At 36.9% G+C, this 144179-nt stretch overlaps 3 protein-coding genes across 3 annotated transcripts; all 3 read right to left on the reverse strand.

Moving 5' to 3' along the window:
• Nucleotides 1-1542: 1542 nt before the first annotated feature.
• On the reverse strand, nt 1543-5341 carry LOC125227754 (laccase-22-like). Its single transcript, XM_048132068.1, has 4 exons — nt 4839-5341; nt 3724-3936; nt 2285-2515; nt 1543-2047 (listed from the first exon to the last, which is right to left on the reverse strand). Exons 1-4 carry the CDS (start codon nt 5071-5073, stop codon nt 1884-1886), a joined length of 843 nt encoding a protein of 280 aa, XP_047988025.1. The 5' UTR covers nt 5074-5341; the 3' UTR covers nt 1543-1883.
• Nucleotides 5342-6451: 1110 nt separating this feature from the next.
• Nucleotides 6452-94566, reverse strand: LOC125227752 (laccase-1). The gene is made up of 8 exons (XM_048132065.1): nt 94316-94566; nt 12161-12608; nt 11019-11303; nt 9494-9969; nt 9143-9327; nt 8123-8318; nt 7829-8041; nt 6452-7745 (listed from the first exon to the last, which is right to left on the reverse strand). The coding sequence occupies exons 1-8, from the start codon at nt 94410-94412 to the stop codon at nt 7363-7365; spliced, it is 2283 nt and encodes a 760-aa protein (XP_047988022.1). The 5' UTR covers nt 94413-94566; the 3' UTR covers nt 6452-7362.
• Nucleotides 94567-101996: 7430 nt separating this feature from the next.
• LOC125227753 (odorant receptor 49b-like) lies at nt 101997-103893 on the reverse strand. Its single transcript, XM_048132066.1, has 2 exons — nt 102913-103893; nt 101997-102206 (listed from the first exon to the last, which is right to left on the reverse strand). The coding sequence occupies exons 1-2, from the start codon at nt 103891-103893 to the stop codon at nt 101997-101999; spliced, it is 1191 nt and encodes a 396-aa protein (XP_047988023.1).
• Between the last annotated feature and the right edge of the window lie 40286 nt (nt 103894-144179).

Below are 144179 nucleotides of genomic sequence, written 5' to 3' on the forward strand. Positions count from 1 at the left end.
GTCTTAAAACTATTTATTTTTATATATTGGAACCGATACATTTTGCACTATATAGTTATCATTTACTATAATAATTATCTCGATTTAACTAAACCCAAGACCCAATAGGTCAAGGTAGCGACCGAATGGGTGCCACAAACTACCAGAGGCCGAGGTAGACCAAAGATGAGATGGCGGAAATACCTGGACTCATTTTGTGGCGGCTGGCGAGAGCATGCACGGAGCCGTGACGAGTGGCGGAAAACAGGGGAGGCCTTTGCCCAGCAGTGGGACACACTATAGGCTATTAAAAAAAAAAAAACTAAACCCATAATGAATGTAGAAAAAATGATAAAAATATTGTCAGAAACGTAGCCGGTAATGATTATTCAAAAAAGTTACTCAGTTTCGACTTAAAAATTTAAACCATTTACCAGCCGCCAGGCTGGTGAAAATTTCTGCTAGGCAACACTGAGCAAAAAGAAACCTGCCCTAACATTAAGGTACTTTACTAGTAATCAATTTTAGGCAAGCCGGTGGGAATGGACCAGCCGCTGCTGCCATTTACTGAAACCCGGTAATTATGAAAACTTTTACTTTGGGATCGACCCCGAAATCACGAAAATAGATGATACTTACTGGTACTTCCAAGAATACAATGTTATTACGCGCTATTGGGGTTGATCCCATAATAAATAGTAGGTAAAAGTTGCTGAGTGTGACCTAAATGTAATTTTTTATTAATTTACATACCTACCTATACATATACCTACTGCAGTTTTGACGTTTCATTTGCCACTTCCACAATTCATACTGTGAATACCGGCAGAGTTACGATGTACGACTATACAGTAAATTATTATCACTATAATAATCGACACTATCCAATAGCCTTTTTTCAGCCTTTCGTCGCCATGCCGGACACATGGGGACGATTTAGTAGGTATGTAAAATTACGAGCGTTGCGTTGAAACCGACAAAATAACTATTATTCAACCGATGTTTATCTATATGACGAGTCCTACTTTTTTTAATGTTGGTAAAACTGTAGGTACAATATCACTATGACATACTAGGACATCATTTAAATAATTAAAATAATAAAAGGATTTTCACCACACCAACTAATAAAGGCTTACTTTGCTATTCGAAAACAGATAGCAAAATTGCATTTTATTCACAAGAGTGAAAAGTAATTTCATATAAATTTTAACTTGATGTCTTAAGCTGGCTTGTAGAATTTATCTATAAATGATGATTTTGAACCATAAAAATCTAATAAATTGATGGATTTGATTTAATTTGATGTTTTATAGTCAGTATTTTGTTCGTGTTGGTGTGGTGAAAAATTTTGTGTTTCACTCGGTGGCAAAGTTTGTTTAACCTTCGTTCTTGAAATTTCGCAACGCTCAAGATTCCACTGATTTTTGAACCACATCGCTGCGCTCGCGGTTCAATATTGGAATCTTTCGCTTGCTCGGGTATCAATATTGGCACGTGCGGTTAAACAACCACTTTGCCCCCTTGTAAAACAAATAACTATTTCTTAGACAAGGTCTGTATGGAAAAAGAAAAGTCGAGGAATGGAAAGGATCCCAATATTTTACGACTCCTCTCTTTCTACACAAACTCTACTAGTTCATGATCATGTCTACCTGGCACTTCATACTATGCCGTAAGCTATAAATATAAAAAAATACACAATAGTTTCCATCGCACCATAGACCATACCAAATGTCAGCCATGCTTTCATGAACTAAACAAAAATATGCAGCATGTCTTTCATATTTATCTAAGTACACGAATTAGTTATGGCAGTCATCCGATTGCATATTGTTGATAAAGATTCCGGAAGAATCTCTTCACATTTAGTGAGATCGAATGCTATGATGAACCGATCACTCTCAGTATAAGTTGAAGATCGGAGGAGCGATATCGATGACGTGGTCTCCACATCTTGGAAAGTGGGGAGGCAGGGGAGGTAGGTCCTCTTGCGTGCCTACGTGGATTATTGTAGCCATGCCGATTACTATATGGTACACGAAGTGGCAGTGGAACAACCAATATCCTGAAAATAATATGAAATGGATAAAGTAATATTTATCTACTTCTAGATTTCTTTCTTGAAACTTTGGTTTTGCTAAATAAGACGGACTTAAATCAACAGTAAAATTTTTTTTTTGTATTTTTTCAGTATCTGAGTGTCGATTTAAATATAAATATATGCATCATCTAGGTTTTATTTTTAACTTCCTCAAAAATAAACAAAGATCCAAGAGAATATCATTTTTTTTAGAATAATTACCTGGGTTATCAGCTTTCAGCCGCAGCACAACATATCCATTGTTAGGCACGGCTATAGTGTCTTTCGACGGCGGGTCATCAAATTGCCGGTTGAGTAAACCTTCTCGATCCAGGTCTAGGGCATGTTTCAGGTTTATTTTCGAAATGCTCTTGTCTGGGGACCGACCCATGCCGATGACGCGGAAACTGTTGCCGTGAATGTGGAACGGATGGGAGAGGTTTTGACTTTGGACTGTAAAAAGATTTACTTTTAAGTACGCATGTATTGTATAGTCAGCCAATTGGAACCTACTAGGCCACTGTGCCACCCATGTGCATGTGACACCCCTTGAGTTGCAGGCCCCGTAGCCGAATCGCATTTCTGCGACGCGAAACGTAAACGAAACGCCGCGAAAGGTAGTCTGGCTCTGTCGCGCCAATACGCAAGAGCGATAGAGATAGATATCTACGAGAATTTAGTTTCGTGAGCGTTTGTGCCATTCGGCTACGCACCCAGGTGTCGGTGACCGCTTTCCATCAGGCTGTTTGCCACCGACGTGGCCTTAAAAATAAAACACTTTACTCAGGACTTATTACTTTTTTTTTTAGTTCATGAGTGTCGGAGAGCCAACAAGCGCGTTGCCGGCATTCGCGGCTGTCAAACTATCAACGGGCGGTCGTCGGCCGCATCATACAGCGGTAATCTATATTTCTACCCTGAGTTAAAGGAAGTTGTCTTTTAGAAATTTCTATACAAAATTTACCAACCTACAGTGAGGTTATAAATCAGATTCTAAGAAATCTCTTACTGCTTGTCATTTTGACATAGAACTTGTAGAGTGGCCTAGGGTTCCAATTAGTTGAGTGTACTTTGCTAACAAAATAGTACATTACAAGTGCGGAAAAGAGGAAGTTCGAAACAAGTGGCGAGAAATTAAGATACGACCGAATGGAGTTATGAATTTCGTTTTCGCACGTGTATCGTACAATGTTTTACAGTAAAGATGGCCTGAGGCTTCGACCGGACAAAAAATGAACCACTTTCCGCACTTTATTTCGTTTCGTTTTCGTTTATCTATTTATTACTTAGGTAATTAATTGAAATTATTATATTATTTGGGACTCTGCTGTCCTAACTAATGGCGCTTGTCACACTGTTGAGCACACAGAACAACTGTTCGATATCCACCTTGGACTTTTAGATACAGAGACAACTAAAGCCACCACGCATTCAATAAGTGGCATGGGAAGTAGTGAGGTAAACAGGAAAAACTTTGAGTAAATTTCGTTTCTCGTCATCGGCCGTCATGGCTATTTCCCACACCACTCCTCGAGTATGTGGTCAGGGATCCCTAACATCATAACAACTACAACAGCAAGATTAAGACGATTCGCCGTGACTGAAATTGGTAGTGGTAGTTTTATTCCAAGAATACTTATTTAAAGTTAATGTGATCCTACCTTCGTCAATCAGTACTATTTCAACTATAGCGTTCAAGGGTATGTCGATCATATGGGTACAGCGGCAGTCTTCCCCACAGTTGGGAGGGCGGTTGTCACCATTGCAGAACACCTCTGGTGGTATTTCGTGGAGCTGTGAGATGGGTGGCGAAGGTGCCGTGCGGTATGATATCTCATCGACTAAGCTTAGCACGTGATCCCCATCGATTGCCACTGGAAATAGTAAGTAGTACCTAATATAAGAAACCTAGTAAGATACCGTAAAGTACAAGTGGCGGCACATAACTTTAGCGCTGACAGGTATTGCGCAGAAGTCAAAAACGGGTGTCTCAGGGGATTACAGGGGGTGAAGGGTATGCCCCATGCGCAGCTATCCCCTCCACATTTCACTCAGCGCTAAACTTATGTGCCGCCACTTGGAAGTAGATTTGGCGGTCTAGCAAGGTAAGGTATACGTTTTCGCGCGCGAGTCATACATCTGGCGTGAATTCAAGGATGAACTCGTACGTGGGAGCGCAAGTTATATACCTACGGATTATACGGCCTGTAGTGTAGAGTGAATTGGTTTAACATTGGCTGCATTGGAAATTTCTGTACTCATAATCTTATTTTTATTTTCAAGGTGAACTAAAAAGGACCGTTCAAACTTTTGTGGTCATAATGAACAACTTTTATTATTTGACTAATGCTGAAATCGCGAAAAAAAATAGGCTTTTCCATAGAAATGAGCGGCACCATGACAGTCTGAATGTTTGAAACAACCAATTTTTTGAGATTTCAACATTGGTACCATAGTAAAAGTTGTTAATTATGACTTCAAAAGTCACTGTGCAAAGTTTGAAACATCCTTTTTATTTCACCGTGTACGTAGGTATCTACCTGTTCCCCATGTTTATTATAGGTAATGGACAAAAATTATAATTGACCGAAAAAAAAAGATTTTCGTTTCAGCCTGGAGTTACTTTCGATTGTCTGGAAGTTTTTCTGTACGGCTCGCATTTCTCAACTTGTCCTCGAGGCAATCAAATGCCTCATGTATTTTCGGAATGTTGACTTGATTTAGGATATTTATAGGATTTGGTGCGGTTTATAGAAAAATAAATAATTATAGTTACCTAAATAATTCTTGTAAGTGTTCTCCACAAATAATTGGTCTGGTTTGTAGGTGAAAAATCGGAAGGGCAAGAAGATCTTTACATCGGGCCGCTCTTGCAAAATGTTCTTTTCCATAGGCGAGGCGGATTTGAGGTTGCTCACACACACTGCATCGTTACGCGGCACGTTGCAGATGGCATCCAGAGGGTTTATTACCTTAAGATTAAAAATAAAATAAGGTATTTCGTTATACATACACAAAAGTAAAAAAAACAACAAATGACATAAGCAAATACAAGTTTGTCAAAAAAATACTAAATTGTATCGTCAATTGAAGCAAAAACAAATGAAAATATATAATTCTACCTGTCCCGTGGTGTCGTAGTCGATTTCACACCATGCAACAAACACCTTACACACTTTGCCGAGTGAGGCTCGTTGTGCACTGAAGATCACTTAAGTAGCTGGGACGTCTAGTACAGTCGAGTTCAAAAACATCTTTATAAGCCATTATGAAAAGACGTTTACACGCCTCGGGCATACATTGAGGTCGTGTTAACATTTAAAAAGTTGGTCTGTAAAGATGGCGGTGAACTCGGCCGTAATTTACTACAGTGTTGGCCGAACTGAATTGCGCACTGAATGCCTGTTTAGGAACTGTAGTTGAGTAGATTTTTTGTTGGTGTATTTTGTTTTCAAAACGGTTTTAAAACCTATTTTCATTAGAAAATGAGTTTGTACGAAATAAATACGTCTTGACGCACAGCATGCATATATAAACTTAAAGTAGTTGATGTTTAGTAAATCGTTAGTAAAATCAGTAGACTACCAAAACTCACTAAATAAGCAATAGCTGTTTGTATCTAAGTATAAATTTTAACGGAGGCAGACAGGTACTAAAGTAAAAGCAGTACTTAATAGATTTATAGCCAAAGTCAGGTTAGCACCGACTTGGCAACTACAAAGTGTAGCAGCCCCATAAATGGCATTAAACATATCAATGTATTTTTAAAATTTGATATGTAGTTAGTGAGTTCTGTTGTCTATTGTAGTTAGTGTCTGGTCTGTATCTTGTGTTGACTGATGATTACGGCCAACACTCTGTTAATAGGTATTAGTAAAAGTAACATTTTAGTAAAATATTACTAGGGTTCAATATTATTTTTCTGAGAGTAAGGAAGAGGCTACAAATCTAGTAAGTACACAACGGACCTAAGTTAAATAATAAGAGGTGAAGGGCTACGAACTACGGTGCGTCTACTTAAATAAACATTCAGTTGCGATATTTACAACATTCAAGTGCGTATTGTCATAAATTTATTACAAAGAGCATATCATCACCAACACATATTTATAGAAATATAATATAATTCGTATTTGTATTTACAATTTCTACAAAGGTACACAATAGATTGCAACATATAGTACATACAAAATTAGGGACGTAATTATGATTTTATGAGCATTATTAAAATATTTCAATTAACTTGCTCTAAGACCATCATTATTCCTTGCCTCGCTCCCACCGTAAAACATATAATGGTAATAAAAATAAACTACATTATTGTTATTCACATTCTCTGAGCTGCCTGACAAGGTTCTGAATATCACTGGGGTTAAATAAAATTACAAATTCTTTTTAAATTTTATTAAAGAGTATAAAAATTTACACTTATAGGTAATTATTAAAAGACATTACAATCTTGCTAAAGCAGTTTAGCAATATTTCCATGAATTAGTCGATGTATCGTCGCCTACTGGTAGGCTTCATTTGTTTAATTTATTGGCACAGAAACAAATATACACGAGTCACACGACATTAATATTACACACGAGTTACTTAAAAGTACTGGTAACCACGAAATGGTAACTTTTGTGAATGCCTATTTAAAATGTAGATATGTTTAAAATATTTATGTACAGTCTTCGTCGCTTATGGAATGGAAGGATGAGACATGGTCGCTATAGTACGACACTCACTGCAGGTACTAATCATCAATATCTACTTCTGTGTATTTACAAGGAGAATTGCAGGTGTCGGTGTTATTTACATGTTCTACAATTTTGACTGCATGCGAATGTTAGTAACTAGGAAATCTTAAATACCTAATAATTAATAGAAATATATGATTTTATATATACACGTAATAAATATCCTTGGTGAAACGTATAATGGCAAGTTGTTAGTTAAGACCGGACATCTCCATCATGAGTGGAATATACCTAAAGGCAACAAAACAAAAAGTAAAAGAGAGCCTCGAATAGCGTAAGGACGTAATTAAATAATCTAGAATTATCACCAACTAGTATGGCATATGAAACTGAAAAACGAAACATTAGATATCACCTTTAAATAAATCACGAACCGTCTTAAACCGTTGAATCATTCGAATACATAAGAAACACAAACGGCAGAATCGAGCACTTCGAATCCGCCGAACACATCACACAATACAAACATAAATTTACACTTAGGCAACATATTAAGATCAACCGCTACTTTATACTTTTGAACGTAAACTGAAACTGGTACTAGGAACCGATCTAGTTGATGGGGGGGAGGTGATCACCGCACGTCGGGAAATTGGGAGGAACAGGGGGCAGATCGGCGTGGGTACCGACTTGTAGGACTACGTTCATGCCGATCACGATGTGGAAGAGGAAGTGGCAATGGAGGAGCCAGAACCCTGGATTGTTGGCTCTGAAACGGAGGATGACGTAGCCATTGTTCGGGACGGCGATCGTGTCTTTGTGGGGTGGCAGGTCTCCTTGTTTAAGATGACGCTGGAGCAGACCTCTCCTGTCCAAGTCGAGAGCGTGTTTCAAGTTGATTTTCTTGACGTTCTGGTCGGGCGATCGGCCGATACCGATTACGTTGTAAGAGTACCCGTGCAAGTGGAACGGATGAGATAAGTTCGCGATTTGAACTGAAAGTGAAAATTTTCGATTAACATTTAAATTTTTATGCACGTATTTTACTTTATGGACAATAGTGAGTTTCACTACGTACCTTCGTCGACTAGTACAATTTCTACGATGGCGTTGAGGGGGATATCAACTTTGTGGGTGCACATGCAGTTTTGACCACAGTCTGCTGGTCTGTTGTCACCGTTACAGAACTGTTCGGGGTTGATGTCGTCGTACTGACTGATAAGAGGTGTGGGTGGTGCCATATATGAGATTTCGTCAATTAAACTGATCACATGGTCTCCTTGCGGGGCAACTGTTGACATTAAGAATGCAAATTAAAGACAATATACGGTCATAATTAAAACTTCAAAACACGAATCTAGCGGTTCTTTACCTAAATATCTGTTGTAAGTGTTGGGTTGGAAGAGCATTTCTGGTCTGTAGACGAAGAAACGGAAAGGCAAGAAAATCTTGACGTCGGGTCTTTCCTGCAGGATGGCCGGGTCGATGTTCTGGGCGTTCTTGAGCTGGCTGACGCAAATAGCGTCGTTCCTTGGAACATTACATCTGGCATCCAACGGGTTCATCACCTGGATGGTTAGTGCGGAGAAAGGAATTTACGTGCAATTACTATAATACGTGCATACTACTTATAACTACGTATACGCTACATCTAATTATTTATAACTAATGGCCAAACTTGCAAACTAGAGGTTCTCACTTAACTACGAGGGACGGGGGACACCTTACGAAGTGCATTAAAATAACTAAGATACTAGTAATCTAGTTACAAGGTACTGATAGCTACTGGTAATATTTACAGGTTGCAGCTCATTTATCACCGTCAGTCTACCAGTTTTTAAGCCAGCTTGATAACATAGTGGTTTTAAACTAAGTCTTGTATAGTAATGAAATATTGATTCAATACTACTATATTGGTTTGAGCAATAATCTGCAACATAGTTGACAGTTCGGCTAAGCTTAATCGAGGCAGGCTACTGGGTGCAGGAATCCAGTCGCAATATCCGCCAATTAATAACCACAACAAGTAGTTTCATGAAACGAGGTCTGCGGGCTACCGCAGCGGACGTTTCGCTAATGTCATTTGCACGGAGGAAATATGGGCTAGTTTTTTCTGCTTCTATGTAAGGTAATGTGGTATTTACAAGTGAATGTCAAGAGCGGAAAATACTAACGACATAGATAAACAATGAAATAAGAAAATAAAGGCGGCAGCTTTTTCGATAGCTTAATGAAACTGCAACTATTTAACAAGTGCTTGTACCACGTGCAGTATACATTCGGTGTTGCTTTTTGGAATAAACTAAATAGTCTTGTGTTCATGCTAATTCCAATACCTATTACATGTTTTTTTCTTTTTATTTAAATTATATTTACATCGATTTGGACTTACCACACCCTGAGGCACGCCGACATCGTATGTGGGTGGCTGGCTGGAGGGCTGGTAGGGTCCTCTAGCGTATCGCAAGATAGCCAACTGTTGAGCCCTCTTCACACCACACTCACCAAGAGCACGCACTTGGATCCAGTACGCACCAGGGATGTTGTTGGCCTCAATCACAAAATCGTAACGTTCACCTGAAATGTATCATAAAATGCATTGCAGGATTTTTATTGCAACGTTACATATCCATCCAGCGTTTCACTTCGTCAAGTTTAGCTCATTGCTCATTAAATTCAATTGCACTATACTCATAGGTTGCATACGTTCGTAAAATATGTGCTGATAAAAATAATTGTTTACCTGAGAACGAGATGATAGTGTTCACTTGTACGGGTTGTACGGGCTCTCCGTCCGTAGCGATGACGGTCATATTATGTCCTTCAAAAGTGACCTGCGCCGGGCACACTGAGGCAAAAGCGTTGATCATCCTAAATCTGTATCTCCTTCCAGGAGTAATGGTAAAGACTTCCAGAGGAGTGTTCGTCATGAAACCGGTGTTGGGGTCACGGAACTGTCCTTTTCCGTTGACCAGCACCGACTCGGGGTCCTGACCGGTGTTGACAGCAAGGCGACCAGGGTATCTCTCAGCGGCATCTTCATGAAGCCAATCACTGATCAACATGACGTGAGTGGTTAAATCGTAGTCGTATAAGTGGCTGTTGGGGTCCTTGGAAGGCGGTTGACGTACTACGATGCTGCCATATAAACCGTCAAGTTTTTGCAGACCGGTATGCGCGTGCCAGAAGTGAGTACCAGCGTTTCCTTGCCATTGATACCTGGAATTCAAAATATCCATTTTAACTTATAGCTTTTCCGCAATATACGAAGTGTGAGCTCCCTGCCGAGGTATTCCCGATTACTGATGTGCCGACGGAAAGTTTCAAAAATTCTGAAATTTTCACATAGGAAAACTTCGGAATTATACAATTCCATACGGATGGAAACTTTCCATTTCATAAATTTATATTACCCTTATTTTTCGTGAAATTTTCGTGAATTTTTCAAGAAATTTAAGATTTTTTTGGAAAGTTTCCGCAACTTGCACATCACTATTCCCGATGGTATGGGGATGGTATGGTATAGATGGTATGGGGTTCTTCAAAAAAGGAGTGTACAAGTTTCTAATGGGTCGGCAACGCGCATGTGACACCCCTTGAGTTGCAGGCGTCCATAGGTTACGGTGACCGCTTTCCATCAGGCGGAACGTATACCTGTTTGCCACCGACGTGGTATAAAAAAACCGGCCAAGAGCGTGTCGGGCCACGCTCAGTGTAGGGTTCCGTAGTTTTCCGTATTTTTCTCAAAAACTACTAAACCTATCAAGTTCAAAATAATTTTCCTAGAAAGTCTTTATAAAGTTCTATTTTTGTGATTTTTTTCATATTTTTTAAACATATGGTTCAAAAGTTAGAGGGGGGGGGGGACGCACTTTTTTTTCCTTTAGGAGCGATTATTTCCGAAAATATTCATATTATCAAAAAACGATCTTAGTAAACCCTTATTCATTTTTGAATACCTATCCAACAATATATCACACGTTGGGCTTTGAATGAAAAAAAATATCAGCCCCAACTTTACATGTAGGGGGGGTACCCTAATAAAACATTTTTTTCCATTTTTTATTTTTGCACTTTGTTGGCGTGATCGATATACATATTGGTACCAAATTTCAGCTTTCTAGTGCTAACGGTTACTGAGATTATCCGCGGACGGACGGACGGACGGACGGACGGACAGACAGACATGGCGAAACTATAAGGGTTCCTAGTTGACTACGGAACCCTAAAAAGGGTTGCATAGGGTATGGGAATTCTGAGAAAGATACCTGAAAGTATTTCCTTGTTGAATAGGACACTGCGTCACGAAAGGCACTCCGTCGTAGTATTGCGATCCTCTTTGCCAGATTCCATGCCAGTGAATGGTCACTTCCATACCCTCCATATGGTTTTCAACGTCAATGACAACTTTGTCGTTTTCGCACACTTGGATGGAAGGTCCAGGCAACATTCTGTTCGCGGAGAGAATACCACGTTCGACTCCATCAGCCAACACGCATTGGCAGTGAGACCAGACAACGTTGGTGGCGTTCGGTGTGCACACTTGGCAAGCCCTGAAATTAAATTTTACTCGTTACATACAGGGCGGTACGCAGTTTCCTTATCAAGTATTTATGTGCCGACTCGACGATTACACCAGAGTTTCTTCAGTATCGGGTATCGTGAAACATCGGTTTGCATAACCTGTGTCGTCACCTATCAATTATAGGCAGCCCCGAAGGTATTTGGATCAGTGGGCGTATACTAAAGTTCGGCATTGAAACGATATAGTTAGCAGTTCAGGTGAAGCAAAGCGTGAAGTGTGTAAAAAGAAAATGTCGGTCGGTGGGTCGCGGACGTAGCCAAGTGCAAATTTGTACCCTTTGTTGTATTAAAAAGGCTAGTTGTTAACTCACAAAAGCTACAAAAAGCAAGTTTAAGGAGCATTGTTATATTCGAGACAGCATTTCAGAAAAAAAATGCTTTGTATTGTATTAAATTATTATTGCTTCGCGGTTTTTGATTCAATTCGTAATTTACTAGATAACAGCTGATTATGTAACTGAATTATTGAGATAGCAAACATAATTCCTAACTTACGATTAAGTAGAAACCATTATGGAGCAGATCTGCTCCTAAGCATACGAAAGGTTAATGATTTATTTAAGACTGTTTTAGTTTAGATGAAGCACTCATAGAAAGTTAGTTTTAGAAGTCGTTATTACGCTGGTCAAAACGATTAACCCATTTCGTGCAATGTCACTGGGTGATATGTCGTAATCACTAAGTAGTTAAGTGGGCGTGCGACTTCATTTCCGTCGAGTGAAGACAATACATCGAGTACAATGGGACAATGTTAAAAAGCCGGGGTTTTTACTAATGGAACCTTTTAAACTTGTAGGTGACTGACAAAATACATTAAATTACTTACGCTCCCAGTACTGTGTACAATTCGAGGGTAAAGTGGTAGTAGCAGATTCTTGGTGGTTCATTTTCTCGGCACGCTCTAGCGCATTCATCGGGAGCCGAGAGCATAGGATTCCTTCTCAGCTCAGCAGTAGCGCTGCTGGTGAAGTCAAGATGCTTCAGGCTAGTCTTTCCATTAGCGTTTCTCGCTATGGGAGGCAGAGGGCTGTTCCTGATGCCACCACTGAGCGGACCGCTGCCGCTGGCTTGGGCAAACGGGTTGGATGAGGGCCCGATTGTGCTGCCTATGCTTCCGAAGGACCCGAAGGGGTCGCTGTTGGATGGATGGGTCTGGACGAGGCCGTGAGTTGCGGAGAAGACGCTACTGCTGGATGTATCGCGGAAGGGTGTCGCTGTGCCTGCTTGCCACCATGAGGCTGATGTGGACTGGTCGTCTGCGATGTTTATGGCTTCTGGAAAGAAGAAAATAGTTCAGGGTTAAACAGATTTATAGAATACAAGTAGTGTTGGAGTAAATACTGGAAAATATTATACATTTACTTGTGGATCAACAAACCTAAGCGCTTTTTAGGCATTAATTTGATAATGACCATCGCAGAAAAGCATCACAAATATTCAACATAGACTCTCCAATCCATACTCGGCAAACAACAATTAAGTTACTCTGAAAATCGAGAGTTGTTAGTTTTACTAAGTGGCGCATGAAACCTATCAACACATTAATCTTTCGACATTCGCTGAGCGGCAGTAGCAGTGAACGTACTCCTCAGATCAGAGTGCAAGATAACTCGCGTGGCAGGTGCGTTAATGCAAATACCGTTGCAACCTGCGCTTGTGTTCGAGCACCGGCCAGCGTTTAATGCTGTCACGAATGTTTTCGTAACTACAATCAGTTCCCTCGAGAACCACGGGTATCAGGAATATAATTGTAACAGGGAAGTGAATGCGACACCTACGAAACTATAGGCTTCGAGAATAACAGTGTAGTTGACTCGCAGGTCAAATTAGATGCTTTTACAAAGTGCAGATACTAGACGGATAGGCATTGACGTAAGATCAATGCGTAACTTCACGTTTTGATGTTGCCGAAGAAACGTCTATAATAGTATTTTATACAATTGTGATATAATACAAAGCTTTTCAGTCGAGTACCATGTTTAGGCCACGAAGCTTGCTGAGTGGCCTAATAGTACGGTACGAGAGTGAAAAGCTTAATTATATCACTATTATATACAATACTTTTTCTATGAGTCATCATCTTCATCATCAATGGACGAAAATTAAAATTAATGTTAATATCGTCGTTCACCGTTCTATCAACATTGAATTACCTGGCAACCAATTGTTTGTAATAACCGTCTCTGATTGGTCGATAACGCGAAAGATAAAAAAAAATGTGTTTCAGATGCAGAAAATTTTGCCAGGTATCGCAAATTAGTATAGAAGTTGTGTGACGTTCTATTTTTGAATTTTTTTCAGTTAACTAAAGTGAAGTGTAATGAAATATTATAGTTGACTAAGTGTCAAGGACTACCCAACACTGAAAAGTCAGCACATAGTTTAGTCTGTGGTGTCCTAATTGACAGATTAAAGTCGACGAGTAGAAAAAATGTTTTATGGTGATCAATTTCTCACTGGTGATAAATAAGCTAGAGTTTCAAGTCAGTATTAGGAGTATAAAGGAAGTGCGACATCAGTGTCCGGAAAATGCGACAAGAAGCCGGATGGGTAGTCGTCCGGGAATAAAGACCGGACACGGCTTGTCTTATTTCACGACGTATGCGGCAGCAGCTCACGGATGCGACCAGCAGTTACTGTCTCCTTTAGATGATTAATATTAAAAAAACGCGACTTCCTGTCAGTCTTTAATGCCCATTAACTCATGTATTACGTAGACTTTCACGCATTCTGCTTGTTTTAATTTATGCCTACTCGTAACGTAAAGATCACCGCCGGCACCGCCGCACATATTATCAGTTACGCAATAATAAGAAGCAGCATCATTAATTAAAACTAAATACTATCCATTCATCAAATTTAATTGACCGGTATAACAATGATATCTATTTAAAGTTCAGTATCTAGTTCAGTCTGACCATGGAGCAAAAAATGGCTTCGAAGTGTTCGCAATTGCGGGACATGACTTGGTTCACGGCCTTTGCAGTCACTTCCTTATTATCCAACTTTTAAGTAACAGACTATAAGCTAATATCATTCCAATTATATCTAAATGTTTTTATAACTATTGTTACTAGAAACAATATATATGTAACTAAGTTAAAATAAAAAAACCGGCCAAGAGCGTGTCGGGCCACGCTCAGTGTAGGGTTCCGTAGTTTTTCGTATTTTTCTCAAAAACTACTGAACCTATCAAGTTCAAAACAATTTTCCTAGAAAGTCTTTATAAAGTTCTACTTTGGTGATTTTTTTCATATTTTTTAAACAATTATGTTTCAAAAGTTAGTTGGGATGAAAAAAAATATCAGCCCCCACTTTACATATAGGGGGGGTACCCTAATAAAACATGTCTTTACGGTTACTGAGATTATCCGCGGACGGACGGACGGACGGACGGACGGACGGACGGACGGACGGACGGACGGACGGACGGACGGACGGACGGACGGACGGACGGACGGACAGACAGACATGGCGAAACTATAAGGGTTCCTAGTTGACTACGGAACCCTAAAAAGGATTAGAAATCATAACAAGTTTTTCGATACCGGCAGGTTTGATTATCGGATGTATGAGTAAAATTTAAATGTCAGAGTTTAATTATTACTAAAACTATTTAATAGCTTGAAATTCGTAATAAAATGTAAAGTGGGCATATATATCAAGAATTGATTTCTATTAAATACGATAGTAATAATACTTGTTAAGTTTCCATTCAAGGGCGAAAGTAAGTGTAGCAATAATAGTCTGTGACGCGGACAAACGTAACTATTATAATATTATTATTATAATAACGAATTTAATATCGTTCGTGTAACGATTGAGCTATTATAAATATGAATATTAATATATGAATTTTATATACTATACCTATGCTTTTAGTAATGAAACTCGTCGGAGTACGATCAAAAATTAAATATATAACAAGATCATACCATCCCATACATTAAAATGCGACCGCCTACGAACGCGCTTACACTCCACCACACATAGATGGCGCCACAAAAAATGCCTTGTTGCCACCGATTATTTGTAGATTGGCATTAAGTGTCAATTCCGAGCCGTAAATCTATGTCAAAAGTGACACTTAACGCCATCTACAAGTATAATCGAAAGCTACAAGTAATTTTTTGTGGCGCCATCTATGTGTGGTGGAGTGTAAGCGCGGTCTTAGGCGGTCGCATTTTAATGTATGGGATGGTATGATCTTGTTATATTTAATTTATGGTACGATTCAGGTTCAATGTTGCGATTTTGATCGTATTTTGACACGACTTTCTCACTTTTGGTGCATGCAAAATCGACGAGTACTTTTAGCCACAGGTCCAGGTAAAGCAAACACAGCGAGCAACAACAGCAATACGATACTGACTGACCTGTCACTGTCAAAGAAGCTTTTGACAATGACCGATTGGAATCATGTTGGTATAATACGTCTACAACTTTGTGTTTATGCAAACAGACTTTCAGATAAACAACTAGTTTTCAATTAGCAAACGTATCTGCGTTTCCTCGCTCTTAGGTAACTTTCAGGTAACTTCACAATTAGGCCAGCGTTACGCGGTTATCGTGTGGTTTTTGTAATAGCGACATTTCCTCGGGTTCCCGGTTACCGTGTCATTCATGAAGGCGCTCGTTTTGACTTGTAATGACTTGGCGAACGCGACATTGTGGATAACACGGAGTATATACGATCATGGAAGTGTTATGCACATGTGTAGGTGCAACAATAAAGAGATTACGATAAACGAGGTTCACATATATTCAGTCACCTTTCCGGAAGGGAAGTCAAAACTTGGATTGTAAGTTGTAACTAGTGGCCAAATTCGAAGTATATACATGATAATCAAAACATTTCAATGTTATTTGAAATATTGACATGTAATTCTTCAGCATATATTTAGATAGATAAATACAGTACAATAAATTTAACGTACTATAATATAAAGTACTATAACGAGGAATAAATAGGTATAAAATAAACTAATGTAATAAGCTAAAAACATTAACATTTCACTATATTATGTGTTATAAATTCATAAATTATAAGTAGGTATATCTAATTAATATTTCAATGTTAAAAGAACGTTTTTGTTTCGCATCTAGAGAAAATATTGGATGTATTATAAAGTTCCAATCTAGGTAAATCGAAAAAAAAAAACATTTTTCCTATTTTTTATTGCAACAAGACGATGATAATACTAAACATTGAAACCGAAGACAGCTTTCTTCTCATGATGTTAACAGTAGAAGGAAGTTACAAAAAGTTTACTGTCTATAGTAAAATGTCCTTATACACTTCCCTTACATGTTACTGTGTTTTGTAAAGAGACTTTACGAGGGGAAAACTAGTAAAATACCTAAGCTTAGTTGGTTAATTGCTAGTTGGTCTTTCTTAGGTAATCTAGAAATGCTGATTTCTAGCTCGAAATCTGGTTTAGGATTATACATATTTATTGTATGGTATTGCGCAGAGTGATTGATATCTTAGATTATTCAGTAAGCTAGTGACTTGTCAAGTTATAATAGGAAGCTGTACTTAGACTTATACAGTGTGTGTCTACGACCCGGGCTTTTATAAAAACTGATGATAATATGCTTCGTTAACAGTCGTTTGCACGTATTAGTAAATCATAATTATGTTAATTAACGCCACAATGAAATTTTCTAAATCCTCAACTTAAATGTAGTAGACGTACTGTGTAATTGTCGTAATTCATATCGTTTATTCACTTGGTACAAGGCATGTCGTGGTACGGGGGTGAAAAACTGTGATAGCTAGCGTAGAATGTATTGTTGTCCTTTTCAATGCGTTTGTGTATGGAGGTTTTAAATTAGCTGAATAGTTTTTTATTAATTATTGACGTTACAATTTCAAAAGTCTTTACGTCGGGTTGTCAAACTACAAAAGTAAATTATGTCAAATGTGTTATTCGTTTTTCTGCAAAATGGTTTACGATGCACGGGAATTATCCGATAAGCTTCTAATTTACGGCGAAACACGCGGAAATGCAGCTCACGCCTTAAGACTTCCCAAACAGAGAACATCCACACAACGCTCGAGTAATAACAGCGGCTCTACAGCGAGTGCGTGATAATAAGCCGATAGTTCCTGGTCAGCCTGAAGGGGCTATGAACGCAATTGTGCCAGTGCAAATTGAAGAAAGGATTCTGAGTCACTTTAGGCAGAATAAACAGAGTTTAGCTGAATTAAATTTAAATGATAGGTTAGTATTTAAGTTTTGTTGAATTTGTAGATAATAAAGTTTTTATCGAGTAGACACACACTGTATAGACCGGGATATAGACCGTGATTACCTTTTTGAAGTTTTACTTACTTATGTATAAAAATGATATTAAAACCCACATTAATGTAGAACACTTTAAAAAGCAATTTATTTGCAGGTAGGCAAGCATGGTCGCGCGATAAATGATAAGACATCAGGCTGTCCCTTTCGCACTATTTGTAAGTGCGATTGGGTTTTGATGTTTTATTGTTTATAATAATAGGAAGCTTTACTTATCCATAGTAATATTATAAATGGGAAACTGTGTGTGTCTGTTTGTTTTTCCGTCTTTCACGGCAAAATGGAGCGACCAGTTGACGTGATTTTTTAAGTGAAGATAGTTGAAGGGATGGAAAGTGACATAGGCTACTTTATGTCTCTTTCTAACGCGAGCGAAGCCGCGGGCAAAAGCTAGTGTAGGTATAAAAATGATATTAAAACCCACATTATGTAGAAAAGTTTAAAAAGGAACTTATTTGCAGGCAGGTACTTACAAATAGTGCGAAAGGGACGGCCTGATGTCTTATCATTTATCGCGCGACCATGCTATCGGTGCAGGTTGCAATTTGCAAAATGAACAAATAAAATTCCAAAGTAAAATACTTATTCTATTCGTGTCTTTATAAATAAAGATCATGAAATGAATTATACTGGAACTAGAAATTCTAATTTAGGTACTACTTTACTCCTATTTATAAAAAATGTGTTTTAAAATCTGTTCAAAAATGAGAAATCAAACTTATTTTAAAATTCAGTAATAAAGGCTATTTTAATAATTTAATTTTTAATTAATAAGATCTGTTTATAAATGTTCATTTTGCATTTGTTTCCTATTTCATGGGTAATTTTTTTTCTCTCTTTTTGTCTGAATTATTTACTAAAGTGACTTTTTCATTTCACTTTAATAATGAAATGATGAGTAGTGGCGCAGAAAACGAAATAGTACATTTCGTTATAAGTGCGAGAAGAATGACATTCTCGCACGTGTGACAAACGACATTTTTTAATACAGTTGCGAAAAACACTACTACAACGAAATAAAACAATCCGAACTATCAATTTTCCCACGGACATTGACGGATTATTTGACAATTCAAAGGCGTATTTTTGAAGCTTTTAAACTTGCGTGCATATTTTCGAGTTTGCTATTCATCTAATATAATTTATTTCATCGGGTGCCATAAGAACATAAACATTTACGATTTGGGACGATTGTTTAATGTACAACTACATTTTAATTTAATCGATCCATTTATGCCCCGACGACCCCGACGTATTGCAAATTACGTAAAATAATTATGACAAATCGCGTAATATATTAAGGTTTTTGAACGTGCATTAAGTTAAAACATGGTAGACGCCTCTACTTTGACAGTAGAAGACGCGTTTCGTTCCAATCATGTTCTATTGACACGATTCATTATGATCGATTTTTTAAAGTATAAACCATTTTATAAATTATGTTTAGTATGACTAAAAGTAAACAATTACATATAAAATATTAACGTTTTAAATATTAATCACTTAATAGTATGTTTATAGTTTTATTCTGTCTTAGTAAACTAGACTAATATGAAAACAGCTCGGTAAGTAGTCGTAAAATGGAACGTATACTTTTTACGCACTAGTTCGTAAAATACAACTTCTCGCACGCTAAACTAAAGCAACTGTATTAAAAATATTTGTATGATTAATATTGTGATTTTCGACCTGATAAAAATTTATCACAATTAAGGTGAACGTATTGATCCCAGTTTACTGCTTTAAGCTGTTCTAGGCATTTTTCATAGTCTGTTTTTCTGAATAAGTATTGTGGTGTAGGATTATCTTTTAGTGCATAATAAATAATAAATTCGACCCCAGTACAATAAATGGCCTATCATATTGACTATTAATTTAATTAGGAACTAACGTTTCATAAGACTTCCTACAAAAAATCATTAAGCCTATTATAGACAACATTACACGTAGGCTTTTTAACGAATTGACCTCATCAGTGGGTCACGAGCGCGGCGATTGTTTTCCAAACTTCAAGGCCATCTATGATACTAGGTAACTATTACCCACCTGTCAATACACAATACAGTTTGAGCAATATATCAATCAAGCTTCGATTTATTATACGATTATAATCAGCTACACCCACAGGCGTCTAAAGGCTTTATGTTAATATTTGAGCAGTAAAGTAAATAAGTGGTGTTCCGTGCCTAAGGGGTTCTTTTTTTATAAGTTATAAACAGAACTTGGAAAAGCAGAGTTAGTTTGCCTTATAATATGACGTTAGATATGTCAAATTGGAACGAAAATGGCTGACCCTCGCCGACCTCTAGGAAAAACTACTTATTTACCTTTTTTGGTTTTTGGGCCTTTACCACAGATTATTAATAAGTTACATAACAGATCCTTCACTTGCCCGAAAAAGCGACAAATACCTACGCTTTATTTAACTAATACTAATAAGTTACTACGTAAAACTCAGATGAATAGTAGGTACGTGCCGCGCGACTACACAGGCGGGCGCGTGGCGCCCCTCGACCACTTGTTCATTCGAATGAACGGCTAGCGTGTAGGTATTTACTCACGCAACCGCGGACGAGTGACGCAGGCCTGCCTTTACACTTGATTTGAATAAGGACCATTTGGACCAGGAAAGTCACATATAACCATGTTTAAACTGCGCGCTGATTTACCTCGTTAAAATGATTTAACGGGAGCACTGACTATAACTTCGCACAATTAGGGACATAAATAATACTATGTCCAATGACGGCAACAGTATGAAAACAGAGCATTTATATTAAGAACGACTAACATTAATAGGCATAGTTTCTACAAAAATAAGCTAAATATTTAGGGAAAATGAAAACAATTTCGCAGTAAATTTTCCTCTTTAGTTTAAATCCGAAAGGAAATAAGTTTGTGTTGTATTGTTCGCAAGTAAGCATATCGTCACTATTTTTAAAAAAACTTGTATCTTCGTCTGTCAATGAAAAGAAAATTGTAGTAAAGTATGGAATAAATAGAATTGCGTTTTAACTTTGAGGAAAGTTCTGATACAAGTTTTCGGACAAAGTAGTGACGATATCTTTTTTGTCCGTTTTTAGTAATGTAATATTTTATAATACATTTTATGTTATTTATACTCAGAATCACTAGCTTTTTCAATGCTAATAAGTAAAATCATTACTACTTTAAAAAAAACTTGTATCTTCTTCTGTCAATGAAAAGAAAATTGTAGTAAGTATGTATGGAATGTATATAGACTTACTGCGTGTTAACTTTGAGAAGAAGCATGAGATACGAATTTTTTTCAAAGTAGTGACGAAATATTGTTCCATACGATAGTTTACGTGAACCTATTACATAAGTAAAACTTCAACTCATCTTGAAGAAATTTAAATATCATACTTCCCTTCCCTCCATAACGCTACGCGTTAAATGAATGATAATCGAATCGAAAAAGACGCAAATGTCGAGAAAGTGCCAGTAATGATAATGATATTAACTTTACCGCGTGTGGATTCCATACGGGCGAATAATGTATCCAGTTATAGTATCTGATTAAACGAATCGTATAGGATAATTATTTTGTTAAAGAGTGTTATTAATTAAGAGTAATTAATTTTTAAGTCTGACCAAGCTTAGGTAGGTACGCTAATTGATGTGGACGTAATACATTGCGTGCTGAATTATTATGTATGAAAAAAAAAATCTCGTCTATTCAAAAAGAAAACATATAGTTAAGCTCCTTGGGTCCGATACTAATCGTTATTAAGATATTCGCCCGCATGGAATACACACGCTGTATACTGAATTTATTTAAAAATCGAAGAAGCGTGACTATAGAGGCTTTACCTCAAGTCTTTGACGCTTATGAATCTTTACTCGTTATCGTAAATGTCAGTGAAAATGGCATTCATTTTATTGAGAAAGTGAACAGCACGAGCAAGCGTTGACTTACGTTTACAAAAATTACATACATTTTCTTTGCAGTTTTATTTTCGAGTAGCCGGAATTTCATAGTAAAGACTCGTAATGTTTGTTCTTGAGAATCAAAGTGCAGAGTGAACTGTACAATCACGGGCTTTCAAGCGGAAAAGAGTGAAAGTGAAAATTATACGGACTCGATAAGTGAATAATTGTTTTTAAAAACAACGAGAAACCAATAAAAATCCGTTCTAGTTTTAAAAGTTTTAAAACGCAAAGGGACGGTTGAAAGGAAACGGGCGACTTCGCTTTTTAGGGTTCCGTAGTCAACTAGGAACCCTTATAGTTTCGCCATGTCTGTCTGTCCGTCCGTCCGTCCGTCCGTTCGTCCGTCCGTCCGTCCGTCCGTCCGTCCGTCCGTCCGTCCGTCCGTCCGTCCGTCCGTCCGTCCGTCCGTCCGTCCGTCCGTCCGTCAGCGGATAATCTCAGTAACCGTTAGCACTAGAAAGCTGAAATTTGGTACCAATATGTATATCAGTCACGCCGACAAAGTGCAAAAATAAAAAATGGAAAAAAATGTTTTATTAGGGTACCCCCTACATGTAAAGTGGGGGCTGAAATTTTTGTCATTCCAACCCTAACGTGTGATATATTGTTGGATAGGTATTTAAAAATGAATAAGGGTTTGCTAAGATCGTTTTTTGATAATATTTATATTTTCGGAAATAATCGCTCCTAAAGGAAAAAAAGTGCGTCCCCCCTCTAACTTTTGAACCATATGTTTAAAAAATATGAAAAAAATCACAAAAGTAGAACTTTATAAAGACTTTCTAGGAAAATTCTTTTGAACTTGATCGGTTCAGTAGTTTTTGAGAAAAATACGGAAAACTACGGAACCCTACACTGAGCGTGGCCCGACACGCTCTTGGCCGGTTTTTATACAATCGTAGTCCTTGTTAAAAAAATTGATAGAATCAGATGCATATTGATCAGAGAAGACCTTACTTTTGACTTTTATCGCCTTTTAAATTATTATATAAGTTATTTATATCCATTATAAATTTGTATAGAAACGGTTTGTGGGACTCCGCAATTTTCCGCAAAAATTTAAAAACAATCGAACGTAGGGGCAGTTCTGTTATGGTGAAAATATATCGAATTGTATAAAAATGTTTCCTATAATTTCAATTTCTATGCTTAGACTTGTTGTATAAAGACTATTATGTAAATAAATTAATTACCTCTCATTCCTATGGAGGAAAATGAAATGAAAAATGAAAATGAAATGAAAATGAAACGCCGCAGAACGGTAGTCTGGCTCTGTCGCGCCAATACGCAAGAGCGATAGAGATATATAGCTAACGAAAGATATATTATCGTGAGCGTTTTGTGAGCATTTGTGCATTCGGCTAAGCACACTGTTCTCATTCCTCAAACAAAATTATCGGCTACAAAATTGATAAATTAACAAATGATGAGTGAAAATCGTGTTAGTTTAAGTCATATAAAGTAGCCGATATTGATCACACGACATTATTCGTTGTTCCGTATCATTTGGTGAACGTTGTAAGCATATCGGTTTCAACATTGATTGAGTAGATACAGAGGTGATTTAATGCATATTCGGTTACAAGTAAGTTAGTTACCGGTTTTAGCACAATTTGGTACCTATTATTTGTGGAATAAATTGAAATATAACTTTTCTAATTTTATGTATATTTTGTATAAATCCCCTTCTACTTTATGTGCTCACATATAAGATAAGATAAGATAAGATAGATAATTTCAATATTTATATACATTTTACTTAAAGAACCATACTAAGTTTTCCCTTTTAATTAGGTGACATAAACAAAATCACGCTTTTATTATCTTTCAACCCCTTAATTGCAAAAGGTGACACTGCAACTTGAGAAGTTTCATACATATGCTCTGCCTCCCCTTTTATTTTATGGAAATAATTTTGTACTTATATCAAAATAACCCATACTAAGCTAAGCAAATACGTTCTTCCGTTATAAAAAAGCTATGAATGCTCGTATTATAAATTGCCTTGGGAAGTTAACATAAAGTGTCAACAATCTAATTGCACCGCGCATTGAGCACTCGCTGGCATTGCGGTCGACACGAAACGAGAGCAATGTGTTACTAAGTTACTCGCGACTTGCATCGGCTTGCATATTATGTAGGCACAGTGCAGGCTTGTGAACTGTGGGACTATTCGTAAATGCAACTAAGCGAATTGATTTTTTACCACAAATGGTCAGAGAATTATGTTTTTTATTTACATTTTTAAAACTATTGCGCGATAAATCCAACAGCGTCCATCCACCTTAGGCCACTTCACCTAGTGTGTAGGTTGTATGTTGTAGAATAGTTGTGTTGTTGTAGAATTTAAACTACACAATAAGGTCTTAGGTGCGATTCGAGTTGCAAAATTGATCGGTTAAATTCTTAAACCCATTATTTATCAACTTAGTAAAATAAGATAGGTTCTAATAGATTTACAGGAGTTATTAGTATCTTACACAAAAAAATTTGTAAATTATCTAATAAAAAAATGAAAATTATAAAATTAACTAACAACAAGGCGTTTATTCAACTATGAAACAAAATGAACTGTAAACACAAAACTGCGTTTCTAAACGTTCAGATCATCATCCTCCTTGCGTTATCCCGGCATTTGCCACGGCTCATGGGAGCCTGGGGTCCGCTCTGACAACTAATTCCAAGATTTGGCGTAGGCACTAGTTTTACGAAAGCGACTGCCATCTGACCTTCCAACCCGAAGGGTAACTAGGCCTTATTGGAATTAGACCGGTTTCCTCACGATGTTTTCTTCACCGAAAAGCGACTGGCAAATATCAAATGACATTTCGCACATATGTTCCGAAAAACTCATTGGTACGAGCCGGGGTTCGAACCCGCGACCTCCGGATCGAAAGTCGTACGTTCTTACCGCTAGGCCACCAGCGCTTCTAAACAGATACTTACCATTTATTTCATACTTTGCTAAAATTTGATACATGCAATGTTATTTACAACTTACACCTAATAAAAAACAAAATGTGCGAACTGTGTGATTGAATGGTGCGACATATTTAAAGCGAAAGTTAAAATGCAACTGTACCAATCATTTAAAGCGGAACAAATTCATTACAAACTTAATTTAACGCTCGTTGATTTTGCAATTGGTTGTAGACAAATTACAAAAGAGACAGCATGCTATTCAACTTATCGGCACATTAATATGACAGTGAAAGATGAAAATATCGATCAGCGAATCAAAGAGAATGAATATCCCTCAGTACAGGGTTACAACTTTAAGAACAGTTTAGAAAATCTGACCCATGTCACAGTATAATAAAGAGTGCCCATGTCCTGATAAGTCTTAAAATTGTTAAAATATACTTAATCACTTAATCAATGTCGACATTGAACCGACGCTCAACCAAAGAGCATATTTTTTTCTTGATGTTTCTTTTTTTTTCGTGTCCCGTGTAGTGACGGGGTAATAATTTCGCCACCCCCTTTCACCCCGTGGGTATTGCAGAATCGACTGCTGGATATGGGTTCCATTGTGGAGTTGGTGATGGGCTGGCAACCTTTCACTGCAATAGAATCACAATTTTCGTTTTCTGGCAATGGTGATGGCATTGAAATTTGAGCAGTTTCATGTGCTCTGCCTAATCCGTTGAGAGATACAGGCGTGAGTTTTTGTATGTACGTTATTTCTCTTATACAGAGTTATATTCTCTTTGGGTGCATTTAACAAAGTCACGTAAGTAATCGATTCCTACCAGCACTCGATGATTGGTAAAATGCATACAAGCGTGTAATGATACAATCGGTTATTATATAATAAACATACAATCTAAGCGTTAATAAGTTTTTTGCCACCTTGTATACTTAAATAGATCAATTATGTTGAGCACTACTTTATGTTTTTGTAAAAATACAATCACTTATATAAACCAGTTGCTTAACAAAGCCACAAATACAATGTAAAGATATAAATTAATTGCCTTAATGTATATGTTACCATAACACAGCCTTTTATTCCACGACTTAATAAGATACATGTATGTTTTTGTCCCCGTGTGGTTACTGGTTCAGAATTTCACCCCCCCTTTGGTTATAAAAAAAATCGTTTATGCCACTTGGGTCCAATTGTGATGTAGGTGAAACATAGATTAGCAATATGTCACTGCATTAACACAATCCGTTTTCTTTCAAATTATTTTTTGGTAAATGCTATATGTTCCTACAACATCATCATTCGCCTGCCTTCATCCCATTCGTTTGGAGTCAGCGCAGCATGTCTTCCGCTTCCATACCTTCCTATCGTCCGTCATCTCATTGCTTTCGCTCCATATCATCTCTCACACAATACACCTTTTATTATTATTAGTTATTAGTTAAACTTATATTGATCGGGATATAGACCGTGATTACCTTTTTTATTTTTGTCGAGCTCCCGATATTTCGACGCAGTTGCATGCATCATGATCACGGAAAACTGACGAAGGCGGGTGGCCGGTCAATATAAGTCTAATGAAAATAACCGTGAATCATTCAAAACTCTTAGTTATTAGTTAAGTTTAAATTAAGCGTTTTTGAATAAAGTTTTTTTATTCTATTCTATTCTTTTCTTCGGTTTTCCTCTCCCTTTAATACTTCCTTTCACACTCACAACAACGTCATTATGTACAACATTGAAAGATTTTTAATTACTTAGATTTACATTGCCATATTGTAGGTACGATACATATCCGAATAGGCAACACGTGTCGATTTAAAACGCTCTCTTCGTTCACGTTTTCATTTATCGCCATTCGTTTGGAATTTCCTATTTTTTGCACTCATATCGTGATGTACCACAGTAGATACGGTGTTCCTATATTAGTACTCTGTGTGTCTATGTCTAAACTTCAAACGGCCACATGTACTGAAAATACACGTGCGAAGAGTTCAGGTGTGTAATGAATATGTTACAGTATTTAATTATGTAGCATCGCAGCACTTTCACTTAGGCTTCTGAGCATTGTTCGCCATTGCGCAAGAGCGCATGATCGCTAGGAAGCGAGGCACTTGGCCTCGTAACACGAGATGTGAGATATTACATGTTTCGCGTAAATTGATTTGTCATTCTCGTGCCATTTCTCTGTGCATGTTGATTAGTCTGTTTCTCTGCGTTCGTAAGTATTGTGAGTGACGATACCTTTTACTTGAAAACGTCACATATGTTCATTAGTTTGTTAGTTTGAGATATTTGGATTTTGTCTTGACAGTAATTTTGACATTTATTGACCATATTATGCTATCTATCTCGGTTGATTTTCCCAGAGCCTTTTCCGTTGCCATAAATTTTAATGGGTATAATATAAATGACTATATCGAAACTAAACATCTTTATTGGCAATGGTGTATACGGAAGCGTTAGGCACTGATCCCACCGCAAGCTAGTAAACTAATGAGCTATCGGCTGTAAAAACGAACAAAAGATAATGACTCCCGTGTACATCGCTGAGGCACGGAGATGTTTATAGTTAGGTACTCGTCTAGCAGCGGTGAGTTATCAATATCGCCGTGTCTCTTTTGTTTGCACGGGAGTGCTTATCTTTTGTTTGTTTTTATAGCCAATAGCTCATAGCTTACTAGCTCGCGGTGGGACCAGTGCCTTAAATTGTAAAGTGGTAACATCGGAAGTAAATGAGTGAATGAGATAAGTTTTATGAGCGAACAACATTCATTGCATGACGTGCTCAATTTGAATGAATAAAAAAAACATGCTCCATGTAACTTTACCATGTACTAGAATATTATTATAATTTTAGATATGGTTTAAATAATGTATGTGTAGGTACCTATAGGAAGTCTATAACAATACATACGGGGTGGTGTTCCATAAGTATGTAAATAAAAGATTTATTTTAATTGGTATGCAAATTAGTGTCTAGTCTAGTTTGTTTAGTGTTGTTATTTATTTCACTGCAATGTCACAGTTTCGTTTACTTTCAACCCCTTATTTGCCAAGAGTGGCACTGAAGCTTTAGTAGTTTCATGTGTTCTGCCTACCCCTTTATGGGATACAGGCGTGATTGTATGTATGTATGTATGTATGTTATTTATTTGAATTTATTTTTATTATCTCAACGGTTATTAGACTTAATAGGCGGTAAGTTATGTTGAGGTAGATAATATACATCCAGTACAAATCGTTTGTATTACTTTAGAAATCGACATTTGATGTGTGTCCGCTAATTTTGCCATATGCGTGTGAACTTAGTATCATTACGAAGAGCAGTTTCTTTATACTCAGCCGTTCACACGGTGTGTTTGGTTACTCGTCTCTTTCTAATTGTCGTAATATTCGATAATTGCTTTTCCCATAGTTTAACATGCCTTTATGACTGCCTAAAACATATGTAGTTGAAGTACGAGTAGAAGTCAAAGTCATTTTTTTTTCAAATAGGCTTACAATAAGCACTTTTATATATTCAACAATATACTTATCATATATTCTACCTCTAAATATCAGAACAATTTAAAGCCTGAACTGACCAGGGTGCAGCAGGGCAAATCTCGACTGGGGTCCATTTTTTCTATGTTTTACAAGGTTTGCATTATTAAATAGAGTGTCCACCGGTTATAATATAATATGGTAGGCGTGTTCAGTGGATACATGTAGAACTCAACATCATAGTGTAATAATGGAAAAAATGGATTAGTTACAATTGTCCCCCAGTCGAAATTTGCCCCGCTGTACCTTACCTGATGATTTTGATAGCACAAGCCGTGCAAATGTTCTAACGTCGTTATTTTAAACGTCTAACTTCGATGAAATTATGACGTTATTACTTTAACAAACATGTCAAATTAACTTTCAATTTAAATTGGCAGAACTCTATTTCCCATTTTTAAAATTGGGGTAAATTTTATTCTAATTAAACCAAATCCACCTTACCGTATTTCAAGTCGCAGAACCATAAAAAAATGCTTTCACATATTCGTGCATTATCATGTTATGCATGTTTATGGGCGCGTATGTACGTAACGGAGGCATAATATATGTTAATTTCTATTCTTCATAAACATCGATCTTTATTGGTATCCGTACCACGAGGCCGCTTGTTCTGCAATTTTGTATTTAGTAATGTAACTTCAAACGCGTTAAAATGTACGTTTCCTGCTTAAATAGGCGGACTTGAACCTCCATTTGTTAATATTGTTCCTCGGGGCTATAGTGTACTTGTAAGTGGCATTCATTGCACAGTATAAATTAAAGCACTGGTTCGGAAACTGTAACGAATGTACGCATGACTCAATTAGGCTATCTAGATCTCTGTATGTTTATGAGTTGATATAATTTATTTAGATGAGCATAATACATAGGTACATAAGTAACTAAGAAGATTCTCGCAAAATTTCCTGGCTGTATCGAAATGCTAATGCGTTGAGTGAGGAAGTCGCCAGCTCTTCGGTGACTCTTCATGATTTTTGTAAAAACCTTGTGCGCGCTGGGACTCCATGGACCTAGAGTGTAAAGAAAGCGTAGTTATATTTTTTCGTAAGGAACACTCCTTTTTAGCCACTTGTTTCAAATCTCTACCTACCTACTGTTACAGTACAAATGGTGCTACATCCGCGCACTAGTGCGAAAACGCATCACGTACTCTGTTTATTTCGCCGCAGAGACTTTATTTCAAAGTGAATTATTGTAAAGTTTCACAAGCGGACACAATTACTCGAAACAAAAGACAAAAGGCTTGGTATACATTTCTTTAATTAAACCCGACCGTATCAAGGAACTGTCAATTTCGTCTAATTACAACCTTGGCTATGTTATTAAGTTGTCTACCGTTTCATGCTTTGTTACGCTTATTATTATATCCAAGTTTGTAACTAAATTACTATATTATATACTATAAACCTACCAAATGTAGACAGCGTCATCCGTTGCGTTTTTTTTTATTATAAATGGGCCTACGCCTACGCCTTGATATTTAAGAGGATTTTTTATTTCTTTTAAAAATGTACTATTACCACACCTCGGACACTGGCGATCAAATATATGAAAGAGGCGCGTTCCTAGCACACAGTCTAAGCTCGTGTAGGTGAACGCGTACCATGCTTGTATGAGTGAGATATGACAGGTCGACTGTTCGCGTTTTTGAAAGGCGGTAACTGTAAGGTAACGGAGAGGGGGTGGGCGGCACTTTCAGCGGGGTGCAGAAGTGGCCATACTGTACGATAGTACTATTTATTATACTGTGCTATTACTCTACTTTTATGTACAGTCAGCTGAAGAGTAAAATAATCCCCCGTTGCGTAGAAATTTGCCTGTTCGCTAATCAATAGTTTTGCTGTCAGTTCTTAAAAATAGGTGTCAAGTTTGCAAGATTACTAATTATTTTGCTATTAACTTCCTGCAATATGTATTTAGGTAAGTACCTATGTGTTTATTTCGTTCTTGAATAATAATTAATACAATAAACCTCAACCACGAAAATAAAATAACTTTAGTTAATAAACAGCTACCTACTGATCAATTATAATTTCGAGTATCATCTCAAGAAGTCAGAATAAGACAGTTTCTTTTTTATAGCAGAGTGATTATCACGATCTGTTGTAACCCAGTAATGGGCGGGTAATTGTCTCATGTGTAACGCCGTGTAATCGTGTGCGCATTGCCCCACTGTGACTATGGACACTGTGACATTGAGTGCGGAGCGCGAGTTATGAGTAATTAGTTTTGAGTGACTACGCGGATAGGTACTATACAGGGATCCTTGCAGAGATAGTTTATTTTTTATAGGAGAGTGATTATCACAGTCTGTTGTAACCCAGTAATGGGCGGGTAATTGTCTCATGTGTAACGCCGTGTAATCGTGTGCGCATTGCCCCACTGTGACTATGGGCACTGTGACATTGAGTGCGGAGCGCGAGTTATGAGTAATTAGTTTTGAGTGACTACGCGGATAGGTACTATACAGGGATCCTTGCGGAGACAGTTTATTTTTTATAGGAGAGTGATTATCACAGTCTGTTGTAACCCAGTAATGGGCAGGTAAGTCTCGCGTGTATCGCCGTGTAATCGTGTGCACATTGCCCCACTGTGACTATATACACTGTGACATTGAGAGTGGAGCGCGAGTTATAAGTATGAGAGTTTTGAGTGACTACGCAGATCCGTGCAGAGATAGTTTATTTTTTATAGCAGAGTGGTTATCACTGTCTGTATTAACCCAGTAATGGGCAGGTGATTGTCTCGTGTGTAACGCCGTGTAATCGTGTGCGCATTGCCCCGCTGTGACTATAGGCACTGTGACATTGAGAGTGGAGCGCGAGTTATGAGTAATGAGAGTTTTGAGTGACTACGCGGATACTATACACTATACAGGGATCCTTGCGGAGACAGTTTATTTTTTATAGGAGAGTGATTATCACAGTCTGTTGTAACCCAGTAATGGGCAGGTAAGTCTCGTGTGTATCGCCGTGTAATCGTGTGCACATTGCCCCACTGTGACTATGGGCACTGTGACATTGAGAATGGAGCGCGAGTTATGAGTAATGAGAGTTTTGAGTGACTACGAGGATCCTATACAGGGATCCTTGTTCAGACTGTTGATTTTTTTATAGCAGAATGGTTATCACCGTCTGTTGTAACCCAGTAATGGGCATGTAGGTAACTGTCGATGTCACATTGAGTGCGGAGCGCGTGAAAGTATTGAGGGACTACGCGGATACTGGGATCTTTGCTTAACTTTAGTGTAGTAGAAAAATGCTATATCATCTGAACTTGCCAAGACTTATGATCGCTATTTAATCCCAGCTTATTTTATACTAGCTTTTGCCCGCGGCTTCGCTCGCGTTAGAAATAGACAAAATGTAGCCTATGTCACTCTCCATCCCTTCAACTATCTCGCTCCGTTTTGCCGTAAAAGACGGACAAACAAACAAACACACACACTTTCCCATTTATAATATTAGTATGGATCACAATTTGTTATTTTGTTATCAAACAATTTAAACAAAGTATTATTTTAAATAAACTATTCTTGCTACATGTTCCTTACAAAAATATACTGAAGCAAAACGTCTGTACATTTCACGACTCTTCTCTTTCTGAACAGACTCTATTTACGCGATTTATATTACCGTAATAAGTGCTCGTGAGATTTAAAGTAAAAAAATCAATAAATTTTGTTAAAATCGCTACCCGCTACATATTGAACCACACCAGCCATACATAAACAAGAGACCGAATCTAAACGCTATTTAAACACACATAAAAGGGGCGTGTTGCAGTTATGATTCGCGATGTAATTAAACTTTTCAAAGTAAATAGCCGGCGGCAACCGTTTTAGCAGTGTTTATGAACTGCTACTAAAATATTGATAAGGTTCGCTTGGCACTTTTTATTTGTAATAGCTGTATGATCACTTATCAATCTTATTAGTGTTCTCAAGTAAAAGGTATTGTGATAACTACAAGGACTAGTCATTTTAAAAGCATAACCTTTTAGAGCGTCCTTTGTTCGAGAAAGTCACATTTTTAGTAATCATTCCTAATAGGCTACTTTCCTTGTAGTCCAATTAGCCCCTTTTTGTTAACTATCCAAACGAATTTGAACTTCATGCTTGTGGAATTCATATGTAAGGGAGTTAGTTAAGTAACGTCACGGTCACGTTTTATATATGTCCATGTATTTCTTATAATCATCTGATGTTGTTCTTATTTCTTACAAGTTGAATCTGCGTCTCGGTAAAGGATTCTAGACGATTATAACACAACGAGTATTTACTAAGGATCACTTACACACCTATAACCGTTACTGACAAACGATCCAAGACATTTATTACCAAAGGGCAAAGTCGTAAAGCTAAGGTCAGCGTGCAACAAAGTCCGCGATTAAGTAACCAAAGTGTCTTAGGGTCGGTTGCACCAAACAATATGTCACCGTTAACTATTTTGGCTCATTGATCCAAAGTAAGTATTGGCCTCGGAAATGATAGCCAGCTGTCCCGATCCTGCGCAGTCTCCTGCCAGTCACTGACTTGAAGCTGACACAGATTCGCCGCCACACTGTCCTCCCAGCGATATGGTCGATCTACAACCCGATCGTCTCCCATTCTAAGTGACCAGCGAAGTCTGTGGGCTTTCGTTTCGCCGATGATATTGGTTTCGGTAACTTCAGTTCTGTCACCGAAAGCGTTCGCTAACTGTTATTCTAAGTTCCTTGGGCCTCTGCTGTGTGTTGATGTCTCTATTAACTTTGGTTGATGCAACTGGCCCTTAGAATGGTTGACTTTTGAAATGTAACACTCTAGCGACTTGAAAACTGGCCGTTTTGTTCACATTAGCGCTTCCTTGATGAACGGAAGGGGCCGGTTAACGCGAAACAGCTTAATTATAGTTACGCCCTTATTGCGCGATGTGGCTGTGATTTACCAACTTTTCTAGGCAATTAAAATATAGAACAATTTAAATATTTTTTGCAATTCTTCTTCGGTACGTTTTGACGAAAATTGACTGGTTTTGAGAGAACCACGTTTTAGGTGGAAAAATCAAACACAAAATCCCAATTCGGACCAAGCAAGTAGCATATTCGGATTATGAAAATATACCATAAGTTTCAGGAAATTGCAATAGTACGCGGAAATTTATCTTTTCGGAATTTATTTTAGAAATAAGACTAGGCCCATATTATAATGAGTTTGCATTATGATTAGCATTCTGAAGTTCATGATATTTTTTATATTTGAAAAATACATATATTTAATTTTCTATTATACATATCGACTCTGTTCCTCATCCTAAAATTTATTATCGCTGACAGTGTGTCACATTGTTATCACAATATGTGTCATATTGTAACTAGTTGTTTCCAAAAACGAAATACACGAATTCATATTAAGGTTGAGGACAGCGTTGATTGGCTTACAAAATTTCATATCTGCACTAGTTATTTTTGTGCCTAAAAAGTTGTCGGCCTTGGACAAGGTACTGGCAAGTAATTATCGTAATTGAGTTTGATTTTTACTGACACCTTGAATTGTTGTAGTAATCGACACAAATTGGCTTTGTCTACGTTCACGCTTTGTGGAGATAGTGCCACCAGTTTAAATGTAAGGTACAGCGGGGCCAATCTCGACTAGGGGGCAATTGTAACTAATCCATTTTTTCCATTATTACGATAATATGATGTTGAGTTCTACATGTATCCATTGAACACGCCTACCATCATATACAACCGGTGGACACTCAATTGAATAATGCAAACATGGTAAAACATGGAAAAAATGGACCAGTTATATTTGCCCCCCAGGTCGGGATTTGTCCCGCTGTACCTTATAATCTAGTGTCATTCCAATGACAATAGCTTAGTTGATGGTAATCCGGCATGGTTGCACGGTTGGTTCGAATCTTGGTAATTATTTGTGTGACGAACAGGCGATGTTTGTGCAAGAGTCATGTTTTTTTTTCTATATGTATAAGCCTGTCTTTATTTACATATAAATATCGTAGCCTATTATTCAAGCTTATTTTTTTTTAATACTACGTCGGTGGCAAACAAGCATACGGTCCACCTGATGGAATGCGGTCACTATGCTATGCTATGCTTATATTATTATTACGTTTTGTCTATTTGTGTAAGGTGTCCCCCCCATATTTGTATTAATAATTTATATTATTTCCACTTTTCTGAGATACGCGAAGTTAGAGTGTGAGCTTGCTCGTGAGGAAGAGGTTCCGTCTTCCGTCGCCTACACACACTAAAAAGTTGTCCATAAAAATGGGGTACTGTTTTCATTTTGACTAAAGCACCACTTTAGCCACCTTTCAATGCGTTTTTATATCATCAACACAGAACAATACAATGACGTGAACTTGGCTCAAATTGAGTCTAATTTTATATTTCGACACGGATTATCTAAAGCACTCTAGACAATAAGTTTTCGTAGTCCATTAGATCATACCGCGAGATCCTATTAAACGATCGGTGGTTGAGATTCAATTGTGATGGTGACCTTGACATCGCCCAGTTCGTGCGCTTTCGCAATTCATGGTCACCCTGAATTTTTATTGTTTTTATATACGAGTTATTACACAGTTACAAATTTTTTCGGTAATTTTAAGGCTTCTTATAAATGTCACGTGAAGATATGTAGGTATCCATTATGCAGGTCTAAATGATGAAATTGATGAATCACGCTAGAACGGAACGGGATGAATCTCATCATTTTAGAACATGCGCGAGGAATTATATCAACATCTTCACTCTGGGATGAATCTGTTCATAAAAAATGCCATGAAGTCTTAAAATGTCACATGATATGAGTTTTTCTATAAAAAAATATATTTAGGAACATCCCGCAGCCCATCTCGTCCCGTGAGGCTTCTTTCTCAGAATTACTGCAAAAAGAAAAAAATCAGTGTGACAATACTTAATTTCATTTTGATTTTGCATAACACCCATCATTACTATTTATAGTCAACTTAAAATGATGTAAGTAGGTGTTGAGTCTTTCTATTGGTTTTCTACTTTTCAGTTTTCAATTAAAGTCTATTACATTAAATTGCGTTGCTTAGGACACCTGTTTTACGACAGTTCTAATCAGTATCATTCGAATAATGAATTAATAGTTAATTTTAATAGCAACCGCGCCCAGAGCAGGCGTCGCGATAAGTCGCCTTCACAACAGTCACAGCCCTCACGGTTGTTGATAAATTACAGACTCGGCTCGATAATAAAATAATGAAGGGCTTAGCGTAACGACGTAAACGATTCCGGCTTAAATCGACTCAGGATTCGATTCCCACGATTATGCCTAAGGTACAACTAAGCCACTACCATGACTTTTGGACGTTTTTGAATATTAGGCTTAGAAATAGCAGACGTTTATGTTTTATAAAAAGTTTTAGCGTGTAGGAACGCGTTTCTTTCTTAAATTTGATCGGTGTAAGGATCGGATCAGTGTCCGAGGTGTGCTATCGGGTAACGTATCTTAAAATGTCAATCAGAAAATAATCATAATCAGGCAATATAATTATTCGGTACGAGTAGGATAACATGGTTTGGTATCTGTTTGGTATGAGCTAAAATACACCTATTAAAACTGTTACCACGGGCTAAATTATTTTCAAACGTTTGACGAATCTCGTGGTATAGGCTCTAATACTCGATAGTGAAACCAATTCGGCCCTTTGGCGACTTGTGATTCATAATCTTGCAAACCTAACCTAATTCTAGAGCAGATTTGCCCTAAAAGGCACGATGTTGCCATCGGTCACAATCTAGCCAATTGAAATCCATTCTCCCAATATTCTCCGAATTTACACATTGATATATTTCCTACTTTCACTTTAGCCTGATTTGTACATCAAGAATTGAAAAGGTAATCAGTTTATAACTAAAATAGACAGACATTCCTGCCACAAGAAAAAACTGCGCTACTGTGGCGTGCAGTGCCTTTAACTATTTACAAGCTTTTATTTTTAACGTGCCTTGTTAGTATGTTAGTTTGGGTCAAAACGTAGAAGTCTACCTATTCATACTACAAAAAAAATCAGACGCGAGCTCTCTCCCAAGTGTTTTACCGATGTTAAAGGAGACCATGTCACGTTTAGCGCAATCTTTAAAGAGCAACAAGGGACACCTGACTTAACAAGACTTACCAAACGAGCACAGTCCATGCGATGCACATGCCCAGTGACGTCAAAACTTACCTTGGTACTTGTGCAAGGCTGACTAATAAAATTGGTAGACCGTAACTGATTTATTTATCGAAAGTTTTATGATTATTATCAAATCGATAATCAAAGAATTCACAGGATATAATGCAAACGAATGAAACGTCTTCTATTTTATATTGAAATTAATGAATTATCATATGAGGGCAGTTCTAATGATCATTTGGCATGATCATTAGAATTGAGAGGCACCCGGAGACTTATAAGGGCCTTCGAATGTGAGGACGGAGCAGGGATCCTGTACTAAAGAAGGATGCCGAAGAAACGGCCTTAGCGAGAATAAGTGATTTTCATCTTTTAACAATCAATCGACTATTGCCACTGTTGTTAATTTAACGTTCCGGACTACGTGCTTGTTTTTGTAGTTGTCAATCCATACTAATATTATAAGATTAGAATAGAATAGAAAAACGTTTATTGCAGAAACCATCATACAGCATCACATACATTTTAAAAAAAAGAGAGAAAAAGAGAGATCTTATGAACTAAATACTTAAAACTATATTGCTTATTACAATACAACAAAAGATGCTGATGCTGCAGATAGAGGCCACAAAAGGACTCCACTCAGCATATGCTCCAGCATATAATGCTACAGCGCTGGTCTTCCGTGAAGCCCAGGAACTAAGAAGATAGCTCAGAAAACTAAAGGCAGTGTCAATATAAGGAACAAAAAAAAGTAATTTGATTAAAATAAGGAAGTGGATAGCAATTATTTGAATAATATATAAACAGGTCTGTGAATGTATTAAATATAATATATAGTGAAATATATAAATATTACGTAGTTGATAAATAGACATAATATTTTAAACAACTAAATACTCATAATTATCGTTGTAACGCCGTTCTGACATATAGAAAATCATTTAAGTAGGTATTAGGTAGGTACGCACAGTGTTACGGCTAAAGGCTACTTGCATTAAATTACCTAAATGTGTTGTACGGAACGCGAAGAACACGGCAGTTGCAAGCTAAAAAGATATTGCTTAAATTTAAGTTTGAAGGAGAATAATGTTTTGCAGTTGCGTATGGGAGGGGGTATGTTGTTCCAGCACTTCGTGGCAGAGTAGCGAAAACTGCCACGAAATGCTGCGGAACTGCCGTGTCTTGAACAGAGGAGCCGAATCGCTTGTCTCATTGGGCGGGAGGAAAACGATAACTTTTCAAATAGGTAATGAGGTTGCTTGGAATTTATTATCCCAAAAAGTAAGGACGCAAAGTGTAAAGACCGTCGTGAATTAATCTTTAGCATCTTGCCACTATTAAGATAAGGAGTAACATGAATACGTGGAGGGATGGGAAAACAAAAGCGGGCGCAAGCATTCTGGATGCGTTGAAGGAGTGCCCTCGAACGAGCGAGCAAGCAACCGTTAATCACAGTATCGACATAGTTCAGTTTGGATAGTATTAAGGTATCGCACAATTTTATTCGAAGGTCGACACTGAGGTATTGACGAACCTGGTATAATACTCTCAGTTGATAAAAGCAGTTCTTAGTTACATCGAGTACATGTTGTTCAAAGCGTAAACGTTCGTCTAAGAGTAGTCCAAGGTTTCGTGCCTGGGTGACACGTTCGAGGCGACTTTCTCCGAGCATTACGTTAGGGTCAAAACTGGTGACTTTGTGTCATGTATGTAAGATGTCAGTCAGTAATAAACCAGTTCTGAAGCAAGCCGGTCGTATCATTCGCTCCTAAATACAACATTGGCGGACGAGTTGCGAAGTCTACCCGCGAGTAAAAAAATATGTCGATTTTAGGCAAGTTATCGGTTTTTGACCACAAAACGGGTGATTGGTTGATTTTCAAGGGAAAGTTAACAAAATTCCTGTCTTTGAATTCTATCGAGGATAACAATAAAAGTGCAGTGCTGTTAACGTACTTTTCGGATGAGTCGTACCGGTTGTTACGTAACCTCGTGTATCCACATGATATTGAGCAAAAAACTTACAAAGAACTGGTGGAAGTACTCGATAAGCATTTTAAACCCAAGCAGTGCTCGTTCGTCGAGAAAGCAAAGTTCTATAGTGCTACAAGGAGTCCCGGTGAAACCCTAGGTGACTGGGCGGCGCGATTAAGGGGTCTCGCATGTTATTGCGAATTCGGTACCGCCCTAGACATGGTTCTACTGGATCGTTTCGTCCTTGGGTTGGGCATGGGCCCTGAAAGGGACAAGCTATTTGAACAAGATTATAAAGGCTTGACGTTTGCGAAACCACTGGAAATTGCTGAGAAGGCTGCATGTGCACGGGAGGCAAAAAAGGTGGACACATCTGGCGCTGATGTGATAGTGAAGCAGGAGCCGGTGTTTCGGGTAGGTGGCGACAGGGCCGACCGCCGAGCGCAAGGCCGCGCGACCGCGGGCTCCACTTCGAGATATCAGCGCGATGGCGATGTTCCTCGTTGCGTTGTTTGTGGAATGAAAAATCATGATAGTGATAAGTGTCGCTATAAAAGCTTGCGGTGCCAAAAGTGTGGTGAAAAAGGGCATTTAAAGAAAGTGTGCAAAGTGCGGGTAAATTGTGTGGAAGCTCAAGGACCAGATTCGGATACCTGTCAAGACTGTAAGGAATGTGAACTCTTTAACCTAAGGTATGAAAATTATGCTCCTATTATTTTGCGCGTAAACATAAATGATAAAGCTGTTAGTATGGAGCTCGATTCCGGTTCTGGACTATCTGTGATTTCAAAAAAAATGTATCTGGCTCAATTTTCTAAGTTACCTCTAATGGAAACATTTATTAGGTTATGTGTGTATAATGGACACAAAATCGCGCCCTTAGGGTATTTTACAGTTGATATTAATTATCAAGGGATTACAAATAAGATTAATATTTATGTTGTTGAAAACGGAGGGCCACCACTATTAGGTCGTGATTTTATGTTCAAATTTGGTTTTGAATTGCGTCAAATACAAACAAATAACCTGTCGGTGCATAATGATGACCTTGATATAAAGAGCTTGATTAATGAGTATGCCGAATTATGGGAAGATGGTTTAGGTACGTTCAATCAATTTAAAATTAAATTGAGTCTTAAGGAAAATACTAAACCCAAGTTTTTTAAGGCTCGAACTGTACCTTTCGCCATAAAAAGTAAGGTAGAAGACGAAATTGAACGGTTAGCTAAGTTAGGTATTTTGGTACCCGTACATTTTTCAAACTATGCTACACCCATAGTTCCCGTTTTAAAACCTAATGGCAAAGTGCGTATAGCAGGAGATTACTCGGTAACCTTGAATAAAGATATGCATGTGGATAGGTACCCAATGCCGCGAATCGAGGAAGTTTTTGCGAAAATAGGAGGAGGCCAGTCTTATACTAAGATTGATCTCAGTGACGCATACAACCAGTTTCCTATCGATGATCGGTCTCAGGAGTTAACTACCATAAATACGTCTCGGGGACTATTTAAGTACACTCGACTCGTCTATGGTTTGGCCAATGCGCCGGCCATTTTCCAAAGAACTATGGAGACGTTGCTAGCCGGTATCGAAGGAGTGTCTTGTTGGATCGACGATGTGTGTGTCACGGGCAGCACTAGGGAACAACACATGGCTAGATTACGTGAGGTGCTAAATAGATTACGGAACGCTGTCCTAAGGTTAAAAAAAGACAAATGTGAATTTTTTCGCCCAAGTGTTACGTACCTAGGTTACGTCATCGACAGGCATGGTATTAGGACGTGTCCAATAAAAACTAAAGCAATTTTAGGTTCGCCTACACCTAAAAATGTAATGGATGTACAAAAGTTCCTGGGAGTTATAAATTATTATCGTAATTTTATACCTAGCGCTGCATCCACACTGAGTCCGTTATTCGAATTGCTTCGTAAAGACGTTCCCTGGGTATGGAATGATAGGCACGAGAATGCGTTTAATACGATAAAGCGAGAATTAGCTTCTGATAGGGTGCTGACTCATTTTGACCCCGAGGCCCGCCTGGTGCTCACAGTCGACGCGGGCCCCGGGGGCCTCGGCGCTTGGCTGGCGCAGGGCGCCGAGGGCCATGAGAGACCGCTCGCATTTGCCTCGAGGTCCTTATCGGCGAGTGAAAAAAACTATAGCCAAATCAATAAAGAGGCCGCGGCTATAGTGTTTGGTGTAAGGCATTTCCACCAATACCTATATGGTCGCGATATACCTTTTATTCTCAGGACCGACCATCAACCCTTGTTAGCCATATTTGGAAAAAAAATGGGATTCCTGTTATGGCGGCTTCGCGGTTACAGCGATATGCAATTTTCTTGTCTGCATATAATTATAAAATCCAATATATAACGAGTGAAAAGAATGCCATCGCGGACTACTTCTCAAGGTCACCTGTTGACTTAGATAACGAACAGGATATCTGCAGGGGCGGGTCATACCTAAATCACATTACAGATAGTACACTGCCGATTCTATTCGAAGATATTAAGAAGGCCACATTGGAAGATAAAGTACTGCAGATGGTATCCAAATACATTCGTTTTGGATGGCCGCGTAAAATAAAGTGTAAAAATATTTTACCATATTATAATTGTAGAAACGATTTGGATGTAGAGGACGGTTGTATCTTACGTGGGCATAGAATTGTTATCCCACAAATATATCGGGAACAATTGACTAGGGAGTTACATAAGGGTCATTTTGGCGTAGTAAAAACAAAAAATTTAGCTCGAAGTATTTTTTTGGTTCCCGGGTATCGATTCTGAAATCGAACGCATGGTTCTCGCATGTAGTACGTGCAGCACGCTACGCGCCGCGCCCGCGCGCGCCGAGATCCGCCCCTGGCCGCGCGCGTCCGGTCCGTGGGAGCGCATACACATCGATTACGGTCAATACGAACAGAAAGTGTTCCTTATTGTAGTAGATAGTTATAGTAAGTGGGTGGAGTGCATATACATGAATGATTTATCCACAAAGACTTTGATCAGCAAACTAGCTGCGTTATTCTACGTTTTCGGGTTTCCGCTGTTAATTGTATCAGATAACGACCCAAAGATTAGTAATGAGGAATTTAAAAAATTCTGCCTGTGTAATGGAATAAAACATTTAACTTCCCCTATCTATCACAGTTGTAGCAACGGCCAGGCGGAGTCGTATGTTAAATTATGTAAGCGGATGTTAAAGTGCATATTCCATAATAATTTTAACTCGACGATCACCGAAATAAATAAGCAATTATCTAGGTACTTATTTGAATACCGTACTACGCCGCACTGCGCGGCCGGTGACTCGCCGGCTAGATTGATGTTTGGTCGAGATTTGCGTACACGTTTGCATTTAATTTTACCAAAACAAAAACTGGATATACCAATTTCGGACGTTGCCACAAAAAAATGTAGATTGTTTGAGCCGGGAGATGATGTCTGGGTTCGTTGTTACATATCCCAAAGACCTACTTGGCTATTAGGTAGGATTGTTAATAAGTTAGGAAATAGAATGTATACAGTATTTGTGAACAGACTCGGCATATGTCAACGCCATGTCGATCAATTAAGACGTTATTATGCACCGATCAGTACTGATTACGATTGTTCCGATTCGTCATCGCCAAATATTATTGACTCGGAAACACCTTCGCTAAGCGTGGCCGAGCCAAACTCTGCCGAAGTAGAAACGGTAATGCCCAACTCTTCAAACTCAACCGAACGGCATAATATAAGTGAAGATGGTGCCATTGCTGATTCTATTATGTCGGGAGGGGACGAACAGCAGATGATCGCAGTTTCGGCGCCTGCGCCGCCGCCGTCAGGCCTCGAGCAAAATGTAAGCGCGGAGGGGATGACGGAAGCGCGACACTCACACGCCGACACCGTTGCTACCGCTAATTCGGAAAATACGGACTGCGTGCCGTCAGCTGATGACGCGGCAATGTGTGAGTCTGGCGCTCGGCGTATTAACTTGCGCCCTAGAGATAAGGTTGTAAATTATAAGTTTTAGGTTATAAGTTTTCTGTGATTGATACTGTTTACCCAGTGATTGTTTATTTGTTATCAGGTTTCCAGAATAAGCGTGAGAGGAGTGTCATGTATGTAAGATGTCAGTCAGTAATAAACCAGTTCTGAAGCAAGCCGGTCGTATCATTCGCTCCTAAATACAACACTTTGTCTACTTGGCCTTTAGTCCCAAGCACCAGAAACTTTGTCTTGTTGGGGTTAAGAACTAAGTCACACTGCCCTGACCAAACATCAATACGATCGAGATCCTGATTCAACAACTCCAAGGCAGTCTTGGTCTCCCGGGGATGGAACGTTTTGTAAATTTGTAGATCATCTGCATACATGTGATAGTGACAGTTCTTTATGCAGCTCGTAATGTCTGCCGCGTACAGGATAAACAGAACTGGACCCAGAATTGAACCCTGCGGGACTCCACAATTTAAAGATGAGTTCAAAGAGTAATCCGTTAGTCCAGAGCGATTACGCAGTCCAACTTTTTGGGAACGCCCAGAGAGATAGCTATCGAACCATTTTATGGTTCTGCCGTCGAAACCATAATAAGTAAGCTTAGACAACAGTAGCGGTATATTTATAGTATCGAAGGCACGTGAAAAATCCAGGAGGACTAAGATAGATGCCTCACCTTTGTTTTGTCCTGTTAGTATGTCATCGATTACGTCAAGGAGTGCTGTGGCTGTGCTGCGTGCTTTCCGAAACCCAGATTGCTTACTTGGTAAAATATTATTGGTTTCTACAAAATCCGTTAATTGCCTACATACTACTTTCTCCAGGATTTTCGACATAAAACAAAGGATGCTAATAGGCCTGAGGTCCTTTAAGTCAGTAGGTTCAGTTGTCTTGGCTATAGGCCGTACTATAGCCGATTTCCAGTCATCTGGAAAAAATAAATGGGAAAGTGTGTGTGTCTGTTTGTTTGTCCGTCTTTCATGACAAAACGGAGCTACGTATTGACGTGACTTTTTAAGTGGAGATAGTTGAAGGGATGGAGAGTGACATAGGCTACTTTTTGTCTCTTTTTAAGCCCCCACCTCTCTAGAATGGGAGGTGGAAGTTTGTATGAAGCATTCCGCAATTTTCGAATTGAACGCGAGCGAAGCCGCGGGCAAAAACTAGTATTTTATATTTAAATAAAATAAATAAATATTATAGGACATTCTTACACAGATTGACTGAGGCCCACGGTAAGCTCAAGACGGCTTGTGTTGTGGGTACTCAGACAACGATATATATAATATATAAATACTTATATACATAGAAAACATCCATGACTCAGGAACAAATATCTGTGCTCATCACACAAATAAATGCCCTTACCGGGATTCGAACCCGGGACCGCGGCGTAGCAGGCAGGTTCACTACCGACTGCGCCAGACCGGTCGTCAAAATATTTCATTTTATTATTCATTAAAATATTGTTAACTTTGGCATGATTACATTTTTTTTGTATAGGTAATATTGGAAGCACTTGAGTAAGGTTTGATTCGTGAGGGCGTTGCTCGCAATAACAACAGTGCGATCAAAACACATGGTGTATGCAAAACACAAATCAAATCACCTCCTGTAAGCTTATTACGTAAGTAAGTGTCATAAGTGGGACCCCTTTCTTTGCCATAAACTTTTTGGTCAGAATTTCGTTAGTCATAAGTTGTTATTCATATATTTTGTGGTCATAAACATCACTAGTCATAATTTTTGTTACGAATAATGCTTAATGGTACTAACATTAACAACCCATAATATTGGATGCCATAACCTTAAAAGTCATAAAGTTGATGAGTATAAAATTGAAAGGCATAACAATAATTATCCAGAAATATTACTAGGCATATTTTTTGAAGCCCTACTGATTGTTCTGCATACAGTTTTAAGGCATAAACCTATTAGCCAGATTATCATTAGTCATAATTCTGAAACGGTTTCATTAGGGTCACCTATAGATAGGTTAGGTTAGGTTTGTTTTATGGCAATCCTGAAAAGTTACGCGTTTTTGAGAAAAACCAAATTATGACTAACGAAAATGTGGACAATCGATACATTATACCTTATGACTTTATTGGTAGTCCGCATTTACCTCGCGTCCATTAGAACGGAAATAGGACCCCTGCCTCCCTTCTACTCGTTGACGAAGCCGAATTCTACAAAAATCAGCATGCAAAGGAAGAAATGGCGGGAAAATCAGTGAGCTCATTGAGTATTTTAATCCTCATTTCTCAGCTAGGTTCGCTAGTTACCTTGTGTCATCCGTCGAATCGCTGGCGGGCCCTAATACTTTTAAAAGCAACATGAAAAAATAAAACACATAACATGTAAAAGACGAAATGGCGGGAAAATCAGTGAGCCCAACGAGAAAATTTTCATTTCTCGGGTAGGTTCGTTAGTTACCTTGTGTCATTCAGAGCAGAAATAGGAGCCCCGCATAGCGGGGCTCCGTCGAATCGCTGGCCGGGCCTAATATTCTTAAAAGCAACATGAAAAAATTAAACACATAACATGTAAAAGACGAAATGGCGGGAAAATCAGTGAGCCCAACGAGAAAATTTTAATTTCTCGGGTAGGTTCGTTATGATTAAAGTTAATGTGGACAGTAATCATTATTACTTGCGAAAATATACTTTACGACAATTATGACAAACATGTTTATTGCTTTCAACATTATGTCCATAATACAAAATGCAATTTGATTATTATGCCAAACAATGTTTATGACTAACAATAATGATGACTTGCAAAAATCTGACCTCCAATTTCTGACATTCAACTTTATGACTAATGATAATATGACTATTAAAAATTATGACTAACAACGTTATGGATTGTAAAAATCGGACTAAAAAAATTATGGGAACCAATAGAGACCCGTCATAAGTATCTGTTGCACCAAACCGACTGTTCCCGAATTTAGCGCTCGCCAATTTTTTTGTGTAGGAATTTCATTAGACTTCTGCTGCGTGACGTTGATGTGTCTGTTAAATGTGGTTGATGCAACTGGCCCTAAGTCAATCACAATAATATGGATTATCATTACGAGTGTTGAATTTGATGGTACGTTTAGACGGATTGGTCAAAATCGAATCATATTTTGTTTTCACTTTTCCTGATTCAAATGAAGTGCGTGCATCATAAGTATACTGTAAGAAACAGCCAAATGATTTCGCGGCGGTAAGTAGCTAGAGGTATGGACTGGACTCTTGTATTTATAGACTAGTTCGGAAATAGGAGTATCGTGGAATGTATTGGGGCATAATAATTATAGGTACATTATGTGACTTTTCTATTTTCGCACAGACTAGTAACTTCTAGCAGTTTGTAAGGCAGTAGTTTCAGAAAGTGAATTTTTTGAAATGTGCTACCGTTTTTTAAGTAAATAAATTACATTATTTCATTATACCGTTAGATTAGTTCCATACCGTTAAAATTAACAATAAAAGTGATTGTGCAAGCTTTATTTGCTACACTTTCATTATGATTATAGTTTTATGACCTTTTTGTACTTCCATGGCAGTGAAAGCTGTAATGTGTTCTGTTTTGTTTGTTTTGTACCTCAATTTAATAAAAGGTGAGATGAAACGCCGATAAAGTCCAAGCTAAAATGTTGGCGCGTTGCCGCCTCTCCATTATTTTATTTTATCAGATCAACCAAACGTTTCTTACTACTATGTATGGAGGTAGGTATATAACTTTTTACCTACAATTATTTTCCACGCCACTTGCGGTTTTCCGTATTATATCTGGTACTCCTTATGTTTACTAATTTAACGCAAGGGGAAAATCTCTAAAATCAGTATTATTATTTATTTCAAGTATTAGCTAGTGTTTTGAGGATACTTGTAAGCATGCTTTTATTTCTTATGTTGGTGCATGATGTTGATTTTACTGTTCTTGGCGGCCATTTGTATCAAGTGTGGAATTGGAGTAAATAAAAGATCATAATTGCATCAAATACTTACTATTTATTATCACAGTGTTTTCTAAACACTTAACTCACCAATTACAAACATTAAAGTTATGGCAAGGACCATTTAATACTAGACTGATATAGCCCATACAAAAAAGCGTACCCCTGAAAAAAGCTTAGTTTTTGCTTTAAAACTAGATGGCGTTGTTTCGTAACCCGGGAGTGGAAAAAAACATATTTTCACCCATATTTTTACTTGTTTTTATATTATACTATGAATAACTATCAAAAAACTATATTTTAATATCAAAATATTCGCTCAAAACACAATTTTTACAAATTATATTTTTTGGTCGGCCTCGACGTAGTTGTGATCGCTTCGCTGGCTAAGTTTGTTCGCATGTTGTCTAATTATTGCCAAATAAAATGACTAGATGACGTTGGTGGACTAGGAAAATGTCACATCCGTTTCGTTGTTCATTAATATAATATACTTAGTGATAATAAACCTATATGTTGAGCTCAAATATACGTTCAACAAAACGCAATCATTGTGCCAACAGATGTGACATCCATGTCACATCACAAATGTCATTGTATGATTTATTGAATATTCATAATATGGATATTAAATATTTTAGAATCGCAGCAGCAATGCGAGTAGAGATACAGAATTAATAACTGTATAAATTAATAATTGTATGACCAATGACCGCATACATAAATTTACCAGTTTAGGGGACAGAAGGCGAATCCAATTTGTAAACATTAAATGTGCTAAAGAAAAGAATCTTTCCGATTTTCAACGGGACACGGCTGAAGGGGCGAGCTGGTTTCGACTGCGCCCATGCATCTCAATTGTCCAGAAAGTTCATTCGAAGATCATTCTGCTTATAATAATCTGAGTAATCACAGTGAACGGTTTGACAGTACTTCAGCTAACATGTAGAGAGACTTGCTAGCTTCGTCGGTCAGGCTTCGTCTTGGACACAACGCGGATAGTTCAGCGTTTCTTGTATGTCACTCCGAGCACCTTAACCATCGGCAGCGTCGACCATGCACTGGCCGACTAGGTGTGGCACTTTGGATTACGTTTTTATAATAAATTAATGATAGTTTGTATTGTTTTGGTAATATATTTTCTACTCGTATACTACTCGTTTGGTACTCGTATAAACCTAAACTCTGACATAAGTAATAATTAATGAGACTAAATGCGTTTTCACATTATCCGATCCGATATCGGATGTAGGACTGATACCCCATACATTACAGGCGCTATCTTGGATTTTTTCCAATTAAATCCTTCCGACATCCGATATCGGATCGGATAATGTGAAAACGGACTAAGACAATAGATACCTTGTTAGTGTTATATACCTATGCCTATGTATATCCCACCAAAAACATTCTGTAAAAAATAGCTGTCTCGATGGAGCTGCTTGTTTATCTCTAAAAAGTGATGAAATCTACATAAAGTTCCTTACTGCGATTTCTTTATTATTATAGTTAACTAGCCTTTGCCCGCGGCTTCGCTCGCGTTAAATTCGAAAATCTCTCCACAAACTTCCATCCTCCATTCTAAGGAAGTGGGGGGATATAAAAAGAGACAAAAAGTAGTCTATGTCACTTTCCATCCCTTCAACTATCTACACTTAAAAAATCACGTCAATACGTCGCTCCGTTTTGCCGTGAAAGATGGACAAACAAACAGACATACACACTTTCCCATTTATAATATTAGTATGGATGTTGTGTGACTTGGCCGTTGAAGTGTAGCGGTGCTGGCGACAGATTGGTGCAATGGTATCATGGAGCACCTGGTTGTAAACTTCTTTATACCCTTGTGTATAAAGAAGTTTATAAGTTTCATATTCGATGGTCCGAGCTAAGGTTCGTAAAGCCATGAAGCCGAGCTGATAATCATTGACGCTAAACGCCGATCGAAACGCAGTCTGAAGTGGGCAATAGACGTACGATACGAGCAAGTATGCGTACTTATGGCTCGACGACCTTTTTCGATTATGTGTCACCGTAAGTGCGTTTTCACATTATCCGATCCGATATCGGATATCGGACCGATAATCCATACATTACAGGCGCCATCTTGGATTGTTTCTATTGAAATCCTTCCGACATCCGATATCGGATCGGATAATGTGAAAACGGTCAAAGTACGCGTAAAAACCGCCGCGCATAGTAGTCGACCATCCAACGCGTACTTGCTCGTACGCCTATCACCCACTTGACGTCGCGCCAACACTTTATGGAAAAAGCGGGTTTTCGACAACGTTCTACCAATAAGATTTTAGACATTATAAATCTTCAATAATACTCAACTGTTTCGGTCGCACTTGTTCAAATATAGGATAGGATTGGTGTGAGCGAGACGGTCAGGAGATTGATTGTCAACATGATATCTATCATAAACACCGTTCGAAATGGCCTCATTAAAATCTAAATTTTAAATATATTGAAAGTAATATTACTAATCATTGACGTCACGCTCAAAATGAAAGAGATAGAAAATTTGACAGTATGGTACTCTTTTGCATGATTGTCATAATTCAAAATAAGAACGATGGCTTGCGTTGTAAACAGGGACTGAAACATGACACGGGCCCCTAGCGTCATCTATATACTTTTCACTGTATCACTTGTAATGCCGTTGAACTACCGCGTGCGTATTTAAAAAAAAACGACATTTTTATTCAAATGACACTCTTAGTGACATCTAGTGACATAGATTTACGGCTGCCAACGGGGTACGGTATTTAGTATGGACTCTGCTGGTCCTTTATAATCGTCCTTGGTTATGGTTTTCGGCAATTTATATAATTCGAAGTTTATTTCAATATTTCGTGAATTCCTTAGCAAACCAGTCTATATAACAAACTGTCAAAAGCCGTCAAGCAGTGCCGCTCGGCCAATCAGTGTGTCGCGCAATGCGACCGGATTGGTCGACGTGGGAGCTGATTGATTTGTCAGGTTCGGTCCAAACAGAACATTTAATATTTTAAAACTATTATCGGTAATGTAGAAATTAATGCACTTATTAGTTGATTTTATACTATCATTCTCGTATAAGGAAAAAATATCTTCCGAAAGTTTTCGGACAACGTCTTGATGTTATAAAACTGAAAAAATAGTGATTGATAATATTAAGTATCGTTGATCGATTTTTCCTAAATAATTTACGTAAAATTACGGTTTTTTTACATGTATTGTTTTACAGATATTCTTATTAACTGCTCAATGTCAAGTCTCTTTGTCTCGCCACGTGATTGATAAGATTATAAACCTAAAACCGCCTTGGGTGAACAATGAGTGTCGAAACCATTCACACGTTTCTGTATTATGATATGGTATAACAAGCGAACATAATTCTGTGATTCAAGGTCCGGTTGTGGCCTGCACTAATCAATTTTGCTACAGGTGTTGAAACGTTGATGTTTCTGATTTGTTACCCATTTGTAATTTTCTTTATTTCATTTGGAATATTTGCTTAAGCGTGCGTAACTAGTGTAACTACATACGATTTATAGACTTCACATTTATAACGTTCGGGTAACGAGTTTCGTTGATATTGAAAAAAAAACGTGTATGTGTGTACCTCTTGATTTGTGCGTAAGTAATGGCTCATGTAGTCGGCGTAGGAATACGAATTCGTATGCGAGATGTCATATTGCCTAAATCCGCCTTAACAATTTTACTGTCAGTTCGTGTCATTTACAAAGACGCATCCCAGTTCTCTTCCTTAAATATTGAAAATTTGTGAGTGTATTCAGCAAAACGTCCCACTTTGTCGCTTGATTAAAAGACGAGATTTGCTTGTGACAAAGTGGGACGTTTTACTAAACACACTCACATTTGTCAACTTTGGGCAGTGTAGTAGTTCTGTCTACATACATTATTTAGATCTATCTATATGTACTTAATCTGAGTAGACAAAACTAGTACTACTCTGCAAAACTCTACATGTAAATAGTAAATGAATGAGTAGATGATTAATTCATAAAAATATACAATTAAGAAAAGGTGTGATCGAATATCTAAATAAATAGGTTCTCCAAGTTGCATGACAAGCCAACAGGCGACGATTATTTTGTAAAACGGAAACAGTTACAAAAAACATGATGAAATTGCATTCATGTTCCCGTGGTTGCGCGGGCGCGACCTAGCCCGTATCTGTGGATCTCGCACGACACTCGTTTCGCTCGATAACGCGATCGCGATACAGAAGTAGCGCAGTTTGTGTAACTATTGTGTAATTCGAATCCAATACATATAACAATTACATGTTGTTTGAAAAATGTTGCGTGCCTACGTGATAGTTGCAAAGATGCAATGAAATCCATAGATATTTAATCTTACGAGTACTTTTGATTATTAAATATAAGTGATTAGGATTTCAGATTCACAAAAAATGATGAATTATTTGCTAATAAATATTAAGATGACATAATAAAATTTGTTCGCAAAAATTAGACATTTTTTGGGTAAACATGCTTCATCCTAGACTGCATCGGCACTTTCCATCAGGTGAGATTGCGGTCAAATGGTTTACCTGTCCTCTTAAAAAAAAAAAATCAAATGGAACATTTTGACGTATCGAATCGTACTAGGCTAACACTGCCTAAGATTAAAATAGTACATTTCGATACAAGTGCGAAAAAGAGGAAGATGGCGATAAATTAAAACACGACCGAAGGGAGTGTTTTAAATCGACACGAGTTACGAATTTCCTTTTCGCAAGTGTATCGAACGACGTTTTTCAGTACATGTGGCTCTCCGAAGTTACGACTTGGCATATAATGAACCACTTCTCGCACTAGTGCGTAAAAAAAACACCATCTGTATTGAAAAATATATTATAATAACAGTCAAAAATAACTTATCACTTGAACATCTTACCTATAATTTCCTTTGAACCATTTTATAACGGAAAAAGGGCAATACAATGTAAATGCAGAAATCCTCCTCCCAGATTCCATATTTACATAACATATGCATATGCATAAATTATTCATAGGTTCTCGTTCATTTGCGATTCGATGCAGATAATTAAAGATACCTGTTAGGTACTGTTATATTCTTGGTCATATTTTACCACATCGTTGCTGCCTCATATGATGGATTATCTACATAACTAACCCACTTAAATAACCGTATTGAAATTAGAGAATCGTGAACCTGTAATATTCCTGTGTGCTTTATGTAACATGTTTTACACGTGTAGGGTTTTGATGAAGCGACGACTAGCACAAAACCTCTACTATGTTTGATTTCACCCACAAGATCCTCTTGATCTTATAAAGATCGCTAGAAGGCGCTGGATGCAGGTCGCTATATGGAGGTCCAAAGGGGGGAGGCTCTATGTTGATGATGATGATGAGTCCTAGGGCCATATTATGATGATGATTGTAAACGTCACGGACAATGTATATAGTTTTCGGTTCTAGCAAGTAAACGTTAAGGGACACTGTTCACTTTCTCCATTAATTGAATTTAATTTTCGTTTAACTTTAAAGTAAGGCATTCTTAACCATAAACATTCAAGGTAAAGGCTCAGTCATAATGTATAGTATAGTTCACAAGCAGATACGCTATAGAAAAAAGGCCTTTAGGGCTTTTTTATGATATAGGCAGCAAGTGAGTAGACGAGCCGCCTGATAGTTGGGGAGTTTATTGAAAAACCTTAAATTTTTTGACCAAAGCATGAAACTTGGCACAGTTGTTCCTTATATCAAAATAAGCCGATTAAGATCGGGAGCCTTCGGGAGCCTCCCCCCTGGGGCCCGGGAGGGGGGGTCAAAGTACCGCTTCACCCGGCTTGGTTTGAAAAATTCTAACTTACCCCGTTTAGTTAATAGGTCATGTTTGGTATCGTTTTCGAGTAAATCAATAACGTAGAATTCGTTTTCAGTACTAAAATTATCATTTAATGGTAAATAAAATAAAATAAATTAAAAAATTTGAAATTTTCATCCATGATTTACAAATTGAAGTCATCATAAATGACAAACTGTTTGCTTTTTCTATAAATAAAAAATATGACATGATAGCCTATTTAATATAGATCATAAAAAATATAATTTTTATCCACCTTTACTAACGTTAAGTTCCACAAAAAAATTACTTTAAGACGCGCGGCGTCGGTACGCCGCGTGCGTAATTTTAAAATGCCTTTATTTTAGAAACTCTATTAGACCCCGTTTAGCTATTAGGTCATGTTTGATATCGTTTTCGAGTAAATCAATAACGTAGAATTCATTTTTGGTACTAAAATTATAATTTAATGGTAAGTAAAATTAAAAAAAATTAAAAAATTTGAAATTTTCATCCATGATTTACAAATTCAAGTCATCATAAATGACAAACTGTTTGCTTTTTCTATAAATAAAAAATATAATATGAAAGCCTATTTAATATAGATTATAAAAAATATAACTTTTATCCACCTTCACAAACGTTAAGTTCCACAAAAAAAATACTTTAAGACGCGCGGCGTCGGGACGCCGCGAGCGTAAATTTAAAATACCTCTATTTTAAAAACTCTATTAGACCCGGTTTAGCTATTAGGTCATGTTTGATATAGTTTTCGAGTAAATTAATAACAAAGAATTTATTTTTGGTACTAAAATTATAATTTAATGGTAAATAAATTAAAAAAAAAATTCATCTATAATTTGTAAATTCAAGTCAACAAAAATGTCAACCGTTTGCTTTTTCTTTAAATAAAAAATATGATGTAAAAGCCTATGCGTATGTCACCAAACACCCAGACAAGTTTGGTGGAAACTTCCTTCACGAAATGCTTGGTGTCTGATGACCATGGTTCAAATATTTCAAATGCAATTGCCGCAAATATGTAGTTGTTTTTTAAAAATGCATATTTGCGCGTTTAAACTGGGCGTTTTGCAGCAGCAGTCCCTGGTTTCTGGGCCGAGCGTTAGACGTTGGACGGAGCCAAGGTATCCACACAGGTCACGCCCCACGCCAAGGGTCGTCCCAGAAACCAAGGCAAAAGCGAGCAACCATCAGGCCGCTTTCCGTCTGCTGCTGACAAGCCGGCAGGTTCGAGGGTTGTCGGTATGTTCGCTGTGCCGAGAGCCTTGCGGATTAAATCGTTAAGTGCAGTGTGTCACAAAATTCGGCCAGCAATAGACTGGCAGTGGAGTCCGTGGTGTCCTAATGCGTCGGCAGCAAGGGTGTGGTTGGCATGTCTTTAGCCCCAGTCTTAGACAAATGGCAGTATATTATGAAGTAAGGCAGCCTCGGAAGGAGGTATGTTCTCCAAGTGTCGATCTTTTTTAGTAAAGAGGTTCTTCCGGCACTCATTCACTGTTGCGTAAGGACCCTTGATCTGAAACAATATGTGCATTGTCATTTTATTTAAACAGATTCTGCAACTATCAAATTACAACATTTTGGTGGATCACCTTCACTATTACACATTTACCTATCATACAAAATAATTACAAACTTTAGTAGAATCTGATTAGCCTATCTATGATATTGCTCCATCTCGTAATAGTTTGAAGCCTTGGGTGGCCATGTTTCTCCCTTGTTGATCGTTTCAAGCTGCGTTTATCGTACCTATCCCATACTATGTCTAATCTAGAAACGTTTTCTTTTGGCTTTGAAGCTTAGCCAGGCCACTCAAGGTGTCAAACTATTACAAGATGGAGCAATATCAGAGGCAAATCAGATTCTACTAAAGTTTGTAATAATTTTCTATGGTACGTAACGTAAGTGGGTAAAACTGAAGGTTACGTGATCCACCAAAAAGTTGTAATTTGATAGTTGTAGACTCTAAAATGATAATGCACATATTGTTTCAGACCAAGTCGTTGTGCAACGGTGAATGAGTGGTCGAAGTACCTACCTCTTTAGGTACCAGAAAAGATCGACAATTGGAGAACATACCTCCTTCAGAGGCTGCCTTGGATCAGCATATACTGCGCACAGTGTACCAGGGGCCCATTTCTCGGAGCTACAAGTTACAATTTTCAACTGGTTGTCAATGTCTAATATGACAAGTTGGAAAGAGACTTCCGCTTGTAACTTGTAACTTTCAGTTTTGAGAAATGGGACTCAGGGCGTTCTTGTTTGGAGTCAGGCGTTGGTGCCACACCAAAATTTGCCAAGTCCGTCTTCTTGGGGATGGAAGGAAGAAGGAGACGAATGGGTACCACACTGGTCAGACAACACTGAAGTGGCCAGTATATGCTTAGAAGTTACAAGATGTAAATGTAAATCAGGTTGCAAAAACCGATGCAACTGCATAAAGAGGGTAGAGCCTTCTTTATGCAGTTCCATATGTACCCAGCTATGTTTCTGTGAAGGGAATGTATAGTATGAGTATGAGTATGAGTAATCTGTCAATTAGGACACCACAGACTAAACTATAAGTGCTAACTTTTCAGTGTTGGATACTCTATGGCAGTTCCGACTCAATTATAATAAGCTCATTATAATTGACTTTAGTTAACTATAATAATTTCAAAAATAGAACTTCATACAATTTCTATACTAATTTGCGATACCTAGCAAATTTTCCTGCATCTGAAACACATTTTTTTTATCTGTCGCGTTATCGGCCAATCAGAGACGGTTATTACAAACAATTGGTTGCTAGGTAATTCGATGTTGATACAACGGTGAACGACTCTATTGACATTAATTTTAACTTGCATGAATGGTGATACATATTTCCATCCATTGATGATGAAGATGATGACTCGTAGAAAAAGTATTGTATACAATAGTGATATAATTAAGCTTTTCACTCTCGTACCGTACTACACATGGTACTCGACTGAAAAGTTTTGTATTATATCACGATTGTATAAAATACTATTATATAAATTTCTTTCAGGATTCACTACAATGAATAAATAACAGGTACAGTCGGTCTTTAGATCGTGTGGTCCGACCCGAGTGTTGCCGTTGTCGACACCAGAGTCAATAATAATGAATCTTTTTCTATTTATGCATTAACACACCTCTGACACTGGCGGTCAAATATATGAAAGAGGCGCGTTCCCCGCACACAGTCTAAGCTCGTGTAGGTGAACGCGTACTATCCTTTGTGAATAGGCTTTAATATCATATTTTTATATTTATAGAAAAAGCAAACCGTTTGACATTTATCGTGACTTGAATTTGCAACTCACAGAAAATTATTTTTTTTTTAATTACATTTAACATTAAATGGTCATTTTAGTACCAAAACTAAATTCTACGTTATTAATTTACTCGAAAACGATACTAAACATGACCTAATAGCTAAACGGGTTCTAATAGAGTTTTTTAAAATAAAGGTATTTTAAAATTACGCTCGCGGCGTCCCGACGCCGCGCGGCTTAAAGTTTTTTTTATGAAACTTAACGTTAGTAAAGGTGGGTAAAAGTTATATTATTCATAATCTATATTAAATAGGCTTTCATATCATATTTTTCATTTGTAGAAAAAGCAAACAGTTTGACATTTATGATGACTTTAATTTGTAAATCATAGATGAGCCCCAGGGGGGAGGCTCCCGAAGGCTCCCGATCTTAATCGGCTTATTTTGATATAAGGAACAACTGTGCCAAGTTTCATGCTTTGGTCAAGAAAAAAAAGGTTTGGCCTCTTTTTGTCGATAAACGTCCCCACTATGATGGGAAGCAGTCATCGTGCCCATGGACATAAGCAACACCAGGGGAGCCACATATGCGTTGCCGACCTTTCAGAACCCTAAACCGCTAGCTAGCTAACTGCTATTATCAGCTAGTTGCTAAAGAAATTATATTTGATTTGATTTTAACAACAATTTGATTTGATTTGATTTTAATAACAAAATAGTCAGAGGCCCCGTTTCATAATTGGTGTACACAACAGAAGCTGAACTAAATGCATTATTAGTAACCACATGTCAGCGTAGACAGTATAATATCTGTTTTGATCATATCTCAAACAATAGTGAATTAAACATATTGCGCAGTATATTGAGTCGATACTTTGAATTGTTGCCAAAGCCGTGGATTACACGAACAGTCGGACAGATTTCCGAAACCTGACTAGCGCTTATTTTGTGTGAAGCTAGAGTTGGTATCATGTAAAAAGATTCATTTTAAATTGTACATTGTAAAACACATAAGTATTTTTTTGTAAACCGAAGCCGAGTTATTTTTTGTTTTTGTATGTATTTTTTTGTAAAGCAGCCCATATGGTTGAATGATTCGTTTACTAGGGATGAGGTATTAGTTAGTGGATCAGTTGTAGAATGCTGGAGTATCAATCCCGACAGCCGTAAATTCAAGTCTCCTACAACAGTCGACATAAGACAGTCTTAATTTAATTCAAGTAAATTATTCACTTTTAAATTCTTAAAAATTTCGATAAAAAAGTAATTTTATGTAAATTACCGTTTGGTATTTATTTAGGTACGTAATGAGAGAGCCGCGGCGTGCTATTGGTCTGATCATGTGTAGATAAATTAACCGTTTATCTAAACGTCTTAATAAACTATGCAATAAATCAAAATAACTAACCATAAATGATTTAGATTACCATAAAACATGTAAACCTAAGTTAACTTACCCAACTAGTGAACAAATCAAATTATTTTGTTAAATATTTTTGAAGTGAAACTTCTAATGGGACTTATGTACTGACAGTGTTAAACGTTTAACGTATTTAGGTTTCAGTGTTGCCAACTCAAATTTTGAAAAACAACACATTACGAAGTTTCACTTCTTCCGCGCGGAGATACTCCACCCACTATTTTTTTTTATTGTATTTTTTACACTACTACCTATTAAATATCTTATTTAGGTGGATTTGGTCGCTTTTATTTAATGCATGATAAATTTCAATTAGTAAGTTAACATACTGCCTTTACTTTTACTGTTATACCATTCGATTTGTACCGTATAAAGTAGGCTATTCATATGTCGAAACCCACCATGAGTGTTTCTAACACCGTCATCAATCATATCGCGAATAACGTTGTTTTTAAATTTGCCAATAACTTTTCGTAACAACTTGCTACGGATCTAACGAGTCGTACTAATCGGTTGCAACCGGTTGGGAACCGTTTCTTTATAATGGCGAAGTAATTAATATGGCTTATAGTGTTATACAGAGATCTTTGCTCTTGCTAAACTGCCGTGACTTACAAACGGAGACGTCTGGGTCAAACAAATCAAAGACTTATTCTCTTTTGTAGGCACTACATGAAATAAAAATGCACAAACTCTCGTAATAAAAAAATTCGTAATGATTTTTTTTCTTCTATAATAATGCGATAGACATTAGCATTTTGTTTTCTTTGGAGTACAAGCAAATGGTATCTTGGGTACACAAGAAGTCAACAACCATACCTAGTCAATGGATATTTGTAACTCTTGCGAGCTTGTACATTGCTGGCCTTTTAAACCTGTCAGGCCGTTTATTTTCTATTTCCATTCAACGATTTAAATAAAACGTAGGATACATTAAAGAACCTAGTAGATAACTAACCTAACCACAAAATTAAAATTTTGAAAAAACCCCCGACCGCGGCATAGTGGACCGATTTTCATGAAACATGGCTAAGAACACTCCCGACGACAGCTTTCAGACAAAAAAAACTAAATCAAAATCAGTTCATCCGTTCGAGAGCTACGATGCACAGACAGACAGACACACACACAGACAGACAGACAGACAGACAGACAGACAGACAGACAGACAGGCAGACAGACAGACAGGCAGACAGACAGACGGACAGACGGACAGACAGACAGACAGACACGTCAACACTTATAAACACCCCTTCGTTTTTGCGTCGGGGGTTAAAAACCAATCGCGATGCACGCTCCGAAATAGTTAAAGCAATATTAACTTTTTTCTCGCTTTCCTGATTGCCTATCTACGTTTGACGAGTTGCCTCTCTATCTCTTTCTAAACTTCTACACAATACATAAGTATGACAAGGAAGCAATACATCGATGGTCCGCGATAGGCCCTCTGATTAGCGTAGATGGACGTGACCCGCAATCTTATAGTAGTTTATTTACCATTCTATTTGCAAAGTGGTTTCACTTGATAGATATTTTCTATCTATCCATTATTCTCTTATCTGGAGCGAATAACTTTCGCTAAAAGTGACTCTGTGGCGTTTAGATTTCGTAGCTTATTGCATTTACATTTTAAAAACTCAGTCAATTTAAAATTCACAGTTTTTCCAAGGCGTTAGGTGTACGTACCTAATATTATATTTACATACATAGCTCACGCCTGTTTTCCTAAAACAGGAAGGCAAAGCTCATGAAATTGATAAAATTTCAATGCCACTCTTCAGCAATTAAGAAAAAGAAATATTAAGGGGTAAATAGAAAATGAAAATGTGATATTACACAGACAGTGACAGGTACCATTATTCCACAGTGGACTTCTGAGACACCCACTGGAGGACAAGGATGGTGAAATTTTTAACCTTAATGAGATATTCATTTGACCTGATATTTGTATGAGGAAATGATCAATTCGTACCTTACTTTTTGTGCTATAAACTCTATTGTAATTATAGCACATTGTAGCCAAGGAAATAATATTATTTAGTAACCAAACAGTAGTATTATATAATTAGGTATCTGACGCTGAACAAAGCCTTTAATCCCATATAAGGAACTAGATTCTGACTTTTCCGGATAATTGTTATATTCCGTATACGTACTTTGAAATACCTTGTTAAGTTTCACGTAAAAGGTAATTGGCTCATTATTTACTAATTGATCTAATCCAATTGGTTTTCATACTTTTTACGTAAATGCAGGTAATAGAGGAGTATAGGCATAGTTAAAATAAAATATTTTATTCCATGCACGAAAAAAGCATCAGATAATTATAAAAAAAAACATGGACAGAAGTTATTTTTAAACCCAATTTCTATTTTATAAGTCAGAGAAAAAAAAGATATAAAGTAATTCCATGTAAGCAAATCTTTCAAATTCATTTTGACAGTTCTTAAAAAGAATCTGATGTGACTAGAAGGCAAGTAGCCTATTCTAGATTCTAACTTCTACCTAAATTTGGCATTTTTAATTAACTTATGCAATCAAAAAAATTGCAAAAACAGCAATTAATAACCCTTTTAGTTCGCTAAAACGCTTTTTAGGGTTCCGTAGTCAACTAGGAACCCTTATAGTTTCGCCATGTCTGTCTGTCCGTCCGTCCGTCCGTCCGTCCGTCCGTCCGTCCGTCCGTTCGCGGATAATCTCAGTAACCGTAAGCACTAGAAAGCTGAAATTTGGTACTAATATGTATATCAATCACGCCAACAAAGTGCAAAAATAAAAAATGGAAAAAAATGTTTTATTAGGGTACCCCCCCTACATGTAAAGTGGGGGCTGATATTTTTTTCATTCCAACCCCAACGTGTGATATATTGTTAGATAGGTATCTAAAAATAAATAAGGGTTTACTAAGATCGTTTTTTGATAATATTAATATTTTCGGAAATAATCGCTCCTAAAGGAAAAAAAAGTGCGTCCCCCCCCCTCTAACTTTTGAACCATATGTTTAAAAAATATGAAAAAAATCACAAAAGTAGAACTTTATAAAGACTTTCTAGGAAAATTGTTTTTAACTTGATAGGTTCAGTAGTTTTTGAAAAAAATACGAAAAACTACGGAACCCTACACTGAGCGTGGCCCGACACGCTCTTGGCCGGTTTTTTCGACTATATCGTCGGTTTAACGCAATAATTCATCCGGATTTTAAAACGCTTCACTGCGTTCAGGTTTCATTATCATAATGCACTGGCAAATTAAGTGGGCTGGCGGAACATTCTTCACGATTTTTAGGGTTCCGTAGTCAACTAGGAACCCTTATAGTTTCGCCATGTCTGTCTGTCCGTCCGTCCGTCCGTCCGTCCGTCCATCCGTCCGTCCGTCCGTCCGTCCGTCCGTCCGCGGATAATCTCAGTAACCGTTGGCACTAGAAAGCTGAAATTTGGTACCAATATGTATAGAAATCACGCCAACAAAGTGCAAAAATAAAAAATGGAAAAAAATGTTTTATTAGGGTACCCCCCCTACATGTAAAGTGGGGGCTGATATTTTTTTTCATTCCAACCCCAACATGTGATATATCGTTGGATAGGTATTTAAAAATGAATAAGGGTTTACTAAGATCGTTTTTTGATAATATTAATATTTTCGGAAATAATCGCTCCTAAAGGAAAAAAAAGTGCGTCCCCCCCCCCTCTAACTTTTGAACCATATGTTTAAAAAATATGAAAAAAATCACAAAAGTAGAACTTTATAAAGACTTTCTAGGAAAATTGTTTTGAACTTGATAGGTCCAGTAGTTTTTGAGAAAAATACGGAAAACTACGGAACCCTACACTGAGCGTGGCCCGACACGCTCTTGGCCGGTTTTTTTTAATTACAAACTGCTTGCGATTGACCTAGGGTCAGGTGGGGTTGGTTATGTTAATAGTTTTTTTTCTAATCTCCTAGTGTTATTCGTCATTTACAGTGTCGTGCATAGATCTTTAAAACCATACGTAAAAGATGCCAGCCCCGCCCCGCCCCGCGCACCCACACATACGATATAACTCTTAAAGCATTGTTAGGAAGCGTATATAGCGGGGGCGCAGGGCGCCGGTCGGGGGCTGGCGGCGGCGCGGGGGAGTGCGAGCGACAGTGTGAGTGTGAGAGTCAAAATACAGGAAACAGTGCGAATTTCACAGTTATTCTAGAAAACTATGCAAAAGTAAGTGCATGATCGTAGAAAAAGTATTATATGCAACGGTGTTTAACTGAGTCAAAAATACTCGTGGCGTCTTTATTAACAATTTTCGGCTTCGCCTCAAATTGTTACTCACGCCACTTGTCTTCTTTGACCTCACTTAAACGCCAGTTGCATAAAATACTATTTTGCTAAGTAGGTATATAAATATGAGATAAATAATATCTTTATTCGTACGTTTGAAGGATAAAAATGATTCAGCAAGTATATAAACAAATAAAATACAAGTTTTTAAAGGTTTCATTCAATCACAACAAATCAATTGTTTTCCTTGTCATTGTCAATTTGATGTGGTTTAATTAATACAAGTCTGTTCCTAAGCCACGCCCTGGCAGTGAATGCGTTAATTTGTAACGTTTATAGAATTTAAAAAATAAGAGTTCTTTAACAGTAAAAGTAGTCGAATAAAAATAAAACGCCTTTTGTTTACGAAAGCGAGTCGGTGGGTAATAAATAGGTATTATCTTACACCGTTTAAGCAAGCCTAGTCAAGCCTACCACAGAATATTAAGATGGAAGACGACTGCCTCTGCACAAACGTATTATAGTCTAATTTTTTTCCCTGGATTTGGACATTATCAAGCTTTTTTTGACAATTTGATGTTTCAGGTGCACCTGTGGTTAAAACACATCATACCCTTTAGCACAACTTGCCTTGTCGCGCGCGAGTCCATGCATCAAGCGCGACTTCAAGTATGGACTCGCGCGCGACAAGGCAGGTTGTGCTAGAGGGGCATATGAGCATACATACACTTACAATCATACCTGCATCCCATAAAAAGTAGGCAGAGCACATGAAACCACTGAAGTTTCCGAACCAAAATACGCATCACATTTTTCAGAGATTTATGCAATTTTTATAAAAAAATTGAGAAAAAACCCTACAACTTAAAACCCTTAAGAATATATTATAATATGTAATTATCAGGGCCCGTAACTTTCATGCCGATGACATAAATTAATTAATCAGCAATTCCCGTCAACTTTGTACAATGACACGTCAGCAAATTTTAATTGATCCTATTTTGTTACCAACATTTAGTAATATAATTCGACTTTCGTAAGATATATACAGGATAATTGTTATAATTAAGAAAATATAGATACTAGAGAACCTTAATGACGAAATAAAACTTAATAAAATCTCAATTCATCAACAAAATCTTGGTAACAAAATAGGAATTAATAAAAACAAATTTAACTTTTCCCTTAATTTTTGTACAAACTTTTCGAGAACTGCTGTATAATTAATTAAATAATTTTGTTACCATATTTCAATAAATTATAAAAACAAAACAAATTGTTACCTTTTCGTTTCAAGTACCAAGTAGGTATTAATTGTTCCACGTATGAATAGCTTTCTTTTGAAGTCATTTGTACATGATTAAATCGATTAATTAATCATCCTATATGCATCGTGACGTCAAATTGATGTCATCGGCATGAAAGTTACGGGCCCTGGTAATTACAAGTTTAATAACAAGATTGTGTTTCGAGGCATAAGTAGTTGTGTTCATACATCTAATTTTATCAAATAAAATTAAATAATGTTAATACCCTGGGATGAGAATTTGAACTAAGTATGTAATTATTAGGTTCGCATGAAAAGGTGACTTCACGAGACCCGTCCGCTTTCGTCTTAAGTACTGTTTTGAATAACGACCACCAAGCTTGTAATACGCCGGTTTTGCGAGAAAAACGCCCAGTTAATGCTACAATATTATTAGAAAATAGGAAGGAAAAGCGTCATGTGTTGGCCTTATGCAAATTGGCTTTCGGAGCATTGACGCCGCGGATGTTAACAAGTTACTCGTTTGCTCACTTGCCGATAGATAAAGACTTTATCTATAAGATGCATGGGGAAATTTCAACTTAGGGAAGTCATTTAGAAAAGTTTAATCTATTCCATATACAAGTACTTTCTTTTATTTCCTTTGTTTTGATTTTACTGTTGAAATTGTAGCACCGCTCACAGTCTCTCTGCTTAGCCTCGAGGTTGACTGGTAGAGAATGCCTTAAAGCATTAAGTCCGCCTATTTGTACTGCAAGATTTTTCTTTTGTGCAATAAAGATTAAATAAATAAATAAATAAGTATACCCTTATTACAAGATGTTATTCAACTTGCCTTGTTAGTGTGTTAGTGTGCGTCAAAACGTAGAAGCTAAATGTGACCCACTTCCCGGTTTCCGATTGAGAATTTTGCACACATATGTAAATCACGTGACAATGCAATATTATGGTATCATGGAGCTGATCTGATTATGGAGCACAAAGGTGGTCACGGAAATTCTGTTATAAAACGTCGTATCCCCATCGAGTAAGGGGTTTTTAGAAACGTCTCGGAGAGCAGAGCGATAAAAGCTTGTACCAAAAATATTTTTTTTGAAAAAAAAAACTTATTTACTTATGTCAATGTTTAAATATGCCCTATAGGTAACAAACTTTACACTGTGTACGAACTAGGATTGTGAGCGAAGATAGACAGACAGAAGATTTCAAAATGGGGGGCGTTTTTCCGATCTTTGATAATATAATATTTCAATTATACTTATTTCGTTGTAATACGTTCACATCCGTTAATATACTGTCCCTACCAGTTTTCAATAAAGATTATTCCGCACAATGGTTTTAAGCCTCCGCCACACATAAAGCGTTTTGATAGCGTAGCGTTAGCGGAGCGGAATGCGCGCGCAACATCATCATTGCGCTCCGCTAACGCTCTCAAAACGCGCATGTGTGGTCGAGCTTTTAGTAATGAATACGATACGTACATAGGTATAGCGAAATCAGAATATAAATCCTAAATTGCAAATGCCTAGTACAATCGTTTTGTATTTGCAGCATAGCAATAGCATAAGACATTAATATCAAAAAAAACTAGAGCAAAATTATACGGATAAACTACGAATTTAGTACAAAAACAGATAGTACATGTTACAGTATCAAATTATACCTAATTGAATTAAATATGCAAAAGATGTTTACAGAGTACATAATACCTGCAAGTTACCTTGCCTTTAAACATTCGTCTCCCTCCAGCACGGGAAGCATGGTCGCGCGATAGACGATAAAATAGCAGGCCGTCCCTATCGCACTATTTATAATGTGCGATAGGGACGCCCTGATATTTTATCGTCTATCGCGCGACCATGCTTCCCGTGCAACTTGCTATTGATAAAACTCTCCGATGATATATTACCTGAAAAAGAAAGAAAAAATTTAGTGACTAAGTATGTAAAAATTGGGCGCAATAAAACCTAAAAGTATATGCAAAATAAAATTGTTGCATTACATTAGAGTTTTCTATCACTTTCTCTCGAATTATGCAAGAAGTCACCTCGGTAGTAACTCATTCATTATATTGCAAATAGAAAACGAATCTATAGTCCAATACATGATTCTTAGAAGCAGTGATCGTATTAGCATATCGTGGACATGTCAGTCATCTATTATGTGTATCATAGGCAGGTTTTTACGCTAAACGGAGCTAAGCAATATTTTGTTAATAACACACAATTTATTAAATAAAAATAAAACATAAATAAAAATAATAAATAATAATATATAATATTAAATTATTTTCTAGAGGATAATTTAATTTGTTCTAAGAAATACACAATTTATTATTTCTGCCCTAGCTTTTGCCCGCGGCTTCGCTTCGCATTCAATTCGAAAATTACGGAATACTCCATACAAACTCCAACCCCCCATTTTAGGAAAGTGAGGGGGTTAGAACGAGACAAAAAGTCACTTCCGTGTCGTAAGTCCATATCACTTTCCATCCCTTCAACTATCTCCATTTAAAAAATCACGTCAATACGTCGCTCCGTTTTGCCGTGAAAGACGGACAAACAAACAGACACACACACTTTCCCATTTATAATATTAAGTATGGTTTTTTTAAGCGGTTCAAAAACTTTCGGGAGTATTGGCGTATTTGGGTAGAGGTATAATTAACTGAGGATTTAATTTTCATAATTCTAAGACACACAGGAGATTTTAAGTACCTACAATAATTCATAATGCCCATAGTATTGGTAAAATCACACACCCTTACGTGATTTGCATACAGCCTTAAATGATATTCTGAAATCACGTGTTTAGGTACTGATTAAGATGTTTCTTTAAGATTAATTGTAGGAACACTTAAAGCGGGTTCCCTGCGCCAATGACCTTCGATTAGAAGCCATTGATATTATGATAGTTTCTAAAGCCTATTTATTAACAGCATCGTCTTTAAACAAATTAGCATCTACTCGTATCTCATAATTACTTCAATGCTCATTGTTTCTGTGATATTTGGCATCAAAATTGAGCAATTTTAGGGCCAAAACTGTTTTCTTTTGCCATAACTTTTGTTTTAATTAGTTTAAAATCAAAATCTTCCTTGAATTTTTAGAAAAGTCAATGGCTAATCCAAACAAGTCGATTTCATGTATGTAACACCCTTCACTAAAATCAAATTTCGATAAAAGTGTATTTTAGGCCATGTTTAAAAAAATATTTTTTTTTGATATGGCTCTTACGAATAGAGATAAAAGATTGAAGAACCGATGGCCGGGGATTATAATTTTATCTGTAGTGAAAATTTAGGAGTTTCAACTCAAAACTCAATGTCAAAAATCGATGAAAAGCGTGTGGAGCCCCTGCATTGAAGTGTTTTAATATACTATTTATTTATTATTCAAGTAAGTTACACAGCATAACAGTAAAACCAAGGCACTGTGAAACTAAAAAATAAAAACAATAGGTAGGTATAGCATACACTATGTAACATAATTGCCGAAGATAAATCCTACGGCTTATACATTACCTTCTATAGTACCTTTAATTTTCATGGTGTTTATTTTAAAAAAAGGAAGTGGTATTCGTAACCGCTATTCGATACCGGTTATGCTCATGGATCACCAGCATTAATGTTACATCCTGTATAAATAGTAAAAAAAACAGATTAAAACAGACGAGAAAATAACAATATTCTATACATATCATTACTTGCATTTTTTAGTCATAAAGACCGCAAGCTTACGCAACTTATAACGCATTACGTATACATACGCAACAATTAAGTTCACACAATCTTCTTCGGAGACCCATAATAGGTACCGGTTTTGCTTTGCATGTGACACGTTTCCGGACGGAAGTTGCACTATGAGTATAACCGCTTTTTAATGTTACACGTAATTTTATTTCACTGGTTGTTGAAGGCAATATGAAGTAAAATGAGATAGGAAAATATTGAGGTAGGAAATGTAAAAGGGATGGTATGGTAAGTTTTTGAACGGTCAGCGACATGCTTACTATGTGACCCTTATAAGGGGACGATAACGTCCTGTCCGTTATTGGGCGCTGTCGCTGTCTCTTTTTACTTTTGACTGGTCGTTATCGTCCGGTGACTGATAACAAAGATGTCTTTGTCTATATACCTATGTATATAACTCCGTGTAGACAGATAAAGTCTAAGAAAAAAAACGTACCTACTGAGGCCGCGAGGCAACGGGAGACCGTACGTTTTTCTGTTTGGTACTGACCTAGATGGCATTACACCTTTGGGGTACGCTCAGCTAGATGGCGCGAATATTAATATTTGACAATTTAAAACATATGAAGCTAAGAATATGGGCCAAATTGTCAAAACTGAGGTTCAAAAGTTTCAAGCCTGTGTTAAGAGATGGCAGTCTATGCACTGTGATTACACATTTTACTTCGATAGTAACTCTCTATAATACTCCATCCTCTTTGCTGATAATCAGGGACCTTTTAGAGTGCAGTGACAGGCGTACAACTGTCCACATGTAACCAGTTACTACCAGGCTGATTAGATGGTTTGTAAACCGGTAAAAATTATCTGATTATGACTAAAAATAAATACCTATTGACACTGAAAAAGCCACAAAACACAATATTATATATAAAAACAAACGTCTGTCACTATTACATTTCCTAGATTCTGTGTCATGACATATTCTCACGGATAAAGATACGAATATATTATACCTACGTATCATCATTGTAGGTACTCTTCGACCTAGGACGATGGTTTACTAATGCTCATAAGTCCCAGCGTACTTTTACAAATACAAATTAACATTAGAATAGAATAGAATAGAAATCATTTATTCGTGACAAGTGACAACAGAAATTATTTAAACATAACACAAAAAGATAGGTACATACATAATATTTGCCACGAAATGGTCCCGACTTAGCATGGTGTTAGCCTGGGAGGGCCAACGCTGATCTTCCGTCAGGGCCGTGGGGTACATTAGAATCTTGAACTTTCATAAAAATAAAAATAAAGTTCAATATTGACAAAATTTGCCTGGGTATTACGAGATTATAAATACTTTGTAAAAGTAAGACCTTGTTCAACTATTTGTGCAAAACTGACCTCAACCATTGGTAATTAAAAATGAAAACTTGTTTCAAACTTGATTACTCTCGGTGTTTTCGGTTTGACAATATTAGAATGTGGCTTAGAAATGACAGCTGTCACTTTTATTTAGGACATGGAGCCGAAATAGGAGGCATGCCAGATTAAAACTTATGTGGGCTGTGGCCTACTTGTAATTGAAACAATTTATAAAACAGACCATTTAGCACAACATGCCTTGTCGCGCGCGAGTCCATACATCAAGCGCGACTTCAAGTATGGACTCGCGCGCGACAAGGCAAGTTGTGCTAGAGGGGCAGGTATTATAGATTATATCAATTTTGCAAAACGGCCTTAAATCATTTCGTAAAATAATATTTAACGCAAATTAGAATGGGGTGTTATACATGACTTTTGGTACATAGGTATAAGAGCTTTTTTTTGGTTAGTAGCACCGAAATCTACATGCGCGCGAACTCGCAGAAAAGGCGCTTCATATCATTTGCACTATGTTGTATTGAAAAAAAAAACATACAGGAAAAGTATAATTTATGTCACAAACTCGAACATTGCTTCTATGTGTACAGATGGAATTTATTATCTATAGATCGCAATTACCAACAAAATTTAGAAAAGTTGTCGCTCCAGATCCTTCAAAAAAATGGAATATTTTCCCATTAAGTATTAAAAACAAAATACCGTCTATAGCGCTTAAGACTATTGTAACTTAATTGTGATATCGACTTTACGAATTTTGTTAATTGTGTTTCATTTTTACGTTTTCAAAGCATGGTACATCTACACATAAAGTACGTTGTCTAAGGGCCACTTAAACCAACCACTTAACTCAGGGTTAGTGGGTTGTCATCTGTCAAATTCCATATAAAATGGTGGGTAAACCCTCGGATTAACCCTCCATTTTCTTTGGTTCAAGTGGCCTTAAGATATCTATCTCATAGCATGTCTTTATTACAAATAAGACGCTGCAGACGTAGACTTTATATATTTAGGTATAGATAATAATAATTATAGTTGCGGAAGCTAAACCTCGGGCCCGCGAGCAACGTCAATAGACTGGAAAACGATACGATTAAAGCTGTCATTTGTAAGGTAAGTATCACTGACGCCAATTACAGTGATTGACAGTCAAATCGGACATTTTAGTTCCTTGTTCTAGTGTCTTCATAATATTATATTAATCTGTTATGTGTAATGTTAAAGAGAAATGTTATTTGATGCCACTGGGGTTAACCCGAGGGTTAACCCACCATTCTATATGGAATTTGACAGATGACAGCCCAGCAGTGACGGCTGGTGAAAATTTCTGCTAGGCAACACTGAGCACAAAGAAACCTACCTTAACATCATGTACTTTACTAGTAATCAAGTTTAGGTAAGCCGGTGGGAATCGGCTTGTATGAACCAGCCGCCGCTGCAGCCCAGTAACCCTGAGTTAAGCGGTTGGTGAAAGTGGGCCTGACATATTTACCTAGTATTAGGTAGGAATCATTTTTGACGATATTATAAGGACAGACACTGCTATATAAATTACAATTCGAGATAAACATAAACACACAGGGAAAGTGGCTAACATTTCCAGTATCTTTGGTTAGAATTGAACCCTTCGAAATCGTGGATCATGGCTGTGGGAACTGTTCAGTTTGTTATTTACTTATTCAATTTACCTCTACTTAACCCTTCTTTAAAATAAAACTATACGTACGTACGTACAAAATAAAGTAATTTGTGCCTGTACTAAAAACTGCATGTCATATTTCGTCTAATGATATTTAGAGGGTATATTACGTGTCACATGTCGCCTTGAAATAATTCCCAACTGTCGCAATGGCAATTTGAAGAAATTTCAACATTGCCAAATTGCGTAGAAAGTAGGCATGTCACATTGTTGCCCTGACACATCTAGACGGTATTTTGGCGATTCACCTGTCGCGCTGAATGCCATCAGAATGTCATGAAGGCAGCAGACGGGATCAACAAACCGTTTTGTAATAAGATGCGCTAGATGCTAGTACAATGGATATTGTTGGATATGTGGTATTGAGTGGATAATAGGTGTTGCGATATGTGAATGCTAATTACCTATAAGGGGTATGCTGAAATACCTCAATGTTACAGGTCTATTCGGAACTTTAAGACGATTTCGTCAAATTAAAATGAAATAAAATTCTTTAGTTTTATTGTTCCCTCTTTTTTCTCTTTTGTTTTTATCTAATCCTAGTTGTAATTTAGTTTTAAGGAAGACTTGCTGTGGCCACTGTGGCCTAACAGGGTTCATGTGTGAACCTACCTTATTGTAACACCCGTTTTGTACCACATGATTATTATGTAATTCATTATGAATTAAGTTTCGTGATGCATTGGTTATACTGTAATGTCGTGGAAACATGTTTTACTAATAAATTAAATAAATTAATAATAAATTTTAGAACTAGATCGGATATCGATACCTCTGGGTTCAATTGGCGTAAAGGACATTTTGGCGAAAATGAGTTATATATACAGTTTTGTTCAGAATTTCAAGCGCTATCGATCTGTGTAGTTAAAATTTCGATATCTCTTAAAAAGTTGCCTTTACGACCAAGATTTTCTACTATGGACTTGCAAAAATAGCTTTTCTGAAGGGGCGTAAATATCAAGTCATTAATTATAAATTATTATTTGTGTCGTAAGGGAAATCTACAAATAAAAATATAATCGTAAGTCACCTTGATATATATTGTTGCCCTTTAAGCCCTTACTTTTTAAGGATCACTTTTTATAGTAGTGTGGTAAAGTTGGGCGTAAAGGACAAGTTTTTTTGTTCTTCGTCCTTTACGACCAGCACTAAAAATATTTTATCCGCAACTGTAATCGATATCTTTGGGTTCAATTGTCGTAAAGGACATATAATGCATATTTCCAAGAGAAAGATAAACCCACTTTTTTTGTTTTTTTGACCTATATTTGTGACGTGTATAAGAAAAATATGCAGATTACGAGTAATTTTAACCTAGTGTAGCAACCGTAGTGATAAACTAAATGATTTAGAAGATAGATGGTTGTAAAGGACACGTCAAAATGCTATAACGTCCTTTACACCCATGATTTGATAGGGTCGTAAATGACAGTCTTAGATGATTTTTATACAAAGTCGGGGCGTAATTGTAACCGAAATGGTCTACAAATGTTGTGCTAAGTTTACAATTAAAAACTGGAAAAATGTATCAAAACGTACTTAATATGGCATAGAACAGCTACATTAGTTTAGTGCAGTGTATTATTTATCAAATCTATCTTAGCAACAAAAAAGAACAAGACTATTTTATATCCAGTTTTGTAATAAAGAAACAATATTTGCTTAAAAACTATCTAATACTTTGGCAACAAATTCAAAGTTATTTTTTTAGTATTCGCCGCTGTCTGAATAGTCAGTAGGTTACGCATTCAGCCTTTAATTCTAGCAGGGAAACGCTTTCGTAGTATTATTATACTGCGGCGAGATGTAAGTAATAAAAAAAAACACTATGGTAATCAGGGTATGTACCCAAATGCACAAACGCTCACGATAATATCTATTTCGTAGCTATATATCTTTCTCGCTCTTGCGTATTGCACCAGACTGCACTTTTGTCGGCGTCTGGCGTCGACGATTGTCATTCAGCTACGCCGGCAGTATACTTTAACAGTAGACTATACTAACATTTAGTGCGACAATAACAAGTGCGTTTCGCTAGCGAATGAGCGTTAGCGTTTGGTGACTTGGCTATGTACCTAGGTACTTAAAGCATTGACTATAATATTTCTAGGATTGAACTCATAATTAAGATTATTCTTATTTAACAGGTTTTAGACTAAATAACAATCTTCTGTTTTAAAATTATCAAAAATATGAATCAACATAGTAGGTAGTCTTGACTACAGTTACTATTATTTATTAGTTGGTCACAGTTTGTATACGCGTCCTAACTTGCGTTTATAAATAGGTACTTAACTCTTTAGTTATTCTTAGAACTTCTTTCTACTTTAGACTTAAAATTACTGTCGTATTAATATAGTCTACTGTTCACAGTTGCTGATTAAAGTTTACGTGATTACCATTAGTGTTTTTATATTTACTTAAACTACGAAAGCGTTTCCCTGCTAGAATTAAATACTGAATGCGTAACTTATTGAGACAGCGGCGAGTACTAAAATAATAACTTTCCAAAATATTAGATAGTTTTTAAGCAAATGTTGTTTCTTTATTGCAAAACTGGATATAAAATAGTCTTGTTCTTTGTCTTTGCTAAATATTTAGATAAATATACACTGTAACACTATTGTGGCTATTCTATGCCATATTAACTACGTTTTGATACATTTTTCAAGTTTCTCAATTGTAAACTAAGCTAAAAACAGTTGCCATTTGTACCATTCCGGTTACATTTACGCCCCGAATTTGTATAAAAATCATCTAAGACCGTCATTTACGACCCTATCAACTCTAATTGTTCAAAAAAATCGTGGGTGTACAGGACGTTCATAGCATTTTGACGTGTCCTTTACAACCATCTAACTTCTAAACCGTTTAGATTATCACTACGGTTGCTACACTAGGTTAAGGATACTAAAAATCTACATATTTTTCTATATACGTCACAAATATAGGTCAAAAAACAAAAAAGATATAAACATTTTTCTAAAAAAAAAGTTGTTTTTTGCTTCTCCTGAAAACCTGCATTTTGTCCTTTACGCCAATTGAACCCAAAGGTATCGATATGTCAGTGTCAAAATGGGATTTTATTTAATGAAACGTCGATCTTGATACTAACAGATTGTTTATACCTTTAAAGCATTGCCTGAATAAGTAGTAGTAGTAGTAGTAATCACTTTATTGTGTACAACAGATTCATATACAGTTTACAGGAACAGAGGTACAAAGGCGAACTTATCCCTATAAGGGATCTCTTCCAGCTAACCTTAGATAAGATGAGAGGTACATTAAAGTAGGCAAGATAGACAAACTTACAGAAGTACAATAAAGGTCAGAAATAAACCAAAACGAATACGGTACGTGAATATATTTTAAATGTCGTATTTAATTATATTATGAAAAGATTCTTGCAGAAACGAATTAAATTTTAATCCAACTCATGCGGAAAGCATCAACTTTACTTACACTTAAAGCATCAACTTTACACAACAGGTAACATAAAATTAATAAGAAACTCACTTGGCAAATTGCTTCCCGTTTCATTTTTATTCTTGCCTAGTTTGCCTACATAAGACTTGCATACCAAGCTTCATACTTTCTTTTGGAATGTAATATATGTACTTTTTATATTAGCCTTCTGAATCCGTCTTCTCTATGAAACATCTGGTGCCGTAGCCAAATGTCATTTTTGCGACGCTAAACGAAAACTAAACGCCGCGAAAAGTAGTCTGGCTCTGTCGCGCCATACGCAAGAGCGATAGAGATAGATATCTACGAGGGTTTCGTTAGGTGAGCGTTTCGTGAGCGTTTGTGCCTTTCGGCTACGTACCCTGGAACGTCAAGGCTCAGTTTCCAAAAACACTAGTTTTTTGTACATACAACCTAGAGCTGTTTCGCAATACTTTTGATTGTATTTTTATTACAAACACATGCAATTACTCTTTAGGCACGCGATCAAACGCACAATGACAAAATTGCATCTACGCCGCGACCATTAGGGCAAGGTCGGCTACCGGTGCAACAGTTAGATTGCTGTTATTATACGAGGTGTAATATGAAGAATCTGATAGATTTCAACGACATAACGACGCATTTCTGAGGAAAAATGAAGGATTTTTCTTTTAGATTTTAGAATGTATTTAAATTTGTAAATGTTGTCCGCGAAAGTGCAATTTTTGGCACTTGGCACCATGGCACTTTTTGTATTTTTTTTCTTGAAACTTAATGTATTACTTGACACTTTTTGACATCTGTCAATAAGGATACTTATAATAATATATTATATCGTTTGACGACCGGTCTGGCGCAGTCGGTAGTGACCCTGCCTGCTACGCCGCGGTCCCGGGTTCGAATCCCGGTATGGGCATTTATTTGTGTGATGAACACAGATATTAAATTTGTTCCTGAGTCATGGATGTTTTCTATGTATATACAGAGGTATATAAGTATTTATATATTATATATATCGTTGTCTGAGTACCCACGACACAAGCCTTCTCGAGCTTACCGTGGGCCTCAGTCAATCTGTGTAAGAATGTCCTATAATATTTATTTATTTATTTATTTATATTTATCGTTATCAAAGAAGCATTTTTAATAATGAGTTAGAAATGAGAAAAAGAACTATGAAATCAGGCGATATTCAGAAAAGTTTATTAGACATTTTAGTTTTTAAATGTGATGACGAATACGTTATTAAAATTATTCTGTTTCCTAATTTTACACCTTGTATATCAGTAAACTTTGTTTTAGCTTACTTTGTCATTTATTGTCACTATTCAATAATAATTCAAATTAGTTCAGATTATGTGGGCTAAGGTTTCCTTCAGTCACGTTTAAGTTAAATCAAATCCTCTAGCCAAGTGCACAATCGTTGACTCTCCGTAGAATATCGTAGTTATCTCTCTCTATCACTCTTCTGTATTACGACAGAGCCACTTGCAGTTCTTTCGCCACGCAGCGTCAATTATTGTAGTCTTGGCTGTAGTCCTAGTGTTCCGAATCCGTTTACATAATGCATTTATAATTACAATACAGTCTCCGGTTTTCATGTTAATTGATATCCTTGTCTGTACAAAAACGATCCAAAACTTGTTTTATTCATATCCTAGAGATCATAATGTGCCGACTTCTTCCCACGGTAGGACAATCACAATCTAGCTATGCTGTGTGCAATCGTCCTTAATCCAAATATGGAAAATATGTTCAAAAACTTAATAGGTACAATAAAATACAGACTTAAGGAGTCAGGTTAGGCATGTAACAAAATTAAACTATGGGCTTTACTTGTTCCAACAGTTGTTCAGCGACTTTGAAAAATATAAAGATTTTAGTCTTTCTGTTTATCATAAAAGTTAAATATAATATTCAATGGACGTCATAATCAGTAGCTGTGTAATTAACGCAGCTTGCTTGTCACGACAAAAAAAGCAAAATTCGCAATACATTTCACCTAAGAATAAATTTCAAGTTGTGCTAAAAAAAATAAGTTGCTTTTAAAACTACTGTTGTTGTTTAAAAATATTGTAGCCTCGTACAGCCTACAATATTTTCTTCACGTTCGGGGCACCCTAGGTTTTAGAGCACTACATAATACAAATACATATACAACGTAAAATGTGAACTGTTGTAAAATTATGTCATCAGCAAAACAAATGATTAATTGTCATCGACAGTCACTTGTTCACAGCGAATTCCATGACAAGGGCGTTCCCAACATCCGCCTCGATTGACGCCAACTTCAAATCAATCAGATCCGCTTTACGTTGTCATGGCAACCACTGCCCGCGTAATCTACACTTAAATACGTACGGAAGAAATATTAAATTGAATGGTCCAGCGTGCAGAATGCAATTTTATTGTCGTGAGGCACATTCACACTGTGGCCTTGCCAGCAATGTACCTTTAATGGTCCGGAAATTATAAACCTTTTGTTGAATTGTGTTGTGCAGATTTGGTCAAATAATTATGAATTAGATTTCGTTCCTAATTTATGTGGGTACTTAGAAGTAAAGGTGCCTAGACAATGCAACCTCGGTAAATGAAATTGGTATGTGCTCATTTTGCGACGTATGTGATGTGTTTTTAAGCCGTCAAGGAAATGAGTTTGTAAATAAGTCATACAATAATGCACGTTAGTATAAACGTATAGTTATATGAAATATTGACTCTTATATTTTATGTAAGGTCTCTAGTTTCATATTCATCCTATTGGTAAGCATTTTAATCGAAATCTCCATTAAATCTGTACGAGAAATCCTATATATAGTAAGCGCGGATGATACTCATAAAAGTCATAAACCAAGTCCAATATACAAGTGCGTAAGCGCAGATCTGGAGCAGTTGTGTCGCAACCTTGCGCCAGTGGTCCAGAGCGGACCCGCGCACCAGTTCGGCGAAAGTGAATTCAACGAGAGATGGCGCTTTGACGTCAGCGCAGCGGCTGAGCGGAAGCGGAAAAGTAGTTTTTATGTCGGAAACAGGAAAAAAGTCAATATTTGGCTTTAAAATGTGAAGACAATGGAGAAGCAGATAATTACTTGTATTTTCGGTTTTGGCAATAGGTCACCAGTGACCACATGCATAATAATTATTAATTTGACGACCGGTCTGGCGCAGTCGGTGGTGACCCTGCCTGCTACGCCGCGGGTCCCGAGTTTTTTTTTTGTGATTTGTGTGATGAGCACAGATATTTGTTCCTGAGTCATGGATGTTTTCTATATATATAAGTATTTATATATTATATATATCGTTGTCTGAGTACCCACAACACAAGCCTTCTTGAGCTTACCGTGGGCCTCAGTCAATCTGTGTAAGAATGTCCTATAATATTTTTTTTTATATTATACAGTTGAATCTAGAGACCCATACTGCCCAAGACCGGAGTAAATGGACAAATATGATTCGGGACCTACACCCCAGCAGATGGTAACAGGATGTAAAGAAGAAGATAACTAAGTATTATTGAATAAATCGCTACTTTCCAAGCTGCAGCCTTACCATACGAATGTAATGGTATTATTTTTTTATAGAGCCTTTTACGACTTCTGCCTCTTTACGTGTTTTGCGAGAAAGTGAAAGAAATAACACCAAGACTTAAGAAAAAACTCACTTTACAAACATATAAGATGTTACGGCATCGTTTTATTTCTTCCTTTTAAGTCTGATGCTACCGTGCGTGAAAAAAAATGCTATTGCAACATTTCGTATAAAACCGGCCAGTATAGCAAGCACATTCATGTTTTTTCCGTAATATTTTTTTTTTATAATTTGTAAATGGTTTAAATCTCATTACATTAGGTAGCCTAGTAGACCAATGTCTTACTTAGTTGTGAAAAAAAAAATCGCCTCATGTAATGGTTTTTTCATAAAGATTTTTTGATAAGGCAGTTAAAAGTTTGCCCTTGTTTAAGGTATTTTATTGCATAGTAATTTTTTTAGTAATATTCTTTGTCTCCAGTTCACACATTTGTTTGCAGTATTCGTCATTTTGTACAAATGTACTAGTAAAATATGCAATGTACAATAAAATTGAATAAAGGAACGTCGCTTATATACACAAGCATATACACATGAATATTATTATGCTTGGTATTGCATATCGACTGAGGATTCGGAAATTTTCATAACTTTACAAATATGGTCACGAATATTGAAAGTTCCTATTGTTGAAATATTTATGCAGACAATTTAATTATTTTTAACAACTAGTAATTAAGGTAGATAGTAATTATTTAAACAAAGCTTAAAACGCGATGTGCACTTTATATCTATACCTCTAGCTCATATTTAATATCCACGGTGTACCACTAAGAAACCAGATGATTTGACAGTGTTTTCTTGTACGAACTCTATAAAAAAAAAGTCTGGACTTATTTCCTTTTTTTGCCTCAGTCAAGCGTAGTTAAAACGTTTCGGGTTTCTCAAGATGCATTATGTGCAGAAGTAATATATGTGCGATTATCATAACAGCTTACAGATTGTCCAGTTTTCACACATCAGCGCCAAGCGATCAGCTTGAACTTGATTGATTTACAGAGACGGTTCGTAAAAATGTCGTTCCCACCGCGTCGTATACGGCCGGAGAAAGCCGCGACCATTCCTCTGGAGAAAATTAAACCCGATCGTTTAATTAGGGAAACGTCCTTATCTTATGTTAAATCACAGGAAACATTAAAGTACCTAGGTAATCCGTTGTCAGTATGAAATCTAATAACTGTCAAATGGAGGAATTATACGTTTTTTCCTAAGACTGGAAAATCATGTTTTAGATATTAGACGAACACTCTTGTGAACACAGTTCATATAATTAGAGAATATTTATTTTATCTATTGTTACTCATATGTCATCTGTGCATGTGCATGTGCAACTTGTTCAGTCACCGTCATAACCCATGCCGCTTTTAATCGTTTGATAATTTCGTATGACATTTCAGACAAGACGTTAATGTCACAAGGTATAGAAATCATCACTTATTTATGTCGGTGACTGTACAATGTTCATAGTTATCCGGATGGTCTATAGTAACCATATCTGTCTAGTGCAACTTGTGCTCTCACGCTCAAGTCCATACATCTAGCGACTTCATATGCCCGAAGTTCTGTTGTACAGTCAACAACACAGCTGTGAATACAGACAAAGTGCCAGAATTATGTATACAGAACTTTAAAGCATGTATACATATTTTTGGCACTTTGTCTCTATTCACAGATGTGTTGTTGACTGTACCTAATATTACACTTTAAGTTCTCGCGCTTTGTACACATATTTAAAGTCACACACAGGTCGAACGCGATTAATTAACATTATTTTTAATTACCTTTTTTCCCAACGTTTCGGCCAGGTTGCACTGGCCGTGATCGCGGAAGACTGACCAGTCGGTCGGATAATGTTAATTAATCGCGTTCGACCTGTGTGTGACTTTAAGTATGTGTACCTAATATTCTTGATTTTAAGTAAGCATGATTAAACATGTAGGTAAGTAGAAATTTTTCGTTCCTTGAATAGTTGATGATTTGTATGTCATTATTTTTTGAACTAAAATGGCTACAGTTGTAAGTATAGTATGTAATTTAAATATTAAGAAAGAATATCTTTATCTATCTAATCTTTCTTTATAGCGTATCTTTATAGCGTAGGGGAATATTTTCGCAAGAGTTTAATCGCATGCCTGCCGGTTACTACACGTTATCTAGAAGGAAATAAGTTATTATCAGATTTAGAGGGCATTTATAATGGTATAATTCGTTACCACGCCCCGCCCCCTTACTGATTTCAATATTTGATTTCTGTATAGGAAAATGAAACTGTTTTTGATTGTGCAAAATGCAAATCATTTTTGTTTTAGGTATGCCCTAAAAACCAACGCTTTGATTATCTTAGTCATCCGCATATGCTTTGTGGCACCTATTTTGATAGGTAATATAATAGTTAGGTTCTAAAGTAACAACTGCAAGTGAATTATGAATTTAAATTAGTTGATGAAATTCACGAGATAAAAGTAGTTATTCGTTGCAGTTAGTCAATTAAATTGTCAGCGATTGATTTGATTTAAATAACAGATAGGTCTCGTAATACTATGTTTCTTATAAATTGATAGCTTTTAGCTGTAAGATACGGAATCGTTACGTAAAACAGCACAACAGTGAAAGTAATAATCACAGTCGCTTGGACAAAGTTAGATTACCTACAAATTGTCTAGCGCTTGCTGCATACAGGCCTATTTAAGCAGACCATGTTTGGTAATAGTGTGTTACGTTAAGCGACGCGTTCATTGCGTATCGACAACAAGACGACACGGTTGAGTTGTATACGAAGACAGTAATGTACAGTTATCAATTTGGCCAGGTCGCGAGACTCAAGCGCATGGGAACAGCGGTCTTGCCAGCTGTTCGCGTTATTGTAACTGGAACTAGAGCGGTCAATAAATACCGAATCGCATTCCCGAATGTATAAACTTTACCTTTTGCGTGGACGGTTGCGCAACGAGTCATGAAATAGCTTCGAACTCCAGCACTTTATTAGAAGTTAATTGCACGGATTCTTTGTCGCGTAAGCGATTTGATTCCGATAGTAATGTTTGATAGCTCTAATTGACACATTTTTGCTACTATTATGCGCACGTTTCAAGTTTTTCTGCCATGTTCAATTAGGAGTTATATTTAGTCCGTCTACTTATCTATCCATAATCGACGCCAATTGCCTTAATCGGTTTTATAAGGTTTAAAAAAGTAATGTTTCGGCGTAGATTAATAAATAGGTACGGGACGGACGCCAGACTGAATACAAGCACTTATATAAAATAAATTAGGTAGTCTGTGTATTCTCCAACGGCAACCATCTCTTTTTATTGCAATAATCCGTTATGCAAAGTTCGATGACAGAAGAGCTCAGTCTGTTTCGATGCCATGGCCGAGCAGCGATCTTGACCTAGGCTCCGCGCCGGTGCGTCTTCGAAAACATAAAACCACGGTTAATCGATTTGCAACTCCTAAATCGATTGCAATCGGTTTTCTAGAGATGTCGCTTTCTAAACTACGTAAATGGTACTGAATTCTAATTTACGGCTTTGATAGATGACTGTCAATAAATGAATAAGGTTTGCTCTTGTTAAAAAACGTCTGTTAAATATTCATTAATACTTTTCATTAATTTAAATTATCCATGTCGAAATGGTTACTTCACAGAGCCCTAAAAGGCTTTTGTCTAATTGCTAATCCTTGTTTTGTTCAAGGATTAAGTTACGATTTAAAATCCGGGTCAATCTGTGAGGTGGTTTGCTCCATATTTTAAAGTAACTCAATACGGGCTTGCGTCATTCAAGGTAACATTTGGTGTTGAACGGTGTTTCACCTTTCGCGTCACTTTCTCAAAATTTGACTTTCGTCGCCATGCCATATTCTTGCGACATGTACGATTTGTAAATATATTATACTTGAATGGTAATACAATAACATCATTCATTTTAGTTTTAAACTTTTGGTTCATATTGCGAATTTTAAGAGAAATTGAGGTTCTTAGATCTTAATAACGATATTTAGTCGTTGGGAGTGGTTACTCGTGCACAAAAAAGTGAAACTAATTGGGAATAGTCACTAGTGCAAGATATATTAATACTAGAGTCGTAGAGCATATAAATGTAGTTCATATTTTATAAGTATGTCGTGTGTTTGTTATACTATCATAGTACAGTCAACGACAGTAGTCCGTGTATCGACACATACTGAAATACTCGTAAATAGTACCTACTCCACATTCGTACGTTGATTTCGTATCAAGCAGAAAAGCTATTCAGCTAAAGTTAAATTAAAAATGGAACAATTCAATGTCTTAGATGGGATTTGAACCTATGATACTGGGTCGCTGCCTAGCTCTTCATTTCAGCTACCAATAAACTATCCAGCAGAACGAATGTCATATACGATATGACGACCGGTCTGGCCTAGTTTGTAGTGGCCTCTGCCTGCTAAGCCGCGGTCCCGGGTTCGAATCCCGGCAAGGACATTTATTTGTGTGATGATCATACAAATATCTGTGCTAGAATTCCTGTCATGGATGTTTTCTATGTAAGTATATAAGTATATATTTATCTATATAAGTCAGTATATCGTCGCCTAGAAACCCATAGCACAGTATAATAAAGAGTACTATCGTACAGTATGGCCACTCCCGCTCCCCGCTGAAATCGCCGCCCACCCCCTCTCGGTTACCTGACAGTTACCGCCTGTCAAAAACGCGAACAGTCGACCTGTCATATGTCACTCATACAAGCATAGTACGCGTTCACCTACACGGGCTTAGACTGTGTGCAAGGAACGCGCCTCTTTCATATATTTGATCGCCAGTGTCCGAGGTGTGCCCATAGTACAAGCTATGCTTAGTTTGGGGTTGATCTGTGTAAGGTGTCCCCCAATATTTCTTAATATAGGCCACTACAAATATGGGCGTATAAGGAAAATATTTTTCTCCACATCTGTATTCTCCGTCTGGCCGTAAATTATTCAGTTTGGCTTTGATTAACCAATTAACGATTAGCACTGCTCGTTATCGACGGAAACCATTGTCGGGGCAGCAATTTCGCCAGGAAACGTTCGATTTCCCGACAACAGCACCGTGTCGCTCTGAAATTATGAAAGTTGATAGGAAATGTGACCTGCGGTTTCGGCCACATGTAATTCGAAATTTTGAAATTACAATTTGTACCTACCGTATACTAGTTCAAAAAACTAAAGTAAATATTACTAAGAATATGACATATACGACTTTTATATTTTTTGATTGGCAGTAATCATCTAGATAATAAAACACTCAATTATGATCATTATATTATTATTCTGTATATATTGGGTTGGCACAAAAGTAATGAGACACTTGGTTTACGTTTTATATTTTTTATCATTATTACAATACAAAAAGCTTAGTCGATGATGTAATCACCATTAGCATCTATGACTTCTTGCCAACGATCCGGCAAAGTTTGGATGCCTTTCGCCCAGAACTCTGATGGCTGTGCCTCGAAAAAGTTGTTCAACTCCACCTGTACATCATGGAAATCATTGAATTGTTTACCCCGCAAATGTTGTTTCAGGGCTCTAAACAAATGAAAGTCTGATGGTGCGAGGTCTGGAGAATAAGGTGGGTGGGGTATCGTCTCCCAGCCCAAGTTCTGCAGCTGTTGGCGAACGGTAGATGCGACATGAGGTCGAGCGTTATCATGTAGTAAAATTACAGTAGCTCGTCTTCGTCGTTTTTTCTTGATAGCAGAAGATAGTTCGGTGAGCTGTGTTGAATATTTGTTAGCGTTTCCAGTTTCATTGTGTAATAGTTCATGAAACAGCATGCCTTGCGAGTCCCAGAAACAACAAAGCAAAACTTTTAATCGGTTCTTTTGACTCAGCTTCGGTTGAGTTGGTGGCGTTTCTTCTCGAGGCAGCCAAAAAGCACGCCGTGTATCGTTCTCATAATAAATCCATGATTCATCTCCCGTAACCAGATCAGTCAAAAACTCTTTACGTCGGGGTCGCAGCAAAAGTGATTGACAGATGGCGACACGGACTGCACGACTGGCGTCGGTAAGGATGTGCGGTACCCATCGAGCCAAAACTTTTCGATACCCAAGCTCATGCAGATGGTATTCCACAGCGTGGTGACTGCAGTTAAGTGCTTCCGCTAATTCACGAGTAGTAGCATCAGGATTCGACTGTAGTTCGCGGCGTAAATCGTGACTGACTTTCAAGGCTCCTGTTTCCTGATTTAAAATGGTCAAACCATCTGGACACCGTGGCATGGCTTGTACTTCCAGCGCCCAATGCAGTGTTGATATTGTCAGCCGCAGCCCGCGCACTGTGGCCTAATAAGTACTCGTATAAGTAAAGTGTTAGAACTAGTCGCTCGTCCATTTTATTTCAATCTAACTAAACCAATCACGAGGGCGGCTTTATATACCCTCACATTAGAAGTACCTAGAATGTTCTACAAAATACTAGAATATTATCGAAAACAATTAACTTAAGAAAGGAAATGTATAGAGTTTTGTAGAGTGTATCATTACTTTTGTGCCAACCCAATATGTAACATACTATGACCCAGAAGTAACACTCCTTTGTTTATAATACCCGTACCCCTGAAATGTATGGGCCTTTTAGGCTTAAAACTAGATGGCGCTGTTCGCAGCCTGGAATTGGCCAAAATCATATTTTCCCCAAATATTTTTGCGTGTATTTAATTTTCATAAGAACAAAGGACATATTTCTTTTCTTCTTATTTTAAAATCATGATATCACGTCAATACACAAATTGAAAAAAAAATTGTAGGCATCATCAGTGTAGTCATGATAGTATTTAATAGGTGGCGCTAAAAGAAATCGAAGTACGATTCTCAGAATGAAGTATGTAAATCCTATATAAATAATCCTTGATATTAATATCCAAAGGCCTATCTGTATAGACAGGCTGTCAAGTTTGCTCTCAAGATTTTAACATTCCGCAACTTTCATAACGGGCCTATTAATATAACATTATGTCATATAATAATCGAAATCAGTCATGTTAATTAGGCGCAGAAGAGACGGTAGGCATTAATATCTGAATAGCTGTCGCAATGTTGATATTTATCTTGATAAATTAATGGCATTTCACCTGTCAATCAGACTGATAGTAATTGGCAAATGCCGTAGGCGGATCTAAATATAGGCTTCAAAACGAAAGATATCATTACTCGTGTAAGAGTTGGGCAAATTTTAAGAGGCAGTGTTTTCAGCACAGACTGCCAACGGCTATCATAGAAAAAACTTTATCCGAATCTCTATTAGCTCAAAAGGCAAAAGTGATAAAGTGATACCTAAAGATTTTCAATTGTTCGGTGTTGACGGCAGACCTTAGGTTTGGTGCTTATTTATTGATGACTTTTTTTATAATTTTCAACAACCTGTGGGAACAAAGTTAAAACTAACAGAAAATACTATAAACAATACGTGTAATGCAGTGTAAACTTGAAAAACACATTACACACTGACCGATATTGACGATTTGACGTTGATTGATCAAGACATGAATGATCTGTAAAGTAACCTGCATAATGTAACAATGGATTATGATTGTTACGTCTGTTTCTTTACCTTACGGGTTCATAATCTAGGCGTCGTCGACAATCATAAGTAGGTAGGTCTTATAACAAAGCTTTGAGACCGCAAAGTTCATTCATACCAGGTCAGTCGTGAATGAGGGGCGGGCTAATGCAATAAGTTACCAGTCAGCCTAACCAAAGTCACTATTTGCTAACACTGTCGAAGCGCTTTGGGTATCTTTGTCAATCTTCCGTATTCCGGTACGACACGGACCTGATATTTGCGTATCTTTTGCCACGAAGCTAGCGATAACGCCCAATCTTTTAATCTTTAAACTCCTACAGGGTCAGGAGCGTCTAAAAAGCCAAATGCTATAAATTGAATCCAAAAGATCCTTGGTCACTTGTTCTGAGTATATTGCATTTATTTCAGTTTACAAAAGATCCGGCCGCAAACAAATACTTTTAAACTTAAATAAAACAGAAATTTAAATATAACCTTGTTAAACGCCTAAATCAATACGGACACTGAATGTTAATGAAGAAAAAACGCTTATTATGCGCCGACAACGATTAGAGAGCTTATTTATGTTTTTTTCGTGAAAACTGCCGACTTTTAAATGCGTTTAGAATAACAGCAATTCTATATAAATAGTGAAACCTAATCGACTCTTAGCCGGGATCGAATACTAAGCATGAAAGAGTAAAAGTGCTTCACGTAAATACTATCAGTGCAGAATTTCTCTTTACTTATTTCCGATGAAAGGGTCTATCTTATACATATAGGCATAGATTAAATTTAATATACGAAGATCATACCATCCCATACACTAAAATGCAAAAATCTATGTCAAAAGTGACGCTTAACGCCATCTACAAGTATAATCAAAAGCTACAAGACATTTTTTTTGCGGCGCCATCTATGTGTGGTGTAGTGTATGCGCGTTCTTAGGCCGTCGCATTTTAATGTATGGGATGGTATGATCTTCTTATATTTAATTTATGATATAGGTAACTGGCCCCGTAGCCGAATGGCATTTCTCCGACGCCAAACGAAAGCGATACGCCGCTGGCTCTGTCGCGCCAATACGCAAGCGCGATAGAGATAGATATGTACTAGCGCTTCGTTTCGTGAGCGTTTCGTGAGCGATTGTGCCATTCGGCTAGCCACCCAGGACTATTTAGCACAGCAGGCCACATGCAATTGCTATAGATTTAGTACCACTCTTAGCAATTAACGGGTTGAAAGGAAATAAAATCTTGATACCTATGCCGTGACAGATTGCTAAAGTCGCCGTCAATAGAATTTGTGAACAATGTAAACAAACCGTGTAGTCAAAATGTCTCTGATTTCCATTATAACTCATCAGATACTGGCTAAATCCATGTGTTATTTAATCAATTCATATTACATTATGATCCGCAACCGTCAAAAAATTAAAATTGTGCTAAAATATTGATATTTTATATTAATGGTTTGTTTACATTGTTGACAATTTCTATTGACATTGATTTTAGGCAACATCACCCATGCCAAAATTCAACCCATATCCCACAGTTGATTTCTACGACACCCAGTGGAAGAAAAGGGATTCATAAGTCAGGTTGAATAATACTATTTAATAAAAGACGAGGCGTTAAAGTGTTCACAGACTGTTAATACAGATTGTATTAGGAATAAATGAATGTTGATGCAATCATTTCATACATTGTTAAATCAATGAATAATTTAAATCATCAGTTATGCGATCTCACGTAAGTAATGGATAGTCAGCTGGGCGTGTTGTTACATCAATATGTTATAGTTACTGTTTGTTCGTACCAATGATCTAAGTATGTACTTGTAGAATGAATTATTACTAGTAAATGAAATATAACTCAAAAACACACCTATAAAAACCTTACGGTAATATGTATAGCAAAAAGAAGTTTAAAGAAAATGCAGAAGAACATTGAGTATTTGTTAGTGTTTTTATGTTTAGTAACCGATTATTTTTTGCTAAGTCGGTGTTTTTTCTACTTGAGATTTTTTCAATGTGATTATAATGGTGATAATATTGAAAAAAAAAATGATCAATAAAAAGTGTACCTTAATTTTACTCAATATTTTCCCAAAAAAAAATTAAAACTCCGAATGTCGCGATCAACTGGCGTGTGACGTCACCGCACGCGTTAGAAACTTTTTGAGACGGAATAAAAGGGGGAATGTCTATAGGTAACATTGAATAGAATATTTAAAGTTTTATTTTATTACACATTAGAGACCTATGTCACTGTGCATCCCTTTAACTATCTCCACTTAAAAAAATACGTCAATTCGTCGCTCCGTTTGGCCGTGAAAGACGGACAAAGAAACAGACACACACACTTTCCCATTTATAATATTAGTATGGTTCCAGGCTATCCTATCCAGAAGGTATATAGGTATAATGATACTCAAGTATTACACGTCTGTAATAGATACATTTCCCTTACCGTTGGCCGTTAATACAACCAGGCCCCGTAGCCGAATGGCATTTCTCCGACGCCAAACGAAAGCGATACGCCGCTGGCTCTGTCGCGCCAATACGCAAGCGCGATAGAGATAGATATCTACTAGCGCTTCGTTTCGTGAGCGTTTCGTGAGCGATTGTGCCATTCGGCTAGCCACCCAGGCCCCGTAGCCGAATGGCATTTCTCCGACGCCAAACGAAAGCGATACGCCGCTGGCTCTGTCGCGCCAATACGCAAGCGCGATAGAGATAGATATCTACTAGCGCTTCGTTTCGTGAGCGTTTCGTGAGCGATTGTGCCATTCGGCTAGCCACCCAGACGTCTAAAACCGCAAGTGCGCCCAAACTCGCCTACACTTCGTTGTTGTAACCGCGAGGATGTCGAATCGAAACATGCAATAAGAACGGGAAATCGACACACATTATGCACTTATAATGTGTAGATACTTAGGGGTCATTTGGCTGGTCATAAAAAGTTGCAAGACTTGTAATGTATTTTGGGCTAATGATCTCGGTTTGTCAAGAGCTCGCTAGTTACGGTTGAGTATGGTCAAGTCTGTATAAAATAAATTTGCATCTTATTTCCGTAGCAGTAAGATATGATTTCTGACTTTAAAATACCGAATAGCTACGTAAGTCAATGAAACATGAAAAATTTACTTACGATTTGCAAAGGTCATGCTCATGATATTTGGCAGCTTAGGTATAGGCAATATGTGTGGTATATTATACCAACTAATGGACATCATCAACGTAATGTGATGTAGTAGTAAGCTTTGTGAAAATATGAGGTTTTAAGAAGGTACTCTTTCAAAGCGGACCCCAGGCTCCCATGAGCCGTGGTAAATGCCGGGATAACACAAGGAGGATTATGACTCAGTTAAAGCTTGGCTACACATGCGCGTTTTGATAGCGTAGGCGGAGCGGTAGCGTAGCGCAACGATAGCGGTGCGCCGGACGAACGCTGGCGTTGCGCCCAGCGGACGCCGGCGGGAACTAACGAGCGCGGATTGCGAGCGGAATGCGCGCGGATTGCGAGCGGAATGCGCGCGGATTGCGAGCGGAACGCCAGCGTTCTGCTATCATTGCGCTCCGCTAACGCTACGCTATCAAAACGCTTTATGTGTGGCGGAGGCTTTAGTTGACCACAATCAGTTTTGATCCAAAAATGAGCTAGGATCAGTGGCACCAACCAAGAAAAATGAAGTAACTACTCATGGTTTGTGTAACTGTTTTTGAGGTATCTTAAAATAAGACTTGGTATAGACCGTGATTACCTTTTTGATTTTTGACGAGCTCCCAATATTTAGACGCAGTTGCATGCATCATATCGATCGTATCGTATCATATTGGGAGTTCACAAAATTCAAAAAGGTAATCACGGTCTATATCTCGGTCAATATAAGTCTAATGAAAATAACCAATAATCATTCAAAACTTTTCTCTTAAAATAAATATTATAAAATATTGAACTTATTATATAGGTAATCATTGATACGTAAGTATGCAGGAATCCTATATGTATTATTTATATACCTAATAAGGATTATTGACATGTAATCGATCGACAGTTAAAAATAATAAATTACTTATTTAATTATTTGCAATTTGTAGGTATTTATTATGTTGAATTTGTAGCTGTAAATAGCGTTATTGAATTAAAATAAACACATTTACCGCTACAAATAACTAGTTTGGTAAGTACTTTATTAGGTGAATGCAAGGTAAAGTATTCCAAGTACGTTATTATAGAAAATAAATCGTTTCAAAATGGTAAATGACAAATTATGCCTATTTTCAATTAAAATTTCATTACTATAAGTATTACCAAAAAAAAACTAAAAAAAACAAGTACACATTTAAGAATTTTGAATGATCACGGATATTTTCATTAGACTTATATTGTTCCGTGTTTTCCGTAGGTAATCATGATGCTGCGTTGAAATATCGGGAGCTCGGCAAAAATCAAAATCAAAAATCAAAATTAGGGTCTATATCCCGGTCAATATAAGTCTAAGTACACATTAAATATAGGTACAAAACTATACGTTTTAAAAGCTTCTGTCGAGTCGAGTTAAGCGGCTCTCTAGTAGGTATATTTCATTCATTCTTTCTGACGCAACTTTAAGTATGAATTCTCACATGAAAGCGCAAGTTATGCGACACCGCAGCTTATAAGCAACAGTGTAAAATTAAAAACTTAACTTTAATATTATAAATAGTTTTTTTATTGGTGGCGGCGTCAAGTGTAAGAACTTCTAGCACAACAGGAGCACGCAAGTCATACGAATCGATAATTCATATTCACACATAAGAACAGTTGTTCTTACACCTCGGCCACTTACTGGCTATTAGCATGAATTATGTATGACGGGCACAAACGGCAAAGCTGATTTCTGTGATATGAATATCAAGGCAAATTCTGAGAGTTCGTGTGAACTGTGTTTGGGATTTGAATTATTTACTTGGCCTGAAATTAAAAAAACCGGCCAAGAGCGTGTCGGGCCACGCTCAGTGTAGGGTTCCGTAGTTTTTCGTATTTTTCTCAAAAACTACTGAACCTATCAAGTTCAAAACAATTTTCCTAGAAAGTCTTTACAAAGTTCTACTTTGGTGATTTTTTTCATATTTTTTAAACATATGGTTCAAAAGTTAGAGGGCGGGGACGCACTTTTTTTTCCTTTAAGAGCGATTATTTCCGAAACTATTAATATTATCAAAAAATGATTTAATAAACCCTTATTCATTTTTAAATACCTATCCAACAATATATCACACGTTGGGGTTGGAATGAAAAAAATATCAGCCCCCACTTTGCATGTAGGGGGGGTACCCTAATAAAACATTTTTTCCCATTTTTTATTTTTGTACTTTGTTGGCGTGATTGATATACATATTGTTACCAAATTTCAGCTTTCTAGTGCTTACGGTTACTGAGATTATCCGCGGACGGACGGACGGACGGACGGACGGACGGACGGACGGACGGTCGGACGGACGGACGGACGGACAGACAGACATGGCGAAACTATAAGGGTTCCTAGTTGACTACGGAACCCTAAAAAGGTCAAATTATTATTCCTAAATCCAAACTTTATTCGACTGCCTATGTTTTCTAACTGTGTTACTTTCTGTTTTACTATTAGATTGAACGAAATTTACTAACTCATTATTTTTAATTTTATTTATCTTCTTACTTTAAAATAACATTTAATGAATAGCGTAGCGTAGGGAAAACACTAGGCACATTTTTATATACATATATTATCCTGTAAAATTACTTTAAAAAATGTCAACGCTACCTTTCTTAAATTTTAAAATATATTTGGCTGGCAAAGGTTATACTCTGATACATTACGCATCTATTTTCTGTAAAATATATTTTCTATTTGTTTACTTTGTGGTGTAATAAGGAACATTTACTTACTTTTTAATCAGAAATTTATATACGCAACCGTATAATCATGGTAAAAAATTAGATTAAATACTCCAGCAGCAGGATCTGTCTAAATACGGCGTAATGCACCTAATTAAATATAAAATTAACGGTAAGTACGTGGCTAAACTGCGATTTACTTTTTCTAAGGCTCCGCTTAAGTGGAATTTTCGATTAGTACTAATTAAGAATTTACCACCCACTGGTTACAGTTCCCTCATTAAATCTTAACCCTCATTAAAAAATAATACTGTTACAAAAAAAATAATTAGGTAAACCGCCAAAGCTAGAGTCAACTTGAGAATTACTAGGGTACCCGGATTTATATGTATCTTATCTTAAATCTACGGATACACTTCGACCCATCGGGATCTTTTGTGCAATTACCCCCTACGATCCTAAGATACGATTATATGAAAAACACATAATAAATGTTCAGCCACACATGTTTGAAGCGAAACAAAACGAGAAGTCTTACGCCATGTCTTGCGTGGGCGATACTTCCATATCGATAAGGTTTGATTTCGTATTTCGTATATGTCGCATCGCCGTCGCACGACCATCGCGCGACCGTCGCCCACGCAAGCCACGGCGTTACAATGGTGATCAATGTATACACATAAATTTTTAAGATTGTACCATCAGTGTACCTGCTTTACATTTTATACAAAATACTTTTCGTAGTTTGCGCTAGTGAAAAACGTAACTGTATGTAGGTATTTGTATGTATTCTAAAATCAAGGAAATAGTTTTATTTATAAGAATAGTTTTGAATTAGTCACGGTTGTTTTCATTAGACTTATATTGACGACCAGGATTTAGAATTATAGACCGTGATTACCTTTTTGATTTTTGTCGAGCTCCCGATATTCCTCGACAAAAATTAAAAATGTAATCACGATCTATATCCCGGTCAATATAAATACTTATATCAAGTTCAAAGCTACTAACCATTTGTTGTATCTATTAACATAATTTTAACATTTAGTTTAGCCGTATCTTTTTATAATGACGTACCGTTAAGTTCATAATTAACAGGTCGTGAAATGAACAGTTCCATGGCAAATAAATTACACTCTAAATTACATTCAGTGAACACAATTTGTAAAAAGATAACATTCTGGTTATAGTTTTATGCATAGTTACAATTACAATGCTCTTCCGGACATCGAACTTTGATTCCATTAAGTGTATTTAATTATAAGTATGAAATAGTTACTATAAAAACACGTGGGTATAAATCACGTTTTTCACTTTCACTAGAAACAAATCAGCATGTAATCGATTTTGGAGCATTACGTCATATCGGCATCCGAGCAGAGAAACCGCAGGATTCGTACTGTTCGCGTCAATACGTCTGTATATTGCGGTTATATGAAACAGCTTAACAAATATCACGCGAGATGGCGCTGTACGGGAGCGACGATTCCTACATCGCGCTAACGAGATTTTATTGGGATTGTACATATATAAACCCCTGCGATTATTTCTTTCAATCCCTGCCATTTTTGAACGAGTTGGGGGGTTGCAAAATTATAGCTGATCTAACATATTTAAAAATATTTTAAGCGGGTTACTCACGTATTAAGTCGATATAGCGTTCGACATGTTTCGGCTCAATTTCGAGAGCCTTTCTCAAGAGTAGCGACACCCCGCCTTTACATGTCGAGAGCGCGACGCATACTGCGGGCGCTTGCTCGGTGCGCGCGGCTGCTGAGGACAGGCGCAGGGGGGGTCGGCGGCGCGGGCGACGTCACCGTGGCGAGATCGGAGCTACCCACTATGTTACTTTTGTCAAAAGCAGGATTGCACACAACACTTATTACGTCACTTGTTAAGGGTGCGTTTACACTGGGGACCGACGTAGTGCCTAGAACTGTTTTCCAACTCGGTGGCACCGACCAACCACGACTATATCGACTATATCGACTTAATACGTGAGTAACCCGCTTAAAATATTTTTAAATATGTATGAGTCTCACGGGAGTTTTATAGTTAAAACTGATCTAACATGTTTAGCACTAGAAAAAGGCGCGAAATCAAAATTTTAGAGACAACCACCGACTACATTTTTAAAAGTTGCCACTATTTCCTTATGATGGGACGTAAAATGGTTACACAACCATATATTATGATATTTAATATATAGTGACAATAGATATTTACGTTGGAATCGATCGAATTGATAGTCAGACAGCATTACGATACAATTTTCCATTTTCTAACCATTATGAGAAGATGCAATTGACACTAATTATTTGGAAAACGTGTCGGGAAACTCAGGCACGCGAGCGTTGCCCGGGACCGGTTGGACTCTCGCTTCGGCTTCACTTTTCATTAGACCGGTCGGCGATTAGATGCCGTCCGGATGTCGCCCGCAAACCACTTATGTACAGGCCAATTGTAACTTACACTCGATTTATAAATTGAAATAGATATCATACACGAAAGAAAATACGACAAGGCTTACTGGTAGCCGAGCCGTGAATCGAACCCGGGTCTTGAGCTTACGCGGTTAACGTTATTACCACTAGACCACCCGCCCACCCCGCGCGCGGCCTTGTCGTTTTTTCTTTCGTGTATGATATATATTTCAATTTATAATTCATATATAGTAGTGTGACTACTTGAAAAAGGACAAATCAAAAAATATTCAATAAAATAATTTGATTTGTTCCCTAGTTGTTTACACTTGATTTCTTTAAAACATCTTGTGTGTCATTCGAATGTTCTGCGTTTCATCCGTATTTGTTAGCACGAGCAAGACGTGCGATGACTGGGTGCTTTTAGAAGTCCAAAAGATATCAGTGTGAGTTCGAATAGGCCACTTATTATATCTAAAGGAATCCACTCGTACTGCCATAAAAGCTACCGGATAATGTACGAATGCTTCTCTCAGTTCGCTGATTGAGTCGTTAACGAATTTCGAAGAAACCGTGTTCAGAACACTAATTTATATAATTTTCCAAGGTTTGTGAACTCGGTAAGACGACAACGTTAAAAACGTGTTAAAATATAAAATTCTTGGTACTACTATAGAAAATCACGAAATATCAATAAAATATGAAACAAAGAAATGTCGAGAAATTGGTTTTATGTAATTAAAAATTTAACTATAAAACGTGCAACCGGTGCACGTATTTTTTAACGATACACACAAAAAATCTTAATTACATTTTCTCGATGTCTGACAGGATGTCTGGGAACTATGAAACTTGACTCAGATTAAATTGCGACATTTTTCAAGTGCTTACGATTGGTACGCATTCGTACACGTACGTACATATTTTGATAGGGATTAGTACGGCGAAATAAGGCGCGAAAACTGCTCTAGTAAGTAACATAATCGCCTTATACGGCGGATAGTAGAACACCGCTGTTTAAGGACAGGCGGCTCGTTTTATTTCACTGTTATCGTTTCTTGGACTTGATTCCATAGAATGAGGCACGATTTTCGTGCAATTTTGATGCGTATTCTGTGCGTAACTCAGAGTTCGCAATATCGGTAGTCTATTGTGTATACAATCGTGACTGTTGCGGACTGCTTTTGTGTCCTAATTCTTCTACAATAAACGGATATTTGTGCAATTTTCAATCAAATTGTCAATTATATAAGAAACTGACATCTGTGCTACTTTTAATCAAATTGTCAATTATAATAATAAGGTGATGTTATTTCCATAAATCTTCGAAATAAAATGTATCGATAACCAGCAACGTCGTAACAATTAGGTTGAAAATGTGACATTTATTTTGCATAATATCATTAAGTTAATATTGTAGGTAACGGTGTAGCAACAGGTTTTCGAAAAATTTCACTTGAAGCTAAATACTGCGCTCATATTTTATTATCTTAAATATCACTAACGGTACATTGTAATATACAGAGCATGGTCGAAAATCAACGAATTAGGCGTGTGGTGACGAATACAGTTAGATGACTTTGTGGCTTAGTTTTTGCTGGTATATATAAAAATAGGATGACGTTTAGTGTTAACAGGTAATCACTTAATGAGGATTTTTTTTACTAACTATATTAAAATAAAAGTAAAAAAAGTTAATCTTGAACATGCCTTTAAAATCCTCACTTAATTCATTTATGATTTGCCTTTTCTTATAAAGAACATCAACAACACTATATAATATAATAAGCGACCAAAAGCTGATTATGGATTATGTCGCATTTATAAATAAATTTAGTTGGGTACTTTTTAATTTTTTTTTCTAAAACTGAAAGTCTTCTTTTTTAAATTTAGTGCTAGAGCACCAATTACATAGACATCGAATTATAACGTAACCACAGCTTTTAAACTAATGATGATAAAAACTAGTTATTGAGTAGTATTTTCTAAAATAATGTATTTTATTTTATTTGAACTAAGCTGAAATCTTTCTTGATAACTCGTAGCTACTTAATTTAAAATTAGGTTAATAGATGACCGTGTTCACTTGAAGCTGTGTAAAGTTCGTAACGAATAATTTTCAGAGCAGAACGAGCTCCACATTAAGTCAAACTTTTGGCAAACCGTAAGAATCACGTGTTTTATAAACTGAAAAAGATATCATACATTAAAGAATAAGCAGCTATGTCGCCTATGTCCACCGGCGGCCAAGCCGGGAATCGAACCCGGGTCGGTCTTACGCGGCTAATGTCATTATCACTATACCACCCGGCCGGCATATAATTTATTAATTTTATACTAATTTACGTAGCAGTGATACTTAAATAATAAATTAAACAATATTTAATAAAATAATTTTATTTTATAACCTCTCGCATAAAAAACCTAATCAATGAGTTGGATTACTTGAATTATTAATTACCTTTCTTCCTCTTGGGCACCACTCTCACACCTGAAGCGTGTTCCAGCACTAGCCACAAGGCCACAGTCAGTAAACAGTATCTCGCACTGCACCCCATCGTAACACACAAAGTCCTAGCAAATATCACTCAATTACTGCGGCACTGCATAAGCATTTGCCTGGCACAGCTCGAACAATCCAAGTGCACAAATAAAAAAAAAACACGACAGAGCACGTCGAACGACTGAACCGCCCGACTACCCTATATTTTGACTTATAGCAATTTGGCAGTGCGAATTCCACTTGTATATAAAACCTTTCGCCGGTTAGACGCGGGCGGCGATTGGTGCGCGGGCGCCGAAGGTGAAGGGAGCTGGGAACCCCCTCTACTGTGGGGGGGACCAGGGTCGACAGACACTTTTGCTATCGACGGACTGCAGCCTGCAATGTGTTGTGCTCCGGTTTTCGGCGCGGTCACATGACGGCAGCTTATGAATGAATGACCGCTTTATCTATTATTAATGCTAGACATTAATTTACTATTAGTGTATAATATGGAAACACGGGTCGTTATCAAACAGAAAATCCAGTAACGTCATGGAGAATGCTATGAATTGTGGTAATGGGAAACAGCGACTAGGTATCTATTTAAATTAAAAAATAAAATTGAATCAAATATCACAGCGATTTTATTTACTAAACAGACTAACCTTTCTTAGGTCAAGTTCTGCACAATATCTCTTACAGTTGCGGTCTGTCAGATTTACACACGCGAGCAGAAACATCTGATAAATATTAAACACATACATTGTTCGGCACCTGTGTAGATATAACTGAACGCAACTGTACCTTCTTATTTATTTATTTTATTTTATTTATTTAGGTAATTACAAACATAAATCTCTAATTAATTTACATAGTATCGTTAGTTGAGCTTTGTCTCGATACTTCTTACATACATAAAAAGCTTTTGTTTTACTTTTGCAATTTGTGCAAGTGCATACAACGGTGATACAATAATTACCAGTTAAGAGGCAACAACAGCGAAAATGCTAAAATGGAAAAGACCCCCTTCCAATTTGGGAATTTTTGTTAAATACAGTATGTAAACTAACGAAAACCATTTACTGTAACCCGTAAATGTCCAGGTGATACTGAGAAACTTTTACTATGGGATCAACCCCGAAATCACGAAAATATCTTCTGACAGTTTCATAGGTAGTTTTATTTTATAGTAAGTATTTCCTATGGGAGAGTAAATTTTTATTTCGCGTTTTGGGTGTTTGTTGGTCCCATAGTAAAAGTTGCTCTGTGTAACTTAAATATTAACAGGCTTCAGTAAATGGTTTTCGTTGGTTTACATACTGTATACTCGTGTTACTGACTAGTCTTATAAAAAAAAGTGCTTTAAGGACAACTCAGGTAAAAATACTGCGATAAAATCTTTAAAATCGAGGTAGTTCTCGACTGTTTCCTCCTCCAAGACTTAACCAATCGGAACTAAACTTGAGAATATGAATAACTATGAAATAATCCTTGTGAGACCGTTTCGTTTTTTCGGCTTATTGTTATGAATTTTGTACATCACACCTTTTTTTGCGGCGCAATCAATTTGGCCGTTTTTGGAAAAAAATTGAGCCCTAGCGCCTTTAAAAATAAAAATATTTAAAAAGCAAAACAGTCCGACACAAATAAAAATTATGATAATCGGAGTTGAAAAATCATCGCTCTAGCTTCAAAAACCAGGGAGGAAATAGTCGAGAGCGTTTGTATGGAGAATTGATCGCGCGTGTTGCGTCCTAAAATTGTGTTCGATGTAATTACAGCTCTTAATGCAACTGTGTGTAAGAGTTAAAGGTACATTTCGAATAATTAAGATAAATGCCTATTAAGTAAAATTGGAGTACTAGTTCCTTAGGTTAGGTTAGGTATACTTATACGGTTTATGCTAATAACATTACCGGTTTCATGTCGTGATAAGCTACCTGATTCGAACTTTAGTATACGTCAAATATTAGCTCTAGGTACATTCTTATATGTATTGTGATATATCGGTCTTGACCTAAATTCATAAAAAATATAGATTAGATTAGATTAGATTTCTTTATTTCATGATAAAAATTACACTATAAATTTGACCATCAAAATTGACGCTTACGTTTGAAACGCTTCTTAAATACATTTTTGATCATATTTGACGCATTCGACCCATACTACATGGTGTAATACGAAGAAATAGAATATCTTTTACTAGGAATTTATGAGGCCTAAACAATGAAAAAATAAATTTTAAATAAGCTTCAGTAAATTTAGCCAAATATTTTTTGTATTTTTGGATGATTTTTTTTTAATTTGCGTAATTGTTATGATATTTTTGCTCCTTTCTTATATGATTATGACGCTGTATGTAATACTGTTTATTTTGTACACCAAATCACACTTACAGTAGTCATTAATTTTAGTACATGTACCGAATTAAAATCCATTTGTGTGATTTGTGTCTATTAAATTTACTATACTCATTGAAATGCAGTAAAACTGGACTGGAGCATTCAGTTATAAAATCAAACTATGTACTTATCTTTAATTACATTTTCCGAGGCACCGTTTGTTATTCATTGCAAAAGTGGCAGTCCAATTCAACAATACATTTTTTTTAAATTTTTAGACTTTTTTACAATGAAGGTATTAAATATATATGCGGACAAAGTGCCAAAAATATGTATACAGGATTTGTATTACATTACTTTCAAGCTTCCTCTGATATACTCATTCTTTATCTTATCCATTCTTGTGACGCCACACATCCATCTTAACATTCTCATCTCTGCTACATGCAATCTCTTTTCATCCGTCACCTTTAGGGCCCAACACTCTGATCCATACATGACGACAGGTCTGATGACAGATTTATAAATTTTGCCCTTCAGTCGAAGAGGCATCCGGGCGTCACAAATGGTTCCCGTGACCTGTCGCCATTTCATCCACCCCGTGCTAGTACGGTTTTTCACGTCGCGGTCGATATCGCCATCGCACTGTACGAGCGAACCAAGGTACTTAAAGTCGGAGCAGACCGGCAATAAAATACCATCGAGTTCTATGGCAGCAAAACCAGAGAGACCGCCGAAATCACAGAACATATGTTCTGTTTTTGATCTACTGATCTTCAGGCCAACATTCTCTAGCTTTTGCCGCCACTTCTCGAGTCTGCTCTGTACCTCGAGCCCGTCTTCACCAACAAGCACAATGTCATCGGCGAAAAGCATACACCAGGGTACCTCCTCCTGTATGTCCAACGACAAAGCGTCCATAATAAGCAGGAAGAGGTAAGGACTTAGAGCCGATCCCTGGTGCAAGCCCACCGCGACACTGAACCTGTCGGTGGTGCCGGCAGCTGACCGAACGCGTGTACAACATCGACTGTACATTGACCGAATTACCTCTACATACTTCCCAGGCACGCATTTCTCTTTCAGAGCCCACCACAAAACCTCTCGGGGTACGCGGTCGTATGCCTTTTCGAGGTCAACAAACACCATATGCAGGTTCCTTTTTGCGCGCCTGTATTTTTCGCACAATTGGCGAAGTGCAAAAATGGCGTCTGCTGTACCTCTTCCCGGCATAAACCCGAATTGGTTTTGTGTTATTTCACTCTCTTCTCTCAGGCGTCTCTCTATCACTTTTTCCCATATTTTCATTGTATGTGACATAAGCTTTATTCCTCTATAGTTGTTGCAGTCTTGTATATCCCCTTTGTTTTTGAAAATGGGCACCAGTAAACTGTCGCACCATTCATCGGGGATAGTTTCTTCATGCAACAACTTATTGAAGAACAAAGTCAGCCACATACATCCATCCTCACTCAACAACTTCCATACTTCTCCAGGTATATCATCTGGACCTACCGATTTTCCATTTTTCATACTTCTCACAGCCATTCTTACCTCATCCATACATATCTCTCTCACTGTACCCATATTTATCGGTTTGTGATCCAGTACATGTCTGCTCCACTCATTTTCCTCATTCATTAACCTTTCAAAGTAGCCTTTCCAACGTTCTTTTATGACTTCATCATTCGTCAGCACCTTCCCTGCATCATCTTTCACACACTTTATATGGGATATATCCCGGGAAATTCTTTCTCTCGCTTTGGCAAGACGATACAACTGCTTTTCGCCTTTAGGACCATCTAGAGAGTCATACAACTTGTCCTGTGCTGTTGATCTGGCTATAGCAACTGCACGTCTTGCCATCTTCTTGCATTCGGTATACGTGGTCTTCTTTAATGCCTCTTCGGTTTCCTGACCATTTTTAGCAATTTGCCATTTTTTAAATGCTTGCTTCTTTTTCTTTATAGTTTCCTGCACCTCCTCGTTCCACCACCACGTTTCTTTATCTATGATACTTTTGCCTTTCGATTCACCTAACACATCTTTTGCCACACTCCGTATACAGTCAGCCATTTCTTTCCAACATTCCTCCGCACGCAGTCCGTCCATATCTTTCATCTCTATCATTTTATCTATCACACGCTCCTTAAACATTCCGGCACATTCATCCTTCTCTAGCATTTTCCATCTTATCTTTGCAGGGGGCCGCTCTATCCTTTTATGTAAATGGACTCTTATGTTCACATCCATTACAAGCAGTCTATGCTGGGAAGTAAGATGTTCACCTGGTTTTATTTTAACATCCTTAACGCAGTTGACTTTATTTCTCTTTACAAGGAAATAGTCAATCTGCGTTGTGTGTCTGCCACTTTTGTAGGTGATCAGGTGTTCGTCTCTTTTTTGAAACCAGGTGTTGGCGATCGCTAAGTCAAATGCGGCGGCTGCTTGCAGTACTGCTTCACCTTGTATATTACGGGTTCCAAAACCGAAGCCCCCATGCACCCTTTCATACCCATCATTCATTCTTCCCACATGACCATTAAAATCGCCACCGACGAACACATCTTCACTGTCTGGTATATCCATTAAAATACTATCAAATTCCTCCCAAAACTTCTCTTTCGCTACATCATCACATCCAGTCTGAGGAGCATACACACTTATCAAATTAAGTGTCACGTTGTCTGTCATCACTTTTACAGCGATGATTCTGTCACTCATCCTGTTAACATTTATGACACCCTGTTTCAACTGACTGTCCAAAACTATACCTACACCATTCCGTCTGCCGTTACTTCCACAATAGTAAAACTTATATCCTTCCCCAATCTCTCTGGCCCTTGCACCCTTCCACTTTGTCTCCTGCAAGAAAGGAACATTCTCAGAAGTTACCGAAAATTCTCATGAGGATAGTTCTGCAACTTTGGAAACTTCTCGTCCGTGCATTGCTACCCAGGACCGGGACAAGTGGTGTTCACGAAGGGAGGCCTATACTCAGCAGCGTCCGAGTAAAGGCTAAAATGATGATGATATCTACTTATTCTTTAGATGCGTTCAACAAACCATTTTTTAAATTATTATTTTAAACTGGCCAGTGATTGACCTTAGTCGCACCTGATGGAAAGTGACGACAACGCCGAATTTGTAGCTCACTGGTTCAGTAATAGCCCATCAACTCTTGACTTGAATACACCCAGATAGTATTCAACCGGGAATACAGAAGAGAGGAGCATAATATATCGTCACTACTTTAAAAAAAACTTGTATCTTCGTCTGTCAATGAAAAGAAAATTGTAGTAAGTATGTATGGAATGCATATAGACTTACTGCGTTTTAACTTTGAGGAGCAGCGTGAGATACGAGATTTTTTAAAAGTAGTGACGATATAGATCAAGAGCCCAGGCCCGCCAGACCTTCCTCAAATTCTCAAGGATGAAACTTTGGGACAATGTAGAGTTCACATCGGCGTTTAATGTGTGCATATTTTCTAGTTCGGCCCATCGGCCAATTTTTTGCTATCAAGTGATGAAGGTGAAAAAAAAAGAGCTTACTTTCCTTAAATTCTCAAGGCTGATTTTTATATATGTGTTAGAGCACGTTGTTAGAAATTGGTTATCATCAATGCCAGACCGTTTCCGCCGGCCATAACTTTTACCAGACGCGACAAAGTTGGCAAAAAACGACTCTAACTTACCTCATTTTCTCAAGCCTGATTTTGATATATGATACGCAGGGACCTATAACTAGACCGTTTGTAAGTAGCCAGACCAATCGGATGGACCCAACCATCCGCCAGACCGACTTAAAGTTTCGATATGAGCATTAGTAGAATTGAAATATTCCGGGTCTATAAAAGCTAAAAACTTGAATTTTCTACATTAAGCTACGTGTATATTGTATACTTGACGTAATAAGCGACTTTCAAAAATTTTACTTCTAAGGAAATAAAAAAATGAAAGTTTATATGTGGTGCAAGATTAATTTTAAGCTATGAATTTTATTTACACTGCGTAAGTACATGTGTATTTTATTATAAATATAACTTTTACCAGACGCGACAAAGTTGGCAAAAAACTACTCTAACTTACCTCATTTTCTCAAGCCTGATTTTGATATATGATACGCAGGGACCTATAACTAGACCGTTTGTAAGCAGCCAGACCAATCGGATGGACCCAACCATCCGCCAGACCGACTTAAAGTTTCGATATGAGCATTAGTAGAATTGAAATATTCCGGGTCTTTAAATGCTAAAAACTTGAATTTTCTACATTAAGCTACGTGTATATTGTATACTTGACGTAAAAAGCGACTTTCAAAAATTTTACTTCTAAGGAAATAAAAAAATTAAAGTTTATATGTGGTGCAAGATTAATTTTAAGCTACAAGACACGCTTACAAATGGTCTAGTTACGGGTCCCTGCGTATCATATATCAAAATCAGGCTTGAGAAAATGAGGTAAGTTAGAGTCGTTTTTTGCCAACTTTGTCGCGTCTGGTAAAAGTTATATTTATAATAAAATACACATGTACTTACGCAGTGTAAATAAAATTCATAGCTTAAAATTAATCTTGCACTACATATAAACTTTCATTTTTTTATTTCCTTAGAAGTAAAATTTTTGAAAGTCGCTTATTACGTCAAGTATACAATATACACGTAGCTTAATGTAGAAAATTCTAGTTTTTAGCTTTTATAGACCCGGAATATTTCAATTCTACTAATGCTCATATCGAAACTTTAAGTCGGTCTGGCGGATGGTTGGGTCCATCCGATTAGTCTGGCTGCTTACAAACGGTCTGGTTACAGGTCCCTGCGTATCATATACCAAAATCAGGCTTGAGAAAATGAGGTAAGTTAGAGTCGTTTTTTGCCAACTTTGTCGCGTCTGGTAAAAATTATATTTATAATAAAATACACATGTACTTACGCAGTGTAAATAAAATTCATAGCTTAAAATTAATCTTGTAGTAGAAATACTAAGCTGAGAATATATAATACCGTAATTCGACCAATCCTAAATAAAATTCATAGCTTAAAATTAATCTTGCACCACATATAAACTTTCATTTTTCTATTTCCTTCGAAGTAAAATTTTTGAAAGTCGCTTATTACGTAAGCTACAAGACACGCTTACAAATGGTCTAGTTACGGGTCCCTGCGTATCATATATCAAAATCAGGCTTGAGAAAATGAGGTAAGTTAGAGTCGTTTTTTGCCAACTTTGTCGCGTCTGGTAAAAGTTATATTTATAATAAAATACACATGTAATATTCACTTCAGCAGTTCGCAATAGGAAAGAAGATTATTATTTACTAGTGATCAAAGTAAAGAAAGAATAAGAGGTCTGCATCAGCGACACGAAGCTCTCCATGTTGAAGGTGACGATGCCCAATCCGTCAAGCAGGAGGCGCTTCTGCGAGCGAGCCATGATGAACATGAGCAGCTTGGTGACGGCCGGGTCGGCCCAGGTCTCCCATGCAGCGCAGTACATGTCTGTGCAGGACTGTTCGCCTAACTGAAGTGGAGAAGTCAAGTCAATTAAACGATGTGTTCTGAATTTAAATCAAATCACATACAAGCAGAATATTCTGCTGTCAAAGTGTATATGCGTAAAAGAGCATTTCTTTTTTTTTGCCAATTCTTTATTTTGATTTTTTTAGGGAATTTTAGGTTAATTGTACTCAGAATCACGAGTACTTTCAATCTCACTGGGAGACAAAAAAGTGTCCCAGAATTTCGATACATTTTTGTTACCCCATATACAACATGTATGGAAAATGGTAACAAAATAAGAAAAAATCGTATGGGACAATTTTTTTAACTACTAGGATTGAAAAAGCTAGTGATTCTGAGTAGAAATACCGTAATTTTTTTCAAAAATATCACATTTCATAAAAGTGGCAAAAAAAAAGAAATGCTCAATTAAAGAGCAAACAAAAAAATGAGAATTATTTCAAGCGATATTTGCATTTTTTATGAAACGGGTCGTCAAGATCGGCCAATTCTTCCCGTTATTGGAGGACCTGAAAACCAATCTTTTTTCGGGTCAATTAATTTTGTACCTAATGTTTTTCGGAATCCGATCACTTTCCGGGGTATAAAATATTAAACGGATGATAAAATACTCGTGATGTACCTACTTAGTTTAATTTTAATTAACATTTTGTAAAATTAATGTCATGTACTCGTTTAAGTAAAGTAAAGCAATTCAAAGTAATTACCTCAATCAAACAGCTCGCGAAGTAGCATGGCGTGTACATGTGAAATACGCCAGTGGCAGCGAACATTGTGTATCTGGGGTCAACGCCAGTCAGATATATCTGATACAGGTTGCAAGAGATCAGGAACGAAGTCAGCAGAAATACAGCGAATAACCAGCCTCCATACAGTTTCTGAATCAGAACATAAAACTCAAGCGCTTCTTGGTGATCTTTAACACAAGTCTTCAATCTCGCTCTTAGCTCCAATATGTCCTTCGAATCCGTAAAAGCTCTTTGAATGCTATGAGTCATAAGCTTTATTTTCATACGGAGGTGACTGGTCGCAATACAGAACGACCCATCGAAGCCTGCAAAATTAGGCACCAGAACACAAATCCCCAAGAAGTAGTATGCAAATACTAATTCAAAATATGGGAAATCGTATTGCTTGTCTTCAATAAATTTCAAATCCATTTCATGCAACATAACCTTTTTGTAGTTATCAGTTCTCAAGCTTTCGTAAGTCATGCTTATACCGGCGTATGCAGGGAATATCGATGTCAAAATAATGGGAATCCATACGTAACATTTCTGACCGAACAGGCCTTGTTTTATATAATAGTCGTAAATTTCTTGATAGTCTGCATCCAGGTTGTTTCCTTTCAATAAATCTTTAGTAATCTGCTCTAACAGAGATGCGAACAAATCAGTTTTAAAATGTGCATAAATGGTTTTAAAAACAAAAAGTAGGATGATAACTCCAACCGTTATGTTTCTCGTTGAGTTATAAATGTCCAGTTGCCACAAACATTTGAGAGTGTACCATATGAACCAAAAGAGCGTACCAAAATTAAACAGCAGTACAAAGAAGAAAAGCGTTGATCTTAGACACACATTCTTACGGTTCGGGTAAATAAGCCCTAAGGCAAGTGCAAAAGAGCAAAATCTGAATGTATCATTGAACGATTTGTATTTTATACAATCAACTTTTAGTTCATTCATTTTTTACGTGTTTCCTTGATACCGAGATATAAAGAAATGATTTTACTACAGAGGCCTAGTTGTTAAAGGGGGTTGATATGTAATAAATTGGCATGCAATTTCTTGCCACTTAGTTACCGACCTTATACCACAGGCTCATAACCAGTCATCTACCAATTTCTTCCGCTGTATGATTAGTTGGTAATTTAAGTTTTACGTATTGTACCCTACTGTTACAAATTATTTCCATGGTTTCGTATCATTTGTAACTATTCTGACTTTGAATTAAACTTCAAATTCCACAAATAGTGTTTTACAATGAGTTAAAATATAAAAACGTAGTCTGATTCGCTTCCTTTCATTATTCACTATCATAACGGTACGCAAAAATAGACCAAAAAACATGTCTAGGTCAATTGGAACGTTTATTTCACGTAAAGATGCGGGCGTTTTTTTAAGTCCTCATTTACTTGTAACCAAAAGGTTGATATTCGTTTAAATCTCCCTAGTCATTACTCTCACTGTTGATGGATTAAAGATGGCTCCTGACGCAACTATCAACATCTCCAAAGCACCTATTCGAACGTATAATAATATCAGAATGGCATCTTATAGATCCTACCTATATCGTGCATTTCGCTCGTTCTAGTGTATTAACTAGCATCAACGACTCGCGCGATAACTTACCATCATTAAAAAATCATTCTACGACCAGTTTACATTCGAATACGGCTGATAGAAAGCCCTGCGTTGACGCAACTCTATATCAGCGACAGTCCAATGTCAATGAGTGCGTAATAAATATCTTAATGATAACACTGTGTGAACTGCCCGCACAAGTGAATGTTGTCGAGGCGGTTTTACGCCACGCGACCCTTAAAGTCATTATACAACTGCACCAGATTTTAGCGAATTAAGAGGAATGTTGTGAAACGTAATGAAACTGACGACGGCTTATTTCTGTCATAAATTTGCAATTAAAAAGATAAAAGACAATGATGTTGCGAAAGTTGCGTGTTGTGAAATAGTAGACTTATATATTATGGGGTTCGTGGGACTTATGTTTAAACAAATATTACGTTAATCATGATATCCATGCTTCTGTCAAATTAATTAAGGCTTGTTAGATTTTCATATTGTTACAATTTAATAATCCAGATTTCCATCGCTTGTAAGATAACGTTTTCTGTACAATTTTAAGACCACTTTTAAATATTTTTAATGTTTTTATAAATTTATTACTGACTGACATGTCAATTGGCTTTACGAATAAAATGATTATGATTGTAATTACTTCAAGATAAATTGTAGATACTTTCTTTTTGAACCTTGTTATAATTTATGGATGATTAAAATAGAATATAATAGGTTAGAATAAAATTAATTTTATTCGTAAACACACAAAAGAGAAAAATATATATAATAGGAACACATAAAAACGAGAAGGTGCCACGAAATGGTTTAACCTCAGCATATTGCTGGCGACTTCCAGCGATGATTGATGATTTATGTTTTACTAATCCTAACTTTGCTTATTATAAATAGTTTAAATACACAATTACATCTAAACATTGGCTGCATATATTTGCTATGACATAGGTTGCAGGTATTTAGGGTTCTCAAAGGTCGGCAACGCATAAGTGACTCCCCTGATGTTGCTTTATGTCCATGAGCGGCTATGACTGCTTCCCATCAGGCTGCTCGTTTGCTGCGTATTTCATAAAAAAAAATATTGTGACATGTAAGTAATCAACCCCCGATGATGGCGATGAGAAGATAAAAGTGGCTTTTAAACTTTTCTACTTTTATGATTGTTAAGCAAATTTTGAACAGTTCTTGTTATTCAAGTTGAAAATTTACTAAATCATATCAATTACATTTGCCATACTTTTCTAATTTATGACAAAAAATGCTAACCGAGTTACTCACGAGGCCTATCGGAACATAACTTAAAAACCTGTACTTACCAGTTGCCACACCCTACTCGCCTTCAGTAGCATCCCGAGCAATTTCGCAAATCATTGCTTACACCCTATATAGGCGAGTGGGTAATTTGCTTTTGTATTGGTAGCTGGTTTTCTTTTAAGGTATGTATGTGTGTGTGTGTGTGTGAAATATGGAAACCCGTCAATGTTACATAGAAATAGTAACAATTGAAAATATTAATCTAAATTTTAACAAATAAAGATATTAGAATTAAGAAATAATATTCATGGTGAAAAATAAAAATAATGGGCAAATCATAGTCACTTTAGAACACGACTTTTTAAGTATCGACTCGCCCGAGAACGCGACTTTTACATATTCTTATAAAACTGTTATATGAAAGTATGCAACGGTGTATAAAATACTAGCTTTTGCCCGCGGCTTCGCTCGCGTTAGAAAAAGACAAAAAGTAGCCTATGTCACTTTCCATACCTTCAACTATCTCCACTTAAAAAAATCACGTCAATTCATCGTTCCCTTTTGCCATGTAAGGCGGGCAAACAAACAGGCATACACACTTTCCCATTTAAAATACTAAGTATAGATTAATCATCATCCTCCTTGCGTTATCCCGGCATTTGCCACAGCTCATGGGAGCCTGGGGTCCGCTCTGATAGATAGTATCTGGTAGTAGTTGTGGCCACACAAAAAAAAAAACACACTTTAGAAACACCGGCCCAACGCGTCTTGGACCACGCAAAATGAAGGGTTCCTTCATATGATATAAGAATCCGTTTGGAGCAATCATATTTTTTAAGAAAAAACAGACTTTTGTTTTAGCCATTTCGGCTACGAACCCTTAACGTTTTCTTTGTATATTATTTAAAAAAAAAAAAGTATTGAGCAAATGTACCGTACAGCCAGATGTGTAGGTCCCTGACTTCTGAGCTAGGTAAAACCAATTAAGTAACAATTACGCGCACGCGCGGGAAACAACTATTTCTTCGAAAATCAAGCTAGTATATAATATAAATACAAAGTCGAATGCAAATCGCGTTACATTTCTCCACGCGTTACTCCACGCAGATTCAATAATGTGTTGCATCGAATGTCATAACGCGCGATTAGCGATAATTTGAGGAATCGCGGCGCGTACGCACGCAATGTGGCGTGCGCGGTGATCCGGCGGCGTTGGGTAACCGGGGGAAGTGCGAACGCGTTTTGCCTCTCAAATAGGGGTGTCTTTCATCTAGAATTATATAATAATATTTCATAAATTTGCTGACTAAGAAAAGGGTACCCTGAGAACATCACAAATGTGGTTATGTATACTCGTAAACACTGTGTTAATGCTAAACAGTTTAAATTTGTCAATCTATAATTATGCTATTTTTTAACAGAGAGCATAGCGGTCCTAATTTACTTTACCTAATTAGAAATAATTAAATTAAATAATTTAGTATTCGAACGGAATTAAAACTACAATTTTTATATATTTTATTATATATTTTTTTTAATTTTATTTTTCGTTTTCTTTCAACCCCCTTTTGCCAAGAGTGGCACTGGAACTTGAGTAGTTCATGTGCTCCGCCTACCCCTTTATGGAATACAGGTGTGATGTGATGTATTAAAATTTAGTGTGGTGGTTATGATAAGTCATCATCATCATCATATCTAATGTAAAGTTTTCACCTTGAAGCTGAAGTGTACGATGGAACGCAACTAGTCCAATATGAGTTATTCAGTAATATTCATGTCAATCAGATGAAAAAGAGACCGTGAAAAGTAGCCCTTCTTTCAAAAGGTAGAATGATTCATGTGTTTCTCAATTTCATTGAGGACTATGCTTACTCGGAAGTGAAAATCTAATGAATGAGTTTTCTAGCTGATGTAATTACTACGCAGATTTGCAGTAAGTTCATTCATCGTCAGAACTCGTTTTAGTACTGCAATGTGAATAAACTGTGAGTAAAAAGGCCACCTAAAGGTTAAAGTCGCGTAAACATCTATTTTAATCCCTAGGCGCTCAGAAGACGTCAAAAGTTACCACTACCTAAAGGCTAAAGTCACGTAAATATCTATTTTAATCCCTAGCCGCTCAGACGTCAAAAAATGCCATTTATTTATCGTATTTATTGCCATGAAAATACAATTTTAATGCATTCTAACATTAATTCAAATAAGACTGGAACAGGAAACCTTTTTATAGGTCTGGTTGGCTAGGGCTTAACAAGTCCACTGTTATTTAAAGTTAATATCATTAAATAGGATATTTAAGGAATTCCTTTCGTATTAGTGTGCAAATAACTCGTGCTTGCCCGTAGCTGTATTGGGTCGCGTCGCGACGTACGATAGCTAAAAGACATCTTTCAGATATTGTTAGTGAACGATGAAATGGGTTTGTAAATCAATTTAATTTTGTCTTATATTTTCACTATCTCTTCATCCTCCTACCTTTATCCCACATTATGTGGGGTCTTATTTAGACTAATCTATTTACTTATAAGTAACATTAAATATTTACGCAACATTGAAAACAATTCAAATGATTATACTAAACATTTAAAATAGCATTTTTGAAGTGTTATGGCGAGTGTTGTGGCATTAGCCCGGATTGCTAAAGACGCCGTTTCGAATCCGATCTTTACCACCGTGTCAGTCATTTTAAATATAATTTTAACCTTATTTTGATTGTTTCCGATTATCTAAGCTAATTTACCCGTATTAAAGATACAATGCGTGTAATCGTTGAAGAAGTTTTCAGTTATGAGAGAACCCTGTCGATCAGCAGGCCTTCAGGCGTGCTGTTGCGTTATCATTGCGCCACGCCCCGATAGAGCACTTGTTATAATTGTAGCAGGAAAATTAGAACATAATTGGTGAACGATTTTCAATTCGGTAAGGGGTATTTCCAAGGGCTATTAGGTCGTTTGATGGTGTGTTAAAGAAGCTAAACTATTTATTTAACAGTTTTCAGATCATATAAAGCGTGTGTAGGTATTCCATACGGGCGAATATTTTTATAACGATTAGTATGTAGAACCTAAGGAGCCTAACTACATTTTTTTTTTAATAGATGGGATTTTTTTTCATACGTAATAATACAGAACGCAATTACGTCCACATCAATTAGCGTACCTACCTAACCATCATTACGACATGACGTTTATGTCATTTGACATTAAGTTGGACGGCGTACATTGCCGCCTGGTCAGATAAAAAAAATTACCCTTAATTAATAACACTTTTTAACAAACTGATTATCCTATGCGATTCGTATGATCAGATGCTATAACTAGATACATTATTCGCCCGTATGAAATCCACACGCTGTATGCAGGTACATACAGCGTTTCATACATTTTTTAAGTCATTCAGTGGATAAAAGTAACAGTCGGACTAGCCAAAGTAATCATCGTTGACGCTGCGACGATCGAAACACGCCATTACAGTAGAACAAGGATTTTTTGTTGGCTAGGCTGTTGTGACGTTGGCTAGTTACCCTGTAACAAGAAAATATTGGTTGTCTATTGTTTGCCCGACTGTCATTTAACATAATATTCATTTGCCCGAATCTAACTTGCCTGAATTTCATTTGCCCGAATGATTTGTTTACCATAAAAATCATATGACATACTCGTTGTTTATCCGAATATTACCTTCCATAATCATACAATGCCATACTATTTGTTAGCCATATTATTAAGTGCAATAATATGGTTTCATAGAATATTCAAACGCCATAAGCAATTTTTGCTAACCTAACCTACTTTTCCAGCAGTTTCATTCTCCAGGGGGTCACAGTTCTAACCTAACCTAACCTACTTTCTGATAGCAGTTTCATTTTCCAGGGGGTCGCAGTTCTAACCTAACCTAACCTAACCTACTGTCTGATAGTATTTTCATTTTCCGGGGGGTCACAGTTCTAACCTAACCTAACGTACTTTTCAAGCAGTTTCCTTTTCCAGAGGTTCACAGTTCTAACCTAACCTAACCTACTTTCTGATAGCAGTTTCATTTTCCAGGGGGTCACAGTTCTAACCTAACCTAACCTACTTTCTGATAGCAGTTTCATTCTCTAGTCCTTCTAGTACCTATTATAGTAGTTTTCGATTCTGCCAAAGCACATTATGGAAATTGACTTTTCTGGACGCTAATTTGTATGACAAATGATGGTATGGAATGTGGTAATTACGGATTTCGATGATTCTGACAAATGACATTATGGAAACTGACTTTATGGGAAACAAAGTTTCTGGCACTAGATTAATATAGTAAACAATGATTATGGCATAAGATGTTATGAGAAACAATATTATGATTGTTGAATAGGATGGCAAATAAAATTATGGCAAATGAAATTCTGGCAAATGGGGGTATCCCGAAAATATTACTTATTGAAATTAAAATGAACCATGAAAATTGGTTCGCTGATTTGATTTGAGTACCTTCTAGTAATATATATGTATTTGAAAGAAATCTATACCAACACAATTATTACAATTAATCAATTATTAAAATTAGATAATTATTAAATTTGCTATTTTAATAAGTCGGTACGGTTTGAAAATTCATTTATTGGTTGTTACATAAATAGCCTGCTAATTGATTGCACACTTAGTGTTAAAAAAATAATGAACATACCAAAATCTAGACAGGTTTTAGAAAACTGACAAAAAACCCTGACCTAGTCTACCGGACCCAACTACGAAACTCCACCCACGTAATGCATTTTCGAGTTGAAAACTATCATTACTATTAATTAAACAAGCTATGTAATCAATTAAGTTACATACGAAGCTATTTGTTTCGTGGGAGGCTAGCCTAGGAAAATCGATTTGGCTTATTGTTTATTCGAAGGCCTCGGATATCTGAGTTTGACAATTAGTGTTGGTGTTGCAGGTGGTTTCTTACATTAGCATATCGATTGGTATCATTAGCGATATCGGTTGAGCAAAGTCAGTCATTTTGGCCTGTATCCTGGGTGATTTTGGGATCGTGATCCTGAATGTCAAAGGCATGTTGAAATGGTCATGTCCTTCCAAGACAAAACACGAGAGAAGTGCACGATATTTCAATAACATGTTTTTCAGTACAGATGGTGTTTTTTTTTACGCACTAGTGCGAGAAGTGGTTCATTATATGTCAGGTCGAAACTTCGGAGGGCCATCTGTACTGAAAAACGTCGCACGACATACGTGCGAAAAGGAAATTTAACTTCTTTACGCACTTGTATTGTAATGTAGTATGTTGATGTCCTAATGAACCTAATCCAGGATCAAAGAAGGCTGTGAATGTGCGTAGACGTTGCGTAGACGTGAATAATGTGCGTGATCCAAACGTTATGAGCTGTGTACGCACACTTCACGCCAGTGATGTGCCGACTCTCATAAAGTAAGGGACATTTCAATATTTTCAACGCACACGCAGACTTGGTCAGACATGTGCACCAGTGGTCTATTTCTCAGAGCTACAACTTACAAATTTAAAAAACTTACAAAAGCTACAACGTGCAAATATGATTCTGCTTGTATTTTTTTATAACGTCCACTATTATAGAACTATACTTTCCTGCTGCCAACAGTTTTAATGCGATGAAAAAACATACAACGGACGTTCTCAAAGTTCTTCAGAGAAGTATTTTCAAGTGATTAAGTATGTACCTTGCAACCTAAATGGTCGCGTACCGTGCGGTTTCAGAGGAATTTCCTCCCGCGGACGCTCCGGCTGTGAAATGAGCTCCCTGCAGAGGCATTTCCGATGAACTACAGTATGGGGTTCTTCAAAAAAGGAGTGTACAAGTTTCTAATGGGTCGGCAACGCGCATGTGACACCCCTTGAGTTGCAGGCGTCCATAGGTTACGGTGACCGCTTTCCATCAGGCGGACCGTATACCTGTTTGCCACCGACGTGGTATAAAAAAGTAGGTACTTATAAAGTGTTTCCCTTGTTGATCTACAGTAGATATTAATGCAGTCAGTATTTCCTGTGGTGTTTAAAATCTGTAATTAATGTCACAGATTTGACGCTCGAATCAGCCGATATGAAGCATATCGGAGTAATTAGTGCCGACGGTTGCCGCAGCGCCTCGGGTAGCCATTACATTTTCAAGGCAAATATCTGCCTAATTGATCTCACGCCATAGATTACACTGCGGATCTGTTGGTTCGTTTCCGTTGTCTTTTTTCGCGTGAAATTTTAAACTTTCTATTACGCGTATATATGAAAGTACTTTTGATTTAATCTGTCTTTTTATTCTTTGCTATTGTGATGGTTAGTGATCTTTCAATTTGCTTCAAATAGAAAACAACAAAACAAGCTCCGCGTGAGTTTCCACAAAAAGAAGTAAGTAAGCAGAATCTTGTTTAAAACAAATTTAAATGCTTGCAAGTAATTAAATTGATATTCAAATGTAAATTTAAACCAAATAAAATTAACCTTTGAACAGCCAGGCTAGCCAAATCACAAACGATATGTTCCGTAGCGCAACGTAGTTATCGCACTTATGTATCTCATCACTCTATCGCTCTTATACGTATTGGTGCTACATAATCAATAATGTTTCGATCACCACGGATTTTAGCTAGGCTTCGAGGCAATTTATAACTGTTACGTTGATATAATACCTCATTGCTTCAGAACAAGAATTCACGAAAGACAACATAATCACAATTTAGTTACTTCTTTCAATAGTATCTAGCCACGATATCATTTTGGTAAGAATATGTACTCGTGCCTGTATCCCGATGAACTTAGTATCTTAGGATCGAAGGGGGTAATTGCACAAAAGATCCCGATGGGTCGAAGTGTATCCGGAAGGGCCCCCGCAGATTTAAGATAAGATAAGATCCCGATGAACTTTATAAAAACAAACACAAACAATTGTATCACGGTGGAAAGGCCGTTAGCTGATCGCATGAACATGTAAAAAAATGCGCCTACTCTTTGCCGCACCGTGTGTTGTTATGGAAACAGCCGCCTATCGACGGTTAGTCGATTGTCGTGCTCTTAATTTGGATAAGGTTAGAAGGTTACCACTCAATACTGTTTGACAGCGTCTATAATGTGAGCTAGAGGACAATACGTTATTGCAGGACCTATTGGTCGTATGTCCGTTCATTTCAAACTGAATACGCGACCATTAGGTGCTAGGGTTATATGAGTAAGATTTTGGGTTCGGCTACAATTAATATTTTAGTGATTTATTGATTAGAGGCGATATTGATAGGTATAGGTAGATTATTTTTTATAGGGCAGGAGTGACAGGACTATTTATACACCAACGAATGTGTTGAGGAAATTTTATACCTATTAAGATTTCAAGTTTACTATTTTTTATAGAAATAGAATTTGAAATATTATAATATAGCCTCCTAGTATGAGATTGTAGCCGGTTCGAGTCCAGCCGTAAGCGTGTATTTTTTTTAAATAATAAAACGAAGTATCTTTAGCGGACGTTTCCGCTTGATAAAAATTGATTGAGTGAAATTGAAAAAATAAAAAATAAAAGAATTTTTTTACCATGCATAAAAATATACTTTTTTCATACCCAACTACTCTTATTTCCACACATATCAAATAGAGATGAATGTTACAAAGACAAGAAACGCCACGTCTGACTGCGCAACATTAAGGGGTCAATTATGGGTCAGCGTTTGACATTTTACGCTGTTTACTGGCCCTTTAGCACATTAAGCATTGTTACCTTTGTTCACCCGAAACATTACGTGTTTGTCCGAAGGTTTTGTTCGAAAATAGTGCGGCCAATCGTGTTAGCGAGCCTGCGTAAACGACTTCCTTAATGTGAGTTCCAAAGATAAGTAATATATATTATCTGCGATAAATATAGTCTAAAGAAACTGACTTCGGAAATATCAAGAAAATTTTATTCTTGATATCCATACGAACAACTGGGAATTAGGAACACTGGACATAACCACTAAGATTAAAATTTTGACGCAACGACGACCGGACGCAAAAACGACGGGGTGTGAAACGTTTGACGTGTCTGTCTGTTTGTCTGTCTGTCTGTCTGTCTATCTGTCTATCTGTCTATCTGTCTATCTGTCTATCTGTCTATCTGTCTATCTGTCTATCTGTCTATCTGTCTATCTGTCTATCTGTCTATCTGTCTATCTGTCTATCTGTCTATCTGTCTATCTGTCTATCTGTCTATCTGTCTATCTGTCTATCTGTCTATTTGTCTATCTGTCTATCTGTCTATCTGTCTGTCTGTGTGTGTGTGTGTGTGTCTGTCTGTGGCATCGTAGCTTCCGAACGGATGAACCGATTTAGATTTAGTTTTTTTTTGTTTCAAAGCTGAGTTAGTCGGGAGTGTTCTTATTAGCCATGTTTCATGAAAATCGGTCTTTTTTCAAAATTTTAATTTTGTGGTTAGGTTATTGGTATTCGTAGTTCGTACTTACAGTCAACCAATTGGAACCCTAGGCCACTCTACAACCATGTGACAAGCAGTAAGAGATTTCTTACAATCTGATTTATAACGTCAATATGACATAGTTCTACCACAGTATAATAAAGAGTACTATCGTACAGTATGGCCACTCCCGCTCTCCGCTGAAAGTGCCGCCTACCACCTTTCAGTTACTTCACAGTTACCGCATGTCAAAAACGCGGACAGTGACCTGTCATATCTCACTCATACAGCCATGGTATGCTTTCACCTACGCGAGCTTAGAATGTGTGCTAGGAACGCGCCTCTTTCATATATTTGATCGCCAGTGTCCGAGGTGTGGTTCTACAGTGGCCTAGGGTTCCAATTGGTTGGCTGTACGAGTAGGTAGTATTTTGTTTTCTGTGACTCACAGGCCGAGAACAGATCCGCAAAGGATACGCTGTATTGAATAGTTGGATAATTATTAATTATTATATGTGATTAATACTATATGCCTGGTGATTATTTTATTCTTTTCAATGCTGTTAATGAACGTGAATATCACAATAGTGAGATCCAAAGATATTCATTAATATGTACTTAGTTACTTATATTTCATTGAGTCGTATATCCTGTTTCTGTGTTTGTTATTAAAATTCTAAGACTAACACTACCTAATGAATGTAATGTTTTTAAGTTAATAAAAACTACATATTTGCTTGCTTTGCTGGGAAGTAGGCCATAGCTCTAGGAGGTAGGGCATAGATTTAGATTTATTTATTTCATAGCGAATGATATTCCGCTTTGAGTGGTAGGGCACAGCACAGCGGATATATCCATCTCGCTCGAATCTAGAGCAGAGTCTAACTGGAGAAGTACCTCCTCCATACAGAATACCGCAGCCAAATAGCACTAGACCCTACTCATAGTGTTGTGTTCCTTAGGGTGGTCCGCATTTGTATGGAAGAAAAATTAATATGACTAATCCTTTCTCTACATGGTTCCCTTTGTTCTATTATCAATTAGTAGTTTATGTACCAAATTTTAACCCATTTGCTCATTATTTACAGGTCGCTCAAGATACATTTAAAATTGGATATCTCCTATAATAAAATAAAAACCGAAATAATTAAAACATTTGATTTGATTTGATTTATTTGCTAAAATGAAAGCACAGGTATATGCATGCAAATACAGTTTAAAAATCCTTATACTAATATAACAAAATTCTTAAGATAAAAACCAGATTAACATCTTTCACTTTTCTGTCAAATAATTTAATGTCATCACAGTCTCTCAAATCTTTGGTCAGCTTATTGTATACCTTGATAGCATTATTACCTAGACTTTTGTTAAAGTGTGCATAACTAGATACAGGTAAAGCTAGTTTGTCATTGTTCCTTAGGTTATAATTTTGACTATCCCCAATCGTAGAATAAGATGCTTTATTACGATGGATATACAAACATATACGGTAAAGATACAGCGATACTACAGTCAAAATATTATTATCTTTGAACATATCTCTATGTGTGACAGGTACTCTAGAACAGCCTTCTATGATCCTAAGAGCTTTTTTTTGTTTCAAAAGGACAGAGTTTATATTGACACCATTTCCCCAAACTTCAATACAATAGCTTATTATACTATTAAAATAAGAAAAATAGACATGTATCAATATATTTTTATCATAACTACTGGACAAACTTTTTAGTGCATAGCATGCACTAGCCAATTTCTTATTAACTTTGTCAATTTGCATATTCCATCTAAGATACGGGTCAAGATTTACTCCGAGAAAGTAGTTAGATTTAGATATAGGAATATTACACTCAGAGCTATTACTGCAGCGACGGAAGATCATATAGAAGCATTTACTGCAGTTGATACGTAGACCATTTGCTGCGAACCAAGTTGTGAGCTCAGTCCAGCACTTCTGCATCAAATCATTAAACGTGTCTTCAGAATCAGAATTCAGAATTATACTGGTGTCATCCGCGTACAGATAAGTCGTTCCACATGTAATACAGTTCGGTAGGTCGTTTATGAATATTATGAAGAGGAGTGGTCCTAAAACGGATCCTTGAGGAACTCCATATTTTATTACTACATTGCAAACTGCCCGGTTCATGTTTTATTTAGCTCTAATGAAATAGGGAAAAATATAATTAAACCATTAAAATACCTCCATGTAAGATTTTTTCTTCAGTCAAATGGCATTATTGCATTATTTTGAGCGACCTCTAAATAAAGTCTGATTGTTCTCAAAATTGGTTGACATGATTTTAATAAGTTTTCGTATAGAAATAACCATGTGGAGCTCAAACAATAAAAAACATTTTTTTTGGACCACCCTAGTGTTCCTGCCGGTGAGTAAGGCTGCCAGAGCTCAACGAGGGTGCGGTGTGCTGATGACGGAAGGACCTACGAAACTAATTTGTTCCGGCTATTGTCCTTTGAGTCGTCGGCAACCCGAGCCCTGCTTAGAACTTGTACACAGCAAAAGGGAGTGTACAAACATTAAATAAATGTCATATACAAAGAAAAAGTGACCAAGGGCTCCAGTGTTGTTGTGTGTTGTGTGGAGTGTACAAGTTTTTAATGGGTTGGCAACGCAAATGTGACACTCCTTGAGTTGCAGGCGTCCTTAGGTTACGGTGACAGCTTTCCATCAGGCGGACCGTATATATGTTTGCCACCGACGTAGTATAAAAAAAGTGGAAAGAAATATTTTAATTTTATATTACCTATTGTCAAATGTGAGGTTAGGAAGGTCACTAGATTTTTAAAGATAATATTTGAAAAATATAGGTAGGCGAAGAATTAATATTATTTACGTGTAAAACATGAATGACTTCTTACAAAATTTGTTTTTAAGAAAAAGAAAGTGTGATGGCGTATAAATTCAGTGTTTCATGCAAATTGACGTAATAAGTGCCGAAGAACACCTACAGATGGGACAGTAAATGTTTTTGGACACCAAGAGGAAAGTGTTAGTGATGTAAAATACTACTTATTTCGAAATAACAAAATAAAATACAACTTAAAAATTCGTGTCCAAGTAAAAAACGAAAGTGTTGAATTCTGCTTACGCTAATGGTATATACCTACTCACTGTTTCGTGGAAACTGGCTTAATAAGTGCTTTGAATAAGAGAATACTTTTGAACACAAGCACGAAAGTGTAAGGAAAGTAATGATCCATTTCACAACAAGTGCGGAAAAAGGGGAATTCAAACCGAGATGCGATAAATTGAAACACAACAGAAGAGAGTGTTTTAAATCGACACGAGATACAAAGCCCCTCTTCGCGCGTGTATCGTACAACGATCCCTTCGTTTTTGTTTTGATTTGTCGCCACTCTTTTCCAACTTCTTCTTTTCCGCACTTGTTTCGTAATGTACTAATTATTTCGAAGTAAATACAAAACGAAAGTGCGGAGTTCTTAAACGAATGGTGTCTAAATTCAGTGTTTCATGTAAATTGACTTGATAAGCGCTGAGACCACCTACAGGCTCCGTTGCGATGGTATCGACGCTACGGGGCACCTACGTTCACTCAGCCGCTCACTCACTTCCAAAACAGCTTATAAACCAAGGAAGATTATAAGATATACAGCTTTTTAAGTGTAAATAATGTATTACGCGACTTTCCTGCTAAAGTGTAACAATTGGTCTGTGATCGCTGGTTTTTGTTGGCAATTTATCGTAAGTAATGGGATAGCGAGTCTGTAGGCTTAGAATAAATTTAAAAGTGGAAAATGTCTGCCCTGGGTGAGACTTGAACTCACGGCCTCTGGATCAATATTTCGCTGGCTTGGTTGAAGTCTTGGTGGCTCAGTTGGCAGAGCGCTGGAATATTGATCCAGAGGCCGTGAGTTCAAGTCTCACCCAGGGCAGACATTTTCCACTTTTAAATTTATTCTAAGCCTAGTGGCATCGATTGCAGACGTTTCTGCTAATCAGAAGTTAAAATTTAGCGAGTCTGTATTTTCCTTTCGTATACGGTCATTATAGGATAAAGGAACTCGTTTTACAAATAATATAATTATGTAGCATAATGATTACAAGAAGTTGGGAATTATACCAGTTGTTTCCTGCAACAAATAATTAAGTATATATAATATATTTTGCTCCTCAAATGATGTAAATTGTAATTAAATTCATAATTTATGAACACTTTAAAAATATTTTTAACATTGCATTTTAGGAGAAGCAATAAGAATGGTCAAAATTAAAACACTAGTGCTTTCCAAAAGTCCCTGAACGTACCTACGTTGGGTAGGTACTTTGAGAAGACAGCCAACAATTTATACCGTTCAAATTCGTTTTGACAGTTACTAAAAACAAGCTGTTTTGACTAAAAAGGAAGTAGCCTATCTAGTATCTATCTCCTGTCTCCGTATAAATAAAGTGTCAAAATAATAAAAGAATTACTCTGAGAAAAAAGCCGTCAAGTTATTATCACAGTGTCAGTGTAGGCATATATACAATTCTGACAGTCATACCACGCTTTCACCCGGTAACAATACAAGCAAAACCTGAAAACATAAAGAAAGTGCAAGTTTCACCGCGAATTTGACTGGACCAAAATTTTAATTATAGTTTTGTTTAATTATATAAACAATGGGTATTGTTTAGTTGTGGGACTTGTGGGATCAAATCACATGTTTTATGTTCATTACGATCAGCACTTAATTTTGGATAATACATACATAGCCTGGCCTGGGTATCTAGCCAACGTTTCAACTTTCAACGCATTTTAAGACGCCACAGGAGCGAAAATTCTAAAATGGAATGGACCCCCCCCCCCCTTTTAATTTGGAAATTTTAGTTAAATATATAATAATATAACTAGTGTTTTAACTAGATTTATCGAAAAAAAAAATTGTCCATTCAGAACAATTCAGTTAAAAGATATTGCGAAAAAATCTTTATTATCGAGGTTCCGCTCTCGACTGTTTCCTTCTTCAAAACTTAGTCAATTGTAACGAATTTTGAGAATCTGAATAACAATGAAATAATCTGTGTCGGACCGTTTAGTTTTTTGAGCTAATTGTTACCAATTTTTAATACCACACCTTTTTGCGTCATAATCAATAAGGCCGTTTTTGGAAATTTTTGATGAGCTCTAGCGTGTTTAAAATAAGAATATCAAAAAAATCAAAACTGTCCGACACAGATAAAAATAATAATAATCTGTGTTGAAAAAATCATTGCTCTATCTTCAGGTGGAAATAGTCGAGAGCGTTTGTATGGAGAATTGACCCCTCCTATATCACCTTAAGGGTACCTACCGTAGTTCCATTCCCTATCGCTGTTTTGTAGTAGTGCGACAGAGCCAGACTGCGTTTACGATCGCCACGCAGCCTCAACAGTTTTATTGTCACTTCTGGCCCCGTAGCCGAATGGCATTTTCCGACGCCAAACGAAAGCGATACGCCGCTGGCTCTGTTACGCAAGCGCGATAGAGATAATATCTAATTCGTTTCGTGAGCGTTTCGTGAGCGATTGTGCCATTCGGCAAGCCACCCTGAATACTTAAAATGCATTCAACTTAGTACCTACTAAAAATAACGTACCTAACCGATTATTAATTTAAAAGAACGTATGTTAAAATGAGTTGCTAACCATCTAGAAAAACGTGAACAGCTACAGCATAAAACCGTATAAAAATCTAATTGATAACAAAACATGAATGTACTGATAACACGTTATCACAAAGATTTCAAAAGTAAGGAAAAGACAACCCATATAATTTACACTGAATGTTCTCGTTGCGCCTTGGTAGGTAGAATGTAACAACGCTGGTTGATGAGTTCGCATCACGCGCGCGATTTGTCTCATAGAACGAACGCTTGGTTTGCATTTGTGCATAGCTTTTATCTACTGAAACCGCTGTGCCAGAAGCATTTTTAGCGCCTGTATGCCATGTTCTTTCAAAGTAATTTATAAGTCAATGGTTATGCAAGTATTATATCAGCGGCATCTGAATATAATGCAGCGGTAAGGTCGTACTATTATAAAACCAACCTGTTTGGCTACAATCACTCCCTTTTTAATCATATATAGCTAAAATATTAAAACCAGTTAAGGTAATGGCGCCTATTAACGTGGTACTTAAGCAGATTTCAAAAGATACCAAAAAATTAAGGGTATCAAAGCTCATTAACGACCACAAATATTTTTTTTATGGAAGAGTATTTATTGAACTATTAGTTTTGAAGAGTTTTAGGATCATTTTAGTTTATTATATGTCATAAAATGATTATTGAAGCCAACATACCTAAATTTTCTATTACCGTGGTAATGAACAGGTTGCAGTTCTATTAACGCGAATTGAGATTTCATTACCGAGGGTATTTATGACAGTGTTTTTCTGCCATCGGTAAATAGAAACCCATCTCAAAATTCGGAGCTTAATACCGACGGTTGAATATACAAATTATGACAAATACTTATACCTATACTATCCTCCTTTATGAATACCCACAGAAGACTCAGTTTCACCTAAGAAATCTGTACTTACGGTACACTAAATGTCATATTTTGATACAAGACTAATATGTCGCTCGGTAATAGATACTTCTATAGGAACCCATTACCGACCCAAACAAATATTGCATGGATCGGTAATAGATTCTTATATATTCTATTACCGAGGGTTATCTGATCGTACCATCGGTAATAGGCATAAATTGGAGTATTATAAAATCTAATTCCGACCCATAAAAACAAAGTCATACAGATGTATTTTCATTACAAATCAAAATAAAATATTGCAACCTTATATTTAAACCAAGCTTACATAACTGGTAAGTAAGCATCAGACTTTATGTCAATGTTTAAAAAATTGACAAATTAACGGTTTTCATAGAAACTACGAAATCAGTCATGAAGTTTTTGCTAAAAATTAAGGTTTTGTTGAATAATTTTCATACCGCGTAAATAGTTCTTTGATAGCGTGAATAGATCAAGATTGAAACAACTGTAAGACATTATATAACTGATCACATATACTTAAAATAAAGCAAAAAGAACTAATATCACTACTTTAACTATTACCGTGGTATACCACAGTAATAGAATCTACTCACGAAATGGCTTATGAATATGCAATTGGGTTATAGGTATGATTGGTTTTTAGGGCGTGAATTTTGAATTACTAAGTGCGTGATTATTTTGCTACACCGCAGTTTCAATTAATTTACATAATATATGCACAGAAGCGTTAAACAGAAAGAGAATGCACTTCGGTTTGCTTAATATAAGTATGTGCTTCTATTTTATTGATAAGTTTTCTGGGTACGTAACCAAATCCACAAACAAACACATACGGTGATATCGTTTTCGTACTTGTAGCTAGCTATTTTTATTGTTAGGGCCCATTTAGACGGTACGAGAACTCGCGTACGAGTTTTATTACTTTGTGGTATTTGATGGCTGTGCAAAATTGTATGTACTTAACATCAACGTGACTTTCCCCACGGTCTCCACTATAACAGCCTCTTCCACATGAACCTCTTTTTCCACCACTTCAGTTTGAACATCAGTGACTTTACTCTGTTCCCGAAGCCATTTATTTGTTTTCCCCTCACTAGCTCGGAAACACGTGTTTTGTCCTTTACTACCAGCGGGTAAAAACGCATTTTATCCCACTTGACCTTGAATAAAGTTTGCTTTAAAATTGATAAAAGTAGGTGAATATAGTAATAAAGATGATTTACCACCTGTGGAACTTCGTCATTTTTTGCGTTACATCACTCGGGTGCAAATGACTTTAAAAAACTCGCAAGTTGTTCCTCGAAGCTTCGCTCGTGGTTTATAGAATTTGTTTTTTTTCGGCGTTAAAATACAACTTTGCCCCCTTGTATAACAAATAACTATTTTCTATCCCTAAGTGGAATTCCTACCATCCTGCCAAAAATGCGTTGGTGTGACGATATCAAGGGAACAAACAGCTGGATCAAAATGGATAGAAAGAGCCCAGAACAGAACAGAATGGCAAAAAATGAAGGAGACCTACATCTCTAAGATTGAAAAAGTTAAAAAGAAGAAGAAATGAACATCAACAGTCCGCAATGTAACTAAAATTGCAAGCCAACTGTTGGCATGCCGTCTAAATCAGGTCTTATTCTGTATTTATTGGCCAGACTGCATTTCAATCCGCTCGTAGCGTTTACGATTCTTACATTTCGATGTTTAATTCGTGTTTTTCATTGTAACCTTAACAGTCAGCAATATACCTAAATACTATGCGATTTCGCGCGTCGTTTAAGTAGTATGGAATATTAATATACTATGGAACATTGTCGTGCTTTCGATCCAGAGGTCGCGGGTTCGAACCCAGGCTCGTATCAATGAGTTGTTCGGAACTTATGTGCGAAATGTCATTTGATATTTGCCAGTCGCTTTTCGGTGAAGGAAAACATCGTGAGGAAACCGGACTAATTCCAACAAGGCCTAGTTACCCTTCGGGTTGGAAGGTCAGACGGCAGTCGCTTTCGTAAAACTAGTGTCTACGCCAAATCTTGGAATTAGTTGTCAGAGCGGACCCCAGGCTCCCATGAGCTGTGGCAAATGCCGGGATAACGCAAGGAGGAGGATGATGATGGAAAATTGAAATAAACATTTCACTTGATAAAGTGAAATGTAAAAAACATTTCATCAAAAATATGTCCCATCACTTTATGTCGGAATAAGGTCTCGGTACATATTTTGAGCGGATAAAATCGATACCGTATTTTTCCTTGAACTTGTACACTCCTTTTTGCTGTGTACTTAACACAGCAAAAGGGAGTGTACAAGTTTCTAATGGGGTGGCAACGCGCATGTGACACTGTTTGAGTTGGAGGCGTCCATAGGTTACGGTGACCGCTTTACATCAGGCGGACCGTATACTTGTTTGCCACCGACGTAGTATAAAAAAAAAAATCACTTTCAAACCTTTTATGCCCCATTAAAATAAGATTACTTTAGGTTATAAAATCCTCTGCAAATTTTACTATAATTACTTATAATTCGAGTAAGAAAGTATTGCCCACCCATTGAGTAATCGATACAGTAAACGCGCGCAATTATTTCGACTTGTCGAGATTACAACATGAAATTACAAAGTGTTTCAGGCCAAATTTAAATGGATTTCACATAATCTTATGCTATAAATGGCGAGGGCATGCTCGCCAATTGTCAAGGACGGGTAGGGAACTTGGAAATGATTTCAAGAAGCACGTGGAAAGGGACAAATCAGCTATTTTAATTACAACATAGCAAAAACTTACAAATAAACACTTATTCTAAAAATCTTATAAATAAAAACTTATTCTACTTATCTACAAATAAAAAATAGGATGCTATTTTAATTAATTAATATCTGGGCGACCGAGCTTCGCTCGCTTGTATTTTATTATATCGCGTCTTTAGATAAAAAAAAACTCTTATAAATGCAAAAAAAAACTTTATTTCAGACCGTGATTCAAAACCCTGACACCTACGACCTGCGATATGCTTGCGAACATTAGAACGACCACTGAGCTACGCCCAGCCGATGCGCGGTCGGCGAAATTAACGACCATATTTTGCGTTTACTAACGCGACAGAGAAACCAATGAAAACTCGAAAATTCGCGTTTTCCGGGGTCTGAGGCTAAGATAGATCGATTTTTTACTCCCGAAAACCCCCACATAATAAATTTCAGCCAAATCATTAGAGCGGTTTCTGAGGTCGTCGGTATATATATATAAAAATAAATAAATAAATATACAAGAATTGCTCGTTTAAAGGTATAAGATTCATTTAATAATGAAGAAAAGATCTGTCATATAAAGGGCCAGTTGCATCAAACCGTCTGTCACCGTTAAAGCATTCGTTAAATTTTATTGTATGGAAAGTTCCATAGTCGTCTGCTGCGTGACGATGATGTATGTGTATGTCAAATGTGGTTGATGCAACTGGCCCTTAAATGTACTTTTATACATACACACTGAGTGTTTGTGTAGGTACAACTATAATATACTGGGTGAATGTATGTATATGTAGGTACAACACAACTTTTACTATTATGGAGCCAACCTTGAAGTCACAAAAAGTGCGTTACTTACAGGCCGCAAAATAAACTTTACATGAACATTATGCAAAATTCTAAATTTGAAAATGTTTCAATGTCTTTCTTTCTTGATATATTTTAAGACATTGACAGTTACTTTTTTAAGATACGCCTAGTATAGGTCAAATAGAGCAAGGTCAAGGTGACTCAGTGACCAGTGGCTTATTTCACAATAGTGACAATTGTCGCCCGACAGTGACACTTCGCCGTTCATTGCCTGTTCAACAAGGAAATATGGGCGCTGAGCGGCAATGTTACTTCTCAACCCAGAAATAGGCAGGAAATTGTGGTGAAATAGCCCACAGGAGAGGAGGTGACTACTAGAGAATTAGCATTAATTTAATGCATTTAATTTTTGGGAGTACATTTGGGAATACACTTATAAATCATTTCAAAATCATAATTGAATGAAGTAAATTACTGTAAACTGGCCAAGTAAATAATAAGTACCTAATTAAAAGCCGCATTACTTATAAGTGCATCTTTTGACAAATATTTTTCTACTCCCGTCATTCTTCATTTACAGGGTCATGCATAGATCTATAAAACCCTCTTCCCGCGCACCCACGCAGTAACGAAAAAAATTAATAAGCATTGTTTGGCCCTGTAACCATGGCAACGAATTGTTAACGCACAGAACACTAACGTTATACCGCATGGGTGCAGGCGGGCCGGCGGGGGGCTGTCTTTGGGTAGCTGACACGGGCGCTGGTAGTGCAAGCTTTTGTGTCAAAACACAGAAAACAGTGTGAATGTCACGAAATTAATTCTAGAAAACTATTAAAAACTAAGTGCATGGTCTTAGAAAAATATTGTATACAACGGTGTTTCACTATGTCAAAAAATCCTCGTGGCGTCTTTAGTGACAATTTCTCTCTCACCTTTTTTAGGGTTCCGTAGTCAACTAGGAACCCTTATAGTTTCGCCATCTCTGTCTGTCTGTCCGTCAGTCCGTCCGCGGATAATCTCAGTGACCGTTAGCACTAGAAAGCTGAAATTTGGTACCAATATGTATATCAATCACGCCGACAAAGTTCAAAATAAAAAGTGGAAAAAAATGTTTTATTAGGGTACCCCCCCTACACGTAAAGTGGGGAGTGATTTTTTTTTCATTGCAGTCCTAACGTGTGATATTTTGTTGGATAGGTATTTAAAAATGAATAAGGGTTTACTAAAATCGTCTTTTGATAATAATCATATTTTCGGAAATAATCGCTCCTAAAGGAAAAAAAAGTGTGTCCCCCCCCTCTAACTTTTGAACAATATGTATAAAAAAATATGAAAAAATCACAAAAGTATAACTTTATAAAGACTTTCTAGGAAATATTGTCTTCAGTTACCGCGATAGTTACTCATGAAATAAAACTAGAAACGGATTAAATCGCGTACAATGAATTTAAAATTAAATTCATTATACGCGATTTAATCCGTTTCCATAGTTTTATTTCACTTTCTAGGAAAATTGTTTTGAACTTGATAGGTTCTGTAGTTTTTGAGAAAAATACGGAAAACTACGGAACCCTACACTGAGCGTGGCCCGACACGCTCTTGGCCGGTTTTTGACCTTGAAACGCCGGTTGCATAAAATACTATAAAAGCTAAAATCTTTTGTTTGCGGCAGGCAAGTCAAAACAAAACCACTAACTTTTATAACATTGTAACATTTTCAACCACATAATAAACATTCACAAAGTATGTGTCCGTTCAATTCTTAAATTTCGTTTGTACCCTCATTTTGTATTCGAGAAGTGTTCGGATTTCAATTGAATGCCCAAAACGTTTTACATGCGTTTTATTTTAAAGCGTGGGACTCTTTGTTTCACCAAAGATAATGGATATAGAAAATTATATTTGTAGTCTAGATTCATTGACTGTCTATCAATCGATACAGGGTAAAAACATTTAGTACTTCAGTCTGAACCATGTCCTTTTCCTTATAGGTGTTAAACTTGTTAAATATTAGTACCATTTAACCGATCATCAACCAAAAGTGTGGTTACATCTAAACAAGCATACATTTTTCTTTGCGGTTTCGAGGGACGTATTTTTCTTAGACCTTATTTTTGTCTTTTACCACAGTATGATAAAGAGTAGGTACTATCATACAGTATGGCCACTCCCGCTCCCCGCTGATAGTGCCGCCCACCTCCTCTCGGTTACCTCACAGTTACCGCCTGTCAAAAACGCGAACAGTCGATCTGTCATATTTTACTCATACAAGCATAGTACGCGTTCACCTACACGAGCTTAGACTGTGTGCTAGGAACGCCGCGCGCCTCTTGCATATATTTGATCGGCAGTGTCCGAGGTGTGCTTTTACGGAGGTATAATTATTGTTTTTGGTATCACAGTTACTGGGTAGTATTTCATTTCCATAATGCTGACTTGAACCGTTAAATATTCCCATGGTCATTTGACCGTGCATTTGCTGGTATAATTAATTGGTCATGTCGATTGGCTCTATAAACTTGAGACTACTTATTGATAGATACTTAAATAATATCTTTGGATCGATTGTACATATACGTATAGTTTTGTACACTTGAATGTAATAATATCAGTTATTAATAAATTATTTAGGTCGAACCTTGTGGTGATTTTGTAATGTTAACTTCACGCATTCATTGACAGTCCAACCGGAACAAAACTATAGTTATTTAAAGTTTTGTTCTAAGTATACTCATGATTGATGATGATGACTCATTAATATAACATTAAACTTTATAATATTAAAATTCTTATCCGTCCTACCTAATAGGTAGGCATTCGGTTTTTTATCCCATGGCCCAGTATTTAATCTATCACTTTCACCTAATAACCCCGTTCATTGAAGGTATCTCTCAAATAACACTCTCATATCCTTTCTCAATCTTAAGTTAGTCTTGAAACTTTTAACCGATTGTTTTCACCGAACCGTGTTGCCGTCGGGTAGTACGAAGAAGACTTGTCTTTATACATATATTAGCAGATTTATAGGAGACTTCGGCGAAATGATTGTCTTATAATATACCAATAGGACTACGGCGGCGGTTGAAGAGTTAATACAACTTGGTGAGTTTTGACTCTGCGTGTGCTCATAACACGGGCAAGACAAGGGCAGCATCCACTCGATGTACCATTACATTTCACGACAGGCTCCGTTCACGGCTCCCAAAGGTCCAGAACGGTGTGTGTCATAATGAAAAAGATATACAAATAAATAACATTACCAAAAATCTTGCACCAGGATTTTACAAAACTTCCTTTTTTTCATCATCATACTTAGACATAAAAAGTATATGAGCCTCGTATTGTTCCAACCAACCAACGTCATGTTATACCTTCTCAAATTCACACGAAACTTTCTCGGCGACTTTACGTAACGATTACTACATTTTAAGTCGATTCCGCCTTTATTATATCGGCCTTGATACGCTTTGTGTCAATGCTACACGAAAGTATGCGACACTGAGCGCAAAATGATATTTGACGAAACTAGCGATGTAGAGCGACCTGTAATATCATTTAAAACTTCTGCGAAATCGCTCCCTTTTAGTCATGCTTGTGAAACGCCTTGTGAAAATCAGTTTCTATTTATTAAATGGCGCATGGGTCGAATGCGCAATCGGATGTCTCCCAGTTCTTGAAGTGAGTTAAAGCGGTATTTTACAGCTCTAGCCTTTGACTTCATTTGGACTAGTTTTATGAGTAACTTCATCTAGTTTCCTTTGTGTTGTTACGGTTGAATGAACGTAGCCAGTAATTCGATTTGTTGAAACGTAAAATATAATCAATCGACTTTTTTTCGATGTAGCAATGAAATTCAAGTTTTCAGGTCAGTAGGTATTCAGTCGACAGATAGCTTTTCCTGGATTCCCAAGGGCTTTTTATAATTTATCGGGATTCTCTGGTTACTTGGGTCATTAGACTAAAAGCCTTGTAGTCCTATTGAAAACTGGGAGACGAGAACGATTTTTCCAGAAACTTCCTGCCTCGCACAGCTATGGACATTATGGACTGACCTGTCGCATGCGGTATTTCTGGACCAATACGACCTTTACACCTTCAAGAAAGGAGCGTTTACTCATCTTTAAGGCCGGCAACGCACCTCCAACCCTTCCGGTGTTTCGGGTGGGCGGCAGTGAGCTTACCAACAGGCGACCTGTCTGCTCGTTTGCTTCCTATCAAAAAAAAAAAACAACCTAGGGCAGCTTTCTTTGTAAGAGTTTAAAACCTAAATCTTGAAGTGTGCGGTTTGTTCTTTGCAATCAGACAATCACACGGACAAATGCGGAAAACAACTTTAGTTCTTTTCTTTATCTGTTAAATCTTAAGCTACTGAAGTTACTATAACGAAATCTGGTAAGGATATACGAGTATGTAGTCTCAATCCCGAGGAAGGAATAAACAACAAACGCTTCATGCATATGCAACAAAATGTTGCATCGCAGAAAATCAAGTCATTACAAAAAAATTACCTATCAGCATCTATACTTAACATTACATTGTATGCACGCTTGTAAACAAATCGGGGAGTTACAAAATGCACCTACGCCTGGGTACGTAGCCGAATAGCACAAACGCTCACGAAATGAAACGCTAGTAGATATCTATCTCTATCGCTCTTGCGTATTGGCGCGACAAAGCCAGACTACCTTTCTCGGTGGCGTTTCGTTTTCGTTTCGCGTCGCAGAAATACCATTCGGCTACGGCAGCAGGTAAAGTAATCCAAGAAGCGTGAACTGCCGCGGACGATTAGACAGCATTAGTCTGTTCGTCAAGCGTGATGACTCATTTATATTTTGCGAAAGCGATATGCGTTGGAATGATATAAATTTTTGATTTGTTTGGTTAATATTTAGATATCTATTAATCAATTTTATCAAGCCAGGATACTGCATAACGTGTAAAGAGAACTAACTGTGCGTTACGTTTAACGTTTTGTTCTATTATGTATCAGAAAATTGTGTAGAAAAATTCTTATATAAAGTCTACTTAATTTTATTATTATTTCTTTAGAGTTTCATACTCTAAATAGAGTTTCGTCACACCTCGGACACTAGCGATCAAATATTATGAAAGAAGCGCGTTCCCAAACACACAGTCTAAGTTCATGTAGGTGAACGCGTATCGTGCTTGTTTATACGAGTGAGATATGACAGGTCAACTGGTCGTGTTTTTGACAGGCGGTAACTGTGAGGTAACCGAGGGTAGGGGGCACTTTCAGCGGAGAGCGGGAGTGGCCACACTGTACGATAGTACACTTTATTATACTGTGGTTCCGTGGTGTTCTGAATTCAGCCATCGATTTATTCGTCTAACTTGATCTAATTATACAGTTTTTTTTTATTCCCGTCATTTTGAAGGGAAGAATCTTCGGGTTAGTTAAAGTTAATTTCTATAGGAAAAGGCTGAAGGTTAAACATGGTATGATGACCTTTATGACTGTGCTGACAAAACTTGACGCTGAATTTTAAGTTATTCGTCGAGCTTATTTCACGAGGCAGCTCCTGTTAATGAGAAAGAAATGGGCAGAAGAAATTGTGGCTGGATTGATTCGCCTAGATGTGACTGTGGCGCCGAATCGCAAGCTGTTCACCACATAGTTCAGGAGTGCCCTCTCAGAGCCTACCCAGGAAGTCCCGACGACCTGGGGCCCGTTTCTCGAAAGATACAAGCCTTGTATTACAAGTGCGCGAACTGTCAAATCGTATGGGTTGTCATGGAAACACTTATAATACAAGGCTTGTACATTTCGAAAAACGGGCCACTGATCTTGCTCACTCCTGACGCAGCTCAATGGCTGAGAACCTTGGACATCAATTTGTGACATACTTTTTATGTACTTGTGAATATATCGAAAACCAAATAATACGACATTAAGCTTAGACTAAATTGTTGCTTACAGAAGGTAATGTAACCACGATTGACGGTACGTATAGATAATTCTTACTAACCGGAACATTAGATAGACTCTGTAAGTCGTATTGTATTACCTATAATTTATCGAATGACTAGCTACCATTTCGGAAGCAGATAAGTAGTTGATAAATTTATCGTTTGTTTATTCGTTACTGAAGTAGATTACGTCTCTATACATAATGGACATTAATTTATTCTTGATTTAATGAAATACTTCACTCTGAAGTTACACCACGGCTCGGGATTTCCTAAGTTTCACCTTCAACAAGCTCAAGACAAAATGTATTGAGCTGATACGTTCCTGTGACCTCTGCCACCACAGTGGCAATTGTCCCGATAGCGACAGTTCGTCGTTCATTGCCTGATTCTGATTTTGATTCTGAACTCAGAAATAGGCACGGAATCTTTCCAGCTAAGTCCGGAAATGTATTTTAGTTGCGTTAAATGCCAAAAATTTCAACAAAAAGTGTATTTTATTAATCCATACTAATATTATAAATGGGAAAGTGTGTGTGTCTGTTTGTTTGTCCGTCTTTCACGGCAAAACGGAGTGACAAATTAACGTGATTTTTTAAGTGGAGGTTAGTTGTAATAGTAGGAATGGAGAGTGACATAGGCTACTTTTTGTCTCTTTCTAACGCGAGCGAAGCCGCGGGCAAAAGCTAGTTTATTATATTTGACAATTAGTACGGAGCAATTCAAAAATTATCTATAATTAAAACAGTCATATCCCCGAGCATGTTCAAATTCTATTATTACATAATGTTTGATTGATTTTCGACGAAACTATTCGATTATCAAATGCTACACACAAAGAAAACCTTGAGACCATTGTTCCGCAAAATGACACTTGACAAATGTCATAAATTCTAAAACAACGACAACTACATAACACATGACAACTTCCCCGCATTGAAAGGCTGTCTCGAGTTTGATAGATCAGCGTGGAATTTACAAGAACCAAATGCCAATAGGCTAATAAATATTATTGATACTTAATTGAAAACTATTAAATAGAATTGCCATAATACGGATATAACGAGGTCAACAATAAAATGGTGTATTAGTCACCCATAACGACAAGGCATTATCAGATAATCATTTTATTACCGAGCCGTCAGTACGTTCGTCGTAATATTCAACAACCGTAGCATTACCAATCCGACAGATTATATGGGGGAATGTATTGACCACAGAGATACAACCTTATATTGCTTACGAGTGAACTAAAAACCAGTGCTACTCTATAGCCATTTCCATAGAATAGTTTGGAAGTACTGCAACTTCGATTAAAATTGTTGCTTTGTATTTTTTAATCTGCGGTCAATCCAAAGTTCAAACGTCAAGTGCTTGATCGAGTTCTTGTTCTCGATATAATCAGAGAATAATAAAACTGTTCACCTTTCCGATTTAATTGGTTTGAGTAGAATAAAGGATGACGTTTATAGAAGGAAGTGGTGAGCTGGGGTATTAGATAACTGTATGGAACTTTTGAGCGATTTTTATTTAATAATGCCTTCATAGTGTCCCACTGCTGGGCAAAGGCCTTTCGCCTTGATTTTTACGACCCCTGTTGGTGTCATTTTTCCGACCAGTCACTTATAAAGTCATCTAAGGGCCATCGTCCTCTAGACGAAACACAGATCGGACAGTGGCGATCAAATATAATATGAAAGAGGCGCGTTCCTACGCACGTAGCCTACGCTCTTGTAGGTGAACGCCGTATCATGCTTGTATGAGTGTGATATGACAGGTCGACTGGTCGCGTTTTTGCCATAATGTACGATAGTATTCTTTATTATACTGTGCCTAAAACGGCCTCGCAAGTTTTGCGGCATCCACTTAGTAAATATTAAGAGGTTTAAATTTAAGACCTTACCTAGCTATTACTAAAAGAAAAATCCCATATAGTGTATAGGTAGTAGTAGTAGTAGTAAGCTCTTTATTGTACAATTAATAACAAAAAACACAGTAATTACAGTAAAGAACAGTACAAAGGCGAACTTATCCCTTTGAGGGATTTCTTCGTTAACCTTTGAGTGAATGAGAGGATAAAAGGAGATGAGGGTGACAAATGCAGCAACATGTACAACAAGGTACCAGAAAGACAAATAATTAAATAAATAAAACATTTTTTTCCATTTTTTACACACAATTTATGGGAATGATTCCGCGGACGGACGGACGGACGGACGGACGGACGGACGGACGGACGGACGGACGGACGGACAGACGAAATATTACATACGGAAAAAAAAGGAATGGAGAAATTACACTAAAAATGGGAAAAGAACAATTGAGCGTTTAAATAACACAGACATTGAGACAGTGAGACAACACAACTCATAACCAATCGCTTAGATTAGCAATCAGATAGCCACAGATTTTTCAATTTCGACTTGAGCGATGCAACCGACTGTGCTTGCCTGATCGAAGTAGGGAGCTCATTCTACAGTTTAACCGCACGCACCATGGCAAGCGATAAATTAGCGCTGGAACGCAGACGGTGGTTACTGCCTTCAGCTAAAAATCTAAACTTATCAGATAGGTACGAAGGAGAAGAAGGTGCAAATAGAACACTGAATAGAAGAGAAAGAGTGTGGAGATCTCTACGACGGCGGATAGGAAGCCAGTTAAGTTTCTTACGATAGTACGATACATGGTCGTACTTACGTAGGCCAAAGATGAACCTAATACAGACATTTTGTAAACGCTCCAGTTTGTCTAGAAGTTCCTCAGTCATGTCAGCGTTCACGGCGTCGCCGTAGTCAAGTAACGGGAGTAAAAGAGAACGAGCCAACATGGTTTTGGTTCGTGAGGTATCGTGAGATGTGAAAATATTGAAGTGAAACTTCTAATGCGACTTCCAACTGCCAGACGTTTAACGCTGTGTTGCCAACTCGAATTTTGAAAAACAACACATTACGAAATTTCACTTCTTCCGCGCCACACTTCGGACACTGGCGATCAAATATGTATGTATGAAAGAAGCGCGTTCCTAGCACACAGTCTAAGCTCGTGTAGGTGAAAGCGTACTATGCTTGTATGAGTGAAATATGACATTGACAGGTCGACTGTTCGCGTTTTTGACAGGCTTTAACTGTGAGGTAACCGAGAGCGGGTGGGCGGCACTTTCAGCGGGGAGAGGGAGTGGCCATACTGTATGATAGTACTCTTTATTATACTGTGTCCGCGCGGAGGGATTCCCGCGCCATTTTTTTTTCTTTTCCCCTGTGTCGACAGAGGTGACAGAGCCTCGCTACGTGGGGATTTTATTTCTTCGCAGTTTATCTTTAGTATCTGAAGCAACCCAGCAAACTATGCCTATCTATTAACTACCGTCAAAACATTACATAGGACCATTGCGACCTGCCGGATCTTGCGAGCGATATTGGTGTAATAAAAATTTAATAATAAGTTTTATAGCACAAACATTATTTACTATTTTAATCTCTATCGTCCTTATGAAATTTTTACTCACTTTCAAATAGCAATTACCTAGGCAGACAATGTAAGTGATTACAGTTACCTGAACTAAACATAGTGAAGAATAATAACATGAAATTAAATACTATTCATTAATGATTGTAACAACGGAAGAGTGGGTACATGTCGGTTTGTCAAATGTAGGTTGTTAGAGAAATTGCTACATCGAATGTGTGATTCGCAAATTACTTCTGTGTAATTCTGTTTCATTTGAATAACAATAACTTCGGTGACTTGGACGAATTTATTAAATGATAATTTATAATAATAAGGTTACATTGGTTACACGTAAAAAAATTCAATATCAGCTTCTTAGATTGGTGTGGCTTCCTTCGTTTGGTCATTTTATTCTGTCTCGTTTTTTATACACATTCTCGAAGTTTAACAAATTTTCAACATTACTCTTAATTCCCAAAAAAAAAACGAATATCACAGGAAGAGTGACAGTAATATATCTCTGAACATTCAGTATACCTGTCTCATGCTCATGACCCTCTAATCGACATTTAATTTTCAACCTCTGACACAACAATTTTTTTATTTTTAAACGGCCACGTTACGACGGTGTCATATGTTTGACGTGTCTGTCTGTTTGTCTGTGTATCTGTTTGTCTGTCTGTGTATGTGTGTCTGTCTGTGGCATCGTAGCTCCCGAACGGATGAACCGATTTAGATTTAGTTTTTTTTGTTTGAAAGCTGAGTTAGTCGGGAGAGTTCTTAGCCATGCTTCATGAAAATCGGTCCACTATGTCGGGGTTTTTTTCATAATTTGAATTTTGTGGTTAGGTTATTATCTGCCTGTACACATTTCCAATTCTAACCAGGATTATTAAATTTATTTATGCAATATACAATGATTTATTATATTATTGCAGACTTCTTCGAATGTCGACAAGATGTCAGGATTTGAACCTTGTTGAGGGGCTTACTCGTATGCCAAAAAGGATCGCGTATAGCGTAAAATAGAAGAACACATTTAACTTGACTGTTTTTTTTTCTTTTTACTACATCGTTTAATGGCAAGTCTTGATCCAATTATGCTTAAAACCTTTCAGCACTTATCAATTCATTCGTTATTGATTTCCTATTCGTTATTTAGATAAGACAATTCACTCTGTTCTGCCGAAAACTGTCGTTCAATCTACTTTTATACTCTAGTGAGTAAAGCAAGACATAATTTGCGAATTGCTCCATGTTCATGTACTCGTAAATCTATGATAATAAATGCTGGTTACAGATTTCTAAGTGCATAATATGGCACGTTGCTCAATTGAAGTTGTAAATATGAATAATCTGGGGTAGAAAATTTCACCACGCTTGAGTCAGGTAATTTTAGTCCACGACATGTACGACTAAGTCCAACTTGAAGTTTGTATTAAACCTCGTAGGTAAGTACTGAGCAAAGTGTCAATTTTATGAATTTACGTTTTTTACAGAATTATAATACTATTAATGACTAAAATACCAATGAAATATAACTATGGAAACGGATTAAATCGCGTATAATGAATTTTACAATTCATCCTGACGTTTCGAACACTTTACAGCGTTCGTGGTCAACGGGTGACTGAGGAAAAAATATAATGTGCAAAAGCTACCCACATACAAGAAATATTAACCGTGCCGTAGGGACGGCAACGATGTTTCATCATTGGCGTTCTGTTTGTCGGAACGTTCGGTTCACTACAAAAAATTCTTAGAATTCTTTAATTCTTGGAATTTTTTGTAAGTTTAATCAAAAATATCGTTTTAGAAAACGGTTTTACCGTTCGTTTACTATTATAAATTAAATGTTTTAGAAGCTGAGCACCTGATCGATTCACTTTGAGCGCAGCGTGTCGCGTAAGTAAGCGATTTTTTATTTCTTTTTCAGTTATTTTTTTCAGTGAATCGATTCGTCTTAAGCACGGAACAGGTCAAGAAAGTAAAAATTGAAAAATGATCTCATTGTCCTCTTTGAGACTAAAACAGTCCTTATTAAAGTCGTAATTGACGCGATTAGTGTTTGTTTTGCCTTGCGGCCGAAAATGAGCCTGTGCTGTGACCTGATAATTTCCGTGCGTGCCCATTGTGGTAGGTACTGTGCTGCGGGATAAAATTCCTTTACAATCTCTTTAAATAGATCGATATTCTGTAACGGAATTCAGAAATGGATCAAATGTCGAAAGGTAAAGCCTATAGCTGCCGGACTTGGCAAGGGCGTCAATAAATATGTATTGATTCTAAGTATCATGTTGACTTTTATATCCGATCCCTGAGTGCCTTAAAATCGACTTTCCGCTCTAAAGAAAGGTAACTAACAAACCTATATCATTAGCGTCTTTGTGGAACATGTTTGTGTAATCCGAAAAATGTTCCGTAAATAAATATGGGAAATTTTAAATGCACAGTACGGTATCGTCAGGGATACCTCTGAAAAATGTAGTTTGGTAATGTTCTTATGCCTTAATCAAATCTAAGCCGCTTGCCAGTGGAAGTAAAGGATTACAAAGTGAAACTCGGGTATGTGGAGAGTTGTATTAATTACCAAATATAAGTTCCGGTTAAAGATAATTGAGAAAATCTGCATACGAGAGAGTCACTCTTTAATTCTTAACTATAATAATAGCGTTTAATAACGCAAGGCGAGCGTATTTGATTAATTTGATTACTTGGCTGCTGCGTAAGCAGAGTAAAAGGGTGCATCATTGCACTAGCTTACTAAAAACTTCTTACCTGCGCAAGGCGTGAAGAAATTTACAACCAGTATGTTTTTATTTTGTGTATAGTCCTATATATAAGGATATAAAAGGCTGGTATAATAATTATTATTCTGTGGAAGCAGGCATGAGTGGAAAAATTATCAAGTGTTAAGACGGTGTAAAAGCACTAGTCTGACCCAGTAGGTAGTGACCCTGTCTGCAGAGCCTATTGTTCTGGGTTCGAATCCCAGTATGGGAATATATTTGTGTGATGCACACAAATAGCGGGACGTAGTTGAACGAAAGAGAGCCATCCTCTGAAAATAGCCTTTTATTTGAATGGCTTTTCCCTTTTTACGTTGAGATTATATTCAAATATGTTTGTGAAGTGGATCTTTTTCCTTTTACTACGTCCATTTTTTCCCGAGTTACGGTTATGTTATTATGTAAGTATACATATAATAAGAGTATTATGTCGCCTTGCTACCATAGTACAAGCCTTCCTCAGTTTTTGGAAAAATAGATTCCCCCAATGTCTATTTATTTTGGTACCGATAATAAATTTCCCGCTTATTAAGGCTTATGAGTATTACTATTTATCTAGATAATAAACCGGCCGTCTGCGCAAGACGTGCATCTTCCCATTTTCATATTTCCCGCCTGCGCAAGGCGTGTGAATAATATGATTGTTAAGACAGCTGAAAATTTTGCAGTCTGCGCAAGGCTTGCAATTTTCATGACTCAATTTCCTGCCTGCGCAAGGCGATTAAATATTTTATTTAGCCTGCTGAAAACCTGCCGCCTTCGCAAGGCGCGTGTTTACATATCCTGCGTCACAAGCAGATCAAGCAGATGTGGTATAATAGGTATAATACAATTAGCAGGGTTCTAAAGCGGTTTTTGTCGGCCTACGCAAGGCGTTTTGAAACTTACGTGTGATGGAGGAAACAACACAAGATGATAACGCCTCTTAAGCTTAGTACCAAGTGCTTAGTTTGTTAATTACCAAGTCATTTTGACAGTGGTTATATATTTCCACTGCGGAATCACTTCCCAGTAAACATTAAATAGTCTCGAGAAGACTTGTCAAAGCGGACCCCAGGCCTTCATAGGCCGCGGCCAATGCCGGGATAACGCAAGGAGGATGATGATGAATCTGGTGAAGACTAAAAAGATTATCACAGTTATTGCTGGTGACTTGATAAACGTGGTTTCCTTTTCTGTGGGAACTTTTTCCACTATATAGTTATCTACTACATATTTTATCCTTGTCGTTAACGACGTTTGAAACACCTAGCTCACGCTGACGCGGAGTGGGTTGACACGATAATATTCAAAATTAACCACGGTTTTATCAGCCTACTGATTTAGGTTTTAAAGTGGGATTTGAGGTCATTTAATCATTTAAGTAAACCTGTTGATAGTGTTGATGCATATCAAGGCCGCAGTATTCTTTGGTTCAGGATATTAACCGTTTCCCAAACATCTTAAATGGGTTATTTATCTATTATTTTAATCAAATAGTTATCTAGCCCGCTGGCCGCTCCGGCGCCACATGAGGCCAATAATCTAAAGATCAGATTGCTTTGGACTGTTTTAGGTCATTCATTTGTTCAGTTAAGCCCACGTGGGTTGAACACATTTTAAGGAATTGGCTATGTGGATGAAATAGCAAAAATTTTTGCATAGTTTTTCGCTATGTAAGAATGCAGTTGTGATATGTTATTACATATTTTGAGGCTCCAGGAACGACCTGAACCAATGTTACAAAGAACCATTACATTAAAATGTGTTCACATCCTCATAAAGTAGCACGGGGTGACTCGTCTACTCATTATTTAGTCCGAATGAAACAATACGTATTTAAATTATGAGTTTTAGGTTAAGATTACCGCCGTAACACGTTTTTAAATATAAAAGAGGGGAAAAGGACACCTATGTAAGAAGTGATAAAATGTATGGGGTAATAAACCTACCTACAAACTTAAAACGCTGTCATATTACAGCTTTTCATCAGCATTTTAAATAAAGTAACCTCTATGGTTAATAAATATATCACATTCATTGGGTATTCGGAAAACTATTTCTCATACCTAATCATTGTTTTTGGTAACAATATTTTGCAGGATAAGTACTTGATGTGGTTTCAAAATGATTTTAATACTCATATAAAGATGGACCGTCAAAACAATTTTTAAAGCTATGCCGAATAAGCCCATGACCCATGACCCATGGGGTTTGATGAGTGTCTCAAAATTTTGTTTGGAGCTCAGATCTCGGAACTACAGATCTAGGTACCTTAACCTCAATATCATATTCTTCATTACAAAACCAGAAGGCAACGTCATGCCATATAATGGAATGATTATATATCTTTATGCTTCCAACTAAAATCACGGGTCTTACCCGCATACATACGTATCCTTAAGGAGAAAAATATTTAATTGTAACATCTTGCGCTTCCATAAGCTGGTTACCCAAAACAAAAAGGCATTTATATACGAAGAAAATTCTATCATCAGCATTGGCTATTACATGTGTACAAATTACAAATAAAACGCTTCGCACACGCGCGTCTAGCCGCCTAGGCGTTGTTAGCCTAGGACCAATCCTTGGCTTAACAGAAAGTACATACATATTGGGTAAATAGCTAACAAAAAATATTAGGAAACTGGGAGAGAACTCTCCAGACAATAAGTCTAAGGTTAAGTTGTAGCCTGTTAACCAAGGCAATTAAAAGTTGAACTGTTGTAGTACAAATACTACCAATTGCACAGGAGGTACTTTGTTTAGGACTGTATTCATACATGGATTCAATGACCTTAATACGTATACTCATAATGTATAACGAATGACTATGTTATACTTATACAAAGCCTCAATAGTCTTGTTACTTGATATACTTACACTTCCCTTCTGGATGATAGATTCGTTTACCAAAAGAGTATCTTATGCTTAGGAGTTTTTAATGATGAAAAATTCACAAGTGTGCTTATCCTCACTATATGATAATAAGACTTTTTAGAATGATTAGATTATTTTTTTTTAGCACTTACCAAACGTGCCCAGATTATTATTTCCGTTAATAAAATTAGAACCACGTTACACATGGGTTTAGTTTGGCTCAAGAGGCCAAGAATATTTCCGGCATACTAGAATGCTCGGGAAAATTACTAAAATTAGACTTCATAAAACGAATTAAGTACATCATGAAAGAACCATGATTGTTGGAACATTAGTCATACCATTGGTATTAAGGTTTTCAATAGCTGCGCACATTAGTGTTATACACTTTTAAAGTTGTAGCCGATTGAGCGAAATTTTTCTTCGCTACCAAATTTTGCCATGTTATAGCCATAAGGCAGTAATTATAATATTCACTGTCTATTATGTAATGCTGTAATTGCCAGAAATAAATAGTGACTATTTGGATAAGGCATTAATGAATGGATCAGTTCCTTAACTGTGTTCTATAATATCATATGTAATAGTATCATGTCATGCAAATCAATATATTAATATAATGTACCTATGTCATGTCGATTATTCTATGATACTGAAAAGAGATAAACGAGTTGCGAGGAATTTGACACACAATCCAAAACTTAAGTTTTTCGCTTATACTTACCCTAAAAGAAATGATACTGCAATAACCCTACTTACTGGCAATTGCAGAGTCGGGGTCAAAACATTAAAAACATACTAAGATTGGATATAATAATGAAATAAACGTAATGAAATAAACGTAAACATAAGTCATGACCTGACCTTGTTAGGGGGATGAAATAAAAAAGTAACAGGTTTTTTCATAATTTATTTTAATATTATTATGGGTCCGTATACATAATAGGTATATAGATAAAATTTAAATGTTTCAAACATTCCTTACCGACTAATAATAAGTTACAATAGAAAAATAGTCACTGTGCACTTATCTATTAACGAACCATGACCATAAATAATATAGATTTTTAAGGCAGGTTCACACACCATTAATAAAGCTAGTTATACAATATTCAAAACAATTACCATTACTATGTTAAAACAATTAATCAATTAATCTACACAAAATTGACAAAAACAAACTGCAAATGTTCAACACCATACAGCACAAATCCGTTTCCATAGTTTTATTTCATGAGTACGGTAACCGAAGACAATGTTAAAATACCAATGTTTATACCTTCCACTGAAATTTAATGCTGAAATTCGCATTAGTTTTGGAATTAAACTGACGTATCTCAGACGGCCATCCGTCCATGGATGGCCGTTTGGCGGAATTGGAAATAATCCAATGGATGAGGGTTCGTTGGACAGAGTCGATCACTGTTGATTTTTTCATTGCGATCGATGTCTGCATTTGAAAGCGAATAAAAACATATATGGTTGTATATTAGGCCAAAAGTGTTTATGATACGGAACCTTCGCTGAATAAATATAGCCCGCACATTTCTTATTGTTATTTTTGTAACAATAACTACACGGTTACGTTTTTAGATAACTTTCAATTTCACGAACTCTGTACCTGACCGAATGATTTCCGGGTCTAAACGTTAGCAATACTGTAGGGCATAAGCGTTGAGGAATAAAAAGTAATATTGAGTGTATAGTAAAAAGTACTTGGGTCATTCTGGAACTAGGTACAGTCAAGGTATTAATAATACAGATGCGAACAAAATGCCAAAAAAATACTACACGACTTTATTGCTTACAAGTTAAGGTTGTGTATACTTATATTTGGGACGTTGTCCGCATCTATGTTTAATATCTTGACTGAACCTTTGTATGTGATTGAAATGGAGGCGGAGGCCGTGACGTGACGAGTGCTTATGCGTAGGCTTTACCATGAGATTTGAATACGTTACTCGAAATCGAAAATGATGAGATTATTGATCGGAGAAAGTGAAAAGTGCCCGCCCCCAAACGGTTACTAAAGCCAAAAATTACATGAATTTTCCGTGACGTTCTAGCTATCGAGTATCGTAGGCAGTCAAAACTCATGGTTGACACATAATCGTTGTAATTTTTAACGCTTATCTACCGTGAACTACCAGCATGAGAAAGATATTAAATAGTTTTAAGAATCACGAGTTTACAATTAATTAATGTTAGCCATTCTAGGCTAATATCAACTGTACGACACTGAATAAATACTTTTGATGACTGAGCATTTTTGCTTTTAGATACCGATTCCGGAACCGGAAGTTTAGTTTACCTTGGGCAATGGTAACAAGTAAAATTGCACATTACTGGAGTTGATGCCTTAGATTTACATACATATAATCACGCCTGTATCCGATAAAGGGGTAGGGGTTTTAGTGCCACTCTTGGCAAAAAGGGGTTGAAAGAAATCCAAATTGTAACATTGCAGAGAAAGGTTGCCAGCCTCTCGCCTACGCCACAATTTAACCCATAACCTACAGTCGATTTCTACGACACCCACGGGAAGAAAGGGGGTGCTGAAATTCTTAACCCGTCGCACACGGGCTTAGATTTATGTCAGTAAAATTTCATTCGTTTATAATTCTGTTTAAGAATAACCAACATGATATTCCATTATTCATAGTTTCAGTTAAAATACGACTTCATAGTTATTTGACATGTGAATGTTATTTAATCACTGAGATATAAAACATCACTGCGTTTAATGAAATTAATAGAGATCGGGCTATTGTTCCACATCTTTTGTCTTCGATTGTGCTTAGAATTTAATAAAAAATTAGCTAATAGCTAAAGTCTTCCAGATTCTGTAAAATTTAAGCCAAGTCTCACTAGATATCCTGCATAACATTTTCAATAAATGACAAAGCATATTTTTTTTCGTAACTAAGAATGGTATACTAAAGCAAGCAATAAATGAATTATGAATTATGAATTATTATGAATTACTATACGGGACTGACAAAGCCCATATATAAAAAGAGTACCCCTGAAATGTATGGGCTTTTTAGGCTTAAAACTTGATGGCGCTGTTGCGCAGCCTGGAAGTGGCCAAAATCATATTTTCCCCAAATATTTATGCGTGTTTTAATTTTTATAAGAACAAATGAATAATAACAAATGAACAAATTAATAATGAATAATAATGTTAGTAAAGAACGGTCCCGGGTTCGAGTCCTGGTAAGGGCATTTATTTGTGTGATGGGCACAGACATTTGTTCCTGAGTCATGGATGTTTTCTATGTAGGTATCAGTGCCGTAGCGTCGATACAACTCGATTCCCCACGAGTTCCCTAAAATTGTCCAGTTTCTTTAATAGAAGTCTATACAAAACAGTTCCCGAAAACCCCTTCGGCTTTACCTACGAAAATTTTCACGCCCCGCCAGGCCGCCACTGGTAGTATATTTATATAATTTGTCACTAACTTATGTTGCCGATTTTTTTTAATGACCCTGATTAATTGTCTAGTAAGTAACCACAAGAGGTCGCAGTAAAAATACCAACAGTAGTTTTGTTGGTCATTGGTAGAAAGTGACAAGGTTGCCCGGAGGTCGACCAGATTTGCTCCGACCACTCTACTTATGTTTTTTTTAATGTTTTGACTGAATGCAAGCCAATTTACATCAATTATTATATTTATATCCTTGTGTAATTATATACGTATTATTTTATACTGATTGATAGTGTGTTTTATTTCTCATACATATTATTAGGCACGTATCAAGCTACCTATAAGTATTTTTAACTGGTTTGCACCAAATTACAAGGATTGTTAATAAGTCATTCCTGTTCCCTTTAATATATTTGAGCAAATACTAACGATCTTAATTTGTGTGGACCCAACTCGAGAAGTAATAATTATGTATATCGTTGTCTGAGTACCCGCATCACAAGCCTTCTTGAGCTTACCGTGGGACTCAGTCAATCTTTAAGGGTTGTACATAAAATAAATAAATAAATATATATTATAGGACAATATATATTTATTTATTTATTTTATGTACAATTAATAAACTTAATTATGTAGGTATTATCAAGAAAAAGTAAATAAATATCTACGCATTAACGAATATGAAAAACTGAAAGTATAGGAAAGTTTACAAAAAGTCAGAATAAAAATAGAAAATCCATATAATTATTTATTTTAGCTAATTGTCATTCTGAAAAAAAAAAAAAGAAATGTTAATGACGCGTAAAGTAGGCTTTAGTTAATACGCTATTAAAAAACACGTCACATCATTATGATATTATACCTTCACAACTCTCTATAGGTAAATAAAATAAAAACGCTATAAAATCCGTTGAGCTGTTTTTTAAATTATCGCAAACGTACAGACTTTGGCAGAAACACTTTGTTATATAATCACGTATTGTAACAGATCTCGTAGGTGTATTTTTTATGTCGGAACCGGACAAGGCATGTTGTGACGTGGGTCATAGATCAAGCTGTCCACAACTCCGGCTTGCACCAATAATTAATAACACATTATTAGCGTACGCTATGATTGATATGGTGTCCTTACACGTGTATCACTGTGTTAAATAAAACATACATAACGCTAATACAGAGGTTTGACTACCAGGATATACGAGAACCAAAGAGCGGAATTCTTCGATGTTACGGAATAATATCGCATTAGGTATCCATAATCAACTTAAAATATTATTCTGTAACATTTGACCATTTTGATAAGCAACTTGCATCTCCATATTAAAGTAAATCATGTCAGCGTTACATATGTAATTTATGTCACTTGAGTTTTCATGAGTGATTTCCGTGCCGTATTAATATGATTTAATAACTTATTAACCATTTTAGTAACACGGCACGGAAATCACTCATAAAACTCAAGTCGATATCGATAAGTCGATAA

This window comes from Leguminivora glycinivorella, chromosome 7 (genome assembly GCF_023078275.1).
Source record: "Leguminivora glycinivorella isolate SPB_JAAS2020 chromosome 7, LegGlyc_1.1, whole genome shotgun sequence".
Taxonomy (NCBI): domain Eukaryota; kingdom Metazoa; phylum Arthropoda; class Insecta; order Lepidoptera; family Tortricidae; genus Leguminivora; species Leguminivora glycinivorella.

What these genes read in the sequence shown, in the direction of transcription:
- LOC125227754 (XM_048132068.1), bottom strand. Translation starts at nt 5,073, where the DNA reads ATGTATAACGAAATACCTTATTTTATTTTTAATCTTAAGGTAATAAAC. An exon ending in CACTTACAAGAATTATTTAG is followed by an intron (nt 3,937 to 4,838) that starts GTAACTATAATT and finishes TACTATTTCCAG; the next exon opens with TGGCAATCGATGGGGATCAC. An exon ending in AATAGTACTGATTGACGAAG is followed by an intron (nt 2,516 to 3,723) that starts GTAGGATCACAT and finishes ATCTTTTTACAG; the next exon opens with TCCAAAGTCAAAACCTCTCC.
- LOC125227753 (XM_048132066.1), bottom strand. Translation starts at nt 103,893, where the DNA reads ATGAATGAACTAAAAGTTGATTGTATAAAATACAAATCGTTCAATGAT. An exon ending in TCGCGAGCTGTTTGATTGAG is followed by an intron (nt 102,207 to 102,912) that starts GTAATTACTTTG and finishes TCTCCACTTCAG; the next exon opens with TTAGGCGAACAGTCCTGCAC.
- LOC125227752 (XM_048132065.1), bottom strand. Translation starts at nt 94,412, where the DNA reads ATGGGGTGCAGTGCGAGATACTGTTTACTGACTGTGGCCTTGTGGCTA. An exon ending in GGTGCCCAAGAGGAAGAAAG is followed by an intron (nt 12,609 to 94,315) that starts GTAATTAATAAT and finishes TCTTCTTTCCAG; the next exon opens with AAGCCATAAACATCGCAGAC. An exon ending in AATTGTACTAGTCGACGAAG is followed by an intron (nt 7,746 to 7,828) that starts GTACGTAGTGAA and finishes TTTCACTTTCAG; the next exon opens with TTCAAATCGCGAACTTATCT.